Source organism: Schistocerca gregaria, chromosome 6 (assembly GCF_023897955.1).
Source record: "Schistocerca gregaria isolate iqSchGreg1 chromosome 6, iqSchGreg1.2, whole genome shotgun sequence".
NCBI lineage: Eukaryota > Metazoa > Arthropoda > Insecta > Orthoptera > Acrididae > Schistocerca > Schistocerca gregaria.
In genome coordinates, this window is record NC_064925.1 from 300,222,435 (window position 1) to 300,366,613 (window position 144,179).

The window sequence follows — 144,179 nt, forward strand, 5'->3', positions numbered from 1 at the left end:
TTCACATTCAGCTGCCCAACACTACTATGGCAGACAACAATGCAAACCAGCCACAAACTGCACACAGCACAGCCAGTGATTTTCAGAGCGCTACGTGGCGTTACCAATAAGAAAACCTAAACAGCCTACTTACAAATGCTAATAACTCCCTGTTAGGCGCTACACAGTGATTTGCAAAACATGTGCGTCTCATGGTAGTTTACACAAGAAGAGAGAGGAAAATAAGCTCAGAAACTAGAGCGAGTCTGCAGATACAAATTATACCCTAACATGTTCAACGATGTAGTAGAATGATGAGCCAAATTATTGTGACCACTGCCTACCGTGAGATTATTGATTTCCACACTGTGGCGTAGCAAACATAGTAAGAAAAATGTATATGCACAGCAGAAACGAATCATTCTACTGACAACACAAGTCGCAAAGTGCACGTTAGTAACATACAACCCTACGTGTTCTCACGATGGCCCAACGACTTCGCGGAGCGACTGTATAAAAATTTTACCGGCCGTCTGCTTTATGACGTTGTTTAGGACCGCCTGAGGTCACTCAAATTTCGCTCATGCTCATCAGATTCACCACTTTGCATGGCAATTGGATAAATTATGTTCAAATAACGGGACTTGCCCAACAAGTAATATGGATATTACTGTTTTCATGCGACACGGACAGCTGGGATCAGCACCTTCTAGTCAATGATTGACATGTGGGTGAGAAGGAAGCTGCCATCATGAGAAGAGTGGTTTTTTTCTGTTTCTTTATCAAATTTTCTTACGCAAAACCACCCTCTCCTTAACTCAAGAGACATCTAAAGCCAAACTTCATACTTGTATTAGATTGGTGCATAAGTTCGTGTCGGTTTTGTTTTGCATATTGGTATTCCGGTTGCTATGGGCTTATTTATCGATTGTCGTATTTTTATTTGTCGTTCACTTTTACCATGTAAGTTTACATATTGTAATTTTGTCATTTGGAGGCGCTAGAAAATGAACTGCCAAGTGGAGAAATCGGAACGTTTCCGACGTACTCTTCTGTTGGTTCTATAGAGGGGGGACAGCAGCGGAGGTAGTCCGAAATATTTGCGCAGTGTATGGTGATAATGCCGTTGGACAGAGCATGGCAATAGAATGGTTTTATCGTTTTAAAGAGGATCGTTTTGATAACAGTGACTCTCCACGTTCAGCAAGACCTTCGAGGTTTGATGAAGATCGTTTAAACGCATTAATCTACAATGATTCACGTCTTTTTACTCGAGAACCCGCAATTGTGATGAACTGTGATCAACATTTGTATGCAATGGGGAAGGTTCAAAAATCCGGTGTATGTATCCCGCACGCTCTAAACCAAAATCACAAAAAATCAGCAGGTGGCCGTATGAACATCTCTGCTTGTTCGTCATTAACTGGTTCGTGAACTAGACCGGCCACTCACAATATCCGTCTAACTAGTGACGAGAAATGGTGTCTTTATCCTAACATAAGGAAAATAAATGAATTCGCCGTTCAAAGAATAGCTTGCGTTTACAAAAAAATAATGTTATGCATCTGGTAGAACAGCGACTGTGTGCTCGTCAACGAATTGCTTCCCCGCGGTCTAGCCATCACTGGTGACGTTTGTCACCGGCTGAGATGTCTTTTTCAAGCAGTATAAGAACAACGACCAGGAAGACTGCATGAAGTGATGGTAGACCACGATAAACGCCCCCCTGCATTCTGCTAGACTGACAAAAACACTACACTGGAGTTGGGTTGGGAAGTCATACCGATCCACCTTATTCACCTGATCCTGTGCCCTCGCATCTTCGCCTTTTCCGCTCTCTATCGAACAACCTTCAAGGAACTTCCTTCCCGGATGAAAATGCGCTCCGAACATTGTTCGACGAGTTCTTCGCCTCAAAATCACGTGATTTTTACAGTTGTGAAATCGAAAAATTACCCCAGCGTTGGAAGGCTATTGTAAAAAACGAAGGAGAATAGATTATTGATGAGTCACATCTCTGTTACTTGTGTCTGGAAAAACCGGCCGTTGTGGCCGAGCGGTTCTAGGCGCTTCAGTCTGGAACCGTGCGACCGCTACGGTCGAAGGTTCGAATCCTGCCTCGGGCATGGACGTGTGTGATGTCCTTAGGTTAGTTAGCTTTAAGTAGTTCTAAGTTCAAGGGGACCTCAGATGTTAAGTCCCCTAGTGTTCAGAGCCATTTGAACCTTTTTTTGTGTTTGGAAAAACGCTATAAACTTATGCTCCAACCAAATACTTTGGGGTGTTATATGGTATGGATCTGGAACGAGAGAATTGCATTACAGGGGAATCATAAATTATCAGGAAATTGAGCAACCCCAAGGTGAGTTTATTCTTCAATTATGAATTGTCATATAAACAAATGAATAAATTATTTAAATTAAAAATGGGCACTGCTTTATGAAGTACTGAGAACACAATGGCTCACATAATCAAACATATCCCAATGTACAAGGACAGATAATTCTACTGTATACCAACTTAATGGGACTCAGAAAGTGTATGGTGTATGGGAATGTCCGCGGCATGCGTATAGACGGAAGAATCGTACATACTGTACGATCGTCACATAACGTGGGACAAATATACGGGGTGTTAATTAATATGTTGGAAACATTTGGGGAATGGATAGAGGACTTAAAAAGAAGCAATAAGGTTCGTGTATACAATAAGGGGAGCGGGGGGGGGGGGGGGGGTGACACAGCGGATACAGACAGAAACATTTGCGCTGTGTATGGCGATAATGCCATTGGACAGAGCACGGCGAGAGAATGGTTTTCTCGGTTTGAGCACGATCGTTTTGGCAACACAGACTCTTCACGTTCAGGAAGAAGACCATCGATGTGTCATGAAGATCGTTTAAACGCATGAATCCAATATGATTCACGTTAGGTTACACGAGAGCTTTCAAATGTGATGAAATGTGATCACACCACCATCATGTGAGATTTGCATGCGATATGGAAGATTCAAAAACCTAATGTATGTCTACCATATTCTCTAAGCCAAAAATCACAAAAATGGTCAGTTCTTTTAGTTTCTTAATTAAAAACACTTCTTTGTTGTTACGTGTTTGCTTCGTTTCTGTTTTTTTCAGATTTACAGCTTCATTCTACATGTATATTTTCTTTTCAACCTTTGTCTTCTCATGCCTAAATGAAATGCTTAGAATGTCCACAATTTGCTCCACACAAGCTTCTGAATGCTGGATCACGGGTTGTCTTATGAGCTCCCATATTCCAGGTATCTGCTGAAATCCTTCTTGAACACGTTGGCGAAGAACGTCAAGATTCCCAATACATCTTGAGACATATGAACGCTAAACTGTTGTTAATATCTTATTCCCAAAACTGGCAAAACTGCAAAAGGATTTTCGTCCTCCTAGACACGAGTGTTGCAAATATTTTGCATTCCATTCCTGGGTAACTTTGCTTTCTCAGTAAATAGTATGGTAGACAGAGTGTATAGGCTCTGGGTGAACACGCTCAGTAACCAAACACAAATAGCTTTTCTAGATTGAAAATCTGTTTCAGTAAGACGTTGCACTCTATAAGGTTGGTATGGATAAAGAACTTGCTCTTGCAACACTTTCCACGCTGTCACGTGACCCACATTCTCAGTTTTCTCTGCTTCTGCCGCCATTATTGTTCTCAATAGGTGAAGTAATCGATCTTCTAAACCAGACGTTCTTACACTATTTTGTTGACGACAATTAAATGAGCTTTTCTCCAAAGAACCTGTCTCTGCAAGACGTTCACGCATATTTCAAAAAGCCTTTCAGCGTACAAAGGTCTGGCTTCAGATGCATTGCAGTTTGCAAGTTCATATATCAGGTTCATGTACGCCATGTGCCGATAACAATACATTTTGGGCAGATATGTAGAGAACACACTTGTCCAATAAGAATACGGCGAATTAGGCGTCACGTCCGTGACTTAAAACCAGGCACGTCAAGTCGCTATCCAGATGAGGTTGCTAGCACGCTCTTGTTCAGTGGCACCCCTGTCGGAAATAAGCCATTCCATTCCTGGTGGGGAAAGAATGCTCAGCAGACACTGAACACTAGAACCAATAACAACTGTAGAGTAGTTATACTACTGATGGCGTTCTAATACGAATTTGTTAATATACTGCTACCACAGTAATTGCCGGCCGCGGTGGTCTCGCGGTTCTAGGCGCGCAGTCCGGAACCGTGCGGCTGCTACGGTCGCAGGTTCGAATCCTGCCTCGGGCATGGATGTGTGTGATGTCCTTAGGTTAGTTAGGTTTAAGTAGTTCTAAGTTCTAGGGGACTGATGACCACAGCAGTTGAGTCCCATAGTGCTCAGAGCCATTTGAACCATTTTGAACCACAGTAATTAGCGAAAATAAAATAAGGCTTTGAAATAACACTCCCCAAAACAAACAACATTTGAGAAGAAAAAATACCTATAGAACCAAGCCGGAAATTTCAAAACAAGAAGACAGAAACGAAGCAAAGATGTAACAACAAAAAAGTGTCTGTAACTAATAAAATTAAAAATCACCGAATATATGTAGCATAAACGATATTTTTGCTTCTTTTTAAGTCCTCTACCAATTCCCCAGAGGTTCCTCACTTAATAGTTAATACCCTGTATAATACCAGTTATTAAAAGAAATTTCCCAAATATGTAATTGGCACTGTATTAACAACGAACCGGTCTCAAACACTGCTTGTTCAATGCATATGGTCTCCATAAATTCAAAACTCACGAAGTAAATAGAAGTTCATGTCAGTATTTGTTACACTCTAGCCATTGTGTTCTATCGTATAAGAAATATCAGTTATCAATAAACTTTAAGTAAAGACCAACTGATTGGCTAAAGCCCATAATTTAGACAAAGTCCAAAAAAAACAAAATTCTACCCACAGATTAGTATTTATTGCACTTAGGGCTTTGTGTTCTATCGTTTATGCAGGGCCGTCGATCAATAATCTTTAATTAGAGGGCACGTGATTGAATGAAAGGCAGAATTTAGATAAAGAAGCACAAAGGAAATCCCATCAAAGCTCCGCGAAAATGGGTTGCTTAAAACTCTGCACACGAGCAAGAAGAAATAGCAACACAGTGAAAATAAAGGCGCTGTTTAATAGCCTTCCTAACGACACAAAACAACTTGTGGGGCGGCGAGTGGAAAATTATTATTTCTATTGTTGCCATTCTGAGCACTGGCTCTCTAACTGCAATGTTGGCAAACAGAAAGTGATTAGCAAAAAGATGTTGCCTGTAATTAAAGTTCACTGTGCCTACTCTGATCGAGAAATAAAGTTATTGATCATTGAAGATCATTACGCTAAGGATTTAGGATGATGTATGGGATTCATAGAAAATGCAGTTTACTATAACAATTCCCACTATATTCTGAAAACGATAAAACGTAAAATTCCAAATAAATGTTTAGCCAAGCAATGCTACTATCAGCTATTGTAGTATCAGAGCTGTTCAGAGTCTATTGCACGGATCCTATTATCCCTAGATAACCGTTATTGTTATAAATGTTTTAAAGTGAATGCTCTCCAAAATTTGATGTTAATACTCATAAAAAGCCATGCTAGTGATGGTAGAAGGTCTGTCCTGCACTGACACGTGAAAATACGACATACAAAAACTGAGAATAAATTACTGGAGTCGTTCGACAATTAACACTTTGCCCCAATGCGAACTCATTGTTATGTGCATACCAAGTTACATAATACAGCATCGAAGGCTGTTCTTTGCAACTGCACAAGTGTGGCGTGGCTTCCGACACGGAGTACGTGCTGATATGAATCTAGAAGAGAACTGGGGCCTGACTCTGCTGCTGCTTCGCACTAGAAATTCCTCATTCTTGAGGATGTTTAGGAGGAGTTTGTTGTCTTTAGACATTTACTCCACTTAGATGGGTTGAGGTTTGCTTTGACGTTTAGGAATAACTGGGACGGTTGTGGGTACTGGATTCGTATGATTGCCGGTCGGAGACAGGCGGTAGGTCACGTGAATTGACAGGTATGCGTCGGTTAGGGGCCTTTACTTGACTGGCCCTGTCGACGCCTGGGACTGTCAGTCAGCGACTGGCAGAGCGGATATTTGATGGTGATGATGATGGGTGTAGGGCGCGGTGAGGAGGGTCTTCTAAGTCCTCCTGCCGTCAGGGTGCCTCTTCTTGTTGTCCTTCTTCTTCTTCTTCTTGTGGTACGTGTCTGCTTGTGACACTTTCGGATGTGTCACATCCTCCCAGTTGGCAGCTTCGGCATCCTCGGCGGTCCTCGCCCCTTGTTCCTGACTTGCCTTCTCCTCTTCTTGTTCTTGTTGTTCTATTGAGACGAAGAGAGCTTCCCACTGGGCAGGCGTGAGAGGGCGAGCGTTATAGGACCTGAGAGTATCCAAGTGAATGGACACTACCTTCTGCAGCTGCGTCTTGGAGAGGGGGCAAGGGGCCTCCTTCATAATGACGATTGTCTGAGCGGCTGCGTCTTGTGTTTCCACTCTCGTGGCTTCCTGTATTACTACGAGTTCCACGGGGGCGGAAGTCTGCGTGTCAGCATCCTTCTTCTGTGCTGGGTGGGGCTGGCTGGTCAATGCATCACGGAGACTGTGCACCAGCAGCCGAGCCTCGGCTAGCTCAGCTTGTAGTGTTGCCCTCTCTTCCGCCATTGCGCTTTGAGGGCAGCAATTTCTTCATCGGCGGCGGCGCGGACCCTGGCGCACGCCTCGCTGACTGCGTCCGATGGTACAGCCACGTCATCGGCCACCAAGGATCCGCCAAAGGCGGGGGGTGGCGAGGACGCAACGACCTCGGCTGTCTCTGCCTTCTTGGTGGTCTTGTGTCTCCGTCTAGCCTTGTCGCAGCGGCTCCAGTTCTTGATGTAGCTGCAGCCGCGAGAGTTCGCGGCATGAGGGCCGCCACAATTGGCGCAGCAGCGTGTGGCGTCTTTCTTGGGGTAGTGGCGCGAATCGTGTGCTTGCGCACAACGAAGGCATGCCACTGCATTACGGCAGTACTTGGCAACATGGCCAAGTTTTTGGCAGCGATAGCACTGCTCCTTCCGCTCCACCGTCTTCTTGCGTTCCCCGCCTTCTGATGCGCCGAGCACGAGGCCCAGCAACTGCAGCAGGGCAGCAGCTTTGCCTCCCTTTCCGCGTCGTCCGTACATGATGGGCAGCTAGCGCTAACGTGCAACGATCAGCTCACCTCCGCAGCCTGAGCGGGAATGGGGCCTGACTCTAGCTCGCAGCGCTCTTATTTATATAGCCGCGGTGCGGACCGCCGAAGGCGCAGCCTACAACATTGCCTCCGTAACTAGCCGCTCGGCTAGTAGAGCACCACTTCACGTTATTCAATAATTAATTACTTCATTCGCTGAAGGCCAATGAAGCTCTCAGTTTAACTGTGCTATCAGCACACAGGTAAGTATCTGTAATAAAATTCTGATGTGGATCGGCAAAATACTTTTGACGAGAGAATTATTTTAGTTGCACTGCACGCAATAGATGAGCTCTGAACTTGCCCTTTGGAGAGACGCTACAGCTGTAGTTTTATAGCTACCTTTTGTAAACTTCTCACATCTTTGTTATTTAAGCGTCTCTCCGTTCTACCTAAATCTAAACATCCTAGCTTTATCCGATCACTTACTTAATCTATCTTGCTTCCTTACTCTTAGGACACAAAAACAGAAAATCATGAATTTCAACCAAAATTTTACTTTGTGAGATCCAGCATGTTGTTTCCATTAAATTACAATGAAAATGGAATCCGCATATAAATTTTGAGGTGTCTAGCTCCTTCCTGTTTCACCGATGATTTTTACGTAAAACGTCCAAATTTCGAAAAACTGTTAAAGTTATTAAACTGAAACTTAACACATTATCATTTTAGCATCATCCCTGACATGCTATTAACTTTTCAGATTATTTACTTTACTTTTAAAGTATTGCGCAACATTTGTGACGTCATAACTAGTTACAGCGGGCTAGGCTGGCACACAGTGGAAAGCATATGAATTCTATATGGCGTGAGTAGGCTGCTTCCCTACAAACTCGTACAAAGTACACAGTGACAACTATTGAACTATAAGAAATAAAATCGTAATAACTTCTGAACGGTTTGCGTTAGAACGTTCAAAATACACAGTTAGCTGCGGGGCGCGATGGGAATTAGTATGCACTTGCATGGTTTAGTTTAGCGACAAAGCCCACTTTCATTCGGATGGGTGCGTTAATAAGCAAAATTGGTGCATTTGTGGGACTGAGAATTCGCATTCCGCGGTCGAGAAGTCTCTTCACCCACAACAGATGACTGTGTGCTGTGCTATGTCCAGTCACTGTGTCGGCACTGTGACTACCGAACGGTCCGTGAAGATTTTGGAAGATGATTTCATTCCCAGTATCCAAAGTGACCTTGACTTCGACAAGATATGGATTATGCAAGATGGAGTTCGACCCCTTCGAAGCAGGAGAGTGTTTGATGTCCTGGAGGAGCACTTTGGGGGGCGCATTCTCGCTCTGGGGTCCTAAGAGGCCACTGGCATAGGCCTCGATTGGCCACCATATTCTCCGGATCTGAGCACACATGACTCCTTTTTGTGGGGCCACATTGAAGACAAAGTGTACAGCAATAACCCCAAAACCATGGCTGAGCTAAAAACAACCATACAAGAGGTAATCGACAGCATAGATGTTCCTACACTTCAGCGGGTCATGCAGAATTTCGCTGTTCATCTGCGCCACAGCATAGCCAATGATGGCAGGCATATCGAACAGTTCATAACCTAAATCCGAATAGCTGTAGTGACATTTACATGTTGAATAAAGTGTGTGCACGCCGTAATTTGTAATTAATTAACTTTTTTATAGTTCAGGAATTGTCATCCTGTACATTAAACACGGGAATTTACAGAAGAGAATTAAGAGTAATAATTACACTACTGGCCATTAAGCTTGCTACACCACGAAGATAAGGTGTTACAGACGCGAAACATACCAACAGGAAGAAGATACTGTGATATGCAAATGATTAGCTTTTCAAATCATTCACACAAGGTTGGCGTCGGTAACGACACCTACAACGTGATGACATGAGGAACGTTTCCAACCGATTTCTCATACACAAACAGCTGTCGACCGGCGTAGCCTGGTGAAATGTTGTTGTGATGTCTCATGTAAGGACGAGAAATGTGTACCATCACGTTTCCGACTTTGAAAAAGCTCGGATTGTAGCCTATCACTATTGCGGTTTATCGTAACGCGACATAGCTGCTCGCGTTGGTCGAGATCCACTGACTGTTAGCAGAATATGGAACCGGTGGGTTCAGGAGGGTAATACGGAACGCCGTGCTGGATCGCAACGGCTTCGTATTCCTAGCAGTCGAGATGACAGGCTTCTTATCCGCACGACTGTAACGGATCGTGCAGCCACGTCTCGATCCCTGAGTCAACAGATGGGGACGTGTGCAAGACAACACCCATCTGCACGAACAGTTCGACGACGTTTGCAGCAGCATGGACTATCAGCTCGGAGACCATGGCTGCGGTTACCCTTGACGCTGCGTCATAGACAGGAGTGCCTGCGATGGTGTACTCAACGACGAACCTGGGTGCACGAATGGCAAAAACGTCATTTTTTCGGATGAATCCAGGTTCTGTTTACACCATCATGATTGTCGCATCCTTGTTTGGCGACATCGTGGTGAACGTACATTGGAAGCGTGTATTCGTCATCGCCATACTGGCGTATCACCCGGAGTGATGGTATGCGGTGCCATAGGTCACACGTCTCGTTCACCTCTTGTTCGCACTGACGGCATTCTGAAAAGTAGACCTTACATTTCAGATGTGTTACGACCCGTGGCTATACCCTTCATTCGATCCCTGCTAAACCCTACATTTCAGTAGGATAATGCACGACCACATGTTGCAGGTCGTGTACGGGCGTTTCTGTATACAGAAAATGTTAGACCGCTGCCCTGGCCGGCACATTCTCCAGATCTTTCACCAACTGAAAACGCCTGGTCAATGGTGACCGAGCAACTGGCTCGTCACAATACGTCAGTCACTATTCTTCATGGACTGTGGTATCGTGTTGAAGCTGCATGGGCAGCTGTATGTGTACACGCCATCCGAGCACTGATTCAATGCGCAGGCGTATCAAGGCCGATATTACGGCCAGAGTTGGTCGTTCTGGGTACTGATTTCTCAGGATCTATGCACCCAAATTGCGTGAAAATGTAATCACATGCCAGTTCTAGTATAATATATTTGTCCAATGAATACCCGTTTATCATTTGCATTTCTTCTTGGTGCAGCAATTTTAACGGCCATTAGTGTAAATACTTGCCTGATCTCTGCAAAGAAATTTAAAGAATTAACTGTAATATCAATTTAAATTAAGTTAACCTGTTACCTTTGTCCGTGATACCATAGGAGCTGTTTAAGAAAGCGTCCACAATTTATCAGCCCCAGAAGAAGAATATCTACATCTCCCTTGACTGAGTGCATCCACCTAATGTGCAGGGAACAAGGGTAGTTTCATTACTGTTTACCCATACCATGCAAAAACTGACTTCCGCCTTGAGCCACCGACCAGCCTTTCTTATTTCAGCACTACCTTGCACTCTGACACCACCTCTCTATGCAGACTCTGGAAACAGTGGAAGAAACGTCAAAACACCTTTCTCACATTTATTCACACATACATGGTAAAGTGGGAAACACAACGGACTGTGAAGGGAAAATATATACACGCAGATGCTCTTCCCTTCCTCCGGTGGCTGTGTGTTACTGTGGCACAGTAAAAGAGCAGAAAGACTAGACGCCAAGCGCACTTAAACCTTATGAAGCGATTCTGTAGCCCCGTTTCATAAACTACAGTCCCGATTGTCCACGATCCCGTCACTATTCCTTTCTGACGCGTGCTGGTAGTTGTGTGTCCTTAGAAAAGTTCTATCACGATTTTCTCGCAAACAACATTCAAATGCGATTTCCGCACGAGAAATCGTCTGTATTTCCTTGTTACTTGTACCTGCTTCGCGTATTTGCGTCGAAATGCTAATGATCTAATTATCCAAGCATGTAGTACACATCATGCCAGTTTGACGTTTTTTGCACGCCACCATAATGCTGCAGCAGTTTAGCTGGCCAGCGGTTTAAACTTTATTAAATTGCCATACACTGAAAGGACCTAACATTATGAAATGTTATCGTATTACAGTGCTAATCTGGACGGTGAGTCGCAAAGCGAGAGCGCGGAGTGTGCTGGGTGTTTCGACATGAACAATTCTTGCAGATGACAAAATTTATTCACAACAGATAAATTAAAATTTACACCCCGCTCTACTGAGTATTAACGGATTATGTGAAACGCAAAAATTTCCGACTTCTGTGTTCATATATAAGGTAGAAAGGATGGTGATTCGAAATACAACTTGAATTAATGCAGGCAATAAGGTTCCATCACTTATCTCTAGAAAGTCCCTTGTCGTAAAGCTAGCATGTAGTAGAGAAAAATGTGATAAAATGGGCACTCTTAAGGGGAACTGAATTTTCGTTAAGCCATTGTTACTCATGGAATCTTACCGCTTACTCATTTTGAAACTCTCTAATATAACAAAATAATATAATACAATACAGTAATATATATAGGAATTACAAACATTTTGCTGAAGGGTTACATGGTAGTCACTTTTCCCTACGTAACAGGGTAATGAGGCTAGTGCCATCCCTTGATTGTTGTTCAGATTTCCGGACATCTTGCTGCCTTAGAATCTGAAACATACCAAGAAGCTGCAGCAGACCGTTTCAATCGGATAATTCCATTAGAGAAAACAGGACAGGACAGAGACTGTTTTAAATAACATACATTAATGAATTCAGAATCGCCGTACAGGTATAGAATGACTGATGTAGCTTTGTATATCAAAGAGTTTAGACGGGCCTTGGCCACTTTAACCGACGAGTAGTGTGACCACTTTTCGTGATCGAACGCTGTTTCCGCATTACTGGCTCGCAGACGAAAATATCAAACCGAGAGAAACAATTAGGAACTACACTTGTAGGCCAAAAGACATTGTTTGAACATTGATATCGTAAAGATGTATTACTCTTTGTACAAGTGCGGTAAGAAGAATGTCTTGCTTTACATCAGAAGATCGAAAATGAAAGCAGTTTTTACTAAAAATTGGCAGACCAAGCTTCCTCTGACAACAATGACGGTGTATATTAGAATTAAAAGTATTAAATTGGTACATAAGTTAGTAAGGTTTTTGCAGAAGATATTAAAGACAACAGATACACGTAACAGAGACTTTAGTCATCAATGATACATTCCCCTTCGCTTTTTACAGTAGTCTGCCAACTATGGGGTAACTTTTCGATTCTACGACAGTAGATGTCTCGCGCTTTTGAGGCGAAAAATTCGACGAGGCTTGTTCGGAGCGTGTATTCATCCGCAAAGGAAGATCCTTGAAGGCTGTTCGATAGAGCCCGGAAAAGATGAAAACCTGAGGGCGCTCCTGTACAGTTTTTGCTGTCATGCCAGCAGAATGCGTGCGGGCGTTATCGCGGAGAAGCATGTCTTCACGCAGTATTCGTGGTCGTTGTGCTTCAACTGCCTCTGAAAGACATTTCAGATGTTGACAATTAATGTCAGCAGCGATGGTTACACCTAGGGGAGACAGTTTGTAGTACACCACACTATCTCCAAATGACAAAGTGACAATACTTAAACTAAAGTAGGAACAGTAAACTACAAATAAAAAATGACGTTCGGTAAATAAACCCGTTGCAATCGGTATAACAACACGCAAAACAAAAACGCTATGAACTACACGCCAACTTAAAAGTATGACCGCTTCTCGGCGGGTGATAGCGCTGTCCCCGACAAAAAATGTGCAAGTTTATTGATTAACAGTGCTTCACCTGACACTTAAATTTTGTCAGGTTTGCACTATTTTACAGATTCTCTAACCATATACCGTTTATGAGCTACGTAAGATAGCTCATCAGCATAGGAGGATGACTTAATTGGTACACCGGTCGCTTACCAGCTGCTCTAGAACTCGTACCAAAGCGGTCTTGTCACACTTAACCGTTGACGTAAGTCAAGGCAATGACGTGTTTTTGAGCCAGCAGATTGTGAGGAATGAGCATTATAAGATGGGTTAACACTGAGATGTGACATAATGCTACAAAAGAGCTGTCGTGCTTTGACGTGACTGTGACCTCATCGCGAATGAAGTTGCCCGAGATTTTGGTTCATTAACCCGGGCCGTTCAACGTTTCCATAAGGAATGGTGTTCATCTCGTAGCTATGTAACGCTGCGTAAGAACAGTGTTCAAGAAAAACTACGCATAGACAGGAACTGCAGACGTGTGTCACGCCGTATTAATGACGATCGGTTTCAGACCCTTCAGGAATTGTTGCTGTAACTGAAACTAGATCCAAAGATTCCACGAGAGCATTATGAAGGAATCTGCATGCTATGTATAGGATGGCCTTAATTAAACTTTCACTACTTAAGCCAGCGTAGACGGAAAATTATGTACCGTAAGCGCACCGAACTTTAAAGAAATGAAGTTCACACTCAGCGCAGCAGGATTTACAGTTAGTAGTGTCAAGGTGCGTCCACACTACTCGTACTCGCCAGACTTGCGCTCGCCATACTCGTCTGTTAGGAGACTTGTCTGCCTTGCGCTCGTGCTGCTTCTATCTTCGTCCACACTACTCTAGTTGCTTTCCAGGCTTTGGCTCGTGAGAATCTGCACCGTACTTGCAGTTCTGGCCAGTGCCATTTTCCTAATTAAAAAAATGGACGAAGCGGTTATAGTAAATGCCAGCTTCCTTGTGATACGCCGTTTACCTGAGGAAGAAGATAGAAGAAGATGCTACAAATACCCAAGAAAACTCAGGTGGTGGATGATGTTTGCTGATGTCGGCTGCCAAGGTCGAATTTCAGACGGTGGTGTTTTTCGGAATACATCTTATTTTAAGAATAAGAGTAATGACATCGTTTTTCCGGATGATCGTACCCTCCCAGGTAGACAGAAAAAAGTACCCTATATTACTGTCGCAGAGGACGCGTTTCCCCTGAACAGTCATATCATGAAGCCGTATATTTGGCAACAACCTCATACGGCAATGAAAAGAATTTTTAACTATAGACTTTCAAGAACACTGCGGATTGTGGAAAATTCGTTCAGAATATTTTCTTCCATATTCGGGATACTAAGAAAGCCTGTGTTACTACAGCCTGAGAAAATCCAAAGTGTTATTATGACTTTTATATACCTCCATAGTTTCTTGCGAAAAAGTTCTGCTTCCAGACAAATTTATACCCCTGTACGAGCAGTGGATCACGAGGAGAACGGGCATCTAAAGCCAAGAACTTGGAGAAATGAGATCACACCTGCTCCAACGTTTAGACGATTAGCGATCATTCCACGACCTTCAACGCAGACTGTCCAAGACATCGGAGATGAATGCGCTACCTATTTCGTTTCCGAAGAGGGAAGACTGCCATGGCAAAATGATTACCAATAGCATATTAAAGAATTTTTGTAGCTACTAGCTACGTGCGTACTTGTGACTGCCTGACTGTACACATTTCAACTACCTATATATGTGTAGTTTTACCTTCATTAATTCCTATCTTATTATTTTTATTTCCCCAAATAACATAATATACGAATAAAATGTACGTAAATGTACATGTGCGTAAATATATTGTGTCAGAAAAATAAATTTTATTCATTACTATTTATTTATTACTAGCTGAGTATCCAGCGTTGCCCCAGTATGTATTCCAATTCTGTTAGTCCATTTCCTCCTTTCTCCTCTGTCACGTTCAGAGCCCGTTTTACCACAAGCCCTACAATTTTATCACAATTAGATCTTTTTTTAATTTTTAGATTTCAAAACTATAAGCAGTTGTTACGTATATTCCTAATAGAAATGGTAGTCAACTAAAATACATATAAAAATATGTTAAGATATGAGATGATTTAATAGTATATAATTAAATAACACCAAAAAATATAAAAATAACAAATGAGCAGGGACCGAAGTGTAAGCTGAGAAAGACAAAAGGCTCAAAAAAATGGTTCAAATGGCTCTGAGCACTATGGGACTTAACATCCATGGTCATCGGTCCCCTAGAACTTAGAACTACTTAAACCTAACTAACATAAGGACATCACACACATCCATGCCCGAGGCAGAATTCGAACCTGCCACCGTAGCGGTCACGCGGTTCCAGACTGAAGCGCCTAGTACCGCAATTCCACACTGGCCGGCGACAAAAAGTTAAAGTAGCTGTGGAGACAGAACCCAAAAGTGACCGAATCCCATTAAGTTTGTTAATAGGTTTTGTACACATTTCCAAAAATAAATTTTTGTTTACTTATATCTGTGTTGATTGTCTTCCACAGCTGATATTTTCAGTGCAAAATTTCAAAAGCTTTGAAATTGAGCCAGTTTGGAGCGTTCACTTCCTCAACCCCAGCGCCAGACAGCCCAGGCTCATTTTTGTTCTGGCGAACTTTCCTGTAAGTGGCTAACTCGGCCACATCCACCCGAAGTTCTGTGGCGATGGAATCCCACGCTTCACTTTTTTTAAATTTTATTTTGTATTGGGAGTTTGTTGCGTCTCAAAGCACAGGATATTGTTCATAAATATTTATGAATTTAATGCAAAATTACGGTATATTGATAATTTTTACTTATGGACCGTCTGACAGCAACTGAATAAAACACAATTTTAGTGCCATACGCGTTTCGCCTTTATTTTCTGCAAGGCATCATCAGTGGCCTGGAATATGTACATACGTTAGCTATTTAATTTACGTTTTTATCACAGTGCCTATAGGTTATAAACAGTTCTGGTGGTTGGTATTTGCTACTAAGTAGTAACGTCAGACGGTCCATAAGTAAAAATTATCAATATACTGTAATATTTCACGCAACTGAGGAAGACAGGACTACAAAAGTTGAAGATGTTAATGCAAAATCATCGGTCCACTCTATTTTAAAAGAAAAACCGGTGCAAAACACAGAAAAAGAATAACGCCAAGACCAAGCTGTACGAGTGCAGCGAACCAACTGGTCAGTGCTTGTCGCCGTCCACACCATTCTCGCAGCTCGCCGCTCATCCCTTTGATGTAGTACACGAGCCACAGGAGTAGTGTGGACCCACCTTTAGTGTCATGACGCCGTGAGGTGCCGGCACTGGCAAGGCGCCGTAGTGTTGACGCACAAGCAATAGTGGGCATTGCAGTTGCAGTCACAATGGGTCTGGACAAGGTGAGAAGGGCTTTGCTCGTAGAGCTGTTTTAGCAAAACAACACCAATAGTTCTGCTGCTCTTAGCGAGTATCGACGCAGTGAAAGAATACGAAAAAGTTGTTGTTGTTGTTGTCTTCAGTCCTGAGACTGGTTTGATGCAGCTCTCCATGCTACTCTATCCTGTGCAAGCTGCTTCATCTCCCAATACCTACTGCAACCTACATCCTTCTGAATCTGCTTAGTGTACTCATCTCTCGGTCTCCCTCTGCGATTTTTACCCTCCACGCTGCCCTCCAATGCTAAATTTGTGATCCCTTGATGCCTCAGAACATGTCCTACCAACCGATCCCTTCTTCTAGTCAAGTTGTGCCACAAACTTCTCTTCTCTCCAATTCTATTCAATACCTCCTCATTAGTTATGTGATCTACCCATCTAATCTTCAGCATTCGTCTGTAGCACCACATTTCAAAAGCTTCTATTCTCTTCTTGTCCAAACTAGTTATCGTCCATGTTTCACTTCCATACATGGCTACACTCCAAACAAATACTTTCAGAAACGACTTCCTGATACATAAATCTATATTCGATGTTAACAAATTTCTCTTCTTCAGAAACGCTTTCCTTGCCATTGCCAGTCTACATTTTATATCCTCTCTACTTCGACCATCATCAGTTATTTTACTTCCTAAATAGCAAAACTCCTTCACTACTTTAAGTGTCTCATTTCCTAATCTAATTCCCTCAGCATCACCCGATTTAATTTGACTACATTCCATTATCCTAGTTTTGCTTTTGTTGATGTTCATCTTGTATCCTCTTTTCAAGACACTGTCCATTCCGTTCAACTGCTCTTCCAAATCCTTTGCCGTCTCTGACAGAATTACAATGTCATCGGCGAACCTCAAAGTTTTTACTTCTTCTCCATGAATTTTAATACCTCCTCCAAATTTTTCTTTTGTTTCCTTTACTGCTTGCTCAATATACAGATTGAATAACATCGAGGAGAGGCTACAAACCTGTCTCACTCCTTTCCCAACCACTGCTTCCCTTTCATGCCCCTCGACTTTAATAACTGCCATCTGGTTTCTGTACAAATTGTAAATAGCCTTTCGCTCCCTGTATTTTACCCCTGCCACCTTTAGAATTTGAAAAAGAGTAATCCAGTCAACATTGTCAAAAGCTTTCTCTAAGTCTACAAATGCTAGAAACATAGGTTTGCCTTTTCTTAATCTTTCTTCTAAGATAAGTCGTAAGGTCAGTATTGCCTCACGTGTTCCAACATTTCGACGGAATCCAAACTGATCTTCCCCGAGGTCTGCATCTACCAGTTTTTCCATTCGTCTGTAAGGAATTCGCGTTAGTATTTTGCAGCCGTGGCTTATTAAACTGATAGTTCGCTAATTTTCACATCTGTCAGCACCTGCTTTCTTTGGGATTGGAATAATTATATTCTTCTTGAAGTCTGAGGGTATTTCGCCTGTCTCATACATCTTGCTCACCAGCTGGTAGAGTTTTGTCAGGACTGGTTCTCCCAAGGCCGTCAGTAGTTCTAATGGAATGTTGTCTACTCCGGGGGCCTTGTTTCGACTCAGGTCTTTCAGTGCTCTGTCAAACTCTTCACGCTGTATCGTATCTCCCATTTCGTCTTCATCTACATCTTCTTCCATTTCCATAATATTGTCCTCAAGTACATCGCCCTTGTATAAACCTTCTATATACTCCTTCCACCTTTCTGCCTTCCCTTCTTTGCTTAGAACTGGGCTGCCATCTAAGCTCTTGATATTCATACACATGGTTCTCTTCTCTCCAAAGGTCTCTTTAATTTTCCTGTAGGCAGTATCTATCTTACCCCTAGTGAGATAAGCTTCTACATCCTTGCATTTGTCCTCTAGCCATCCCTGTTTAGCCATTTTGCACTTCCTGTCCATCTCATTTTTGAGACGTTTGTATTCCTTTTTGCCTGCTTCATTTACTGCATTTTTATATTTTCTCCTTTCATCAATTAAATTCAATATTTCTTCTGTTACCCAAGGATTTCTAGCACCCTCGTCTTTGTACCTACTTTATCCTCTGCTGCCTTTACTACTTCATCCCTCAGAGCGACCCATTCTTCTTCTACTGTATTTCTTTCCCCTATTCCTGTCAATTGTTCCCTTATGCTCTCCCTGAAACTCTGTACAACCTCTGGTTCTTTCAGTTTATCCAGGTCCCATCTCCTTAATTTCCCACATTTTTGCAGTTTCTTCAGTTTTAATCTACAGGTCATAACCAATAGATTGTGGTCAGAGTCCACATCTGCCCCTGGAAATGTCTTACAACTTAAAACCTGGTTCCTAAATCTCTGTCTTACCATTATATAATCTATCTGATACCTTTTAGTATCTCCAGGGTTCTTCCACGTATACAACCTTCTTTCATGATTCTTAAACCAAGTGTTAGCTATGATTAAGTTGTGCTCTGTGCAAAATTCTACTAGGCGGCTTCCTCTTTCATTTCTTAGCCCCAATCCATACTCACCTACTATGTTTCCTTCTCTCCCTTTTCCTACACTCGAATTCCAGTCACCCATTACTATTAAATTTTCGTCTCCCTTCACTATCTGAATAATTTCTTTTAATTCATCGTACATTTCTTCAATTTCTTCATCATCTGCAGAGCTAGTTGGCATATAAACTTGTACTACTGTAGTAGGTGTGGGCTTCGTATCTATCTTGGCCACAACAATGCGTTCACTATGCTGTTTGTAGTAGCTTACCCGCATTCCTATTTTCCTATTCATTATTAAACCTACTCCTGCATTACCCATATTTGATCTTGTGTTTATAACCCTGCAGTTACCTGACCAGAAGTCCTGTTCCTCCTGCCACCGAACTTCACTAATTCCCACTATATCTAACTTCAACCTATCCATTTCCCTCTTTAAATTTTCTAACCTACCTGCCCGATTAAGGGATCTGACATTCCACGCTCCGATCCGTAGAACGCCAGTTTTCTTTCTCCTGATAACGACATCCTCCTGAGTAGTCCCCGCCCGGAGATCCGAATGGGGGACTATTTTACCTCCGGAATATTTTACCCAAGAGGATGCCATCATCATTTAATCATACAGTAAAGCTGCATGTCCTCGGGAAAAATTACGGCTGTAGTTTCCCCTTGCTTTCAGCCGTTCGCAGTACCAGCACAGCAAGGCCGTTTTGGTTAATGTTGCAAGGCCAGATCAGTCAATCATCCAGACTGTTGCCCCTGCAACTACTGAAAAGGCTGCTGCCCCTCTTCAGGAACCACACGTTTGTCTGGCCTCTCAACAGATACCCCTCCGTTGTGGTTGCACCTACGGTACGGCGATCTGTATCGCTGAGGCACGCAAGCCTCCCCACCAACGGCAAGGTCCATGGTTCATGGGGGTAGTACGAAAAAGTAGCATTAGGAAATTACAGCGAAATGTGTGTGTTTTGAAATGTTTAGCCTTAAGCCATTTTGACTGAACCATGTTTCCAGGTTACTTGACGTATTCATGACACTCTGTGGTATATTTTCAGAATTTTCATTTTCAATTAGGGTAGAAGTATTATCTGCAAACAAAGTTAAATGAGTATTTATATTGAGAGACAAGTAATTTACACTGAACAGGAATAAAATAGGTTCAAGGATTGAGCCTTGAGGAACACCTTGTGACACAGTTTTCCACTCAGTGTAGTGATCTGCTCCATTTGATGTGATTACTACCCTCTGTTTCCTCTCCAAGAGATATGATTGAAACTAACTGACTACTAACACAACAACATTTGTAAGTAACGAGATAATATCTATCTCGTCTTACTGGGGGCTAAACATCATTCTTACTTCGGACGGAAGGAAAGTTGTCGACGTTAAACAATGGTCGAGGTAGCGAATCTTCCAGGTATACTACGAACCGATTCCGGAGAATGCTAAGATTTTGCCCATTCTATGTTCTTTTTGTTACTTCGACTGTAGTGTGATAATGACCTCCTCTCCCTGACATATTTGTTATGTTGAGAGATTTATATTTAGTGCAACCCGAGGTATAGGTTAGGTTATGAGGTGATAATTTGCGATTTCTGAAAGGAGCCTACATTACTGTAGTTGCATGATGTACAACTAACTACGGTAGCCTACAATTTGTTCTTCATCCATTTCCTCAACAGTTGCAGCAAAACTTTTCTCATTAAGGATCTCATACACGCTCAACTTCTCATCTTCTGAATTATGGCACAAGCTGTTCAGTAATATATTTCTTATGTAGAGCAATTTATGTTCCTCACTTTACTAATGATAGACTTTTAAAACGCCTTTAGAAAGTGGGCGATTCTAAACCGGTTATATGAAAACAATACACACCATTCCTTTCGTCTTCCACTTCTCACAAACATCATAAATAAATGTTAATAGATTATCTTTACAAGCAAAGATGATAATTTGCAAAGCAGTCTTCAGACGGTCTTTTTTTTATATGCAAAGAATAAGAGTAAAACGACACTAACTGTGTCATGCTTGTATCAGTATAAAGTCTATGCTGCTACCAAAGAGCACCAATATTAGCTGTTAAACTCAGTAACTACGTTGAGTGACGACTTAGTATCCCCAGCACCAAATATAGCTATACCGCAATGTTAGGATTAATACATTGCAAAACACAATACAAAAGGCTTACCTTTTCCAACTTGTCCTAAGATAAAAAAAGTTTTTGCCTCGATTCAACACATTAAAATCTTCAGCTAGGTTACCTGTGACTTTGTCCATTTCGTAGCGTATGCAAAGATGCGTATCCGTGGAAATGACGTTATTGTTCGTCAGATTACTGCCGATTGTTGCATGAAGCGCGTACGTTATTCGATACAGAGAGAGGAAAATAATATGTTCTCCTTCGTAGCTCGCCACGTCGGGTCATCGACTTCCTCTGGTTACATAAGTGTAAGGCAACGAATACTTTCAGATTAATGCGTGCGATATCCTTACAGGCATCCACGGCGTTGTTATTTTTATGGTCTTCAGTCTGTAGACATGTCTGATTCAAGTCCGCACGCAAGCCTGCCGTGTGCAAGCCTCCTCAGCTCTGCGTAACTTCAGAACCATACGTCCATTTGAGCCTCATCGCTGTGTTAAAGCCTTGGTCTCCCTCTATAATAAGTAACCTCCATGTTTCCGTCCTTTACCAAATGAACTATTCGGTGAACCCTCGGGATCTGTGCTAATAAGTAATCCCTCCTTTCACTCACGCTGTGGCATGAATTTCTTTCCTCCTCAGTTGGATTCAGTACCTCCACATTAGTTATTCGGTCTACCCATCTAATCCTGAGCATTATTCTGTAGCATCACAATTCAGAACTTTTCTGTTCTTGTGATGACTGTAAGTCGTCCACGTTTCGCTTCCATGCAACGTTACACTCTTGAAAAATGCTCCTAGAAAATCCTTCCTAACACGTAACTTAATATTAAATGTTAAAAAACTCGTCATTTGCGAAAATATCTCTTCTTACTGTCGTGAGACTATGTTTTATACCCTCCCGACTTCGGCGGTTATCGGTTGTTTCGCAACCTAAATAACAAAGCTCATCTACTGGTTTATGTGTTTGATTTCCTAATGTGATTCCCTCAGCATCGCCTGATTTAATTCCACGACATTCCATTAACCTCGTTTTCTTTTGTTGATATTGCTCGTACAACATTCTTTCAAGACACTACACATTCTGATCAACTCTTGACATAAATCCTTCGCTGTCCCTGACAAAGTAAATGGGTTGGGCATACCTCAGAGTCTGTTTCCTCTCGCCGATATTTAACTCTACTTCCAAACTTCTCCTTGGCTTCCTTTCCTGGTTATTCAATGTAAATATTGAATTACGTGGGGGATAGACTACGATCCTGTCACTCCGTTCTCCCTTCTCAAATAACGGTTCACTACAATACTCTTCGACTCGTCCGCTCAACTGTAGCGCAATTTACAGGTGTGTTTTAATACTTATTCAGGAATATTCTGCGCTGCTCTTTGGACTACTGGGGAAACCATGGCATTCAGTAAAATAACTAAAAAGTGGTCCAAAAAACTCGCACGCCAACCAGCGTAGATTCCGAAAACATCGAACATGTGAAACGCAATCCGCTCTTTTCTCACATGGCATCCTAACAGCAACAGGTCAAGGCAGTCAAGTGTATGCAGTATTTCTTGACTTCTGTATATGTATACATAACTTCAGGTGTGCCCCAGTGAAGTATATTGGGTCCCTCGCTGTTCATGACGTATTTAATGACCACGCAGAAAATATTAACAGCATCTTCACACTTTCCGCAGATGATACTGTTATCTGTGATAAGGTTTTAAAAAGCTGCACCAGTATCGAGTAGGATCCCGATAAGATTTCAGAGTTGAGCAAGACTGACTGGCAACTTATTATACATGTGCATAAATGTGCACTTCACGAAAGGAAAAAAAACGTACCCTAGTATCCTAAGATTTTCTGGGCGGTAAGGCGTGCGGGTCCCCATCACGAATCGGCCCAGCGGATGAGTGTCGAGGTCCGGTGTGCCGGCCAGTTTATGGATGGTTTTTAAGGCGGTTTTCCATCAGCCTCGGCGAATGTGGGCTGGTTCACACTATTCCGCCTCAGTTACACTATGTCGGCGATTTCTGCGCAAACACTGTCTCCACACACGCGTACACCATAATAACTCTACCACGCAAACATTTGGGGTTATACTCGTCTGGTGTGAGATTTTCTCGTGGGGGGGGGGGGGGGGGGGGGTTCCATTGGGTGGGGGCCGAGTCGCCTTGGGGTTCGGTGTGGGGCGGCGGTGGGGTGAGTGGACTGCTATAGCCGGTTATGGGGTTGTGGACCACTGAGGGCTCTGGCAGGAATGAAGCCTCTCCGTCACTCCTAGTTCCACAGTTCAATACAAAACAATAAAATCTTATGATTACAATGTTAATGAGTCAGAGTTGGAATCAGTAAATTGATAAAAGTACATGTGTGCAACGTCTCGTATAGACATGAAATTGAACCATTACATAGGCTCAGTCGTAGCTGAAGCACGTGGCAGACTTCGCTTCACTAGCAGACGGCGAGGAAAATGCCATCGGTCTGCAAAGGTAACTGCTGACAAAACAGTCGTGTGCCCTGCTGTTAATGTGTGTGGGACGCATACTGAACAGGACTAATAGTGAGTACTGAACGTATAGAAATAAGGGGAGCCTGACTGGTCACAGGTTTGCTTGATCCGTGGGAGAGTGTAATGCACACTGGCAAACGCCTGAAGATAGACGCAAACTAACCTACGCTCCATATGTGAATGGAATAGACAAAAGCTGTACTATTTGGTACAGTGGAAGTACCCTGTGTCATTGACTTCAAAGTACTTTTCCGATCGCAGCTATACATTTTCCCTCCTTGGAGTTGTACATTACCAGCGTCCCAGAACACTCTGTGTTTGAGTGGTGCTTCGAGTATGTTTCAGATACGCATATGAGTATGCTAAACACAAACAAAAGTGAATTAAATGTGAGAATATGATATGATTTTAAAAGTCAGCACAAATAACAAATGGTTAAATATTCACAAATGTGACACGAAAACAGCTTTGCAGTGTGTTCTTTGACCGTGGGCGATGGAAGCTTTTTCTCGGTGATACGGTATGACGAAATGCCCCGATGTTTTCTAGGAGTGAATCGTCAACATTCGAACTTCTTTTTATGATTACAAACGTATTTGAGTTCTACTGCCTTACCATCAGTTCAACTTTTCTTTCGTGATAGTCTGTACTTTCTTCCTATGACAATCTGGTTTTTTCATGTACTGTACTCTAAAATGTGTATCCATTGCTGTCCTGATTATTTACAGATTCCTTCATTAGTTTCAAAACTTCTAGATGAGGTCGTGTATACCTCATTTCTTACATTACTCGTTATGTTTGTGTGTGTGTGTTATAGCAGATGTTATACTCACAGATGTTTCAGTTTAGCATGTCGAATCGTCTGAGTATCGATATTTTTGAACATAATCATTTTCTAGGTGGACTTGAAAACATGAGTAGGGTCTGATTATTGCATTCGTGGCTTAATATTTCCAAACAGGACTTGTGTTGTTTCACTGTCAGAAAATATCTAAACTCTTAGTATGAATTAAGAATTACAAGACACACGGTTATCTGAGATTACACTGCGTGAAATAGTAGCAAAACTGCTCCCTCGCTCCGTCTACTGAAATTCTTGTAGTGGTTTGAAGAACCTCCCAAGTAGCAATTCACACTTTACAGACTGAACGAAAGCCGTAACTAAAGCACTTAAAAAAAAAGATAGAGGGAAAACAAACGGAGAAAGGGGGTTGGGGGGAGGGGAAAAGAAATGGGAAGAAGAAGAAGAAGAAGGATAAAAAAGAGGAGGGAAAGGATTTGAGGACACTAAAACGGGAAGAGCGTGGAGGTGCATCAAAGGAAGATCTGACAAAATTCAGATTGGACTGTGATGTACAATAGCTCCACACAGAGTATCCATAACAAGTTCACAAAAAAATAAGGTCTGACGGACTGATAATTTAAGAAACCAGTGGAACAAGGCCCTTCAATGTCGGGATTCAAAGAAGGACGTAAATGTTCAATTATTAGATAAATAATATTTACAATACGAGTATATTATGAACGCATTTGAACGCTTGTACATTGTACTGTAAAGTACCAATGTTCATCAAAAGTTACAATTTTATCAACTTGGTTGCTGTAAAAATTATCTGCAACTGCCACCTATATTTATTTATATTCCAGACGCGTTTCACCTTTTTACATTAACGAATATTCAGTTGATTCAAATAATAAAATTTTATTTTCATATGTGACACTTATAGATTTAAAAAAATTACGTCATAATTTTTGCATCCGATATCTGCGTTTCCTCTCATTCGGTCACAGTGTGAAGGGTGCACTGACACTTCAATGGTAAATCATCGACATATTTTCACATCACGATTTCCTCGTCTTGCAGTATCCACTTTTCGCAGACTAACTGATGTGGAATACCACTTCTGGTCTGGCACCAAACGCAGATTTTTCGTATGTGAACTGTCGCTCAATGGAAAATTTGCGGGCGAACTGTAAGAAAAAGGGCACTAAAGAGAAATATCTTAGCGATAGCCTAGGGTTTGTTCCCAGAATGATAAATTCACTGTGTAGTGACGTGTGCCAAGTTTTGAAACTTACCCGCCCTCTACAAGCTTCTAAAAATGGGTGTACCTGCGAAGATCACCACACTCTTGCCGAATATCCTCGAAAACCGCCCATCCAAGGTCGTCGTCAACGATGCGGAATCAGACCCTTTTATGCCAAAAGCGGGAGTCCCACAGGGAGTCATCATCTCTCCCCTGCTATACACATGATACGCGGCAGACATCCCACTACCCAACTAGTGGAACGAGGATCTGACGCTGTACACAGACTGCACAGCGTACTGGTGCCATGCATCAACAACACAGGAAACCAATAGACAAACCCAAGACTACCTATCCCTACTAGAAAGCTGGCTCAGCCAATGGAAGATCAAACCTAACGCTGCCAAGACACAACTTATTCTTTTCAAACAAACGAGCTCGCACGCGCCAGCAGAACCAAGAAGGCTGCAGATTACAACTATGGGGACAAACCATAAAGGCGAAAGATACGGCAAGGTATCTGGGTATAGCCCTCGACAAACATATCTCATGGGAGGCGCACGCGAGGGGCATCACGACAAAAGCCAAAACAAGACTAAACCTACTGCGCCTACTCAGAGGTAGGACCAACGAAGCCAAAAGGGAAACAATAATCTACGCGTACAAAGCTTTTGTTCGCCCCTTACTTGAATACGCCACTCCAGTATGAATGGCGAACAAAACGGTGACACGGAGGACAATGGCAACAGAAAGAAACATACTAAGAATAGAAGGCCAGATGAACCCCAGGACCCGAAATGAATTAGTAAACAGAAATGTACAAGTGCACCCCCAAAGGAGAAGATGGCAAGAATTAACCGCCAAAATCGGCACCAACAGATTACAGAATAGAACAGGCACAACAGACATTTTACTAAGAAATGACACAGTCCTGAGCTACCCAAAAACAAAACACCCCTATCCGCCTATAGTGATCAAAACCAGCATAAAGGCAATAGATGCGAATTCAGCAACAAACTTCACCAACAATGACGTACAACAGGACATGATAAAAGACCTTCAGGAGGACGAATCAGAAGAGGAAGACGACACTTCAAAAAAAAGAACGAAAATCGCGACCACACACTAACCAGACACCAAAGAAGATAAAACAACTAAACACAAGAAACAGAAGATTCAATAAATCCTTGCTGAGGTTATAGGGAGATTTCCCTCAGCACTCGGGCAAATGGCAGGAACTTTTTACCCTCCCACGCGACAGAAAGCGATGATATACGAGATGAGACTCAGAATAAGATTAGAAAACCCACACCCTCTTTCTCCAAATAAAAAGTGCCACCACAGCATACCTTTAGTTAATATAAGGCGCCAAAGAGCAATAGGCTCTCCATTTGCCCGCCCCACCCCTTCAGGATAAGGAATGAAAAATGAAAAAGAACATTCTAACACTGTGTTTTTATGTGTCTGTCGAAAGCAGGTATGTTGTTGCTGTTATGGTCTTCAGTCCAGAGACTGGTTTGATGCAGCTCTCCATGCTACTCTATCCTGTGCAGGTCTCTTCATCTCCTATCATCTACTGCAACCTACATCCTTCTGAATCTGTTTAATGTATTCATCTATTGGTCTCCCTCTACGATTTTTACCCTCCACGCTGCCCTCCAGTACTAATTTGGTGATCCCTTGATGCCTCAGAACAACCGATCCCTTCTTCTAGTCAAGTTGTGCCACAAACTCCTCTTCTCCCCAATTCTATTCAATACCTCCTCATTAGTTATGTGATCTACCCGTCTAATCTTCAGCATTCTTCTGTAGCACCACATTTCGAAAGCTTCTATTCTCTTCTTGTCTAAACTATTTATTGTTCATGTTTCACTTCCGTACATGGCTACACTCCATACAAATACTTTCAGAAATGACTTCCTAACACTTAAATAAATACTCGATGTTAACAAATTTCTCTTCTTCAGAAACGCTCTCCTTGCTATTGCCAATCTACATTTTATACCCTCTCTACTTCGACCATCATCAGTTATTTTGCTCCCCAAATAGCAAAACTCCTTTACTACTTCAAGTGTCTCATTTCCTAACCTAATTCCCTCAGCATCACCTGACTTAATTCGACTACATTCCATTACCCTCGTTTTGCTTTTGTTGATGTTCATCTTATACCCTCCTTCCAAGACATTGTCCATTGCGTTCAACTGCTCTTCCAAGTTCTTTGCTGTCTCTGACAGAATTACAATGTCATCGGCGAACCCCAAAGTTTTTATTTCTTCTCCATGGATTTTAATACCTACTCTGAACTTTTCTTCCGTTTCCTTTACTGCTTGCTCAATATACAGATTGAATAGCATCGGGGAAAGGCTACAACCCTGTCTCACTCCCTTCCCAACCACTGCTTCCCTTTCATATCCCTCGACTCTTATAACTGCCATCTGCTTTTTGTACAAATTGTAAACAGCCTTTTGCTCCCTGTATTTTACCCCTGCCACCTTCAGAATTTGAAAGAGAGTATTCCAGTCAACTTTGTCAAAAGCTTTCTGTAGGTCTACAAATGCTAGAAACGTAGGTTTGCCTTTCCTTAATCTTTCTTCTAAGATAAGTCGTAGGATCAGTATTGCCTCACGTGTTCCAAGATTTCTACGGAATCCAAACTGATCTTCCCCGAGGTCGGCTTCTACCAGTTTTTCCATTCGTGTGTAAAGAATTCAAGTTAGTATTTTGCAGCTGTGACTTATTAAACTGATAGTTCGGTAATTTCCACATCTGTCAACACCAGCTTTCTTTGGGATTGGAAATATTATATTCTTCTTTAAGTCTGAGGGAATTTCGCCTGATTCATACATCTTGCTCACCAGATGGTAGAGTTTTGTCAGGACTGGTTCTCCCAAGGCTGTCAGTAGTTGTAATGGAAAGTTGTCTACTCCCGGGGCCTTGTTTCGACTTAGGTCTTTCAGTGCTCTGTCAAACTCTACACATAGTATCATATCTCCCATTTCAGCTTCATCTACCTCCTCTTCCATTTCCATAATACTGTTCTCAAGGACATCGCCCCTGTATAGGCCCTCTATATACTCCTTCCACCTTTCTGCTTTCCCTTCTTTGCTTAGAACTGGGTTTCCATCTGAGCTCTTGATATTCATGCAGCACATATAATTGTCACAAAAGCAACATTCGTTTTTCAGTGCCTTGCTTTGGCCGGTGCATAATCGCACATGTTTCCGCAATATCTGCGAACTGATAAAAATCTTCCCGCATATGTCGCACAACGCTCGACAGTGATTAAATCCGTGCACTCAAAAACATTTCACTACTCTGAAACTCGACTCGATCAAAGATCTTTGTTATTTTATATTGCAGGCCGCTTGTGCGAAAATTACGTCACACAGCGTTCTACAGTGATTAAGCAAAAACATGTCACTATTCTGAATTTAAACTCAAACAAAGCTCTTTGTATTGCAGACTGTACCTACTAAAATTATAACATTACAAATTTTGTCTTCGTTAACGATTGTAGAATTATTTGTTCATTACCACGCTTAAGCAGAACAAAATGAAATGTTTACCCCATATCTTAGCAATTACTTTCCAATTTTTTTGCGTTTCATCACTGACGAATACTGTCCTAAATGGAACAGGTCTTCGCAAAAAAAAAAAAAAAAAAAAAAAAAAAAAAAAAAAAAAAAAAAAACTTTTGTCTCCTGTTAAAATTCGCAATTAAAATAAGATATTTCAGATGCAATAAGTATTTTCACTGTTCTTTCTCATTTAAGATACAACATGAATTTTAATTTAGATGTCCTCAACGCCATTATTTTCCAGTACATGCGAATAAAAAACCAGCTTCACATTTCCACAACCACAAAGTTAAAAAATATGATAATCACAGATATTCCCTTGCGAGGAGTAAACAGTTAATGTGTAGCAGAGACCTGACATGAATTGGATTAATAAAGTTTTCTTGATGTAGACTCCAACATATTTCTGTTTGTGAACTATCGTTAACAAAATTGAGAAAGAGACCCTTAAATTTACTATTTATAATTAATCTAAGTTTTTTCGTATCTTGTGTTATTGTTTTACTATTTTCCTTTGAAAAGATTGAACGTTGGCTTATTCGTGAAATTAGCTAAATATTCGTATTACAGGTTTGAGTTACTGTCTCTCAAACAGAATTTCAGTTTTAATATTAACGTTAGTTTGCTTGACTTTTAGGATGACTTACTTTTTAGTTATTTTTGCAAAGACCACTAAGGAATAATGGCTCTCGTAATCAAAACAATTAAAATGTTAGTTTGTAGCTTACCGTCGCCGGACAAGGAAACATCAGACTTCGATATTTAAAAGATAGGGGTTGCTGGTCCGAAAGGACACTCATAATAAGAGACCGCTATTAAAATGTTAGTTAATGGCACTGTCTTTCGTCAGTTTTCTTCGCGGTATTGCTGCGAAATATTACTATAAAAATACAAGTTGTTTGTAACGGAAGCAATTAGATTCGGTATACTATCATTTTAAATAAAACACCTTTTTTTAATGAAAATTTTGGTCTTTTGTTTTAGAAATAAAAATTATCTGGTAAATTACCTTTTGCGCCTATCACATGCAAATAAATCAATTCTTTTCCGCTACTCGACGTATTTGTTCCATAGAGAATTTTTCTTCTCCCTTGAAAGATTTATTACAAGATGTATTCAGCATAGAAATATCCTCTCATTCGTCGCTGGGTCTAACTGCTTTTCGGGTAATCCTTCGATTCGTGACTGAAGTCATTTCAGAACAATTGACAGTAAACTGTTATCTTGCACAGCGGTGTCGTAAGATACGTATAGGGTCACGCGTGTGGACGACCTCCTGGTTGAAGTAGATAGCGATTGTCCTACATCCCTCCAAACTAACGACTGTCGTTCCGTAAAGAAGAGAGAAAAGAAAGAAGGAAAGGAAGCACTGCGGTAATCGACCTACAGGCGTGTCATCCTTAGTCATTCAACATCGGTTGAGGTATGCACGGGATAGGTCAGCACATCACATTCCCAATCATTCATCTACATCTACATGGATACTCTGCAGATCACACTTAAGCGCTTGGTAGAGGGTTCATAGAACCACCTTCTCAATAATTCTCTGTTATTCCACTCTCGAACAGCCTACGGAAATAACGAACTCTTGTATCTCTCGGTGTCAGTGCTAATTTCCCTTCTTTTATATGATCGTTTCTCCCTCTGTAAGTTGGCGTAGACGAAACATTTTCGCTTTCGGAGGTGAAACTTGGCGATTGAAATTTCGTGAGAAGATTCCGCGGCAAAGAAAAACGCCTTTGTTTTTATGATGTCCATCCCAAATCTTTTATTACTCCGTGAGACTCTCTGCTCTGTTTCGCGATAATACAAAACGTGCTGCTCTTCTCTGAATTTTGTGCCTGTACTCTGTTAGTTCTATCTGGTAAGGATCCCAGACCACGCTGCAGTACTCCAAACGAGAACAGACAAGTGTTCTTATCCACTACTAAGTCTGTGATGGTTGTGGTGTAGGACTGATGATTCGTCATGTCCACTTGATTTCCCTACATCGGTTAAGGGTAGTGCCGGGCTGATTCCTTTTCAAAAGACCGACTTCCCTTCCCATCGTTCACACATCCTTCCCTCTCTCTAACGACCCCGTCGTTAATACCTAGTTTTCCTTTCTTGCTTAAGTCTTGTCCGACTCGCAGGTGTTCATCGTGCAACGAAATTCTATTCTCCCTTAGTTAATGACATCCTGACAATAGTCTGCGACATGTTGTTACATGTGTCGACAATTGCTGCCCGTTGTGTCGGTAACGTATGCAGAGTTCTGTAGCCTCCTAAACACAATACGGCAAGAGAAACCAAACTAACATAGGGAGTTTGACCCTAAGGCGAACTGTTACAGGATTGTTACCTACAATAATTTGGTCACCACCACGAAAGCGACAGACAAATTTGCGTCTAGAGGAGACGTTGACGGAACTGTATAAAACTATCACCCAGTTTTGTAAATTATATCTGGTCTCTCGACATCATTCAGACAGTCAGCGTCAAGTACATGTGTGTTAAGCAGACTACATTCAGATATAGGAGCTAACACACACACACACACACACACACGCACACAAACACAAACACACACACCATTGGTCGAGATCCAATAACTGTTAGCAGAATGTGGAATCGGTGGGTTCAGGGGAGTAATACGGAACGCCGTGCTGGATCGCAACGGCCTCGTATAACTATCAGTCGAGATGACAGGCATCTTATCCGCATGGCTGCAACGGATCGTACAGCCACGTCTCGATCGCTGACTCAACAGATGGGGACGTTTGCAAGACAACAATCATCTGCACGAACAGTTCGACGATATTTGCAGCAGCATGGACTATCAGCTCGGAGATCATGGCTGCGGTTACCCTTGCCGCTGCATCATAGACAGGGGCGCCTGCGATGGTGTACTCAACGACGAACCTGGGTGCACGAATGGCAAAACGTCATTTTTTTCGGATGAATCCAGGTTCTGTTTACAGCATCATGATGGTCGCATCCGTGTTCTGCGGCATCGCGGTGAACGCACATTGGAAGCGTGTATTCGTCATCGCCATACTGGCGTATCACCCGGCTAACAGCAATGTCGCGATACGATAAACCGCAATAGCGATAGGCTACAATCCGACCTTTATCAAAGTCGGAAACGTGATGGTACGCATTTCCCCTCCTTACACGAGGCATCACAAGAACGTTTCACCAGGCAACGCCGGTCAACTGCTCTTTGTGTATGAGAAATCGGTTGGATACTTTCCTCATGTCACCTCTTGTTCGCATTGACGGTACTTTGACCAGTGGACGTTACATTTCAGATATGTTACGACCCGTGGCTGTACCCTTCGTTCGATTCCTGAGAAACCCGACATTTCAGCAGGATAATGCACGACCGAGTGTTGCAGGTCCTGTACGGGCCTTTCTGGATACAGAAAATGTTCGACTGCTGCCCTGGCCAGCACATTCTCCAGATCTCTCGGCAATTGAAAACGTCTGGTCAATGGTGGCAAGTGCAACTGGCTCGTCACAATACGCCAATCACTACTCTTGATGATCTGTGGTATCGTGTTGAAGCTGCATGGGCAGCTTTACGTGCACACGCCATCCAAGCTCTGACTCAATTCCCAGGCGTGTGAAGGCCGTTATTACGGCCAGAGGTGGTTGTCCTGGGTACTGAGTTCTCTGGATCTATGCGCCCAAATTGCGTGAAAATGTAATGACATGTCACTTCTAGTATAATATATTTGTCCAATGGATACCCGTTTATCATCTGCATTTCTTCTTGGTGTAGCAATATTAATGGCCAGTATTGTATATAGTTTTATGCTAGGCGTAATGGGCATCTAACGGCAGATCCTTCGTGGAAAGGGAATTGATCAGTGGCTTTTTTTCAATCTCTTGGGGCGCCTCAAGGCTCCTGCTACCAACTACAAACTATTCTTAAGAGGAAAGTAATCCCCTTCACACAATCTACGTAGAAACGTACAGGTATCTCATCACGTCCACTTCGCGTTCACGTTGAGCGATTTTAGTTTAATATCTATTCTGCCAACACTTATGACAATACGTACCATTTCGACAATCTTCAATGCTTCAAATGGAGAAAAGCGATATCATACCAATTACATATTATAGACATATCATAGTCCATTAGCATACACTGACTATATTCAGCGTCGGTGTATGGATTGTAGCCTTGTAAGGAAATCAAAAATGGACGCATTTTGCAGTTCCTTACAAGGCTACAATCCATACGAATAGCCTGATAAAAGGCTTTGCTTTCAATGTTAACAAATTTCTCTTCCTCAGAAACGCTGTTCTTGTTATTTCGTAAGTGACGCCGTAGCCTCTAGAGAAAAAGTTACTTATTTGCAGTATTGCCATTATCAAGTGTGGTAACCGTGCAATCAAAGGTGATGATATCATTTACAAAAATTTCGCTAATGTGAACTCCAACCACAATAAGTTAATAAGGTTATTTGCTATTTCTAGTTATCATTTTATATCCTCTCTGCTTCGGTCATCAATAGTTACTTCTTGCGCAAATAGCGAAACTCATGTACATTTTGTGTCCCATTTCCTAATTTAATTCCCTCAATACTGCTTGAATTAATTCGACTACATTGTATTGCCTTTGTTTCACTTTTATTTTTGTCCATATCATAACTGTTTAACATGTTTCTATCTGTTTCGTTTAAATGCTCTTCAATCCCTTTGCCATGTTTGACTGAATTACAATGTCATCGGAAATTCTCGGTGTTTTTATTTGTTCTTCGTGAACTTAATTCCCTTTTCTCAATTTCTCTTTGGTTTCTTTCACAGCTTGTCAATGTACAGATTGAATGACATCTCACTCTTTTGTCACCTGGTGTTTCCCTTTCATGTCCTTCGACTCTTATGACTGCAGTCTGGTTTCTATACGAGTGCAGGTAGTGAATAACCTTTCGCTTTCCGTATTTTATCCCCGCTGTCTTCAGAATTTCAAATAGTACATTCCATTCACCACCTTCAGAAGCAGTTAACACACTGATCTGGTATGATAGATGAATGGCGACAGTGTGTCAAAGCAATATTCTGGTGATGGTTTGCACTACCATGTTAAAAGCAGAGTCAATGGTGTGCAGTGCGCACAGAAATACACAGATTGATGATTTTACACTGTATACTTGAGCAAGTATACTTGATTCAGTATTGTTAAAGATGAAGTATTAGTTGAAAATAAGGGTAGGGTGAAACTCAATGTGTATGTAAGCAGACAGGGCATTCAAGCTGATAGGTTACTGAAGAATAGTATTCTGCATCTCCACTCCGCACTGTGCTTAGGAAAGACATTCCACCCAATTCAGGGCATCAGACTATTATCTCCTGGCTAGCAGGTTAGAAACTTCACGTCACACAATACGCTTTCCTTCTCATTTTAATTTCGATGTTCACCATCAGTATTCAAAGCAGCTATAGTTTACCGACTGCACCACGAACGATAATTGTTCGGATGAGTTCAGATGTGCACCGAATGGGTACTGGAAGAATATATGATTGGTGGCTATGAATACCGTCCGTCCAAGAAGTTCCGAGAATAATCTTGTTCCTTGTGTATAAGCGACGTCAGCGCAGTAACTACAATAGCAATTTCAACTAACTACTGTAAACAACAGACGTGCATTCGACCAGACAGTTGTGAATCGGTAGTTGTAAGTAGTGGGCGTGTGGCCGTAGTGTGGCAAAGTTACTGCGTCATAAGTCGCAAAGGATCCACGACTCTAAATCAAGTGATCAAGACATTCTCCAGAACGTTTTGAAGAAGAGAAAGGTGTCCGCAAAGTTTGTCTTGTACGCCTTCGCCTTGTCAAATCATCAGAGGTGGTGTTCTCAGTACGAACCTACAACAAAACAACAAACGTACAGAAACTCACGCGAAGCGTCAAGGCTTTGACGACATAACCGACATCCAAGCTAAAGTGACATGCAACCTGAACAACATTCCAAAGGAGTTCTGACAGTTTAACATGGTTACATGAATGTTCTGTGTTTTGTACTCAAGCGTTTATGGATGGGGGTGGGGGGTTAATCCAGTCTCAAAACTTTTTAGACTGATGGGATATAACAGATCTTGGCACTTATTCATTGCACAGAATGTTGTAAATAATTAGATTTGTGAATTTATTTATGTAGACTTGTGAGTTTATTAAAGTCTGTAAATTGAGGGCTTTTGAAATTAGGAAACTATGGTCGTATACTAGATTACTGGGAACATTTTCATTGTTTCGTAGTTTCTGTGTTCTCTGATCGGTGATTCGGATATTGAGTTGGCAATGACGTTTCCTGTCGGATCACCTTCTATTATTACGTCTCGTACAAGTGACTTACTTTCCACTTAATATATAGCACAAACATCTTTTAAATGTCATAGTGTGCTTGTATATTCTAAATATTCTGAAAATTTCTTGTTATCAGTGGTATTCTTCATGTTGACTATTCTACTGCCAAATTTTCGCAATGTGTTGTATGCGTATAGGCCTGTTAAGGAAAGAGTGTCACATATTGTGCATTTCCATGGCGACCTTTATAAGCAACCATCGGAAACACCAACTCATGTTGGTCGATTTACAACGTAAATTCTTGTATGAGTACTGTTACAGGGAACGATAGCAAACCATCCACAGCTATTAAGTCCCCACAGTCTCTGAAAATTTTTAAATGTAATCATTTTTCCTATATATTTATCTGTCTACTGAAAAACACCGACGGTGAATGTAGACGATGTTTCATTCCCAGTCATCCAGTCAGTGCATGCTAATGGACTACGTATATGTCTATAATATGTAATTAGTATGATACCGCCTTTCTCCCTTTGAAGCATTGAACATTGCCGAAATCATACGTATTGAGATAAATGTAACAGAATAGAAATTCAACTAAAATCGCTCAACGTGAACGCCAAGTCGACCTGATGAGATACCTGTACATTTCTATATAGGTTGTGTAAACGGAATCACTTCCCTTTTAAGAACAGTTTATAGTGGGTAGCAGGAGCTTTAAGGCGTACCAAGTGATTGGGAAAAGTCACCGATCAATTCCCTTTCCACGAAGGATCCGGCGTTAGATGACCATTACTTCTAGCATAAAATTATATAACTGACATCACTGTATCGTAAAATTATGGAAAACTATTTATTGTCATCTATAATTATCTTTCTGGACACCGAAAATTTACTCAACGAGAATTAACACCCATACCACAAACCCTGCATGAACCATGGGGTTTTCCGTTGGTGGGCAGGCTTTCGTGACACAGCGTTACAGATAGCCGTACCGTAGATGCAACCACAACGGTGGGGTATCTCTTAAGAGGCCAGACAAATCTATGGTTCCTGAATAGGGGCAGCAGCCTTTTCAGTAGTTGCAGGGGCAACAGTCTGGATGATTGACTGATCTGGCCTTGTTACTCTAAACAAAACGGCCTTGTTGTGCTGGTACTGCGAACGGCTGAAAGCAAGGGGAAACTACAGCCATAATTTTTCCCGAGGGCATGCAGCTTTACTGTATGGTTAAATGATGATGGCGTCCTCTTAGGTAAAATAATCCGGGTGTAAAATAGTCCCCCATTCGGATCTCCGGGCGGCGAATACTCAGGAGGACGTCGTTATCAGGAGAAATAAAACTGTCGTTCTACGGGCCGGAGGGTGGAGTGTCAAATCGCTTCATCATGCAGGTAGGTTAGAAAATTTAAAAATGGAAACCGATAGGTTAAAGTTAAATGTAGTGGGCATTAATGAAGTTCGGTGGCAGGAGGAACAAGACTTCTGGTCAGGTGAATACACGCTTATAAATGTTGTTGTGGTCTTCAATCCAGAGACTGGTTTGATGCAGCTCTCCATGCTACTCTATTCTGTGCAAGCATCTTCATCTCCCAGTACCTACTGCAACCTACATCCTTCTGAATCTGTTAAGTGTATTCATCTCTTAGTCTCCCTCTATGATTTTTACTCTCCACGCTGCCCTCCAATACTAAATTGGTGATCCCTTGATGTATCAGAATATGTCCTACCACCCGATCCCTTCTTCTAGTAAAGTTGAGCAACAAATTTCTCTGTTTCCCCTGTTCTATTCAGTACCTCCTCATTAGTTACATGATCTACCCATCTAATCTTCAGCATTCTTCTGTAGCACCACATTTCGAAAGGTTCTCTTCTCTTCTTGTCTAAACCATTTATCGTCCACGTTTCACTTCCATACAAGGCTGCACTCCATACAAATACTTTCAGAAACGACCTCCTGACACTTAAATCTGTACTCGATGTTAACAAATTACTCTTCATCAGAAACACTTTCCCTGCCATTACCAGTCTACATATTATATCCTCTCTACTTCGACCGTCATCAGTTATTTTGCTCCCCGAATAGCAAAACTCATTTACTACTCTAAGCGTCTCATTTCCTAATCTAATTCCCTCAGCATCACCCGATTTAATTCGACTACATTCCATTACCCTCGTTTTGCTTTTGTTGATGTTCATCTTATATCCTCCACTCAAGACACTGTCCATTCCGTTCAACTGCCCTTCCAAACTGTCTCTGACAGAATTACAATGTCATCTGCGAACCTCAAACTTTCTATTTCTTCTCCATGGATTTTAATTCCTACTCCGAATTTTTCTCTTGTTTCCTTTACTGTTTGCTCAATATAGAGATTGAATAACTTCGGGGATAGGCAAAAAACCTGTCTCACTCCCTTCCCAACCACTGATTCCCTTTCATGCCCCTCGACTCTTAAAATTGCCATCTGGTTCTTGCACAATTTGTAAATAGCTTTTCGCTCCCTGTATTATACCCCTGCCATCTTCAGAATTTGAAAGAGAGTATTCCAGTCAACATTCTCAAAATCTTTCTCTAAGTCAACAAATGCTAGAAACGTAGGTTTGTCTTTCCGTGATGTAAGATAAGTCGTGGGGTCAGTATTGCAGCATATGTTCCAACATTTCTACGGAATCCAAATTGATTTTCCCTGAGGTCGGCTTCTACCAGTTTTTCGATTCGTCTGTAAACAACAAATACAAAATCAAATAAGCTTAATGCAGGAGTGGGTTTAATATCGAATAAGGAATGCGGGTAAGCTACTACAAACAGCATAGTGACCGCATTATTGTGACCAAGATAGATACGAAGTCCACGCCTACCACAATAGTACAAGTTTATATGTCAACTAGCTCCGCAGATGACGAAGAGATTGATGAAATGCATGATGAGATAAAAGAAATTATTCAGATAGTGAAGGGAGACAAAATTTAATAGTCATGGGTGACTGAAATTCGATAGTAGGAAAAGGAAGAGAAGGGAATGTAGTAGGTAAATATGGAATGGGGGTAAGGAAAGAAAGAGAAAGCCGCCTGGTAGAAATTTGCACAGAACATAATTTAATAATAGGTAACACTTGGTTCAAGAATCATGAAAGAAGGTTGTATACATGGAAGAAGCCTGGAGATACTGGAAGGTCAGATAGATTATATAATGGTAAGGCAGAATTTAGGAACCAGGTTTTAAATTGTAAGACATTTACAGTGGCAGGTGTGGACTCTGACCACAATCTATTGGTTATGAACTGTAGATTAAAACTGAAGAAACTGCAAAAAGGTGGGAATTTAAGGAGATGGGGCCTGGATAAACGGAGAGAACCAGAAGTTGTAGAGAGTTTCAGAAAGAGCATTAGGGAGCGATTGACAAGAAAGAGGGAAAGAAATACAGTAGAAGAAGAATGGGTAGCTTTGAGAGATGAAATAGTGAAGGCAGCAGAGGATCAAGCACGTAAAGAGATGATTGCAAAGAGAAATAGTTGGGTAACAGAAGATATATTCAATTTAATTGATGAAAGGAGAAAATATAAAAATGCAGTAAATGAAGCAGGCAAAAAGGAATACCAACGTCTCAAAAATGATATAGACAGGAAGTGCAAAATAGCTAAGCAGGGATGGATAGAGGACAAATGTAAGGATGTAGAGGCTTATCTCACTAGGGGTAAGATAGATACTGCCTACAGGAAAATTAAAGAGAGCTTTGGAGAAAAGAGAACCACTTGTATGAGTATCAAGAGCTCAGATGGAAACCCAGTTCTAAGCAAAGAATGGAAAGCAGAAAGGTGGAAGGAGTATATAGAGGGTCTATACAAGGGCGATGTTCTTGAGGACAATATTATGTAAATGGAAGAGGATGTAGATGAAGATGAAATGGGAGATATGATACTTCGTGAATAGTTTGACAGAGCACTGAAAGACATAAGTCGAAACACGGCCCCGGCGGTAGACAACAGTCCATTAGCACTACTGCTAGCCTTGAGAGAGCCAGCCCTGACAAAACTCTACCATCTGGTGAGCAAGATGTATGAGACAGGCGGAATAGCCTCAGACTTCAAGAAGAATATCATAATTCCAACCCCAAAGAAAGCGGGTGTTGACACATGTGAAAATTACCGAAGTATCAGTTTAAAAGCCACGGCTGCAAAATACTAACACTATTTTTTTACAGACGAATGGAAAAACTGGTAGAAGTCAACCTCGGGAAAGATTTGTTTGGATTCCGTAGAAATGTTGGAACATATGCCGCAATATTGACCCTACGACGTATCTTAGAAAATATATTAAGGAAAGGCAAGCCTACGTTTCTAGCATTTGTAGGCTTAGAGAAAGCTTTTGAAAATTTTGACTGGAATACTCTCTTTCAAATTCTTAAGGTGGCAGGGGTAAAAGGCTATTTACAATTTGTACAGAAACCAGATGGTAGTTATAAGAGTCGAGAGGCATGAAAGGGAATCAATGGTTGGGAAGGGAGTGAGACAGAGTTGTAGCCTATCCCCGAAGTTATTCAACCCGTATATTGAGCAAGCAGTAAAGGAAACAAGAGAAAAATTCGGAGTAGGAATTAAACTCCACGGAAAAGAAATAAAAACTTTGAGGTTCACCGATGACATTGTAATTCTGTCAGAGACAGCAAAATACTTGGAAGTGGAGCTGAACGGAATGGATAGCGTTTTGAGTGGAGGATATAAGATGAACATCAACAAAAGCAAAACGAGGATAATGGAATGTATTCGAATTAAATCGGATGGTGCTGAGGGAATTAGATTAGGAAATGAGACGCTTAAAGTAGTAATTGAGTTCTGCTATTTGGGGAGCAAAATAACTGATGATGTTCGAAGTAGGGAGAATATAAAATGTAGACTGGCATTGGCAGGGAAAGCGTATCTGATGAAGAGTAATTTTTTAACATCGAGTACAGATGTAAGTGTCAGGAGGTCGTTTCTGAAAGTATTTGTATGGAGTGTAGCCGTGTATGGAAGTGAAACGTGGACGATAAATGGTTTAGACAAGAAGAGAAGAGAACCTTTCGAAATGTGGTGCTACAGAAGAATGCTGAAGATTAGATGGGTAGATCACATAACTATTGAGGAGGTATTGAACAGAATTTTGAGAAGAGAAATTTGTGGCACATCTTGGCTTGGAGAAGGGATCGGTTGATAGGACATATTCTAAGGCATCAAGGGATCACCAATTTAGTATTGGAGAGCAGCGTGGAGAGTAAAAATCGTAGAGGGAGACCAAGAGTTGAATAAACTAAACAGATTCAGAAGGATGTAGGTCGCAGTAGGTACTGGGAGATGAAGAACCTGGCACAGAATAGAGTTGCATGGAGAGCTGCATCCTAACCAATCTGTGGACTGAAGACCGCATCAACAACAACCATAAACAGCGATCTTTCTAAACTGAGACTGCTCTGTTAGCTGTGGTATTTAAGAACCATAGCTGGAATCTTCGGATTTGTTGGTGTGTACCATGATTTCAGGAAGGCGTCCGATTTAATTTTGGACTGTCACTTAGTGAATACAAGAAGCTAGGGATGCTAGCATATTGAATCGGAGTGATACTTCCCTTGCAAGAGTTACGTGTTTTCCCTGCTTTATCGCATTCAGTATATTTAATCAGATATCTTAGGGGCGCACTTTGAGGACGTTATGTACAATAACAATAAATGACGTGAATAGGATGGATTGTTGACAGCCGGTCCCCGTTTGTCACATGCAAGAACTAACAGGCTAGAGGCGCATAGCTGAAGGTTAGAGAAGCAACTTGATTACGCTAGTGCGGCGCAAGGCTAATGTTGTAGGAGCCAAAATGCCGACACGTTTATTTTTAACAAAAGCCAATAACTATTATATATACGCATTTCAGGGAAACTCTGTTTATTTGTCATTCCATAATAACATGCAAACATTAATATATCATTGATAACGGAAACGACTGTCATCGGAAACAGCAAACGAGTATCCCCGAACGTTAATGAAGCTGTTCAAAATATTACTCAAAATTTGAACTACGAGTACTAACAAGATTCGGACAACTCTCCCGTGACGTGTCTGGACATGTGCTATGGTGTCATTCATTGTGGTGGTGCAACTAAGAGTACAGATCAGCGATAAGTTACACACCAGTGTAAAGTCTCATTTTACTTTTAGTTATTATTTAGAGAATTGCATGTTGTAGGCGACATGCGACACCCGTGTCTGAACATGTATGAACATCTGCCAGAAAGTTTCATATCAGCGCACACTCCGCTGCAGAGTGAAAATCTCATTCTGGAAACATCCCCCAGGCTGTGGCTAAGCCATGTCTCCGCAATATCCTTTCTTTCAGGAGTGCTAGTTCTGCAAGGTTCGCAGAAGAGCTTCTGTAAAGTTGAGAAGATAGGAGACGTGGTACTGGCAGAATTAAAGCTGTGAGGACGGGCCGTGAGTCGGGCTTGGGTAGCTCAGTTGGTAGAGCACTTGCCCACGAAAGGCAAAGATCCCGAGTTCGACTCTCGGCCCGGCACACAGTTTTAATCTGCTAGGAAGTTTCATATCAGCGCACACTCCGCTGCAAAGCGAAAATCTCATTAAGGTGGAACCTGTACAATGTCTTTCAATAACAGTCCTTTTTAGAAAACCAGTTTGCGTTTGTCACGAAAATTTTACCTATAAGTACATTTCCTAGGGTTCAAGTTTCGTCAGTAGGCTATGCAGAAATATTGTTAGGGAAACAAGTTGTTCGCCTGGATGCGCAAATGCATGATAGTGCGGAAACCCGCAGTGTCGTCACAGAATGACAGTGAGTCAGCCGCTAGGCAACCACGACGTCCTTCTCCGTGACTAAACACAGATAGTGGCAACAACTGTCAAAGAACAGGTGGAAATACTTTAAAAGCGGCTGCGTGGGAGGGTCCGGCAGTGCAAGACTGGCAACTACGGTGAAGGCGCGCAAGATCGTGATCGCCCGCGCATTCCAGGGGCAGCCGCGGACCGCGGACTTCCGCATCCTGGAGGAAGAACTGCCGCCCCTCCGCGATGGGCAGATACTTGCCGAGGCTGTCTACATCTGCGTCGATCCGTACCAGAGGGCCCTTAAAGACGAGCACCAAGTCGGCAGCACCATGATTGGATCCCAGGTAAAGTTTCTCTGATACACCTTACTCCTAACCGATTCGAAATAATACGCACTGATTATGATCAATCAGAAGTGCTTTGTGTATGACACATTTATACTCGTATGCTGTATGCAAGAACACACACCCACACACATGCACACAAGCACACGTAAATAAAATCACAGATTTTCTGTCGGGCTAATCACCTTTTCTCTACACCACTGACAAAAAATAAATAGATAAAGAGAACGTGATGTATCGAAGCCTATGAACCTGTTACAACTAATTGACTTGTAACACAGACTATTTACTTCTGAGGAGTATCAGATCATGCAATTTCGCACAACTGTTGAGGGTAAATGACGATAATTTGTTATAAAGTAAAAAGAGAAACCATTGTAGACGCTATAACAGATATTTCAGCTATACCTTTTTCCTAGTAATGAATTTAATTTAGTTATAAACGACGACGTGTGAGAATAATATTAATCTCTGTCTATCACAATTAAGTGGTCTAGTTGAAATGACCTGGTAGAAACTAAAATACTTTGTATGTCACTAATTATTTCAAAGGACTATGAGACAAGTAATTAATTTATTTATCATATTTTGTATCTAAGTGAGCAAAAACGATTCTGTCGCGAAGTGGATGCCTCGTATGCTGATGTCCTTTACTTAAATTAATTCATTTGTTAATGTCAAGCCGGTCAGTGTGGCCGTGCGGTTCTGGGCGCTGCAGTCTGGAACCGCGTGACCGCTGCGATCGCAGGTTCGAATCCTGCCTCGGGCATAGATGTGTGTGATGTCCTTAGCTTGGTTAGGTTTAAGTAGTTCTAAGTTCTAGGGGACTGATGACCGTAGATGTTAAGTCCCATAAGTCCCATAGGTCTCAGAGCCATTTGTTAACTTTGTTTTGTTTGTTTCTTTGTTTGTTCATCAAAACCATACAGTTCAAGACGTTACACTGAAATATATGGTATGGAAACTGTGTCACGTCATCACACTTGATGTTTCTACCCCTGTCATAGGAATACCGTCTTTGATTAGTAACCAAAACGTCCTCGGTCCCACGTTCAAACCCCGCCACTGGTAAATTTTGAATAAAAATCATCAGCAATGGTGGCTTAAGATTTTCCACATAAGAAGTCGCCCTAGTTCTGCTAACGGCCTTGACAAAGTAGCCAGAGAAGCGAACAGAGGTTCATAGCACTCTTCTGCCCGTGGGATGGGAAACTGCCCCTAAGGCGGAAGAATCAGCAATGATGAGTAGCTTGAGGAAGCAGAAGGCAATGGAATCCACTGCATTAAAGACACATAAGGTTTATCCACAGGACATGTGGCCTGTAATTGAAAAAAGTGTCATGATCTCAACATTTAAACATTAGATATAGAGAACAGAAATCTTGGCATCCGGCCTAGCAGGCGAATCACTGCTCTCTATACGTGAACCCACAAACACATCAAGGCTTTATTACCATGCTTTCTGGGCCTCTGTTACTTGTTGGGGTGCGGCTGTGTACTGATCTTGCCTCCTCACTAGCTTACAGCAGCGTGAGCCTTCATATACTGTACGATAAAACGTGGGCTGAAATATGGCAAATGCCATATTGTGTGTGTTAGGCGAGGCGGGGGGATGTAATTGTATTAGGTTCAAACGGACGTAGCATATAGGTTATAGTAGTTGTGCTGAGATAAGAAGATCTGCGCAGGATAGACTTGCATGGACAGCTGCACCAAAGCATACTTTCGACTGAAGACCACAACAGCAAGAGACCGCTAAATATACAAAAGAATTACAGACTTGGCTGCGATGTGGAATTTATGGAAATCAATGGGGTATGTTCAAAATTTGAGCCACACCGTCCAGACCGAGTGGTTATCGTAACTGCACTGACTACCCTTCAGAATAAAATTCTCAACTTATCCACACACTACTGATGTAGTGCCCCTCGCCCTTTATCCTGATTACCCCCGGCATTTCGCCGATTCCCGTAAGAGTTTAAGTCTGATGCGAATCAGCACTGAATAAATCACTGACAGTCTCGTCTTAATTAAACATATATACAGTGTTTGCTTTTTTGAGATACCTAAAAGGGCAGATATCATTTTTGATCCAGCAGCTATTATGAATTAATAAACAAAGATATTACAAACCTTGGCTGCGAGAGGGCGTTGATTGAAGTCAATGGGGAAATTTGAAAATTTGTGCTGGACTGGGACACGAACCTGCGTCACCTGTTTGCTGGGCTACATTTTCAGTGTGTGGATAAGTTGAGAATTAGGATCTGACAGGAGGCATGGTAAGACAGTTAGCGCAGTTCCGACGAGCTATGTGTCCAGATTCCACAGTAGTCAAAGACTGTGTCTGGTACAGACTTCCCAGGTTTCGTGCGTTCGAACCCCGATCCAGCACAAATTTTCTACATTCGCCATTGATTTCAATTAAGCCAATGTCTCTAATTTCTTTGTGTATTAATTCGTAGTGGCTACTGGGTCAAAAATGGCGTTTGGTGTTCCGAAAATCTCTGAAGGAACAGACACCACATACAGACAACTAAATGTTTGTAATGCACTCACACTTCATTTCATCATAAACTGCAGCGCGATTATGAGGTTGCAAATTTAGAGCAATGGTAAATACACTATGTGATCTAAAGTATCCGGACACCCCCAAAAACATGCGTTTTAAACGTTAACTGCATTGTGCTGCCACCTAGTGTCAGGTACTCCATACCAGTGATCTCAGTAGTCATTAAACATCATGAGAGAGCAGATTGGGGCGCTCCGCGGAAATCATGGACTTCTAACGTGGTCAGGTGACTGGGTGTCACTTGCGTCATACGTCCTTACGCGAGATTTTCACACTCCTAAACATCCCTAGGTCCACTGTTTCCGTTGTGATAGTGAAGTGGAAACTTGAAGGGACACGTACAGCACGAAAGCGTACAGGCCGACCTCGTCTGTTGACTGGCAGAGGACGCCGACAGTTGAAGAGTCGTAATGTATAGCAGGCAGACATCTATGCAGTCCATCACATAGGAATTCCAAACAGCATCAGGATCCACTGCAAATACTACGATAGTTAGGCGACAGGTGATAAAAATTTGATTTCATGATCGAGCGGCTGCTCATAAGCCACAAATGACGCCGGTAAATGCGAAACGACGCCTCGCTTGGTGTAAGGAGCGTAAACATTGGACAATTGAACAGTGGAAAAACGTTGTGTGGAGTGACGTATCACGGTAAACAATGTGACGATCCGATGGCAGGGTGTGGGTATGGCGAATATCCGACGAACGTCATCTTCCAGTGTGTGTAGTGGCAACAGTAAAATTCGGCGGCGGTGGTGTAATGGTGTGGTCGTGTTTTTCATGGTGGGGGCTTGCACCAGTTGTTGTTTTGCGTGGCACTATCACATCACAGGCCTACACTGATGTTTTAAGTACCTTCTTGCTTTTCATTGTTGAAGAGCAATTCGAGGAAGGCGATTGCATCTTTCTACGCAATCGTGTACCTGTTCATAACGCACGCCCTGTTGCGGAGTGGTTACACGACAATAACGTCCCAGTAATGGACTAGCCTGCACAGAGTCCTGACCTGAATCCTATAGACAGCCTTTTGGGATGTTTTGGAACGCCAACTTCGTGCCAGGCCTCACCAACCGACATCGATACCTCTCCTCAGTGCAGCACTCCGTGAAGAATGGGCTGCCATTCCCCAAGAAACCTTCCAGCACCTGATTGAAAGTCTGCCTGCGAGGGTGGAAGCTGACATCAAGGCTAAGGGTGGGACAACACCATGTTGAATTCCAGCATTACCAATGGAGGGCGCCACGAACTTGCAAGTCATTTTCAGCCAGGTGTCCACATACTTTTGATCACATAGTGTATCATTCCTTTATATGACACTGTCTATAGTAGCCCTTCTTCTAACGCCCTTACGAGAGTAGTGTTAATCCTGCTAACAGGTGGCCCGCATCGTGGAGAGCCGAGCCGCGGGCTTCTCCGTGGGGCGGTACGTGGTGGGCTATTGGGGTTGGCGCGACTGCACTGTGGCCGATGTGGGTCCGGAGACGCCCTGCCTGATGTCACCGCCCATGCTGGTGCCAGACGAGGGGGCGCTGCCACTCTCCCTGGCCCTGGGTGTGCTGGGCATGCCCGGCCGGCATCACTGCCTACTTCGGTTTTCTGGAGATCTGCAAGCCCAAACCGGGGGAGGTTGCCGTGGTCAGCGGGGCAGCAGGCGCCGTGGGCTCCATAGTTGGGCAGATAGCACGTCTGAAGGGGTGCACCGTTATTGGCTTCGCTGGATCAGACGCTAAGGTAAGACATTATTTACATTTTCGATTTCGGCACTTATGACCCATTAGAAGTTATCACAAATACGTGTCATTAACCCTTTGACATTTGTTCAGGTTCTCATATACTGACCCTAAGACTCATCTTAGAAGCTAGATTAAGCAAGGGCAAACTTACGTTTCTAGCATTTGTAGACTTAGAGAAAGCTTTTGACAATGTTGACTGGAATACTCTCTTTCAAATTCTGAAGGTGGCAGGGGTAAAACACATGAATCGAAAGGCTATTTACAATTTGTACAGAAACCAGATGGCTGTTATAAGAATCGAGGGACATGAAAGGAAAGCAGTTGTTGGGAAGGGAGTGAGACAGGACTGTAGCCTATCCCCGATGTTTTTCAATCTGTATATTGAGCAAGCAGTGAAGGAAACAAAAGAAAAGTTCGGAGTAGGTATTAAAATCCATGGAGAAGAAATAAAAGCTTTGAGGTTCGCCGATGACATTGTAATTCTGTCAGAGACAGCAAAGGACTTGGAACACCGGCTGAAACGGAATGGACAGTGTCTTGAAAAGAGGGTATAAGATGAACATCAACAAAAGCAAAATGAGAATAATGGAATGTAGTCGAATTAAGTCTGGTGATGCTGAGGAAATTAGATTAGGAAATGAGACACTTAAAGTAGTAAAAGACTTTTGCTATTTGGGGAGCAAAATAAATGATGATGGTCGAAGTAGAGAGGATATAAAATGTAGACGGGCAATGGCAAGGAAATCATTTCTGAAGAATAGAAGTTTGTTAACATCGAGTATAGATTTAAGTGTCAGGAAGTCATTTCTGAAAGTATTTGTATGGAGTGTGTAGGCACGTATGGAAGTGAAACATGGACGATAAATAGTTTGGACAAGAAGAGAATAGAAGCTTTTGAAATGTGGTGCTACAGAAGAACGCTGAAGATTAGATGGGTAGATCACATAACTAATGAGGAAGTATTAAATAGAATTGGGGAGAGGAGAAGTTTGTGGCACGACTTGGCTAGAAGAAGCGATCGGTTGGTAGGACATATTCTGAGGCATCAAGGGATCACCAATTTAGTATTGGAGGGCAGCGTGGAGGGTAAAAATCTTAGAGGGAGACCAAGAGATGAATACACTAAGCAGATTCAGAAGGATGTAGGTTGCGCTAGGTACTGGGAGATGAAGAGGCTTGAACAGGATATAGTAGCATGTAGAGCTGCATGAAACCAGTCTCAGGACTGAAGACCACAACAACAGCAACTCATATACTTTGGAGACATACAAAGTATAAATGAAAGTAAAGTGTGGTTCATCAATAAAGGAAACTGCATATAGGACGCTAGCGCGACCTATTCTTGACTACTGCTCGAGTGTTTGGGATCCGTACCAAATGAGGTTAAAGGAAGACACAAAAACACTCAGAGGCGGGCTGCTATATTTGTTATTGGTAGGTTCGACTGGTAGTGTTACAGACATGCTTCGGTAACTCATATGGGAATCCCTGAAGGGTAGGTGAGTTATTTTCGAGGAACAATATTGAGGAAACTTAGAGAACGGGCATTTGGAGCTGAATGCACTACGATTCTGCTGCCTGCTGCATACATTGCACGTAAGTACCACGAAGATAAGATACGAGAAATCAGGGCTCATACAAAGATCTATATATAGTCGTTTTTCCCTCGCTCTATTTGTGAGTTGAACAGGGAAGGAAATGATTAGCGTGGTGCGGCCGATTGCGGATTGCGGAATATATATGTAGACGTAGATGCAGAAGGTACTCTGCCTGAGAAAAAGTGTAAAGCACCCGGAAGGCATGGTCGGATCTCGACGTAACTTTGTACACGTATACACTATTGGCGGGTATGTCACTGATTAGAGTTGCGTTTCTCCGTGACAGGCATAGCGTCCACTAGATAGCATTCGTGTCGCCGTTACCAGGCCCAGTGTTCTATTTAAAACAGCATCAGGTGATGAATCATTACTGTGAAGGACATGGAGATGTCAAGTACATATACGAGATAGCGTTACCAGATGGTGAATCATTACTGTGAAGGACATGGAAATGTCAAGTACATATACGAGATAGCGTTATCAGCACCTGACAGGTGTAGATGTAGATCTATGAGCCCGAAAAGATCCTCATTGTGGTTCTCCATGTGGCCGGCTTGTTGAATCATGCAATATCCAGATATGTGGAGCATTCTGATGTGACAGTGACTTAATATTGGACAGCATGGAAACATGAGGGCACCCATTCTCACTTTCAAGGTGCTGGCCTTCGGAAACTGATCACCTTCAAAGGAGGAATGCCGCACTGTGCACCAACCACATCGTAATCCCTTCACGTCAGCGCCTGCCATCCGAGGCCATGTAATGGACTTCCTCCACCACTCTGTGTCGTCCGGCACCAATAGTCGGAGGCTACCAACAGCTATACTATGCAGTTACCGACTCGTGCATAGCCTGCCATTAAACCACAACATAAATGACTGCGTTTGGTATGGCCCCCTGAAGCACGGGCTGCTGATGAATGGTACTGTGGTGTGTTCAGCAGTGAATCGCTGTTCTGCTCTACTCCAGACAAGCATCGTCGGCAAGAATGGCGGCAAACTGCGGAAAGGTCCCATTATTTCAATGTTAAGGGGAGGCAGGGCAATCTTATTGCTTCTGTCGTGGTGTAGCGTGCCATCGGGTATGACTTCAGGTCATGGCTGGTATTGATTGAGGGAACTTTGACACAACAGTGGTATGTTAAAGACGTCGCACCTCTCATGTATTATCTCTGATGATATAGTATTGTGGTGCTATATTTGAGCAACACAGTGCCTGTCCACACATGGCTCAAGTCCCTATGAAAATCTACGTGATGTTGAGGTATATGACCAGAAACATCCCCTGATCTGTCCCCGATAGGACGTTTGTGGGAGTACTTCACAGGTCAACTTCGCGATAGTGTGAGAACCCAGGAAATCAAAGACCAGTTAAAGTTGGTTGTGGGCTATCTTGCTTCAGCAGACGATGCAACTTTTTTATGACACATTTCCTAATTGAAACAGTGCTCGCATCTATGCTGTAGGGGCGGTGAGGTTGGAGGGGGGCGCCGAGGTATGGAAGAGGAGTGTTGCAACGTCATACTGATAAGTGACCTTACGCTGACAAGTTGTTTGTAAATCTGAGGCGACTTTTTAATCGCTTAAATAATATCACACACTTTCTCGACCCGTGAAATTTCATTTCGTTTGTTTTTCCTCTTCTGGATGCGATACGTTTTTGTCAGACAGTGTATGTGTTCATGGAGTATGATATTTAAGTTGCCAATCTGTGTTCAGTGCAATATTATGTTGACTGATTGTGTGATGTGTCACATGCACAGAACTGTATTGTGTTGTTGGCTGCGATAACGAGTGCTGGGAGGATGAAGTCTGCGATTTGTACTGGTTTTAGTATCAGTAAAGATGTAGATGAAAAACAGAAAAGGGAGTAGAACTCGGGGAGCTTTCGTAGTTATCTCTCTTCAGTGAAGAACTACAGGATATCTACTTTGTCGAATGGATGATAATGAACAGTACACAGTATTTTCACTTCATATTGTAAGGATGGGAGTTTCTAAAAGCAAGTCAGGGCGTGAGGTTAAAATATGTTGGCTATAAACTACACACCACTCAAATTCTGTTTCTTATTCTCTTTGTTGTTAGTCTACACTGAAATTTGTAAATCTTTTTTCATCACAAAGGGCTAGCCAGCTACTGCCTGCCCGACCAGTGCCATCTCAAAAAACCATCACAGGTAGCTCATTGCAAGGTTGCCGCATTAAATATATACATAACTATTGTTTATGTTCATTGCAGGCTTTGTTACAATGATATACAAAAAAGAAATATGATGCTGAAAGAGATGCAAATAGTGACTCAGAATTTATCCTGCATTAATATCTTGATGTCTAACCCCATAACTGCACTATTCCCATTTCTTCCGTAATTAGTTTGGGCATTGTTATCGATGGAGTGTAATGGGTTTGCGATGGAACATAAAGCAGAATTATCTTCATCATTCTCTTGTATTTTACAGTCAGAGACAGTTCCATGAAGGAAATATCCTACAAAGGCTGTCTTTAATATATCAATATTTAAAATATCACTATGAGAATGAACAGTCCGTAAAAGAATCCTGAATCACGAAAACGCTGTGTGAATTGTGACCCACTCTGAAGTAAGTTAATGCCGCAATTAAGGTCACAGGGCACGCAGAAGCACCTACTCAATAAATCACAACCATTTCGACAGTTTTGTGTACGAAACAAAGCATCTTTCACGAAATTGATTGATGATTTTACATTTATTGGGTGCTCGAATCTCCAACACTATTTTTCTTTATGCTATTCCCAAGAATGCTCTCCACTATTTATATAGTTTTTGCTTCTAAACGTTTTTTTAGATGACAAACTGCCTATTGCCTTCTGTCTCGGGTTCTTCGGCCGACGTTCATCTAATGATTTTTCTGACGTTTCGCCAGCACGACTGGCTGGCATTGTCAAAGCTTAACCATCCATTGCCGGTGGTGAAGCTTAGACAATGCCAGCCACTCGTGCTGGCGAAACGTCAGAAAAATCATTAGATGAACGTCGGCCGAAGATCCCGAGACAGAAGCCAATAGGCAGTTTGTCAACAAGTGGCCATGAAAGCCTTAACAATTTTGTGTTGTTTTAGATACTGATCGGAAATACGTTGTCAGGTAACCGTGAATATGAGAACGGTGTCTCTCAATCTAGTGGTCTGCTCGTACCTGAAGTCACACCAACAGCTCGTCTTGTCCGGCACCATAACGTCACAATGGACGCAGGTAGTATCAGGCGTCCCCCAGGGTTCTGTATTAGATCCAACACTCTTTTCATTGTATGTCAATGGCGTGTATTCAGTTTCGTTCCTAATGCAAATACCATGTGTTTGCTGACGACCTCGAGTCGTGCATAAATGCAAAACCAATAAACTTGAGGCCAGCTATCGAGAATATCAGTACTGACCTGTGTGCACTATCAAGATGGGCCCAGGACATATAGTTAAGGCTCAGCCCATCCAAACCCCAAGCAGCATTGGTTGGTCATTTTAGGATCATTAGCCAGAATATCGGGAATCCCTGAATGGGATTAATATCAATTTCTCTCCCACAGGAAAACGTCTACGAGTAGGAGCGGATGAAAATGTAAACTGGAATGAGCATCTAACTGCAGCGTGCGAGAATACATCAGCATCTATCCATGCCATTTGGAAATATAAAAAGCTCTTCCCTCTTCACGTGAAAAAGAAACTTGTACACCACTTCCAATTGTTGACTAAAACGATGTCATCTGGCAAGCGCACAGATTTCCATATCATTCGTCTTCTCTACTGCCTCCCTATCTCTCCTCAACGTTAACGCTTTTGTATGAACAACATGGCGGAAGCATCCATTCCCAAAAGAGCAAAATGCTTTCAGTCTTACTTCATAGTTCCGCCACTTTCTCGAAGTTCTTCTGAGTAGCAGGAATCCGACTGTCTAATATCTCCTGCAGCATGTTAGAGAACTTAATAATATCTCCAACTTCAGGAGACAGTTAATGACACATCCACTAAAGCAAAAACAAGAATTAGTGTTGTCCCTGAAGGCACTCGTTACTCTTGTACATCCTCCTTACCAACTCGATCTTCCTCTTTTCCCGGTATTCTTGGCTGTAGCAATTTCCTAAAATATTTTAATGACGACAAAAAATTTTCTATTAGGGGAGAAATGTTTGATCAAGTTTCAAAGGAGTTAAACTTGAATCAACTATTATTCCTCATTCACGTGAATTCCATTCAGTTTAATATGTAGCCAGCAAGTAACGTTGTTGTTGTATATCATTGAGTTATTATAGCTCATGCTAGTAAAGGCCAGAAAGAAGGAAAATATAAAAAAAAGTGTAGAATAACAATTGAGTGATTTTCTGCAAATTATTTCTATTCAGTTTTGGAAAAGAAGCACGTTGTATTTAATAATTTATGAAATGATGTAAGGTATGAACGTATTCCACGCTATTTCCGTATATTATGCAAATAATATCCGGAAAAAATAAGTACGTAGGGGCCTATCAATTATTAGTTCTAATGTCTGTTGAAGTATTGCCATGATTTATGATGACTGTTGCATTCTGCAGTGTTGCTGTCGAGATCTCTCTTAAGCTACCGGTAAAACAGTCTGTTCTCTTTCCAAGGCAATCAAGTTTCTGCTTCGCATATACATGTATGGAAAATTGCTGAAGAAAGTATTTATTGATTGCTTACTGTCATCTAAATTAATTTCCTCAGACTAATAAGAAACAAAATGATCAATCCTAATATCTTACAAAATTTTACCTGACTAAATCTAGAACTCACTAAAGGGAAAATAAAGTTAAAATAATAAGTGACTTGAGAAAGACATTTCACTATTACTGCAATAATGAAAACAACAACAAAAATTATCAGTATCTATTATAAAGTGCCCTCCCTCCTCCAACAGCCTTTTTCTATCTTTATGTGAAGGCTAGTGTCAAGACAGGGATTTTGATGCGGTTTTCTGTAATAGACAGAATCACTCATGAGGAAGATTCGTATATATAAATATTTCGTGCAGAATGGTTGAACTATGATGAATTGAAGACCTTGGCTGAAAACAATGGTAACAGACAAGTTGGTTGTTTTCAGAATTTGCGCGCTGAAGATTGTATAAAATCTCAAAAATAAGACATTTCAAGTCCATGCAATGTCATTTCTTTAATCAGATAAGTCATTGTTTTCAGATATACCTAAAGTGCCGACGTCTTTTTAAATTGGTAAACTGTAATATATATAGCGGCTGCCCATCTGAACTTCGTGGTGTGATGTAAATACAATAACCAGGCGGTACTTAAACAAAGGCCAGCAAACTGCTTTCAATAGCGGTTAAACCATGACAGAAGGGATCTACAACGGAATGTCTCAGCACTCCAGGCCCTCCTAAATGTTAATGATCACACCACATACTCCTTAAAACAGTACGTATTAAACCAATTAAAATCAACACATTGACGGCCAGACTCAGTAGGAGTAGAGGCGGCCGCCCAAGAAAATACAGTCAATAGCACAGAACCCAAATGTGGATTCGGAACACAATTTACAGGACAAGGAAGGCCCTTACTCTCTCGCTTGTTCGACGAAGCCAGCCGCCGCAGATCATGATGCCAGGAGACATGAAGCAAGCGGAAAAAAACACCAACGGCTTCCCAGTAACCTCTCTTTCCACGCCGGCGATATTTGCCACGGCGCCGTCTCCCATATAACAGCCCATTTTAGACGTGCCCTGCTTGCTGGCTGACACCGGACCTTATCTCTCCGCCATGGTTCCCAAAACGCCGCTACTGCTCGGCGTCCAAAAGCAAAATCACTCCTCCTCCTCGGCTTTTCCTCTCGCTCCCGACAGGCCCGTTAGGTGGCGCCAGCGCGCGCTCTGAACGTTCACCCATACTGGCGGCGGGAATATCGCTGATCGAGCCACACACCTCACTGCCACATCTTGGTCATCGTGGAACCAATACGAGTAAAGCTTATCATTTACCATGTTTCCGTGGAACAGCCCTTTTTCTCATCGATTGTCTTTTATGACTGTTTACATTCGAAGTCTTCAATTAAAGTTGTCGAGGTCATAGTTCCCCTCCCCCCCTCCCCACTCTGCCTTCCCACCTTTACATCTTGCGCACGTTTTCTGCCAATATGTGAAGGCTAATCTCTGGAATTGCTGTAGGCATTTTGATAAAAAATAAACTGGTCCATGAAGAAAATTTGTCCATAATTTACAGCCGTCAACCCATGGATTTATTACTGCTGGAGATACATAATACTCCGCGTGCGAAGCTGCGGTAGGGTCGCTAATAGTATAGTAAACACACAGCCTACAAATGTGATTTATATTAAAAGTTTCGACAATAGATAGCGCAAAGGAAAATGTTAGTCATAATATATTTGTGGTTCAAGAATCACGAAAGAAGGATGTATACATGGAAGAAGCCTGGAGATACTGACAGGTTTCAGATAGATTACATAATGGTAGGACAGAGAGTTAGGAACCAGGTTTTAAATTGTAAGATATTTTCAGGGGCAGTTGTCGACTCTGACCACAATCTATTGGTTATGAACTGTACATTAAAACTGAAGAAACTGAAAAAAGGTGGGAATTTAAGGAGAGGGGACCTGGATAAACTGACTAAACCAGAGGTTGTACAGAGTTTCAGGAAGAGCATAAGAGAACAATTAACAGGAATGGGGGAAAGAAATACAGTAGAAGAAGAATGGGTAACTTTGAGGGATGGAGTAGTGAAGGCAGCAGACCATCAAGTAGGCAAAAAGACGAGGGCTAATAGAACTCCATGGGTAACAGAAGAAATATTGAATTTAATTGATGAAAGGAGAAAATATAAAAATGCTGTAAATGAAGCAGGCAAAAAGGAATACAAACGTCTCAAAAATGAGATCGACAGGAAGCGCAAAATGGCTAAGCACGGATGGCTAGAGGACAAATGTAAGGGTGTAGAGGCTTATCTCACAAGGGGTGAGATAGATACAGCCTACAGGAAAATTAAAGAGACCTTTGGAGAAAAGAGAACCACTTGTATGAACATCAAGAGTTACGATGGAATTCCAGTTCTAAGCAAAGAAGGGAAAGCAGAAAGGTGGAAGGAGTATATAGAAGGTCTATACGAGGGGTAGGACAGTGGAATGGACAGCGTCTTGAAAGGAGGATATAAGATGAACATCAACAAAAACAAAACGAGGATAATGGAATGTAGTCGAATTAAGTCGGGTGATGCTGAGGGAATTAGATTAGGAAATGAGACAAAGGAGTAAAGTATTTTTGCTGTTTGGGGAGCATAATAACTTATGATGGTCGAAGTAGAGAGGATATAAAATGGAGACTGCCAATGGCAAGGAAAGCGTTTCTGAAGAAGAAAAATTTGTTAACATGGAGTTTAGATTTATATGTCAGGAAGTCGTTTCTGAAAGTATTTGTATGGAGTGTAGCCATGTATGGAAGTGAAACGTGGACGGTAAATAGTTAAGACAAGAATAGAATAGAAGCTTTGTAAATGTGGTGCTACAGAAGAATGCTGAAGATTAGATGGGTAGATCACATAACTAATGAGGAAGTATTGAATAGAATTGGGGAGAAGAGGAGCTTGTGGCACAACTTGACTAGAAGAAGGGATCGGTTGGTAGGACATGTTCTAAGGCATCAAGGGATCACCAATATAGTATTGGAGGGCAGCGTGGAGGGTAAAAATCGTTGAGGAAGACCAAGAGATGGATACACTAAACAGATTCAGAAGGAAGTAGGCTGCAGTAGGTACTGGGAGATGAAGAAGCTTGCACAGGATAGAGTAGCATGGAGTGGTGCATCAAACCGGTCTCGGGACTGAAGACCACAACAACAACAATATATTTGTAGGAAAGCTTGTCGAGTTGTGAAAACGAAGGAACATCCAGATCAGGATGAGTTGATGTAATGACGCAAATCAGTAGTAATTATTTACACAAATCGAAACTTTGTAACCTGTAGTTATGTAAATGACCTCTCTTTTGCAGGTAAAGTGGCTGAACGAGGAGCTGGGATTCCACCACGCGTTTAACTATAAGACGGCTGACGCCAAAGAGGCGCTGAAGCGGGGTTGCGCCCGACGTCGTCGACGTCTACTTTGACAACGTGGGCGGCGAGCTGAGCAGCGCCGTCGCCAACAGCATGCGCATGTGGGTCCGCGTCTCCGTCTGCGGGGCCATCACTGGATACAACTCGGCCGACCTCCCGAACGCCACCATAATCCAGCACGCGGCCGTGTTCCGGCAGCTCCGCCTGGAGGGATTCATGTACACCCGTTGGCACGACCGCTGGGATGAGGGCATCTCGCAGCTTGCCCAGTGGATCAGGGAGGGGAAAATCAAGTACCACGAGACTCTCACCGGCGGCTTCCACAACACTCCTAAAGCGTTCATCGATATTCTGAAAGGTGAGAATCTGGGGAAAGCTGTTCTTAAAGTATGACGAGCGCCGGCGTACCGGACTCGGGAGCATCAGCAGAAGCAGAGACAATCTGAAGCAGCATTCTCTACAGTGAACTAGAAAAGATACCAGCTTCTTCACTGGGACGTAACATTCTGCTACGATTTATGGTTCAATGGTTCAAATGGCTCTGAGCACTATGGGACTTAGCATCTGTGGTGATTAGTCCCCTAGAACTTAGAACTACTTAAACCTAACTAACCTAAGGACATCACAAACATCCATGCCCGAGGCAGGATTAGAACCTGCGGCCGTAACAGTCGCGCGGTTCAGGACTGAGCGCCTAGAACCGCGAGACCACCGCGGCCGGCTACGATTAATGTTTGTGGTTTTAGGTTCTCAACTACATTTTGCACCATGACTCCAATTTACATAAATAAATAAAAATCAATGTCATAGAAACACTTCCGTTTGTTGTGTCCATTATTTAAACCTACAACCATTATTATTTGCTCCACTATGTGCTTTTAGCAAAAATATCTTAACAATAAGTGCTGCACACCAATTACTGCACGAGAGCATGAAACTATAGAAAACGTTCAATCATCTGGTAAACGTGGCCCATCACATAGTGTTACTTCAGAATCTCTCAACAACAACGCCTTTGGAGCCAGGCAACAGTTTCTTCTGTGAACTGCGCCATAAGTGTTGTTCTTTGTGCAAAGTCTGTAGTTTGGTGTCAACTCTGACAATTTTTCCACCTACTGTGGGCATCGTCCTGCCTCCTCGTATAGCAGGTTAGGTCATGCATATTTCTACACGTTGATGACTGGAGGGAAAACTGTCTGTGCCTAACGTAATTACAGAACAGGTGAGTTAGCTTTTGAGGTCATCAGTCCCCTATAACTACCTAATTAACCTAAGGACATCACACACATCCATTTCAGAGGCAGGATTCGAATCTGCGATCGTAGCGGTCGCGCGGTTCCAGACTGTAGCGCCTAGAACCGCTGATGATGAGTTTGCAATGGACGAAACCAATCGTATAGTTAGCACCTAGGTTCATGGAGCACCCAGTTGTCGCTAGCCAGACCATGGAAATAATAATTCTCTATGCGATTACGACAGATTATGGTAACGAGAACTGTGTATGCACTGACGTTAGTTACAACTACAATCAATATAACCAAGAAAAAATATATAAATACTTTATATTTAAAGTACTTTATTCTCCTATTAACACGCCGTCTCAAACTAAACTGTGTCTCGTTAAAAATATGCAATACACTCCTTGAAATGAATTACAGAAAGTTATCAATACATTTATAATCACTTTAGACTACTGCTAACGTATACCGATTAACAGAAGTCGATGGAGAAACAATGGTGATATAATAACCAACATAATGTTACATCAGTTGCAATATATGCAAGGAGAAAACATAAAAGTGCAGCAAATGAATTAGGGCACAGGGAACACAGCTGCCTAAAAATGGGATTGGCAGAAATTGCAAAATGCTTAAGCAGGAATGGCTACAGAACAACGTAACTAGGGGAAATACAGATGCCACCTATAGGAAAATGAAAGGGTGCTTCGCAGAAAAAAGCAGCAGTTGTTTGAACATCAAGAACTGAAATGGCAAGCCAGTAGAATGAAAAAAGGGAAAGCTGTGAATGTGGAAGGAATATATAGTGCCCCCAAAAGGCAAACGAGCTTGAAGGCAATACTTTCGAAAGGCGAGAGGAAAGACATTAAGGTAACATGGGAGATATGTCCCTGTGAGAAGATTTTGACAGAGCACTGAAAGACATAAGTAGAAACTAGGCCCTTGAAGTGGACAACCTTGTCTCAGAATTATTGATATCCTTAGAAGACTCAGTCATTTCAAAATTGTTTCAGCCGGTGTGCAAGATGTATGAGACAGGTGAAATATCCTCAGACTTCAGGAAGACTGTAATAATTCTAGTTCCGAACAGTACAGGTGCTGACAGGCGTGAGTGCTACCGAACGATCAGTTTAATAAGTCATGACTGAAAAAAAAATGAAAACTGGCAATAGCAAGAAAAGCATTTCTGTAAAGGGAAATTTGCTGACATCGAATATAAACTTAAATATTTTTAAGTATTTTGTGAAGGTATTTTTCTGGTGCGTGTAGCCTTGCACAATGGAACTTGGGCGATTAGCACTTCAGACAAAAAGAGAACAGAATCTTTTGAAATGTGGTGCTCTAGAAGAATGCTGAAAATCAGAGAGTTAGATCGAATAACAAATGAGGAGGTACTGAATCAAATGGGGGAAAACAAATTTGTGGCATAATTTCATTAAAATAAGCGATCGGATGATAGGACACTTCCTGAGGCATCAAGAATGGATGAAAGTGCGCGCTATAAAAATTGTAGAGGGAGACCAAGGCTTGAATAGTAAGCAGTTTCGAACGGACGTAGCTTACGGAAGGCACGCACAGATAAAGAGGCTTGGACGGCATAGACTAGCAAGCAGCAAAGCAGCATCAAGCCAGTCTTCGAACTTAAGATCTCAACAACGTCGTACACGCATGTAAACATCTCCAGTTTCAGGAAATCATTACCAAAAAGTGATGGATGCAATAGTAGATTGTTTATGGCATACTACTGGTAAGAAAGTTCAGTTACTCTCTCGCTTTAAATGAGACTATAGTAACTCACTTAAATCAGATGATAGTGAACTATTTCTACAATTATAACTCAGTTTTTGAATTTCACATATATCTTACATCTTTGGAAACCCACTGCTACAATTTATGCATTCTTTAAAGCAAGTTAATGACACTGATTCGAGACATTCGCTTTCCCATGTATATATGCAACTTAATCACTTATATACAAAAATCTGCATGACGGAAAACCTTTACATTTTATTTTTATTTTACTACTGATTCATCTCTGTCATTAGCCTTTTGATCACTTGTGCTCGATAAAGGCCTTGAGTAACCTTTGCCATGCTTTATGATATGCAAGTTGTTGCTTCATGGCTTATAATGTGATCTTGTTACCTTCCACTAGGTCACCAGCCCTTTCTCCTCTTATACAGTGTGTATCGAAATTATAGGGCAAAACTTACAGGTAACATTCCTCGCACGTGGAGGAAGAAAATATGCCATACGGATGCGGGTCCGTAAAGGCTTTATTTACATGTTGGAACTTATTTTCTACTTCTCTTCATGATCCCCTTAATTATGGGAAATACCAGCAACAGAACGTACCAGTGTTACACGAAATTTTTTATTCATGAAATGTACAACACGCCCTCTTCAGTACGGTATGAAACAGTTTCCTAAATGAAATGTTCAAAATGTCTTCTGTTAGCAACGATACATACATCAACCCACCGTCGTGTTGAATACCGAATGCGCACATATCCCTGAAGAATTGCTCGTTGTCTTACTGCCTTCACACAATAAGGGCACGAGGACGTTACATTTTGATCCAAGGCTTCGTACACAGGAGCTTTCAAATGTCCCGTCAAATAAAACTCTAGTGTGTTTAGGACCAGAGAGGATGGAGGCCAAGCAATTGGTCCATCCCTACCTGTCCATGTTTCACGCAACATGTTATTCAGAATCCTATGAACATTCATACTGAAAAGCGAAGCAGCTGCGTCGTGCGCGATGTACGTGTTTTATCGCACTTGTAAAGGCATACTGTTCTAGCTGGACAGATAGAGTATTCCCTAAGAAAGCATAGTAAGTTTCACCGTGGCTCCTGGGTGGAATAATATGAGGTCCTCACTAACAGTCAGCAACAATTCCAGCCCAAACAGAAAATATTTCTAGACAACAGCGCCTCAGGGATTCAATGGGACGGGGGGTTGATGCATGCATCCTTGTAAACGGAGGGCATTTTCAACATTTAATTTAGGAAAGTGTTTCATATCTAACAGAGCGGGTATTTTGAACATTTCCTTTAAGAAAATGTGTCATGTAATGCTGGTACGTTCTGTTTCCCTGTTTCCCATGATCAATATGATGAAGAAGAGAAGTAGAAAATAACCTCTAACTAGGAAATAAAGCGTATCCGGACCCACATCCACATAAAATATTTTCACGCTCTACGTGTGGCGAATCTTTCCTGAAAGTCTGGCCGACGCTTTTTTATTACAACCTGCATTTTGAAATGCACTGAATAATTTCCTCGGCCCTAATGCAATCTATTCGCTTAGAAACGTGTTCAGACCACTTCCCAAACATTTTTTATAACTGTCATAACTGCATCTTCCAGTCCAGTATGTTTCTTAAATTACTTTACTATTATCATGTTCCTCTAGCTAATTTCCAACCTGGAGCTCCCCATTTCTAAAATTAGTTCTTGCGACAATGCCAAATTTCCTGACGGATTACCAGAACAAGCGTTTCGCGGCCGTAATTCAACGATAACACCCCACAAATCTGAAAAAAACGATAATTCACATCGATCAGACAACGAACTCAATCTCTTCATTGATTGACACACGTGGCGCGAGAAAGAGAGGCGGAATGGCAGCTGAATACAAGCGTCTCCTACATTCCGTGTACTAAAGTGGTCTTTTAACTGCAAACAGCTAGTGCCCACTGATCCATGCTTTCAGTAAACAAATTGAAAACTTGGAGTAACAGAGCTACACGGCACAACACTATTAAAGAATCAGTTATTCAAAATCCCCTAATTGTCTCATAGAAAGGCATAAGTTTGAAATTTGGCACAAAAGTTCCTACAACCTTCCTCTACAATGGTGTAAAGGCGCGGAACCCTTCGACGTTACCCACGAGTTCGACGACAGCAAGATGTCGACATAAGCGGAAAAAGGGCGCAGCTCAGAACTTCATGTAAGGTGTAAGGTGGTTAATGATGTCACATTGACACCATAATTATGACCAACGGCATCGTGCACGTGTCAGACGATGGGAAGGTCGTCACACTCACTCCTACCAACATTCTTTCGACGCCTCTGGGATGGAGTTCAGAACCGCGACACCTAGCGTTTAAATCACGTACACTACTGGCCATTAAAATTGCTACTTCAAGAAGAAATGCAGATAATAAACAGGTATTCATTGGACAAATATATTATACTAGAACTGACATGTGATTACATTTTCACGCAATTTGGGTGCATAGATCCTGAGAAATCAGTACCCAGAACAACCACCTCTGGCTCTGTTTGTATGGCGTGTACAGGTACAGCTGCCCATGCAGCTTCAACACGATACCACTGTTCATCAAGAGTAGTGACTGGCGTATTGTGACGAGCCAGTTACTCGGCCACCATACACCAGACGTTTTTAATTGGTGAGAGATCTGGAGAATGTGCTGGCCGCGGCAACAGTCGAACATTTTCTGTATCCAGAAAGGCCCGTACAGTACCTGTAACATGCGGTCTTGCATTATCCTGCTGAAATGTAGGGTTTCGCAGGGATCGAATGAAGGGTAGAGCCACGGGTCGTAACACAACTGAAATGTAACGTCCATTATTGAAAGTGCCATCAATGAGAACAAGAGGTGACGGAGACGTGTAACCAATGGCACCCCATACCATCACGCCAGGTGATACGCCAGTATGGCGATGACGAATACACGCATCCAACGTGCGTTCTCCGCGATGTCGCCAAACACGGATGCGACCATCATGATGTTGTAAACAGAACCTGGATTCATCCGAAAAAATGACGTTTTGCCATTCGTGCACCCAGAAACTTTAGGTCGTGAACTGGTGCTGGGCTCCAGTCGTAGACTGTGCAGCTGATCCCGGCGCAGATTCGAGTCCTCCCTTGGGCGTGGGTGTGTGTGTTTGACCTTAGGATAATTTAGGTTAAGTAGTGTGTAAGCTTAGGGACTGATGACCTCAGCAGTTAAGTCCCATAAGATTTCACACACATTTAAACAACTGATGCTGGATACATAGCATTCCTAGAACACTGAAACACGAATCTAAATACATTGTTTAAAAACAATTAGTGCGAGAAGTGGCTAGACAAATACGAATATGAAAGAAATATACCAGTTACAGCTAGACTATCACTCATCCCTCAGTTTTGGCTACCGGCGATTCATCCAGAAATCTGATGTACACGTATCAACAAAAGTTCTGCATCATCTTGATATGTCGCGCAGGTGGGTTGCTATTGGGATTGCCCCGGGAGATCGACGCTGACGTTGCTTGTAAATATACACACAGCTGTCATACGCATAAAATCCGCACTTGAATGGACTGCACAATTTCAGTTGAAAGTAAAGCACCTGTAGGGACGCATTACAGACATGTGGAACAGCGGAGCGAACATTCATCATGATAAAAAAGACAATCCCTACCAAAGATAGGGTCCGCACCATCACGTTACGTGTAGAAGGCTTATCAGTCAGGGTAATTGTTCGAAATGGGCACCGGAGTCAAAGTGATATGGTGCGAACATGGGATCGATTCCAATCGACATGTAATGTTGAGGACTTACACTGAACATGTCCTCCACGTTCGACAGGTACTTAGGATGATCGATATCTACGACTTGACTTTTGACTCAAAAAAGCAGTGGGTCGAGTGCTGCAGAATTGAATTATACGTTCTAAGAGGCTACAGGACTTCATCTATCGAACCAAACTGTTAGGAGACGATTTTATAATGCGAAATTCCACTCCCGACAACAATGGCGAGCACCAAGTCGTTACAGATGAGCAACAAACCATGCAGAATCGATACCGCAGCACTGATGTTGGGTGTTGCTCACAGACGAAACTCGGAATTTTTTGCACACTGATATTCACAGACACCGTATTTAGAGATAGCCTGTTAACTTAGAACACCTCCAAAACTGTATCCTACGTGTGCAACAAGGTAGTAACGTATTGATGGTTATGGGGCGGTATTACATCAAACCCCCATACACCACTCATGGACCGAGCGAGGTGGCGCAGTGGTTAGCACACTGGACTCGCATTCGGGAGGACAACGGTTCAATCCCGTCTCCAGCCATCCCGATTTAAGTTTTCCGTGATTTCCCTAAATCGTTTCAGGCCGCGATGGTTCCTTTGAAAGGGCACGGCCGATTTCCTTCCCAATCCTTCCCTAACCCGAGCTTCCGCTCCGTCTCTAATGACCTCGTTGTCGACGGGATGTTAAACACTAACCACCACCACCACCACTCATGGTTTCTGAGGGCAGCCTCGCCGTTCTATAGCACAGGGACGAGATCCAACGGTCAATAACGGTACCGCATCCCTAACATGTTGGTGACAATTTCATCTTGACAGATGATAACTAGCGCGCCCATCGTGCTGTTCCCGTGAACACGTTCCTTCAACATGCTAGGTTCACTATCCTTTTGCCCGCACATTAACCCACTCGAAAATATGTGTTAATTGAAACGAGATGTTTTTAAACTTCGACAACGACCATGGACCAAATGCGTCTAACACAGAATTACCACGGATTCAAGACCGCCTCCAAGAATTGAGGGCGTTCCACCACATTCTGACGGGCGTTCCACCATATTCCGACGTCGCTCAGGAATGCTCCGAAAAATCCTTCGTGGAAAACAAATGATTTTGTCATTAGACAAATATTTGTACTTTGACTTGGTGCTCTCGACACATTGGTAATTTTCGTTTCTGTGCCATGAATTTTGAAATGAAGGGGTGACCAAAAAATACAGTTAATGTGTGTAACTCTTTAAGGTGTAGGCCTACTTCTCACTGATTGGCTCTTGGCGGTAGGCGTTTACAACCTTTTGTTAGAAGGTCTCAACGCGTTCATTAAATTTGTTTGAAACACCAATAAACTTTTATGTTTATATCTTATTGTGGTTCTCCTTTACTGCGATAGAGTTATGAATTTCATAAAAGCGTTACATCTACGATCCTGCTTATGGGACGTGACAAAAAATGCATACATAGACCGCAGTAATAAAGAAAAGGAAAGACAGTCGGTGAGTTGCTGCTTAAAAACAGGGAAACCCAAGTGATGAATTTTTAAAAAAGGTTAGAAATCTTAATTATATACGCAGAGCAAAGTTTTGGTTCACTACTGCACACCTACTGCGACGGCAGCAGAGAGAATGGCCATTTCTAGATTTCGATCTCAGTCTATATTATTTTCTCTGATCCATATCTCTGGTCGTAAATGTAGATCACATTTATGGAATTCATGGTCTTCTCGTATGCCCATTTCTGCATTCCTACTGACAACGACTGAGTACCTCTACGAACGCCATCTTTCAAACTGAACTGAAATAATATAGTTTCATCTCTCGATTACTTGTTGCTTGACTGGCCTCACAGTGCTGTCGGTGTGAAAAGGAGGAAGCAAGGCTGAGAAAGCGAGGGAAACACTTACAGAGGAGGACGGAGATGGATATTCCCATGGTATTCCCTTGCACCACCAAATATTCTTCGCACTTGGTGGACAACATCGGCAAAACCTCGACAGTATCTCGGCAACGACCTGCAGTAGCCTAATCTCTCGACAATACTGTCCGAGCCGGCCGGAGTGGCCGAGCGGTTCTAGGCGCTACAGTCTGGAACCGCGAGACCGCTTCGGTCGCATGTTCGAATCCTGCCTTGGGCATGGATGTGTGTGATGTCCTTAGGTTAGTTAGGTTTAAGTAGTTCTAAGTTCTAGGGGACTGATGACCTCAGAAGTTGAGTCCCACAGTGCTCAGAGCCATTTGAAGCCCAATACTGTCCGACCGTCCCCCAGTAGTCATATATTGCAGGCACGCTGTGGCAGTGTTCACGGTAAAGTATTGTGGGCACTCATCACTTTTCTGTGTCCAAAGTGTAAGGACGGAAGTGGCTTTCGCATAATGTGTCACTTGACAGTCGATGAAACCAAGGACCACAAGTAGAAATAACTGCTACAGTACAGTACAGTATAGAAGGCATCTAATCGAAATACGAGTACACAATGAGGCGAACAGGAGAGATACTTTTATTCAAAAACAATAATTACATAAATCACCTAGATTTATGATGATCCCCTGGACATTTCTAAAGGGAGGACATGGCTCTTAATAGAATGTGATCATCAAATATGGAAACGCATGCTTTGCAACGTGTTCCCATACTGACCACGAAGTTAGTAAAGAATTCTTGTCGTCCTCCACCAATGGGATTGATAACTATTGGATGGTTGTTGGTGCATGTGGACATGCTGAATACTTCTCCCCAGCGCATCTGCCTTGGGGATTTTGCGATTTAAGTCGGGGCAATGGGTAGGTCAATCAATTCGCCAAATAACATCTCGTTTAAAGTGCTCGTCCTCGTGCACAGTTCGATGCTGTCGCGCCTTGTCATGCACAAGGACCGAATGCATCCTTGAAAACACTCACATGGGGAAGTAGCACAATGTCTCACTAACGTTGACCTTAGAGTGTACCATGTTCAAAGACTAGGAGATTAGTACGCCCATGCAACATTATGCCTCCCCATACCGTACTATCTAGACCAGCAAAACAATCGTGTTCGAAAATGCGGGAATTACTCTGTTACGGCGAGAGGTGGGAACACGTCATCCGACCTGGAGAGGTAGGAATGTGATGCAACCAGGAACATTGTCAAACGTGATCGTCTGGTGGCCCAGGTGCTTTAGACGCATAATGTTCCATAGGAGTACTAACACCCAAATCGTTGAACGTCATCAACGTTATTGCGACACTGTACTCCTTTACTTACACCTACAATGAAAATGTACTTAATTCATTAAATAACAAATTACAAGCAGCAGATTTTTTCTGTGATTTGTCAAAGGCATTCGATTGTGTGAACCACAACATCCTTTTAAATAAATTAGAATTCTATGGTGAAACAGGTAGTGCTGCAAAATGGTTCAAGTCCTACCTCACTAACAGGGAAAAAAGGGTGTCAGTGCAAGGGACTAGTGAATTAAGTCATCAGTCATCATCAGAATGGGAAGAAATTACATGTGGTGTCCCACAAGGATCCATCTTATGGCCATTGCTTTTTCTTGTGTACATAAAAATAAAAAAGCTTGCACATTTTGCCCACTTTCATTCTCTATGTCATATGGTATAATATTTTGGGGTAACTCATCAAGTCAAACAAAAGTTTTCAGAGTCCAAAAGCGTGTAATACGTATTATTTGTGGAGTACATTCACATACGTCCTGTAGAAACCTCTTCAAAGAACTGGGTATACTAAATACTACCTCTCAGTATATTTACTCCTTAATGAAATTTGTCCTAAATAATATATCTCTTTTTCCAACAAACAGCTCAGTTCATACATACAATACCAGGAACAAAAATGATCTGCACAGGGACTTAAAAGCACTTACTTTAGTTCAAAAAGGGGTCCACTACACAGGAACACTCATCTTCGATAATCTGCCAGCGAACATAAAAAAATAGTTACAAATAAATATCAGTTTAAATGGAGCCTGAAAGACTTACTAGTGGTCAACTCCTTTTACTCCACTTACGAAATTTTTAATAGAAATAAATGATGTATTGTATATATTCATACTATAAGTATTGTTATTTCAGCTTTTAAAAAAATGACATGTTCCACATCCACGAGAATCTCCTCAGCACGGATCTATGGAGCGAAAAACTAATCTAATCTCCAACAAGCGTCTTTTCAGGGATGCATTCGGTCCTGACTTCATTTTTAACAATGATAATAATTGACTACAAAGAACTGCGCAGCTGGAGGAGCTCTTGGAACGTAAGGACAATCTTCGAATTTACTGGCCTGCCTGTTCCCACGACTCAAAGCCCATCGTGCACCTCAGGGATATACTGGGGAGACACAACGGTGCTCGTCCATATGCACCAGTGACCATCTAGCAGTTTCCAGCTGCGCTGGTACAGGAATGGAAAGTCCTACCACAGGAGCTCCTTACCCGACTTATGGCTACCATAACAGCATGTTGCAGAGCATGTACTGCCGTCTGTGGTAATCACACGTTGCAAAGAACCATGTCTCGCTTTTTGTAATGTTAAGGGCACCATCAAAATTGTGTTACCTTCATTGTAGTTATTATGTCATTCCCTTTCCTCTCATTCATTTCTGTCAATGTAGCCCATATTTCGCGGTAATACAAAATGAGCTACTCTTCTTTGAACTTATTCGATGTCCTTCGTCAGTCCCACATGATGCAGATCCCATACTGCACAGCACTACTCCAGAGGAGGGCAGACATATGTGGTGTAAGCATTCTCTGACGCTCACCTGTTGCTCTTTCTAAGTGTTCTGCCAATAGATCACAGTCGTCAGATTGCTTTACCCACAAAGTTATCTACAAGGGGAATTTGAGAAGCCCGCAAAAAAAAAAAAAAAAAAAAAAATAATAATAATAATTACTTACGTGTTTGGGGTAAACCTTTTTTATTTTTCGACATAGTCTCCTTTTAGACTTATACACTTCGTACAATGCTGTTCTAATTTGATGATCCCTTTCGAATAATAGGAATTGTCCAAGTCTGCAAAATAGCTATTAGAGCTGCTGCAATCACCTCCTCACTTGAATAAAATCTTTGTCCGCACAGCCGTTTCTTCAATTTGGGGAACAAATACTAGTCCGAGAGAGCCAAGCCTGGAGAACAGGGAGGATGTGTTTCCCAGATAGTCGATGAGGATTATCCCTCGCAAATCTCAAAAGACACACGCCATAACCTTTCCGGCCGAAGGAATGGTCATAGCCTTTTTTTGTGCAAATTCCCCTTGGTAACCCATTGTTTAGAATGTTGTTTGATTTCAGGTGTATAGTAACGTGACCACGTTTCATCCACAGTGACGTAACGGATTCTTCCTGAACAGCTGGAAACCATCTTTGCAACACTTCACACGATTCCGTTTTTGGTCAAGCATGAGCAATCGCGGAACCCATCTTGCGGATAGCTTTCTAATGTCCAAATGTTCGTGAAAAATATTATGTACCCGTTCATTCGAGATACCCACAGCACTAGCAATCTCACACACCTTAACTCTTCTGTCATCCATCAGCATATCATGGATTTTATCAATGATTTCTGGAGTCGAAACCTCCAGAAAGTTCAGATCACTTGTGCCCATATGGCCACTCCGTAAATTTTGAAACCACTTATAAACTGTTCTAATCGAAGGTGCAGAGTCACCGTAATGTTTATCAAGATTCTCTTTGCCTTTCATAAAGTAATGTTTGATCACCACATGAAATTCTTTTTCGTCCAATTTTGATAAACACTTGACTTCCTTGATTCACACAAATGCCAAACACAAAGAAATGGACCAATATGGCTGAAACTATGCGTGCTTTCTTTCCAAAGATGCTACTAACTAAACATGACTTCGATATGCGCCAGTAGTGCCATCTGTGGGATTTAGCACGGACTTTTCAGACGCCCCTCATACGTGATCTTTCCACTTAATGTTATTCGTAATTCTAATCCCTAAGTATTAGTCGAATTTACAACTCGTAGACTTGTGTGATTTTTCGTGTAACCAAAATTTAACGGATTTGTTTTAGCACTTATATGGATGACTTCACTATTTTCATTGTTTACAGTCATCTGCAGTTTTGCACCATATAGATATCTTATGTAAATCGTTTCACAATTGATTTTGATCATCTGATGGCTTTCTATGTCGATAAATGACAGCATCATCTGGAAACAATGTTAGATGGCTGCTCAAATGGTCTCCTCTGTCATTTATCTACATTAGGAGCAGCAGGGAGTCTATCACACGTCCATGGGGAACGCCAAATTTCCGTCAATTACTACGAACTATGACCTTGGACAGGAATTCACGAATCCAGCAACACAGCTGAGGCAATACATATTGGCAGTATGAGCCCAGTTATCAGTAATACACTGCACCCCATACAGCTTTGATGCATGCTCTGTTTCAGTTGGAAAGAGTGTCATAAAGCTGCTGCATCCTCTAATGAGTCTATTGACCCTTATCTGCTTGAACTGGTTTTGATATCCGGATATTCGCACTGGGATGAAGCTGATGTCCGAACTGGTCTCACACATGTTCTGCTGGGAACACAGTGGACGGATCTAATTGGCCACAGAAGATAGTTCATAGAGACATGAGCCATGTGTGGGCAAGCATTGTCCTGTTAAAAAATAGTATGGAAGAATGGAACCCCTCCTCAGGTTGATACCACACTCCCCATTGATGGTCATCCATGGCACTGCAGAACCATATTCATCACTGTACACAGTACAATGGCTAGCCGTGGTGGTCGAGCGGTTCTAGGAGCTCAGTCCGGAACCGTGCGACTGCTGTGGTTGCAGGTTCGAATCCCGCCCCGGGCATGGATGTTTGTGATGTCCTTAGGTCAGTTAGGTTTAAGAAGTTCTAAGTTCTAGGGCACTGATGACCTCAGATTACCGAATATGAAGTCGCTGATGACTGGTCAGATGTCCAATTCATCCAAAACATCTCGGTGGGTGTGAAGAACTGCCAAGTTGTTCAATCGCTTCTGTCCCATTGCTGAATGTAGATATGACTTCAGACGTCTAAGGGCACTAAATAACCGTTCTGCTGTTGCTGTCGTGATTTGAACTACCTGAAGAAGCTTAATGCACTTCACTACTTCACATAACATTTCTCCAGTTGCATGCCCTTGTGTGATGTATCTTCTTACATCACACATGTTTTTTAAGACCACTTGTTTTTTATTAGAGGTATGGGGTAACACATTCAAGTGCAAGCGCAGTCTCTCAAGGTCATTTTTGAAAAAATCACTTGATTTTTCCAAATTTGTTTCACCTCTGTTTATAAAGACCAAGCACTCTTGTTCAACTGCAATTACCCGCGTGAGTCCCATTGAAGGAAACTGCTCACCAACTCAGGATTCCACCATTTCACAAACTTCAATGTAAATAGCTTTGTAGTATTCCTTTGGGGTTTTGAAAGTGTGCAGTGAACTGGCTTCATTGTTTTCATACTTCTTTGGTGTACTTTGATTCCATGGAAGTGAAGGATCTTCAACTTGTGAAGGTTTTTCTTTTAAACACAGTTCCCAAAAGTGTTCAAAACTATCACGACTTCCATTCAGTATACAACTCAAGCCCTCATATATTTTTTCCAGATCAGCAACACTTAGATGAGGGCATTGAATTTTTCATTAACATCCTCTACTGGGTTCATTGCATGGCAATAAAGGCGTAAAAAGAAATAAGTCTTGAATTGTAACTTTGATTCAAGGTAGCCTGCATATTTGTAACCTGCCTCTGCTTCGTCCTCTGCAGAAAATGTTTCAAAAAACTCTAGAAGTTCTTGAAAGTTTTTCAATATTCTCAAGATATTAGAAACTCACATAGTCCATCAAGTCGGGCAAAGGGGTTGTAGACCAGCTTGGTCGTTGGCACAATCACAGCGTTTGCTTCTGAAAAGTGCCATCCTTTCGTTGGATTCCCTTATGGTGTTTATTAAACACTTGGTTAAAGCCATAATATCCTTCGTAGACATTATATGGCGGAGACTGTCTACGACTCCCAAGTCTAAACTATGAGCAGTGCAGTGTACATAACGTGCTTTTGGTTGTATATCCAAAACTAACTTTTTTTTTAGTCTTTGAACTTACCTCTCATGTTCGAGGCACCATCATAACACTGTCCTCTTAAGTTATCCATTGACAAATCAAGACGAGCAAAAAGTCTTTTAAAATACTAAACAGAGTTTGTGATCCAGTGTTGGAGGTCTTGTATAAGCCAATAAGGTCTTCATTGATGATTAAGGAATCATGAACAGTACGAATACATAATGACACTTTTTCATGAATCTAAGAATCACTTGTTTTGTCAGCCATAATGGGAAAATGTTCTGTCTTCTTGATTAAAGCCAATACCTTTCTCAACACAGACTTTCCTAGTAGATCAATGATCTCGTTTTGAATATCGTGGTTCTTCCACTTTTACCCCGAAAGCCCTAACCAATCTTTAAACTTAGGTATGTCATTCTTTCAGAGTTCCAGTAATTGAAAGAAAAATGAGTTTACATCTTCGTGCCCTCTAATTGCTAGTCCTTGTCGGCATAGAAACTGCATGGTAGTAAAAATTGTCTCAAGAGCTAAACGGCCTTTCTTCATATCACTAACTGTTCATTCAATTGGGAGGCCACACTTTGGATAGTGACAGAATTTAGATTTTTATCATCTGCCTCTCTGCAGATTTTGCATAAAACTTTTTCGGTTGATGGTTCATAGTCTAGCCATGTATATTTGATCAACCAAGACTTCTGAAATGATATTCCCTTACCGGATTGTCCAGGTATCTGCTGTGAACGGTTCTCGCCTGAAGATGGTGAAGCAACTGACGACACAATAACTGTTGGAGGTTGACTTGCAGTATCATCAACTCCCATGTACGTCTTTTTGGTAGCAAATTTATCCATTGCAAAGTTAATTCACAATACACTAAGAGACTAAAGTAAAAGAATAAAATATAGTCATATAAAATAGTCCACTAGAGACTAAAGTTGGAACACTAAACACGTCTGCAACATCCATTAAACGAAACTATCCCAACTGAATGACTGTGACAGCAGGTTGGGCTTTATAATGTCTCGAAGTGTCAAGGTGATGTGAGGTGGACGGTTCCAGGCGTGCTCCAGTTAATTTGATGTCACCATGGCCACAGCACTGGCCCACTGGCACCATACTTTGCCTGAAGGCTTGCGCACTGGATCTAATTGTGTGCCTGCAGCACTATCATGATTCACACCACTCATTTTCAGTTAACCCTCTTACTACCATAATAATTATTTGTTTTATCTCATTACTGAATGTATTTTAAAAGGGAACTATCATCAAACAACGGAAATAAAGAATCCAACATAATTTTGTGATTTTGCGAAGTATAATATAACTAATTATTTTCTTAAATTATTGGGGTGGCTCCACCCCCACAAACGAATTTTTGAGGGGGCTCGGGCTCCCTCAAGCCCCATGGAGTCGGCGCCTGTGCAATAGCTCAGTCCTTGCCTCCTCCTTTTCTTTCTTACTTCTTTTGTCATTTGGTGATTAGCTAACTCTGCTTTACATACACCAAGTTCATCCAGTTTTTGCAGTCCTTTAGCTGTGTTCTGTCCAAATCTTACCCCTAACTTCTCCAGAAACTTAAGTTTTTCATAGTTCCCACCATTAAAAGTTATTACAGCATCAGACACTGCTAACTTTAGACTCATAAGGCCAACATATTCATTTTAGGCACATGGCACCACACAACATTATTGAAGGACTCATTCACATTCTGGGTCTTCCCATTTAAACACTTCTTTAGTGGCTCTGGATTTGCCAAATCTCTGTAAATAGGTTTGATTGTCTCTATCAATGCCAAAGGAAGAGAATGTTAATGTGTAAATTCATGTATTGTGCCAGAAAATTCAGCTTGCCTATATTTACACCAATTGTTTGGAGGAGGTGGACACAAAGCATGAAGCATGACAGCTTTTCATCCGTTGATATTTGATGAAAGAAAGTGCTCCACACAGCTCTTTTCATCTTCTCTAAATTTTCAGTTATCTCTAATGGCCTTCCCATAATATTGCTGTAATTCATCAATTAATTACTTTGTCCGTTAGTCTTCCAGCACATTTTATTGCCTTGCCGTCGGAGAGTTTTGTGTTACCCAGCTTGATTTTTAGGTTATGCAGATGTGTTCCCATCCTTTCCTTGACATGTCTTACACACCCAAGTTTTTGTATAGGAACATCATATGGCTTACTGTTTTATACTACAACGAAAGCTTTGCTGTCTCCATCACCTAAGCAGTTCACATATCTGACACCTCTATCCTTCTGTGCACGCTGGAAAATGTTAACTGCTCCTTTTACCTCCATTCCTCCTCTTGTACCATCATAGTCTTTTTATACATGTCTGCTTATGAAGTGATCTGTTCTTCTGGTTCACTGAACAACATTGGCAGTACTTACTGAGAGCTCCAAAATCCAAAACTTTTCCAGTGTCAGTACTTATTGCAGATGCAAAACTATTTTTAGAACTAAACCCACGCTTTTGCCGGGATCGATCCACAGCAATGCTGATTTCTTTGTCACCCTCATTTTGTTCAACAGCTTCTGCTGTAGCAGCAACCATTGAATCTTCATCCACAACAGAGTCCCCAACTGCTGTTACTTATTTCATATACCTAGAAGGTGGTTTTGGCAAAATCAACATAGTGCAGAGAACATTGCCAGCCCTTGCACCTTTAACAATGCATCTAAGGCCATAGAACAGTCTTACATTAGTCTCATACAATTCATTACCTGAACACTTTGATGAAGCATGAAATGCTTTTTCGTTTTTGCACTTCTGACATTTAATAATTAATTTAGACACAACACCTATTCTAGCTCCAATATCCTCATAAAGTTTAACTTCACCATCATAACGACAGCAAGAGAGTTTCAGAAAGAACTTGTAGGGGAACCTGACCTAAAATAACACACCCTAAGCAAAACTCGCTCTGTACTCGATATTTATTTATATTTGTTTGTACAAAGTTGCAAACACGAAGATAACTAACAAACACATGTTTCAGTACACAAGATATTTTAAAAAAGAAAATATTTTTGCATAAAATTAGCATTGCAAAATTACTTCAGTGTTTCATTTTACCCTAGTTACTGGGGGTAAAATGAAACACGAGTAGGTCATTTTGCCCTAGTATAAATATCATGTTATGAAGTATTCAGTCTTTGCATATGTCACATACAAATCTCTTAGCTGTACTAGGAAGCCCTGTGCATTCAGCGTGTTCCCACATGGCACATTTTACACGCCACAGCCAAGTCTCCCTTGGCTTAGAACGACTAAAAAGGTCGTTGCAGTAAATGCAAGGAGCATCGTCCTCGTCAGCATCTCCACCAAAAATATCTACTTCGTCTTCACTTTCATCCCTGAATGTCAGCTGTCTTTTTGCATTTCTTCCCGCTTTTCTCTCTTCTAATGCTTGCTTTCCCGCTACTGTTGCTTGTAAATTTGATGGATGTGGACTACTGGTTAAAATTTGGGAACCATCCCATTTTCTTTTGCTTCGAGCATAAGATCCAGAAGCTGATGGGACTAGTAATATATCCTGTGGTGAAACTCGGATATGTTGGGTCTCGCAACACTATGTTTCCCTTAGATCTGGTAGAGAGGTATATGGACTATTCTCACTATTTTCGTTAGAACTGTATGGAAGTTTAACGTCTTCTTTTGAAGTCGAGTCTATCTGGATGTGTTGTTCTTCTGAATGTGTTGGGCTTACCTATATTCTTCACTGTAACTTCTCCAGTGCCAGTCTCTTCGCGCTCTTCATCAATGTTTATTACTAAAGAAGGCAAAAATGCGTGCTCCGGAAATATTTGTGGGTTGAACCGTCAAATTCTGGTTTCCCTTAAGGCATTACTAATAGTAGCAGCTTTTCCATATGCCTCACAAAATATTTCAGCTATCTGAAATTGAGATATGACTCTTCCACGATGATTTTTAACCACATTGTGGAGGAATTATCATAGTAAGTCTTCAGGGGACCATAGAAACATACGTCTAGAGGCTGCTGCTTGTGTGTGCAATAAGGAGGAAAAGAAATCATAATTATGCCGTTTCTCTCACGTAAGTAACTACTTCTAAGCGTTTATACGTACTATGTCCATCTAATACTAATAAAACCTTGTTATCTTTGCTTCCATTTGCATACTTTTAAAAATGCTTAAGCCAAGTGAGAAATGAATCTCCCGTCATCCAGCCAGACTCACCTGGCTTCCCTAGTGATCCTGTAGGTGCGCCATCTAAAAACTCGTGCCTTCATCTTTTCTTTTGAAAAAGTAGAGTTGGCAGGATAAAGTTTCCTGATGAACGCATGCAGCATACCACACTAACATGCTGTCCTCTCTCTGCACTGGTGATTGTCGCAAATTGTTTTTTACCAGTTGCCGCAAACGCTTTTTGAGGTTTCTGCACTGTTGAAAGTGCTGATCCGTTAACATTCCATACTCTAGCGTGCTCAATATTATTTTTCTGTAATTTTTGTTCAAGAATGTTAAAAAGCTTTTCTACTTGCGGTTTGTTAAAAGACTGGGTTCTAGCTGCTGAAGTGAGCTCTGGTTTTCTGAGAGAAATGTCCTGATTTCTCTTTCGATATCCGCTAAGCCAATCCCAGTCTGCCATTTCATCTTTTTTGCTGAATCTGTGAGGGATTCTATTTTGGCCTGCTAACTGAAAAACTAATTTTCGTATATCGTTACATGTAAGACCAAAGGGTTGCCGCGGTGGTCTCGTGGTTCTAGGCACACAGTCCGGAACCATGCGACTGCTACGGTCGCAGGTTCGAATCCTGCCTCGGGCATGGATGTGTGTAATGTCCTTAGGTTAGTTAGGTTTAAGTAGTTCTAAGTTCTAGGGGACTAATGACCACAGCAGTTGATTCCCATAGTGCTCAGAGCCATTTTGTAAGACCAAAAATTTGGCAATCTAAATCTTTTATGTGATCCACCAGCAATGTTTCAAGTCTCTTAGAAAATGTAGGGATGAATCGTAACAAGCCTTTGTCTGCTCCAGTGATAAGTTTGTTTTTCCCATAACTCTTCGGCGTAATGCAGCTTTTGGAACACCAAATTTCTTTTAAACTTTCAGCCATCCCATATATTTTCTTTCAGTAGCTTGAATAGCTTGTTTCATCGAGTCTTCGCTTCATCACTAACGATCTGTCTCTCTCTTGTAGGTCCCAACCATTTGTGCTGAAAAGAAGTTGAGTCATCTATTGATTTACGATCCTACATACACAGGATACTTAAAGTTAGGCATATGATATTATTATATTGCAATTACTATCAGCCAGCAGTTTTAGCCTAAGCCTACAAATATGTCTGTATATTAAACATTTACAATATATAATTTCATTATCTTATTAACAGAGCGAGGTGGTGCAGTGGTTAGACAGTGGACTCGTATTAGGGAGGACGACGGTTCAATCCCGCGTCCATCCATCCTGATTTAGGTTTTCTGTGATTTCCCTAAATCACTCCAGGCAAATGCTGGGGTGGTTTCTCTGAAAGGGCACGGCCGACTTCCTTCCCCATCCTTCCATAATCCGATGAGACCGAGACCACGCTGTCTGGTCTCCTTCCCCAAACCAACCAACCAATCTTATTAACATTGTATTTAGTATTATAATTAATTTTAATACACAAACACAACAATAAATGTTCAAAATATATGATTTATTTGCCAGGGTAAAATGGCACACTATACATGGGTAAAATGACCCAATGTTTCATTATACCCAAGCAACTGGTGAATCATTTTACGTCGGAACAACAGACATATGACCATCTTACGTCTATCAACAAAGCTTTGTCAAAAAACAAAGAAAAGAATATGGTTCCATAACCTTAACTTACATTTTTGAAAGCAATATAATAAAGCACGTGTTTAGAGCATAATGTGACTCACCAATTATAGATCAGCACCTGTTGACAACAGCTTTGAGCTATAGCACGGAAAATAAACACAAGAGGAGCACGCCATTAACGCAGTACCAGTACTACCAACTTATGAATTACGCACTACACTAGATTTAAAGCTGAGTATCATGGTATCCGAGAAACAAGTGGTGTGTCATTTCATCCTAGTGCTTCATTTTTAGGCCAGGTTCCCCTGGAAGGATTTTGAGATCAGTAATGACGTTTTCCATAATATCATTAGTTTTACTACTGTCGCCCATTTCTAAACTTACTTTCCTTTTCGATGAACTAGGGGGTGCGGTCACTTCAGAAACATTATCGTGGTTTCCCTCACTGCTAGCACAAGTGTCTTCAACTACTTCAGAAGAAAATGCATTCTCACATATCTGTTACCCACAAATTTGCGTTTCTTAACCCATTACTGGCCATTGTCCCTTTTTTGGGACCCATATATTTTACTAATTTCTACGTAAGCAATGGAGCTTTTAGCCTTTATTGTTGCACCTGTAGGTTCAACTAACTGCTATAATGTATGTAAATGTAAAATACATAACTTTTTTTCAATGTACTTCACGTCAGGAAAATTATGAACTTGCCGATTTTTTGTTCTCGCACTTGGCAGCACTGTATGTCTGCTGGTAGTTCCTGGACGACTATGAGCTGTGATTTAGTTGTCTGGGCGTGTTTGTTATGAACATATGGATGTCTGTGTAAGATTAAGTATACTTCAGATTTTTTCAAGTAAGTGCAATATCGACATATTTTATGCATCCCAATAATGGGACAATGGCATGTTACACTATCCTTTATTGTGAGGTGTCCAATTCTTGTATACACGTATTATACAGAGAAGAATTGCATTTTACGTTCTTTATATCCGCTTTTTTTCATATTCTATTCAAATTTAACGATTCCAACAGGATAAAATCATGCCGTGTGGACTTACACTTGAAGAAATTACAGCAGAACTAGAGAACCATCAAGAGAGTGACGATGAAGATGATGACGTAGAATTGGCGATTATTTCACCCGATGCAGATGTAATAACAGATGAAGAAGACATTGACAAAAATGTACTGAACAATGAGTCTGTTGTACAAGATGTACTTTAGAGCTCATAACCAGCTCATAACCGGCTGGAAGCCCGAGAACTCTTTGCCAGCTGTATACGCCGGGAAAGCATACATTCACATTTAGCTGAGATGAAGCTAATGCTACAGTTGTACCTCCAGAAGCCAAAAGAAGGAAAGCGTTAGGTGATGGAGCAGAAAGTGGTACGTTATCTACAAAAAATATAAATGTAAGTAGTATAAATGTCAACCAACGTACACAAACACTACTGAACTAAGGAAGAGCAAAGAAGATAATGTTGCAGAATGTCTAGCAAATAAGACAGTGCCCCAGGTGTTTGAGGATTTTTCTTCTGATGAACTTATGGATACTGTTATTGAACAAAGCAAAATCTATGCTTGCCAACATAACAAAATAAATTTTCTGCTAATCAAAGAAGAAATAAAATCATTTATTGGCATACTACTTCTGAGTGGTTATCATAAGCTTCCCCATGAGAATGTCTACTGGGAACAGGCTCCTGATTTTGGTGTTCCTTTAGTCTTCAACTCCATGTCAAGAAATAGGTTTCTGGAAATAAAGTGATTCATTCATCTCAATGACAACTCCAAAATAGACAGAAACGACAAGGTGTACAAACTGAGGTTGTACTTTGAAATGCTGAAAAAAGAATTTGGTAAATTTGGCGTATTTCATTCAGAAATCTCAATTGATGAAATGATGGTACGTTATTATGGCAAACATTCAGCTAAAATGTTTCTGAGAGGAAAGCCTATCAAATTTGGATATAAAATTTGGTGTCTTACAAGTTCCAATGGCTTTCTTTATAATTTTTCGCCATAGTGTGGCAACACTGACAACAAACAGGAGTCTTTAGGTGCAAGGGTAGTAAATGAACTAACCAGCATGAATCCAGAATAAGAGTATCCGAATTATAAGCTTTTCTTTGACAACTTTTTCGCCAGTCTTGACACACTGATCACACCCGAAAGAGTAAAATGAAAGCTACAGGATCAATAAGAGAGATCAAACTAATGAATGTCCTTTGATTAACTCGAAAAGAAAAGCAAAAGAAAAGGAACGAGGATTCTATGACTACATGATTGACAAAGAGAACGAAGTTCTGGTTGTGAAATGAAGTGACAACAGACTAGTATGTGTAGCGACAAATTACAGTACTATTACTCCTCTGAGTTCTACTAAAAGATACTTATGGGCAGAGAAAAAGGAAATATCTGTTACAGGGCCACATATCATTGAAGAATAAAATGCCCTTATGGGTGGAGTAGATCTACTGGACAAGCAAATATCACATATAGGACGAGGATAAGGTCAAAGAAATGGTGGTGGCCATTATTCACACAGATGATAGATATCTGTGTAGTAAATATATGGCTTGCATACCAAACTGCTAATTCTAATGAGAAGCTCTCACTTTTGGATGTCCGACGGAGAATAGTGATGTTTCACCTAGCAAAGAAAACAGGATCAGTACCAAAACACAGAGGACCACAAGGAAGAAAATTGAAGGGAGGACGGGTGGCACAGATGTATGACTAGATCCAGGAAATCATTTCATTGTGTCAAGTAAAACACAAAATATATGTGCTTACTGAAAGAGAAAAACAACAAAACTTTGTGATAGGTGCAATGTTGGTGTACACGACAAGTGTTTTGCTTCATTTTATACTGAATAGACATTCAATAATATTAAAACATTCTTTATTTATTGTTTTGGTTGTTTCTTACAATATTATGTATGGAGAATAAAGTTGTGAATATGGATATCACATTTGGCCAATGTCTCAAAAATGGGATGGTCTGTAGTTTTTGTTCTAAAAAAACGAAAATTTTCAAAACAACTTTTTATTCAATTAATCACAAAATGTAACGTATATATGTATAAAAGTTTGCAAAAAATGGTCCGATAGAGTTTTGGCCAGTAATGGGTTTAAGTTACTCTTATGTTTAGTCACTTTACTTACATATAAAAATAAATAGAAGTTAGCTTACTATGAAAACAGACGATAATCACACTACTTTCAACGAAAACTAGTATCAGAAACAAAGGACTGATTAGTTTATCCATAATGCCAACTTCTGAGACGTAGCAGTAGGTAGAAAACAAAGCAATTCACAGTCTTCTAGACCGTGTAGTTCCCAAGATATGACTGCTCAACTTCAGCAGTATATTTGTAACCACGAAATTTGACAGTCACACGTCACCATTCAAAATATTATTTGAAGGTCTCACAATTGTCTGATTTAAATGTATTATATACCAAAATTTTCAGGAAAGTCCAAAATAAATTATGCAGTAGAAAACAAAAAATGTCAAATTTCAATGAATTTCTCATATGGTATCCTCTTAAAGAGTCAGAATATAACCTTAGGTATATTATAGTTGTATTTTTTTTTTTTTGGTCATCAGTCTACTGACTGGTTTGATGCGGCCCGCCACGAATTCCTTTCCTATGCTAACCTCTTCATCTCAGAGTAGCACTTGCAACCTACATCCTCAATTATTTGCTTGACGTATTCCAATCTCTGTCTTCCTCTACAGTTTTTGCCCTCTACAGCTCCCTCTAGCACCATGGAAGTCATTCCCTCACGTCTTAGAAGATGTCCTATCATCCTGTCCCTTCTCCTTATCAGTGTTTTCCACATATTCCTTTCCTCTCCAATTATGCGTAGAACCTTCTAATTCCTTACCTTATCAGTCCACCTAATTTTTTCTTCACTTTCACTCAGGATAGCAATGTCATCAGCGAATCGTATCATTGATATCCTTTCACCTTGTATTTTAATTCCACTCCTGAACCTTTCTTTTATTTCCATAATTGCTTCCTCGATGTACAGATTGAATAGTAGGGGTGAAAGGCTACAGCCTTGTCTTACACCCTTCTTAATATGAGCACTTCGTTCTTGATCGTCCACTCTTGTTATTCCGTCTTGGTTGTTGTACATATTGTATATGATCCGTCTGTCCCTATAGCTTACCCCTACTTTTTTCAGAATCTCGAACAGCTTGCACCATTTTATATTGTCGAACGCTTCTTCCAGGTCGACAAATCCTATGAACGTGTCTTGATTTTTCTTTAACCTTGCTTCCATTATTAGCCATAACGTCAGAATTGCCTCTCTCGTGCCTTTACTTTTCCTAAAGCCAAACTGATCGTCACCTAGCGCATTCTCAATTTTCTTTTCCATTCTTCTGTATATTATTCTTGTAAGCAGCTTCGATGCATGAGCTGTTAAGCTGATTGTGCGATAATTCTCGCACTTGTCAGCTCTTGCCGTCTTCGGAATTGTGTGGATGATGCTTTTCCGAAAGTCAGATGGAATGTCGCCAGACTCATGTATTCTACACATCAACGTGAATAGTCGTTTTGTTGCCACTTCCCCTAATGATTTTAGAAATTCTGATGGAATGTTATCTATCCCTTCTGCCTTATTTGACCGTAAGTCCTCCAAAGCTCTTTTAAATTCCGATTCTAATACTGGATCCCCTAACTCTTCTAAATCGACTCCTGTTTCTTCACATCAGACAAATCTTCACCCTCATAGGGGCTTTCAATGTATTCTTTCCACCTATCTGCTCTCTCCTCTGCATTTAACAGTGGAATTCCCATTGCACTCTTAATGTTACCACCGTTGCTTTTAATGTCACCAAAGGTTGTTTTGACTTTCCTGTATGCTGAGTCTGTCCTTTCGACAATCATATCTTTATCGATGTCTTCACATTTTTCCAGAGGCCATTTCGTCTTAGGTTCCCTGCACTTCCTATTTATTTCATTCCTCAGCGAATTGTATTTCTGTATTCCTGATTTTCCCGGAACATGTTTGTACTTCCTTCTTTCATCAATCAACTGAAGTATTTCTTCTGTTACCCATGGTTTCTTCGCAGCTACCTTCTTTGTACCTATGTTTTCCTTCCCAACTTCTGTGATGGCCCTTTTTAGAGATGTCCATTCCTCTTCAACTGTGCTGCCTATGTGCTATTCCTTATTGCTGTATCTATGGCGTTAGAGAACTTCAAACGTATCTCGTCATTCCTTAGAACTTCTGTATCCCACTTCTTTGTGTATTGATTCTTCCTGACTAATGTCTTGAACTTCAGCCTACTCTTCATTACTACTATATTGTGATCTGAGTCTATATCTGCTCCTAGGTACGCCTTACAATCCAGTATCTGATTTCGGAATCTCTGTCTGACCAGGATGTAATCTAATTGAAATCTTCCCGTATCTCCCAGCCTTTTCGAAGCACACCTCCTCCTCTTGTGATTCTTGAACAGGGTATTCGCTATTACTAGCCGAAACTTGTTACAGAACTCAATTAGTCTTTCTCCTCTTTCATTCCTTGTCCCAAGCCCATATTCTCCTGTAACCTTTTCTTCTACTCCTTCTCCTACAACTGCATTCCAGTCTCCCATGACTATCAGATTTTCGTTCCCCTTTACATACTGCATTACCCTTTCAATATCCTCATACACTTTCTCTATCTTTTCATCTTCAGCTTGCGACGTCGGCATGTATGCCTGAACTATTGTTGTAGGTGTTGGTCTGCTGTCGATTCTGATTAGAACAACCCGGTCACTGAACTGTTCACAGTATAGTTGAATTGTGATATCAAAATCAACAGTGAGGCAACTGTAACGTCAGTTAAAATTTTACACAACTGATGGTGGCAGATGTCTTGATTTTCTTTGGGTGTCCCGATTTTTGGGGGTGTCTTGAGCTTGCGTGGGACCCCAAATGTCCCGACTTTTGAGCACTGGAAGAAATTCAAATTAAGATGCGTATTTATTTAAAAAGTGATCGAGTAGCCTGCATTAAAGTTCTCAAACCAGTTTCTGAATCCATAGTACCATGTGCCAGGAGGCAGCGAGCAGAGCAGCCGATGAAGTAAAAGCATTTCTCAGTGCATGCTGGAACAAGGCGTTTTGTTAACCCTGTCGTGGCTTCCATGGTTGTATTCCTACCACCACGTCGCTCTTCTCTGAGTTGAATTTCAACTTTTGCACCGCCTGTCATCCATTACTGGCATTGACTTCTGTGTTTTCTTTCGTCAAATCAAAACGAGTGTACAAAACATCTCTCGTTTCAAAGAATGAAGCCACAATCAACACCCATATAAACTTGTAGTTAGAGTGATGTCTGTGTCAAATGGCACTTTAAGGTGGACTATGTTTTATACACTGGTGTGCAAATTAGGACGAAAGGAGCTTCCATATAATGTGTAACTGCAGGTGAGATAGCTCTTTGAACCTCTGACCATACATAGAAAGAATTGCTGCAGTATAGTGCAAAAGGTAACTTACAGAAACATGGAAACAGACAAACAGAAATGACCTCTTTATGCACAGACAACAGTTACATTTAACTGGGAATTGCAGTAATCATGCAGATGTAGACAAAGATGTTCTTCATACATCAGATGAGGTTTTTAGTCACTGACGTGACCTAGCGTACCTACTCAACCTGTGGAATTTCATTTCATTTCTACTTTCTCTTCTGGGTTGTTCCCTTTTTCTGTCAGGCAATATATTTGGAGCAACAGCACTGCCACAGTTGCAATATCGTTTATTGTCAAATCACCAAAGCAGACCACTGTCAGGCTTGCCTACCACCTGGATGTTGCCAAGCAGAGTGCACTCAGCCCTTGTCAGACCAATTGAGGTGCTACTTTATTGCGAAATGGCAGCTGGGAGAGTGGTGTGCTGACCACATGTGCATCTATATCTGCATCCAGTGATGCCTATCAGTTGAGGATGATATGGTGGGTAGTTCATACTGTTGAGGCTTGTTCTGACCAAGTGTGTGTCAGAGAGATTGAGACCCAGCGAGAGAGAGAGAGAGAATTTTGATCTTTTGGTTTGTGTGGTATGGCTCTGCATTCTTCAAGACTGAAAGAATGAAACAGAAACTCACTTACTGCTGCAAACAATGTGACTGTCGACTGTTTTTTGCTCCATGTTTTACAGTGATTGGTACCAAAAACAATTACTGAAAGTGTACATTTACTTTATTGTAAAGTCGTGTTGATCTCAATAAACAAATAAAGAGACTAAGCAGCAGTGAGGATAAACAAAAAAATTGTTGATGTGGAAGAGAGGTGGTGGGGAGTGGACAAGTGAGGGCACAGTGTCAAAGTTTGTACTAGACACAATTTCCCATAGTTGCACCACTGAAGTGAACTTTTACATTGTGCCACCCAATGAAGGACAAAGCTGGTACTCTTCAGGTACTGACCTACACTGTGGTGTCAGCTTCATGCAGCTATCACTACCAACCAAATGGTTTTGGGGCCAGTAACTGCTGTAATTCTGTAGCTGGATGCTTCAGTAGTACTGGGTCAGCACCATGCAATGCAGTGTTTTATCGTCAGCAATGAGTTAGACTCCTGAATGCTGTAGCACAGTGCAGCATTTCTGCAGCCGACTACTTGATGGGAGACTACTTCCCATCATAACACAACTGGCCAGAATGAGTATCAGTGCTCTCAGATCAGCCGGTAGCAGCATTCCTATTACGCTGTACATTCAGCTGCCACAATCTCCACACTAGTGATCAGTTAAATTTGTGGCTAATCTGTTATGAGCTCACTGAACAGCATCACCAGCTCAGCAATGCCATTGATCTAAAACCAGCATCTAATCCTGAAGAACATTCCTGCCAGACCCTGGGGCCACAGACTATGCTCACCAGCCTAACCATATAACCTCGTGGTACTGCCAAGTTGACACTAGACTTGGCATCAGCACAGCAAGCACTTTTGCCAGCTGCTGTGCGATTCTGTGGTGGCATTCCGCTGCTTTAACATACTGACCCTTTGGAACACCAAGGTGTCAACTAACACTTCATTTGTTTTACGTAAGTTGATATCAAAGTTACATTAGCTCATTATTCAGTCAGTCTCTACTCCTACAGTAGTGAGTTTCAATGCTTGTCGCTATGAACTGTAAAGAACATTTACAATAATGTGCATGTAGCTGCGTTAACCTTCCCCCTACCTCATTCTTGGTAAAGTTACTGCTGTGAACAATATCTGGAAGCCACAAAGAATTGGTGTCTAGTCATGCTATTCAATCATTTCACGCATCTGCAGGTGTCACTTACATCTACAACTGATTTTCTGTCAGTTTATAAGAGCAAATTTCCTTTTTCTCATTTTTTTCTTCCAAAAATCAATGATTTACATGGTAGATATTTTCCACGTTTAAAACATAGCATTTATTGGTATCATACTTGGTTAATGAACGCTAATAATTAACAAATATTCAACTTTATTTATCAATACTTGCAAGAAAAATAATTCAGTAATTATAAAATATGTTTATGTAAATTTGTAAATTTAAGGACAATGAAGTGAGCCTGTGTAACATTTTTCAAAAGGAGATTCAACACCACTACAGCTTTACAATATTCTTGAGCCACAGGAGGCATGCTCTCCAACATGTCATTGACATCTTTCTTCTTAACTTCTGATAGTAATGGTTTAATAATATTCATTTTCATTTGTTTAATTAATGGTCCACTCCATTTTGTACATTCATTGTCTTCAGATGTGAAAGTTGTGAGCATTGATTGTTTCCTTCCTTGATTAAATTTCAATTTGGCCTTCTCCATAGTATTTTGCATGAATGATGTTTGGTATGTGTGAAATACGTGCCATGTATTGAGCAAAAATAAAATGTTACTTGTACAAATGGGATAATTTGAAAATTAAATTTCAACACTAATTCAGGGTCATAACAGTCTGCATTGAGAGCTGTATTGGCTGAAAAGAATTTTTTTTGTAATCATACAAGTCCAACAGGGTAGGAGAACTCATTTTTACGATGGCTTTTGTCAGTAGCACTATGTGCAGTATCAGCATCCTGAATGCATGAGTGTCCAAGCTCCAAACAACGCATTTTAATTTTACTTACATGCTGATTTTTATTGAAGAAATTTGAAACAGTACAGGAAATAAAATAATTCTGGTTCAGTGGAATGGAGGAATCACTCCATGTGATCAGCTCGGTAAAATCATGTTCACCATTTACCTTCTCTATAATGGATTTAAAGGCACTAGCAAGGGTCTATCAGGCAGTGTTTCAGTCTGCAAAGCACAATATAGAGTTCTAATGCTTGAATAATAATATGTAAAATTACATAAATTTAATATTCTTTTGTAAAAAAACATACTAACTTAAGTTCTTGGACGTGAGATTACATTCTGCATGTCAAAGCAAAACACAGGAGCAGACTTCTGTTTCCTGTGCTTGTCTCTGAGTTTTCTCATTGCTTCTTCTTCTTCAATATGTTTACAGCATTTTTTCCAAATTTTCAGTGGGTATTTGTATGTTTTTGACACTCCAAATTCTTCATATCAGTTGCCCTGACAGATTTTCTCTTGTTGAATCCTAAATTGAATTCTGTAATAAGAATATGCTTATACATGCTATACTTGACAGGTATTTTAACTTATTCTGAACCCTTATCTTGATAAAGAAAATACACTTTAAAAGGAGAGAAACTTCAGTCAAATGTTTTTCTTCCTGTTTGAGCTCTGTAGTAGTGAGACTCTACAATTGGAAAAAGAATTTATATGTTGCTACACCTTCTTCAACTTTTTTTTTCCATATTCGAAAATCTTCCTGAAATTTTTCTGATTCAGACCTCTGTTGTCAAGTGGTGGTGTCTTACTAATAGGATCCTTATGTTTATGAACATGGTATACTGTTTTAATGAAAAACAAAGTGTCCCTAAACGATATTCCTCATCAAAGTTAAAAAGTCCAGAAGCATGTGTATCATGTCTGAGATCAGTAACTCTGATAATAAAATTAAAGCAATTTGGAATATTATTGAAAGGGAAACAGGGCAACCAAGAGCACAGGAAGACTTTAGTGCAATAAAATTGAATGACAAGTGCACTAACAAACAATCAGAAATTGAAAATATTTTGAATAATCATTTTTTAAATGTTGTGGAGAAAATAGGATCTAGATCTTCACTAGAAGAGGCAAGGCTATTAATAGAAGAGGCCATACCTGCACAGTTTGAAACAGCTGTAATTCCACCAACCTCTCCCTCTGAAATCAGTAAAATAATAAACTCACTGAAAAGTAAAAGCTCTTACGGAATTGATGGCATTTCCAGCAAAGTACTTAAAGCTTGTTCCCCACAGATAAGTAGAATTCTCAGCCACGTATGTAATAGCTCTTTGGAGCAGGGTGTTTTCCCTGATAGACTGAAATATGCCATTGTAAAACCATTGCATAAAAAGGGGGATATGTCGGATGTCAACAACTACCGCCCAATCTCTCTTCTGACAGCTCTATCAAAAATTTTTGAGAAAGTAATGTATTCAAGAGTAGCCTCCCATATTTGTAAAAATAAAGTACTAACAAAATGTCAGTTTGGTTTTCAGAAAGGCTTTTCAACAGAAAATGCTATATATGCTTTCACTGATCAAATATTAAATGCTCTGAATAACCGGACATCACCCATTGGTATTTTTTGTGATCTCTCAAAGGCCTTTGATTGTGTAAATCATGGAATTCTTTTAGATAAGCTAAATCATTATGGTTTGAGTGGGGCAGTGCACAAATGGTTTAATTCATACTTAACTGGAAGAATGCAGAAAGTTGAAATAAGTGGTTCGTGTAATGTTAAAACAACAGCTGATTCCTCAAACTGGGGTGCTATCAAGCACGGGGTCCCACAGGGTTCGGTCTTAGGTCCTTTACTGTTCTTGATATACATTAATGACTTACCATTCCACATTGATGAAGATGCAAAGTTAGTTCTTTTTGCTGATGATACAAGTATAGTAATAACATCCAAAAACCAAGAACTAAGTGATGTAATTGTAAATGATGTTTTTCACAAAATTATTAAGTGGTTCTCAGCAAACGGACTCTCTTTAAATTTTGATAAAACACAGTATATACAGTTCCGTACAGTAAATGGCAAAACTCCAGTAATAAATATAGAATTTGAACAGAAGTCTGTAGCTAAGGTAGAATTTTCAAAATTTTTAGGTGTGTCCATTGATGAGAGGTTAAACTGGAAGCAACACATTGATGGTCTGCTGAAACGTCTGAGTTCAGCTACGTATGCTATTAGGGTTATTGCAAATTTTGGTGATAAGAATCTCAGTAAATTAGCTTACTATGCCTACTTTCATTCACTGCTTTCGTATGGCATCATATTCTGGGGTAATTCATCGTTGAGTAGAAAAGTATTCATTGCACAAAAACGTGTAATCAGAATAATTGCTGGAGCCCACCCACGGTCATCCTGCAGACATCTATTTAAGGATCTAGGGATCCTCACAGTAACCTCACAGTATATATATTCCCTTATGAAATTTGTTGATAATAATCCAACCCAATTCAAAAGTAATAGCAGTGTGCATACCTATAACACCAGGAGAAAGGATGATCTTCACTATGCAGGGTTAAATCTGACTTTGGCACAGAAAGGGGTAAATTATGCTGCCACAAAAGTCTTTGGGCACCTACCAAACAGCATCAAAAGCCTGACAGATAGCCAACTAACATTTAAAAATAAATTAAAAGAATTTCTAGATGACAACTCCTTCTACTCATTGGCTGAATTTTTAGATATAAAGTAAGTAAAAAAAAAAAAAAAAAAAAAAAAAACTTAATCATTAGTGTCATGCAATATTTTGTGTAATGTAATTTCTTGTACAGACATCTTTTATTAACCTGACACGTTCCACATCATTACGAAGTGTCGTATTCATGATCTATGGAACAAGTATTAATCTAATCTAATCTAATCTAATCATATCTGAAACTAAATGACATGTAGGTCATTACATTATCTTTCATTCTCGGACACACAGTTGTACTTCACTCTGTAAAATTAACCAAAAATGACATTTCTCATTCTGCTGTAATGAATAATAAATATGAAAAAAAAAATTTTTTTGTCAGTTCACTCAATTTTTACTCTGCACTTCAATTTGCACATAGTTATGCAGACTTTAATTCTTATTGTGCTTTTGGCTGGAACATTTTATCTTTCTGACATATGTAGGATTTACCTACTATAATGTGTTTTTCTTGACATTAGTGGTACTTGGCCATATTTCTACAACCTGTACCAATTAAAGTAATATGCTGTGGATCTTTTGGATGGTGTAAAAACTTTACAATGAATATGACTGTACAGTGATATTTGAAATAAATAGTAAATGGCTTAAACATTAAACCTATGATTATCACAAAACTTGAAGAGTTTCAATGCTTAATAGTGTCTCAAAGATTCATTAATAGTAATGCAATAACAAAATATATAATAGGTGAATAGGACCTATTTTCAGGAGTGTAGCAGCACATGTAGGACATGGGTACTGATGGTTGGCCAATCACCAAGCTAGTGTCTGTTTAAATGATGGTTAAGCTTAGGACAAACAGAGTATACAATCTGCTCCCATCAAGCTGTTCCTCATTGCTCAGCTCTGTAGTCCTTCATTTATATAAGTAACATACAAGCCAACAGTCTTCAGGACACCATGTTCTCAACTGCAACAATCTAACAGTTATTGTAAGTGCTACCAAAGGCTCAATTTCATTATATATATTGTATAAAAAACCATCTCCACTATGATGATGTAAATAAAATAGAAAGAAACTTCCATATGGGAAAATATATTAAAAACAAAGATTCCAAGACTTACCAAGCGGGAAAGCGCCGGCAGACAGGCACATGAACAAAACACACAAACACACACACAGAATTACTAGCTTTCGCAACCGATGGTTGCTTCTTCAGGAAGGAGAGAGAAAGACGAAAGGATGTGGGTTTTAAGGGAGAGGGTAAGGAGTCATTCCAATCCCGGGAGCGGAAAGACTTCCCTTAGGGAAAAAAAAGGACAGGTGTACACTCGCACACACAAACCTCAACCTCCTCTCATTGCACACAGACCCAGTCTCTCCCATCTACTCAATCTCCCACTTCCAGCTCCACTCCCCCCAACACCTCAAAATTCTAATCAACACAATCTGGAACCACAATACCCCAATTCAGTAGTTAACCTTTCCTCCAAACCCCTCTCCCAATCCGAAACCTCTGTCCTATCCAAAGGCCTCACCTTCAGCCCCACTCCCAGGTTCAACCAAACTGCCCTTGTCAAAGATTTACTGTCCTACACTCGTAGTCTCTGCTGGAAATATCACTTTGCTACGAAGAAAAACAATCCTGATCCCACTCCTAATGATCCAACTCCCCAAGACACTATCCAAATTGAACCCTGCCTGCAACAGTTCCGTCCTCCATCACAGCGGGACCCACCTCCTCTTCCTCAAAATCACCCTCTCCAAACCTTCCAGGAATTTCTCACTTCCAGCCTTGCCTCTCAATCTTTCTTGAAAAACCTTAATCCTACTCCCAACATCACCACAACCAAAGCCCAGGCTATCCGTGATCTGAAAGCTGACCGATCCATCATCATTCTTCCGGCTGACAAGGGTTCCACGACCGTGGTACTTGATCGTCGGGAGTATGTGGCTGAGGGACTGCGTCAGCTTTCAGACAACTCTACATACAAAGTTTGCCGAGGTAATCCCATTCCTGATGTCCAGGCAGAGCTTCAAGGAATCCTCAGAACCTTAGGCCCCCTACAAAACCTTTCACCTGACTCCATCAAACTCCTGACCCCACCGACACCTCGCACTCCTACCTTCTACCTACTTCCTAAAATTCACAAACCCAAACATCCTGGCCGCCCCATTGTAGCTGGTTACCAAGCCTCCACAGAGCGTATCTCTGCCTACGTAGATCAACACCTTCAACCCATTACATGCAGTCTCCCATCCTTCATCGAAGACACCAACCACTTTCTCGAATGCCTGGAATCCGTACCCAGTCTGTTACCCCCGGAAACCATCCTTGTAATTATTGATGCCACTTCCCTATACACGAATATCCCGCTCGTCCAGGGCCTCGCTGCAATGGAGCACTTCCTTTCACGCCGATCACCTGCCACCCTACCTAAAACCTCTTTCCTCGTCACCTTAGCCAGCTTCATCCTGACCCACAACTTCTTCACTTTTGAAGGCCAGACATACCAACAATTAAAGGGAACAGCCATGGGTACCAGGATGGCCCCCTCGTATGCCAACCTATTTATGGGTCGCTTAGAGGAAGCCTTCTTGGTTACCCAAGCCTGCCAACCCAAAGTTTGGTACAGATTTATTGATGACACCTTCATGATCTGGACTCACAGTGAAGAAGAACTCCAGAATTTCCTCTCCAACCTCAACTCCTTTGGTTCCAACAGATTCACCTGGTCCTACTCCAAATCCCAAGCCACTTTCCTAGACGTTGACCTCCATCTGTCCAATGGCCAGCTTCACACATCCGTCCACATCAAACCCACCAACAAGCAACAGTACCTCCATTATGACAGCTGCCACCCATTCCATATCAAACAGTCCCTTCCCTACAGCCTAGGCCTTCATGGCAAACGAATCTGCTCCAGTTCTGAATCCCTCGACCATTACACCAACAACCTGAAAACAGCTTTCGCATCCCGCAACTACCCTCCCAACCTGGTACAGAAGCAGATAACCAGAGCCACTTCCTCATCCCCTCGAACCCAGAACCTCTCACAGAAGAACCCCAAAAGTGCCCCACTTGTGACAGAATACTTCCCGGGACTGGATCAGACCTTGAATGTGGCTCTCCAGCAGGGATACGACTTCCTAAAATCCTACCCCGAAATGAGATCCATCCTTCATGAAATTCTCCCCACTCCACCAAGAGTGTCTTTCCGCCGTCCACCTAACCTTCGTAACCTCTTGGTTCATCCCTATGAAATCCCCAAACCACCTTCCCTACCCTCTGGCTCCTACCCTTGCAACCGCCCCCAGTGTAAAACCTGTCCTATGCACCCTCCCACCACCACCTACTCCAGTCCTGTAACCCGGAAGGTGTACACGATCAAAGGGAGAGCCACGTGTGAAAGCACCCACATGATTTACCAACTGACCTGCCTGCACTGTGACACTTTCTATGTGGGAATGACCAGCAACAAACTGTCCATTCGCATGAATGGACACAGGCAGACAGTGTTTGTTGGTAATGAGGATCACCCTGTGGCTAAACATGCCTTGATGCACGGTAAGCACATCTTGGCACAGTGTTACAGCGTCCGAGTTATCTGGATACTTCCCACCAACACCAACCTATCTGAACTCCGGAGATGGGAACTAGCCCTTCAGTATATCCTCTCTTCTCGATATCCGCCAGGCCTCAACCTCCGCTAATTTCAAGTTGCTGCCGCTCATACCTCACCTGTCTTTCAACAACTTCTTTGCCTCTGTACTTCCGCCTCGACTGACATCTCTGCCCTTACTCTTTGCCTTTAAATATGTCTGCTTGTGTCTGTGTATGTGCGGATGGATATGTGTGTGTGTGTGTGTGTGTGCGAGTGTACACCTGTCCTTTTTTTCCCCTAAGGGAAGTCTTTCCGCTCCCGGGATTGGAATGACTCCTTACCCTCTCCCTTAAAACCCACATCCTTTCGTCTTTCCCTCTCCTTCCTGAAGAAGCAACCATCGGTTGCGAAAGCTAGTACTTCTGTGTGTGTGTTTGTGTGTTTTGTTCATGTGCCTGTCTGCCGGCGCTTTCCCGCTTGGTAAGTCTTGGAATCTTTGTTTTTAATACATCTCCACTATGATGTTGACAAGAGGGGTGGTTCGGGTTTTCTACACCTGCTCCCCCTACATTCATTCTTTGAGTATGGTAACTATGGAATGATTCATTTATTTATTACTGTGTTGAACAGAACATGAAATCTCTCTAATGTGCCTTCATGAAAACTTTTTACTTCCTTGTGTATTTTCTACTGCAGTAGCTAAACAGTGCATGGCACCTGATTTGGCAGCTATACATATGAAAGTAACAGGTACATGGATATTCATCCATCTCCATCTATTTTTCACTTTCACTTGTATTGCTGTCAGCTCAGGTGCTATGTACTGTTCTGCTACTGTAGAAGAACATACATGAATATTCATCTGTGTCTGTGGATATATAGGAGGTTGCTGAGAATACCATGGGTGGACAAACAGACCAACAAACCAATCCTTCAGGAACTCAGGATGGAGAAGAAGTTGTCAAATATTTATTTACTGTAAATCCTACAGTTCTTTGGTCACAGTTGGAAGACAGCACAACTTGTAAAAGATGATCATCTGGCACAAACTTGAAGGGAAAAGATTGTAGGGAAGACCACTGAAATGATGGATTGATCAGAAAAAGGAGAATACACACCAAACATGGGGCCATCCACTCTAAGATGCAGAAGGTTGGGAAAAATGGGGACAGGTGTCAACAGGATCATGTGATGCACTACAAACTTTCGAATATGAAAGATGTAGAGTTTAGAACGATTTATCCAAGCCACATTTGGTCACAGTACTACAACCACTATCCTCTCTCACCATCTTTCTAGCGGTGTGTGTGAGTAAAAGGCATAGTCTACCATGTTAAAGTTGGATGTGGTAAAGGTATCATGATTACAGATAACCATTTTCAAATTGTCTCTGCAATGCATTTTCAGCTTCATTAAATTTGAGATAATCATGGCTCTGTTGTGTTATCCTCCATACACACATTGTTACAAATGCTGGAGCCAACACTGACCAATATTTATGTGGCAGTTCCCACATATTGGAACCAACATTCAGTTGCAATCATATGCAGCCAACAGATCACAGCTGGTGCCTTTGTGGATCTGAGTGTGAATAATTATATTTTGTCATGGTAAAACAAAAACAAAAAATAAATATAGAAATAAAACACATAAGAGAATATGGAAGGCTATATCAGGTCACACATTTCTAAATCAGTAAGTTTTTAAAATATTATGTTATCAGTTACCATTATTAAAATTTTACCAACTTCATTTTATTTGTAATTATTCTTCCAGGTATGACAGACATCAGTTATCAGGCCACTTGGTACACGAACACTCCCAACAATAACTTTTGGTGTAAATCAACAAATGATTTTGAATTGTTCCTTCAAATGATTAAACACAAAATAAAAAAGAAAGACATGATTTGGAGGAGAGCTATACCTGCTTATCATTTGGCAATGACACTTCGAGTTTTTGCTACAGGACAGATTTTCAAAGCCCTACATATCCTTTTAAAAGTATCAACTCAAGAAGTGTTATTGACAGCACCTGAAGTTTGCAAACTAATAAGTTAGGCCTTGAGTGACTACTTTAAGGTAATGTCCAATTTTAAAATTACACTCAGTAGCAGAGTGTGTCAAAAGCACCATTAAATTTAAAAAGCCAATCTTTCCTTTTCTAAAATCCACTCAAGTGATGTCACTGATTATGTCTGAAGTTTGTGAAGACAATATTTATAGGATCATAAAACTCTACCGAATAATTTAACAAAGATCTAAAGCACAGGCAGTAAATATGTGGAAACACATTTGTTAATTGTGTGAAGGACACATTACCACAAAATAAAATTTAAAGAAAGATACAAAATAAGAATCATAGTTTCACATAGTTTGTATCAGGTCTTTGAGGGAAAGTGCTTCCTTCCTTTCTGATAATGTTTTTAAAATTGACACTACCCAGTCTGTATGCATCTTTGCTTCTTCTACTTCTCACAGTCCATGATGTTTGAATTTGATTCGTGTTTCTGTGTACTTGTCCTACTGATTCGATGTCTTCAGTTTCACCTTCATTTTTACTGTAAAACAGTGAAAGAAACACAAAATGTTAGTAAATGGAAACTGTCCTATAACTTATAAAGCATACTGCAGACCTTTTGTATTACTGTGCTGAAAGTAGTAATTTAGTTGTGTTTTTCTGCTTCAATTGCCAGCAAGTAGTGAAGAATGGTTTCTTGTAGCATAAAAATTTGAAAATACTTGGCAGTTCTCACATTACTGTAGGTGAATGGTGAATATGTCAAAATATGGGCCCCTATCTATAGTAGATCACAGTTTAATTATGAAAGTAGTTTCAGTGTAATACTAGGTCCAGCTGGGAGGGACTACAACTTTCTATTTGTAGATAATGGTATTCATGGCTGGATGAGTGATTGGGCGGGGGGGAGCAGGGGGGGGGGGGGGGTGTTCTTTTTAAGTGGCAGCTGGCTTAACACAAACTTCAGACCACTGGCACATTTCTCCAACCAACCTCTCTTCCTGCTCTAACTCTGCCAGTTCCTTACAGTTTTGTGTCAGATGCTGCCTTTGCATTACCAGACAGAATTATGAAGTCTCATCCTGGTGAACCTACCACTGTTAGTCAATAGTGAATATTCAATCAGCAATTATCATGTTCCAGAATTGTAACTAAATGTAAATTTGGCTTAATCACATCAGTTTTCAGAGTTTTGAAAAACCAGTGTCATTGTCACTTTAAAAAGCAACATTGCACAAATTTTTAATGAAAAGTAGAACTTCACATAGTATGTACATGCCTGAAGGTGCAATACAGCACAGCTTACAGGAAAATCTCACTTTACAACTACCACTAACTAATACACCCAGGTAGCCAAAGTAAAATGCAAGAGAAATTTGTGAATGTGGTTTATATTCTTCTCTGTAAAATAAATTAACAAGTTTTTATGGAATTTATAAATATGAGGAAATTGAAGAGGCACTGCCTACATGTACACACCATGTTGCTTACATAAAAACCTTAAATAAATAAAACAGCCATTTCATAAACAGTAGGCTACAACAAATTATTTTTTACATAAAGCACACAGACTTAAATATATGATTACCTTTGCTCACTATTAAAACATTTTTTCAATGAATCTGAACTTTCTAGCATAAACATTAACTTGTGCAACAATATTGACTTTTAGATCACAGCATGAAAAATACCACTCAGTATGGCCACAAATTGCATTTAACAATTCCAACAATTATTGAGAAAAATATATGGAAGTTTAAATGTGTAATTAAGTTGCTTTAAAGAAACCTTACAGCATTTTAAGTTTCATCACTTTTTTTTACATGAAACATTCAGTTTAAAGTAAGGTAGCAATATAAAATAATTGTCATTTAGTTCTGTATGTTCTTTCTACAATTTGTTTCTCAGTTTCACTAATTTCGTCTATTTCTTCCTTATCTGTTCCCCAGAAAGTGTTTGGTTGACAATAAAATGCAGTATCCATCTTGTTCTCTGCTAAACTCATCTTCAGATTTTGTTAGCTTGCCAACATCAGTTTCTGAACATGCTCTCTTCTTTAATGATTACAGTTGTTCTTTCAGTCTTCTCTTTCCTTCAGACACAACTTCAGCTTCCTTGCCCTTCCCACCTTTTTTTCTTTTCTTTTCTCATCAGTGTCAAGATAAAGCATGTATCTGTGGCTATCATTCTTTGCTGAAGACAAAAAGTCTTTTGACATCTCCACTGTTAGTAATTAATCACAAAATCTTATTTAACCTTCAATAATTCTCAAAGAAATATAAGAATACTTCTTTAGGTTTCCTACCTCCAACTTTTTGTTTACTGAGAATCCTTTTTTTTGGTCCACATGATGCTATCAACATTTTGGCTAAATCCCATTTTTTTATGTATTCTTCCTTAAACACATATTTTTGAAATAGTCTTCCAGTTTAGAATTCTGGGATATGGGATCAAGACGAAAAAGTGCTGTATGGAGGACATTCTACAAAATTTCTATATGGGAGCAGCAAGCTGTCAGGTTATTCTGGATGAACATAGTTTCTGTCCACCAACTTGATTAAAATAATCTTCATTTTCTTATGGGACCATTGTTTTGACAATATTTTTTGGTTCCAGACAAGAAATAAGTTTAACTAGAAGACAGTTCACTGGAGACATTTCTACAAGCTTTTTAATATTTGTAACTATAAACTTCATAGATTCATCCTTTACTTCCAGTGCATCCCTCTTTGAGACTTTGTTGCTGTTCAGAAGCTTCTTCAATAATCAGTCCTTGAAAAATGCTAAGCAAAGATTTTGATGTGTCATTCTACAACCTTTTTGAAATGTGAACTCCACTAATTTTACTGGAGAACAGATTACTCTAGGATTTTCTTCATTTAACACATTGAATGGTGACAGCATATTTCATATCCGAGTAGTCAAACATGCAGCAAGAAATGGACGCAGGGGTTTATCATTTTGATAGCGAGTCAAAAATGGCCAAGAGAATTTTGCAAAGTGAAGAAAGAAGCTTATCTTTCACAGCATTTTATGTAACAGTGGATAACTTACAACCTGACATAGTTACTTTTCCCTTTGCAATATTGGACACATACTTTTTCATGTCATCCCAGATTTATATGGCTATTGATACTGCTGGACCATTGTCTAACCATTGATGCACACAAAATATTAACCCAGGTTTTTTTGGTGTTTAGAGATGGCATACAATCTTCACAAATTGCAGTTAGCACTCCGTCTACAGGCCATAAGTGGCACATCGGAACCATCCGACCGCCATATCATCCTCAGTTGAGGATGCGGGTAGGAGGGGCGTGTGGTCAGCACACTGCTCTCCCGGTCGTTATGATGGTTTTCTTTGACTGGAGCCACTACTATTTGGTCGAGTAGCTCTTCAATTGGCATCACGAGGCTGAGTGCAATCCGAAAAATGGCAATAGCGCATGGCGGCTGGATGGTCACCCATCCAAGTGCCGGCCACGCCCGACAGCACTTAACTTTGGTGAACTCACGAGAACCGGTGTATCCACTGTGGCAAGGCCATTGCCAAATTGCAGTTAGAGACTACTTAAAATGAAGTTTACATTCCAATTTGAAACTGCCCCCCCCCCCCCCCCACGTCCTCCTCTTGAATGCATTGTGCATAGCATGAAGGCCGTAAGTACCTAAATTTAAAATATAGTTTCTAAAATCCTTTATCGCTATAGTTTTTAAGTACTTGCAACATTTTCAATTTATTGCGGGGCTATCCATTGATACTGACAAAATTTTAGAAATCATATGAGTTTTCAATATATTCTCAGAAGCTGCATGTCCCATAAAGTCACAGATATATAGTAATTAGTGAGGACTCTGTTCAGCTCAGGATGCCATAATCAAAAAATCACTAAACGTTTCCCTAGTTCAGGTTGATGAATTAAAGGCCACATCAAACAATAAAACAATATTAACCATTTTCTTAACACAGTGAAGCAAAATGTCTTGAAAATGATATAAATAATCCACACTTTTTCTCACCACAGCAAAACTTTTTCCGCAATTTGGTTATCATAAAATATGGTAGCAAAAAGTTCATTAATACTAGTGCAGCTATTAGAGGAGTAATGTGAGTTTGCACACTTCATACACTACAGGATGTCATCCTTAAGACTATCACTTATATGAATGCAAGAATCAAGCGTTATCAGCATTTGTGGTAGTTTCTGTTGTTCTGGGCTCAACTGCCTCTGCCATGTCTGTATTTCGGAATTTAGAATATTCAGAAACAGTTGATGGGTGAGTTTTGATGTCTTTAAGTGATTAATTCTCTCTCTTTCTACCTTTATTAATTCATGTTTTCTTCCTGTAATAAAAAAAGTATGGTGTAAACTGTAAATGGCATGGGCTTGTGTACTTTTGTATTTAGTATTTAAAAAATAAGCCTGTTTTGTCTATGACATGACCCTTCAGTCCACTTTCACCTACATCTCTGATGCTTAGCTCACTGCTGCAAAAAACACACATTGCTTTTGTCTTGCAAGAATGAGGCTTATCTACAATCTGTATTCTTCTTTTTCTGTACTCCATAATTTATTAAAAACACATTGACCACCTGGTATACTAAAAAGACCAATAAAATGGAATTAATAGCACACAGAAAAATCTTAAACTGTAAAATCACAGATGAGTTGCATTTACATAAATACTGATGGAGATCTTCAACTCAAAATTTCTTAACAAGTTCTGCGATATTTGAGGTTCTTATAGATTTTCCTATGGTAATTAATAATGATGTCATACTACCCACATAGTATGTAAGCTTGCCAGACCAAATGGTCTTTTACAGGAACAGTAAAATAAAATTAAGATAAAGAAATAATACCATGGAATAACATGTTGAAAAGTAATTATTTTTGGAGGAAATAAAATATGTAGCTGAAGGACCATTAAAATTTATTAGATAAAATAAGGACTTTTTAAAGATTTTAAGAAAATGTACAAACCCTGATTAAGAATTTGGAGCTTACTTTTATTCAGTCAGATATCAAATTTGAGAATATGTACAAGAGCTTAAATAATGTCAAAAAAGTGTAATATAAATACAGATTTATTTCAATTCATTAACCTGTATATTTATTGTGTTCATATCTATGTTGCTACCAATTTTGTCAGGAAAACTGTCCATTAATTTATAATCAAACCTTATGCTTTGGTGCATTTCATCCATCAGTGCCCATGAACAGAGAGATTCTTTTGTCTTCTTTTGGTAGGGACAATAGGTCAACAATAAAGATTCTTTTTTTCCTCTTTACATATCATTTATATTGCAGTTCATGCTGACTTTTCTTTTTTGTGCTGCCATGATTTGCATTTCCTGTTGAAATAGTTCCAAAAATTCAAGAACTTCAGCATTGCTCCACTATTCCGACTGAGACAATTAAAAAAGAGAGAGAGAGAGAGAGCGCTGGGAAATTAATGTGACAATGGAGAACAAGTGAACAAACTCATGAGACAACAAAGGCAGAAAACAATGTTGGAACCAATGTGTGGTCAGCACGCCAATATTGATCCAAAATAAATGTTTGGAAGAAAAATACTGAGAATGGTATTGTATCAACAATGGAGCCAACATAGGTACTAATGCTATTTCATCAGTCCACACATTGGACAAACACTGTTGGCACCAATATTCGCCTCAGTGCATTGACTCACCTTACTCATATACACTCCTGGAAATGGAAAAAAGAACACATTGACACCAGTGTGTCAGACCCACCATACTTGCTCTGGACACTGCGAGAGGGCTGTACAAGCAATGATCACACGCACGGCACAGCGGACACACCAGGAACCGCGGTGTTGGCCGTCGAATGGCGCTAGCTGCGCAGCATTTGTGCACCGCCGCCGTCAGTGTCAGCCAGTTTGCCGTGGCATACGGAGCTCCATCGCAGTCTTTAACACTGGTAGCATGCCGCGACAGCGTGGACGTGAACCGTATGTGCAGTTGACGGACTTTGAGCGAGGGCGTATAGTGGGCATGCGGGAGGCCGGGTGGACGTACCGCCGAATTGCTCAACACGTGGGGCGTGAGATCTCCACAGTACATCGATGTTGTCGCCAGTGGTCAGCGGAAGGTGCACGTGCCCGTCGACCTGGGACCGGATCGCAGCGGCGCACGGATGCACGCCAAGACCGTAGGATCCTACGCAGTGCCATAGGGGACCGCACCGAGACTTCCCAGCAAATTAGGGACACTGTTGCTCCTGGGGTATCGGCGAGGACCATTCGCAACCGTCTCCATGAAGCTGGGCTACGGTCCCGCACACCGTTAGGCCGTCTTCTGCTCACGCCCCAACATCATGCAGCCCGCCTCCAGTGGTGTCGCAACAGGCATGAATGGAGGGACGAATGGAGACGTGTCATCTTCAGCGATAAGAGTCGCCTCTGCCTTGGTGCCAATGATGGTCGTATGCGTGTTTGGCGCCGTGCAGGTGAGCGCCACAATCAGGACTGCATACGACCGAGGCACACAGGGCCAACACCCGGCATCATGGTGTGGCGAGCGATCTCCTACACTGGCCGTACACCTCTGGTGATCGTCGAGGGGGCACTTAATAGTGCACGGTACATCCAAACCGTCATCGAACCCATCGTTCTACCATTTCTAGACCGGCAAGGGAACTTGCTGTTCCAACAGGACAATGCACGTCCGCATGTATCCCGTGCCACCCAACGTGCTCTAGAAGGTGTAAGTCAACTACCCTGGCCAGCAAGATCTCCGGATCTGTCCCCCATTGAGCATGTTTGGGACTGGATGAAGCGTCGTCTCACGCAGTCTGCACATCCAGCACGAACGCTGGTCCAACTGAGGCGCCAGGTGGTAATGGCATGGCAAGCCGTTCCACAGGACTACATCCAGCATCTCTACAATCGTCTCCATGGGAGAATAGCAGCCTGCATTGCTGCGAAAGGTGGATATACACTGCACTAGTGCCGACATTGTGTATGCTCTGTTGCCTGTGTCTATGTGCCTGTGGTTCTGTCAGTGTGATCATGTGATGTATCTGACCCCAGGAATGTGTCAATAAAGTTTCCCCTTCCTGGGACAATGAATTCACGGTGTTCTTATTTCAATTTCCAGGAGTGTATATCACATGTTTATTGTTTGGGGACCCACAGTGTTAATTGAAGCTTTTCCTCTCATTATATTGCTGAAATATTTCTACTTCTGATTAATGTCTGGAACTTCTTGAAGTGATACTTCCAACACCATGAACAGCAATGGCAATAATGCCACTTCTGTCTCTGGGATGTGAGGTAATAACTCTTGTCTTATACCATCAATATAACAAGTATCAAAGTGATGTCTATCAGTTATTTTTTGTAGCAAATATGAAAACTTTACTGTACTGCATCACATATTTTCAGATATCAACACATCAGATTATCTGTTCTGTTACACTCTCTCTGAAGTACCCTGGTCAGCAGAAGCAAATCTGCAGTTCATTGAGAACTACTATGCAAATACACCCTAAGTAATAACCTTTGTGTTAAAGCATATGCACAATTGATGGGAGACTGTTGTAGGAGCATTAACCAGAGTGGCTGGCATCTGTTTTCCCACTGTAGAGTGTGGAAACAGTTGCAAGATGTTAGTAACAATAAACTGTCAGGTAAAGGGAGGAAAAACCAAGAATTAATGAATTTCAGAAAGAAATGAAAAAAATGGGAAAAAGCAAATATTAATCCTCAGCAACTGCATGCTGGACGTGGTAAGTTACATAAATTGATAGTTGGTGCATGCATCATGTAAACTTACTTTACAAAATTTCATGCTGACAGATTGGATAGTTGAATTTCATACTACATGATGATTTCATTTATTTAGTGGTGGCTGAGACTCCAGAAACAGATTCATTTTCTTGGGAGTCTTAAGAGTACAATGCTACCAGCCTCATGTAACAGCTTCACAGTGAAAGACTTGTTTCATTACAGACAATATTATGAAATGATAGTTGATACTCAGCGTACAGTGGAGATGCTGAGTTGCAGATAAGTCCAACAAAAATACTGTCAAATGAAGCTCTCAGCAAAACAGACAACATCACAAACCCACAAATGGAAACGCTATGCACAAACACGTGCTCACAGTCTCTTGCCTTGGCAGTCAGAGACTGTCTTCATGTGTGTGTGTGTGTGTGTGTGTGTGTGTGTGTGTGTGTGCTATGTTTGTGTGAGTGAGTGTATGTATGTTGTTTGGTTCTGATGAAGACCTGTTTGCCCACAAGTGTTGTTTGACAGCCTTCTTCTTGTGCTTATCTGCAACTCAGCATCTGAACTATATGTTGAGTAGCAATTATCCTTTTCATAATATTGTTGTTAATCCATCCTGGATTTTTCACTGTTTGATTTAGACTTATTTCATTATGTTATTATTAAAGTATTGGATGTATTGTGTCCTTGGTAATTATTACTGGGAGTTTAGTAAAGTCAATGAAGTTACTGCTTGATATGTTTAGTTGTTTGGCCATTGTTTCTTCTGCATCTGCTGCTAAAATGTTTCATTCTGTATTTATAAATTTCTGCCTTTAATGAAAACTGCAAATGAAGCATAAATTGATTGGAATCAGATGTATTTTCTTTTTGTTTATAGTACTTTATGAGTATAAAATTTGTATACACAATAAATATTCAAATTCAGTGTTTTCTTTGGTATGTGTTGTAAACAGTTTGTCTGCAATCACAGTTGGTGGCAGCAACAGTGCCACCTGGGGGTGTTCATTGTCTTCTCCATAATTTTTCATGGTTATGGTGTTTCCCAGTATTTAGCACAACACCATATCTCTTCTGGTTATCACTAGAAAATCAAGTACGGAATCTCAGTCTGTGCAGAATTTAAGTCAACAGTTAATACCAGATAGTTACTGATTCTTTCCCATTACAATGTACTGAGGAGTTTATGGACTGACGTAGAAGACAGTGGTTTGGCAGATGTGTACCTAAAAATTCCCCTGGATGAAAAGAGAAAATTTAACTTGTGTACTACATTAGATTCATACTGAATGCAGGGCAAATTGCAGTTCTATTGCATTCCATTGAGCCTAAAAACATTCCTTTCCAGTGGATTGGGAAATGTGAAAGATTATTTTAAATTTAGAAAAATGCATTGTTTAATTTCATTTGTGTTGGGAGACAAAATGATAGTGGCCTTAGCCCACTATTGCCCCCATCAAAACTGAATTTATCGTGCAGTTTCTTTCCCTGACATTCGAGTAAAGCCAGCCATTACCCTTAAAGAGTACTAGGAGAGCTTTTACTAGCTCTTTATTAGACACATAAACTTCAAGAATTAATAATCCACATATTCAGTGTCTCTTGGATCTGCATTGGAAGATTAAATTAGGCAAGATTTCATCTCACTCACTACATAGTCTACATTTGGTGTCTTAATTCTCTCTACCCACCATGTACAGGTGTTTTTTAAAGTACTCATGGTCAGTCATTTTACTGCCATGAGTTTAATCTGTCTCCTGCTCAAGCCCAGTATTGTAGAATTTCTCTTGAAACCTAGCTTTGGCATCATTAGCTTGCCAGGTTTTTGTTTTTGGATCTTAGTCCAATGTTTCACATACTACGCACTCATCCAGTTACGTACACTATGTGATCAAAAGTACCCAGACACTTCCAAAAACACACATTTTTCATATTAGGTGCACTGTGTTGCCAAATTGTGCCAGGTACTCCATATCAGTGACCATAATGGTCATTGGACATTATGAGAGAACAGAATGGGGCACTCTGTCAAAATTACGGACTTCGAATGAGACCAGGTGATTGGGTGTCACTTGTGTCATACATCTATACATGAGATTTCCACACTCCTAAACATCCCTTGGTCCACTGTTTCCAACGAGATAGTGAGGTGAAAACGTGAAGAGACATGTACAGCATGAAAGTGTACAGGCCCACCTCATCTGTTGACTGACAGACCTGTTACTTTCCCTAACCTCACAATGGCTTCATTGCATTCTCCAACAGTCTTTGATCTCATTTCAGTGGGTGACAGAGATTTCTGGACTGCTTAGCTATCTGAATGAATGTACATGCCACAATCCTTGTGGCACCTACACAGGTTCTCATGCATTCTGATAGCAAATATTTCTGCCTGAAATACTGTTGTCAGCTTCCCTTGAGAAATTGGTCTAGTCTAGGCTGTACCCTGTATACTGTGCCCCCAGCACTGTTGTCTGCTTTCAACCTAGCAGTAATAAGATTGTGCCCCTAATAGATTTTGATTCATTCTTCCACTTCCTCCTACTTCCAATTGTTACCTTGAAAGTTTTGTTGAAGCAGTTTGAAGTTACTGTGTTGTCAGCCAGCATTTTACCACCCATTGCTATATTTATCACATTCATTAAATTAGTGTGTGATTCTGCACACCCTAAAGCTTTCAATTTATTTCCAGTTTTTAACGTATACACCACTGCTGCTGCCTGTATTGCACACCAAAAGTGTAATGGTGGAATTTCCACTGTGGTCTACATCCCAGCAGTGGATGTGCTGCTAATTTGGCCTGTTATGGCTAAGCAGGCAGTCACAACTTCCCAAGCTCCTTAGCACCCATCTTTTATTCTACTTGATTCCACCATGCTGTAGCTCTATAAATTGTCATACGTCTTATTGCTGAGGTGTTACTCAGTACATACACTCCTGGAAATGGAAAAAAGAACACATTGACACCGGTGTGTCAGACCCACCATACTTGCTCTGGACACTGCGAGAGGGCTGTACAAGCAATGATCACACGCACGGCACAGCGGACACACCAGGAACCGCGGTGTTGGCCGTCGAATGGCGCTAGCTGCGCAGCATTTGTGCACCGCCGCCGTCAGTGTCAGCCAGTTTGCCGTGGCATACGGAGCTCCATCGCAGTCTTTAACACTGGTAGCATGCCGCGACAGCGTGGACGTGAACCGTATGTGCAGTTGACGGACTTTGAGCGAGGGCGTATAGTGGGCATGCGGGAGGCCGGGTGGACGTACCGCCGAATTGCTCAACACGTGGGGCGTGAGATCTCCACAGTACATCGATGTTGTCGCCAGTGGTCAGCGGAAGGTGCACGTGCCCATCGACCTGGGACCGGATCGCAGCGGCGCACGGATGCACGCCAAGACCGTAGGATCCTACGCAGTGCCATAGGGGACCGCACCGAGACTTCCCAGCAAATTAGGGACACTGTTGCTCCTGGGGTATCGGCGAGGACCATTCGCAACCGTCTCCATGAAGCTGGACTACGGTCCCGCACACCGTTAGATCGTCTTCCGCTCATGCCCCAACATCGTGCAGCCCGCCTCCAGTGGTGTCGCGACAGGTGTGAATGGAGGGACGAATGGAGATGTGTCGTCTTCAGCGATGAGAGTCGCTTCTGCCTTGGTGCCAATGATGGTCGTATGCGTGTTTGGCGCCGTGCAGGTGAGCGCCACAATCAGGACTGCATACGACCGAGGCACACAGGGATAACACCCGGCGTCATGGTGTGGGGAGCGATCTCCTACACTGGCCGTACACCTCTGGTGATCGTCGAGGGGACACTGAATAGTGCACGGTACATCCAAACCATCATCGAACCCATCGTTCTACCATTCCTAGACCGGCAAGGGAACTTGCTGTTCCAACAGGACAATGCACGTCTGCATGTATCCCGTGCCACCCAACGTGCTCTAGAAGGTGCAAGTCAACTACCCTGGCCAGCAAGATCTCCGGATCTGTCCCCCATTGAGCATGTTTGGGACTGGATGAAGCGTCATCTCACGCGGTCTGCACGTCCAGCACGAACGATGGCCCAACTGAGGCGCCAGGTGGAAATGGCATGGCAAGCCGTTCCACAGGACTACATCCAGCATCTCTACGATCGTCTCCATGGGAGAATAGCAGCCTGCTTTGCTGCGAAAGGTGGATATACACTGTACTAGTGCCGACATTGTGCATGCTCTGTTGCCTGTGTCTATGTGCCTGTGGTTCTGTCAGTGTGATCGTGTGATGTATCTGACCCCAGGAATGTGTCAATAAAGTTTCCCCTTCCTGGGACAATGAATTCACAGTGTTCTTATTTCAATTTCCAGGAGTGTAGTTCTTGGGATATAACCCCATGTCTTACCACTTGCCCTTTTAGTATAAAAGCATATTTTTCTTTGGAACATATATTATTTATCTGAAGACTTCATGGCAGTATTGCATCCAAGGTCACATCTAGATACCCCACTACCCACTCTAGTGGTAGAATTTTGTCAGAGAGTGTAACATTCCATTATGTATCCTGGATATGCTTCCTCAAGAATGTCAATACAACAATCTGTATAGGAGTCTGATTAAACCCTCTCCTGTTTGCTGCAGTATAGCTTTAAGCAATACATGGACAGATGCACATAATTTTATGTAAATTTAACGTTGCAGAAACCAAAGAAAACACAAAAATGTGCACTTATCTGTACATTGATTCAGATCTAAATAACTTATGTGTATTAATTTTGTGAAACATAATTATTATTTCATAAATAATATTTCAAAGATATAGCGGCAGTCAGCCTGAGGCTGATTTCAATCCAAGGTAATAAGCTTTTTGTTTCAGAAAGGAACCGAAGAGCATTCTTGCTCAGATCTCCGTGTCTTGTCTGTTATCCTTTAGACTGACAGGACACATTATAACTTCATTCCTTGAATATCATTAATAAACCTTTCTTTTGTGCAGGCAGTAGTGATATAAGTCTCGCACACACACACACACACACACACACACACACACACACACACACACACACACACACGCATATCCATCCATAGATTCATTGATGTATGGATGGATATGCATGTGTGTGTGTGTGTGTGTGTGTGTGTGTGTGTGTGTGTGTGCACGAGTATATACCTATTCTTTTTTCCCCCTAAGGTAAGTCTTTCTGCTCCCGGGATTGGAATGACTCCTTACCCTCTCCCTTAAAACCCACATCTTTTCATCTTTCATTTTCCTTCCCTCCTTCCTGACGAAGCAGCCGCCAGTGTTTTTCTCTGTGTGTGTTTGTGTGTTTTATTCATTGCGCCTATCTACCAGCACTTTCCCACTCGGTAAGTCTTGGAATCTTTGTTTTTAATATATTTTTCCCATGTGGAAGTTTCTTGGTACTTTTATATATATATAAAATAGAAAGGAACTTCCACATACTTTCGTCTTTCCCTCTCCTTCCCTCTTTCCTGAAGAAGCAACCGTTGGTTGCGAAAGCTAGAAATTTTGTGTGTGTGTGTTTGTGTGTTATTTTATTGTGCCTGTCTACTGGCGCTTTCCCGCTAGGTAAGTCTTGGATTCTTTGTTTTAATATATTTTTCCCATGTGGAAGTTTCTATCTATATATATATATATATATATATATATATATATATATATATATATATATATATATAAAAAACGAGAGAGAGTGAGAGAGAGAGAAATCCCAGCTCCTGCTTTTATATAGTCCTAAACTAATTACAGCAACTGCCTGTACAATGCTTTTTTTTCCACATGTAAACATTTCCCCGAAACATTCTTTATTAGAACAGCACAAAAATACATTCACTATATTAAATCATAGCATTTCCTACTTGCCTCACTGATTTATTTGTTCTTAATGTCTTTTAGCATTAATTAAATATTTGGGGCATATTCTATTAATAATTCAGAAAGCAACATTTCATCGCCTATTTGAACACTTCTTTCTTATTTTGTCTCTAGAAATACAGAGCAATGATTTAACTGTGATAAGATTAGTAGACATTCTGTTACAGAGGAGTAAATTCATATTCTGGTAGAATCATTAACAAAATACACTGTCCACTTTGCACTTCTTTTAGAGAGTACCTACACTTTACACTTCACTGTCTCTGTGTACCTGTTTTTTAAAGTTTTTTTATATACGTTTGTCTTTATAGAAAATGTTCATAAGCATTCAGTAAGTATGAAGAAATATAAATTTACAGACGTAAGTTGTTTTTGAGTTTGTTATCTTTTTTTTTACTTTTTTTTCCTGATTTTTTATTATAAGAATCTTGACGGACTTGTCTGTAACTATGGAACACGCATGGTGCATCTGATTGATACATCACAACACTTTCTCAATTTGGCATTCTGTTGAGAAGGATGCGGGCCTGTCAGCTCGTGCAGTGATCCCTGGTGGCAGTTTGAGGAAACTGATGCCCATCATAGCTGGAATGCGTACGAATGACTCTGGTGGCTGGCCAAGCCCCCACTCCTGCTTGCTTCACATATGGCAACCAACTGCGGCCATTGGTACATGAAAAGCAAAGCCTAGCAGTATCAGCTCTACAAAAATTACTTAAATATCACAGAGCTACCATAAGGAAAAAAAGTGATGAATACAACAGAGTTTGCTTTCACTATTGTCTCCCTTCTGTATTATTCTGGTGATCCAGGTCTATCTTTCAGGAATTTTATTTTTCACTAGTTTGTAGTTGACACCAGTCCATAGATCATGGGGTATTTACAAACTAAGTGAGTCTAGTTCTTCTCTGCAAAGTTCATCAATAGACAGTACTCATTTATGCTTTTTAGTGTTCACCACATGTGTTTCAAGAATGTCTTTGTAGTCACTGCTTAAAATAGTTAGATAAAAAATGTTCACTCAATGTATATTGGCAAAGTTTGTTTGTGGCATCAATTAAATACATTTTCACACAGTGCTTCTTTATTGATGAGGCAGTTTTTTACTTGTCCATTACCTCATCAGTGTAGTAATATCTTTTATAAGTCCACTGAATCACTTTTGCATGTGGATACATGTGTCAGCGAGCATGTAACATTGATGACAAGTCTTGTGCACCGGAATTCTCACTGCCACTTCATAGTGGTGAATTTGACATATAGCTGCCCACTTTGCATAACACTTACTTACTTTATGCATTTTGGATTCACAATGTCACTTATTGAAGTGTCCTATTGCGACCAATGTCCACAAGTTCATGTCGCATTCTTCACTTATAAGAACACTCACAAATAAATGAGTCCTTTTTTGTTACCCGCATAAGCCTGTTAGTTCCCTGGATCACATTTATTTCTTGTACAAATTAATTAACATAGTTTTACATTTCTCTTTCTTACAAGTGGCATACTTAACAAGCATACAGTGTCAGTAGTGTGGTTGTTACAATGCACTGCTCATGGTTCAATGTTTATAAAATTCTTTACTGCCCTCTTTTCATGTTTCACAGATTGAATACTGTTACCTAGATTACTGTCATGTTACCATGTACCCTTAAAATAATTCTATTCTATGTACAGACCCACAAAGAGCAGAGAACAAACAAAATCCAAACAACACAGACCACGATCATGAAATAAACACATGCCTCTGAAATCACATGTGGCAAAAATCTAAACTCCTGCTCTCCATAAACTCACATAGCTCATAGTCTCACATCATTTAACGAATAATGGATCATGCTGATTAAATTATGTCAGATACCCTTACATAACAAATCTCTATTTCAAATTAGACTTCATATAAACTCATATTAAATAGATAAGTAAGAGACTAGCAAACATATAAATATTTACATACCAAATTAAATATCCGTCCAGTAACACCTTGCAGTGGCTTCTGATTGGTTTATCAAGTAGAAATGCTATATTTCATTTTGCTTACATATTAATATTTACAGTATGAGTATAGTTATTGCATAGCCTGTACATCTTCCTTTCAATAAATGATCGATTCAATTTAGTATCAGTTATAAAGCACAAGTGTGACCAGAGAATGCACTTAGCTAACATACAACTGATTACCAGGTTTAACTAATTGTTCTTTACTTTGTAGTGTGCAGTGTATACATGTATTACACATTTCAGCCACAGAAATAAAAACTTAGATAAAAAGTTTATGTAAGGTAACTATTTTCAATAAATATTACTGTCCCGCCCTCTATATATACCTAGTTGCAAGTAACAGTTCATCTGTTTATGTTTGTACTAGGCTACAAATTCTCCCACATTGTTCCCCTATGCTCTGTCAAGAAGCATAGGACTTCATTTCCATTTCCAAAAATTATAAAAGCATAACTTCAGTTCTCATTTGGCTTTTGTTCAATGCTTTCCCTTGTCCTACACTTCAGATGATAAACACAGAAATAGCTTCCAGAATAAACTTGTCAAACCTCTAGAGTTCATATAACTAATGCTGAAAATAATCTTTTACTGTGTAACTGTCCTTTAAATTGTTAAAACCTTAGTCGGCCAGTGCCATAATTTTGAAATGAGAGTTCATATGAATGTTGCATAATAAATGTTTGGTGTGAAATGCCATTGCGACAGAGACAAAGATCAGTTGTGTAAACTAAGCCACTGAATATTATAAGTAACATTATTATGGAGTACACCAGACTGACTAAACAAAATAAGAGAGCACATACATTCACAAATGAGTAGTTCAAAATAAGAATTGATACTGTAAAGGGAATGGGTCATAAGTATAGTTACATTGGTACACACTCAGTTGTATGCGAACATGTGATTGGGATAGAGGCACTTACATTTTAAGTTTTCATTCCCTGTGGCCTGGGTGAGAGTGCAGATTCTGAATATCACAGCAAATGTGACATAAATATTGAAATTGGTGGCAACAAAGGGAAAGAGATGAACACATTCACGTACCCCTACTGTTGAGCAGTGCATACGTGAAGATCATTTCCTACATCTAAATTCTCCATACAGAATTAAAATAATAATAACCTTCAAGAGTTACAGGAGCTAAGATCCATGGTATCATAAATGAGAAAGTTGTATTGTTTCAGAAGCTGCTTTCATTGTTTACCACAATTTCACTAGAAATTACACAGAACTTTGCTTGTGTGTCTTCTCACAAGGGCATGAGGACAACAAAAGATAACTATTACTAAAACTAATAAATGAAGAACACAAATATTCTTTTGTCCACCAGTATTAAATACTTTTCAGATGAATCTTTAGTATGAGAGTCGAATAATTATCTGTATGTTTATCAATAAGAAAAATTATTAAGTTTCCGTACATCACCGTCTTGGGCGAATTGTCCAAAGTAATGTCAAATTCCGGGCAATGAGCCCAACCACTTTACTCATTGGTAGTTCTTTCACTCCTTTACACATATACTTGAATTGCACTGTTTGTGTCTTTTAAGGGATTTCTCTTCACCACCTTGCTTTCATTGTTCTGGAGCCAGCCCTGGCACTTAGCTAAACACTTGTTGTAACATTCGTTTCTCTGGTATGCTGTTCATTTATGGTTTTTTAGTAATGAAAACAAAACATATACGCTAGGGTACCAAAATATACATTAACTTACATACTGTACACAAAATTCCTTTACATCAAATAGATGAATATTACATTACATTTTATACAAGTCCATAGTTCAGTTCTTTATGACTGGTTTGTAGCATCATTGTTCCTGCATGCAAATAACATTTTGAGTAGCAAGTTGATAGGAAAATAACATTTTACAAGTCTTTTATATGATTCCACAATTATATTTTTTCTGAAAATAAAAAAAAAATCACAAGACTGTCATATGTTTTGGTGTGCCGATCCAGGCTTTCGAGTTAGCAAGGGTATCTGAAGTGGTAAATGTGACAAATTCTTGCTCATAGTTGTTTATGCTCTCCACTGCCTCCCTCTTTTATACCAAGATCTATCTGATAAGGTCCCAATATATTTCCTTTCTGGGTTTTACAGTTGTCTCATCATGGGAAAGATAAACATGTAACAAATTAAATTCAGAGAAATTAGTACTTAGTCTAACTTAACACTAACATATACATAAACATAAACATAGGTGCTGTTCTGCCTTAAGTTCAATGAAAATGGGTGTCATTTTTATTTCATGACGTGGGACATAGATCATGGATCAGGAAATTGTGTCTCTACATCTCTTTACAGTATGATGAGTGCCCATTTGAAGGTAAATTTTGCTTTCCATTCAAATTGTCTCCTGCATTACACCATCAGTCAATAATGCATCAGTTACAAGTAACCACACACGCAATAATTAGTCAGGCAGCATGCTAAGCACCGTTTGGAGTCCAGTAGCCATGCACCTACCACTGGGTAGCAATGCCAAGCGTACCAATCAATACATCTTTATGAAGTGTTTTCTGCAGCGTTTGCAGCATTTACAAAACTAAAACACCTGCTTCAACTCGTCGTACATCTTGGCTGTGAGAAGGGACCACAGGGCATTTCCTACATTCACTGCATGGAAATAAGTACTCCAATTTATTATTTATTGTGCCAACGGCACACTGTCCTATGGCACAAACACCCATACTGTAGCAGGCTTCCTCAATCCACCAAGTCCCATTTATTTTGAAGTAGGAGGCTCATAATATAAAACTTGTTCTCACTTGCCTCTACGCATGTAACTGACATGGCACTGAATAAATCACTCTCACTGAATAACTCACTGTCACTGTGTGACTACATACTATTCCATTCATTTTTAATATTCAAAACATTGTAGCTCATGAGACCACTGGCTAGGTTTTAGTATGCCTATGTTCATTATTTGCTGCCACATCATCTTTCAAAATATTTCATTACTCAAGTTGGTAGTTGAATGCACTCTCTGAAAATATGTGCCTCTAGTAATACAATTCACAATCGCGATACTATCTTACATCTCGCAGGGCATAAGAGAACAATATTATGAGAAGAAAATTAGCTACTCGCCATATAGCAGAGATACTGAGTTGCAGAGAGGTACAACAAAAAGATTTTCACACTGAAGCTTTAGGCCAATGGCCTTTGTAAACAATAGACACACATATGCACACACACTCATGCAAACACAACTCATACACATGAACGCAGTCTCAGGCAACTGGAACCACACTGTGAGCAGCAGCACTGGTGCATGATGGAAGTGGCAACTGGATGGGGAAAAGTCGGAGGCTGGGGTGGGGAGGCAGAGGGATAGTATGGTGGGGATGCAGACAGTGAAGTGCGGCACATTGGTGGGCAGGCAGGGGAGAGATGGGGAGAAGGGGGGTGAGGCAAATAGCGGTAAAAGAGAGAAATAGAGAGAAATAAATAATAAAATAAGATAAATAAAAAAAGACTGGATGTGGTGGTGGACTGACAGCTGTGTAGAGCTGGAATGGGAGCAGGGAAGGGGCTGCATGGGTGAGGACAGCCGCTAATGGAGGCTGAGGCCTGGAGGGAATGGGTATGTGGGATGTATTGCACGGAAAGTTCCCATTTGTGCAATTCAGAAAAGCTGGATGAGCCGTGCATGGCTCATGTACATGCCATTTATTGTTTGTCACCTTCTATTACAGTACTACCGCCTTGTTTACATATTCCATTTACTGGCATCACTAACTTCCTGCCTTACTTGTCCATGAGCGGCAGCAGCAGCGTGTATCGGTAAGAGCACTGCCATACCATCTCTGGAGTGACTGATAGTATTTCTGTGTCGTCGTGTGTCTGAGAGTCAGTTGGAGATGGACCAGCAGTGCAGTCGGGATGCAGCGGCAGTGCAGTCAGGGATGAGGTGCCGGTGAGATGCAGACAGCCAGTGCTTGCAAACTGCTGGTGACACACCTGAACTGTCCAGCAGGGGGAGATTGGAGCGGGACGACTGTTGGTTGGTTGTTCAGTTGATCATCTCATGGGCCAACATATGTTTGGTCCTTTCACTGTTTCCAGGCCTGGGCAGTTAGTTGGTAAGTGTGGAACAGCAAGGAAATCTCTGTCATGCATACTCTGATCAGGGCCGCTGGCGGTGCGCACGTGTGGTTGGAGTGTGAGGTGCTGCTTGCAAGCACTATGAAGTTCATTGCCCACTGATCTTGGACATGAAAGTTGAGTCCTCACTTAACCTATTATTGAAACTCAACTGTTTACATTTCTCCATTTGATTCTGATTGTCATTTTTGGGGCATTCCCGCGAGCAACAACGTGTGTGTATTCAAGTTGGCTAAGAGTCCAGCCATCTTCCTGTGGAGCTTAACTTAATTTGTTCTCTGTTATTGAAGTTGACTAGTGGTATCTTCTGCCTTGTGGCATTGACATTCCGGTTATCTGCCCTTGTGGTTGACATAATTTTCGGCTGTGTATTTTCGCCATTGTGTTGTTGCTCTCCATGTGGGTGACCTCATTGCAATACCATGTTCCGGTTATCTGCCCTGGTGGTTGACATAATTTTTGGCTGTGTATTTTCATCATTGTGTTGTTGCTCTCCATGTGGGTGACCTCATTGCAGTACCATTAGCCCACATTTTCAACAGTTCATTAACAAATGGAGTCTTTCCTTCCTGCTTAAAGACAGTGAAACTGAAACCACTATTCAAAAAGGGTAAGAAAGAAGACATAGCCAATTATAGACCTATTGCCTTGCTATCTACATTATCGAAAATACTAGAAAATTTTTTTCATAAGAGGTTGCTAGATTTTCTAGAAAAGTGCAAAATATTATCCACAACCCAACATGACTTCCGGAAAGGCCGATCAACAGAAACAGCAATATATGAATTTCTGGGTGAAGTACTCGAAAAAATTGATAGTTGACAAAAAGTAACTGGCATATGCCTTGATATGTCTAAGGCTTTTGACATCGTAGACCACACCCTATTACTGCAGAAGCTTGAAAGCGTTGCCTTGCCTTGAGGCAAGTTGCGCCTTTGTAAGGGGGCCTTCAGCCAAATTTTGCATGAACTGTTTTAAGATAAGGCCTTCTGCCTTTTGATTGTACCTCTTCTTATTGATTAATATGCAGCCTCCAGTCAAGTTCAATTAAAATTGACTGTAAAGATAAGTCACAGGAGAGTTGTTTTTGTACAAGGTTTGGAGGATAATTACGGGCAGTGAAGGCTTCAGTGATTTCAAGAGGGGCTACTCACCACTGCAGATGTGATGACCATGGGTGATTGGGCTGTGTGGAAGGGACTTCTTGGTATGGGATGGGTGGCAGCTGTCAAAGTGGAGGTATTGCTGTTGGTTAGTAGGTTTGACATGGATCGAGGTACTGATGTGGCCATCTTCGCAGTAGAGGTCAACATCTAGGAAGGTGGCTTGTAGGGTTGAGTAGGACAGGGTGAAGCAAATGGGGGAGAAGTTATTGAGGTTCTGGAGGAATGTCCATAGGGTGTCCTCACTCTTCACCTTCAATCCAGATAGCAAAGATAATGAATCTGAACCAGATGAGGGGCTTAGGATTCTGGATATTTAGGAAGGATTCCTCTAGATGGTCCATGAATAGGTTGGCAAGTAGGTGCCCACAGCTGTAACCCAGATTTATTTGCAGGTAATGCCTTCAGAGAAGAAGTAATTGTGCGTGAGGATATAGTTGGTCACAGCGACTAGGAAGGAGGTTGTCAGTTTGGAATCAGTTGGGTGTTGGGTAAGGTAGTGTTCATTAGTGGTAAGGCCATGGGCATTAGGAATGTTAGTGCACAGGGAGGTAGCATCAATAGTGACGAGCAGGGCACCATTTGGTAAATGGACAGGAACTGTGGAAAGTCGATGGAGGAATTGGTTGATGTCTTTTACATAGGAAGATAGGTTCTGGGTAATAGGTTGAACATGTTGGTCGATGAGAGCAGAGATTCTGTCAGTGGTGGCACAGTAACTGGCCACAATGGAGCATCGTGGGTGGTTTGGTTAATGTACTTTAGGAAGCATGTAGACGGTAGGGTGCAGGGAGTGATAGGGATGAGCAGACAGGACTTGGGGAGAGGTTCTGAGATGGGCCTAAGGAGTTGAGTAGTGACTGGATATTCTGCTGGATTACTGGAATGGGGTCACTGGGGCAAGGTTTGTAGGTGGAAGTATCTGACAGCTGGTGGAGCCCTTCTGCCAGGTAATCTTTGCGGTTCATAACAACAGTGATGGAGATTTTGTCCATAGGTTGGATTATAATGTCAGGATCAGTGTTTAGATGGTGGACTGCAGTTCTTTCTGTATACATAAGGTTATTCTGCATGTTGAGGGATTTGGGGAATGATGGTGAGGCAAGGTCTGAGGTTAAGAAACTCTGGAAAGTTAACAGCGTGTGGTTTGGGGGCAGTGGAAGTGGATCACGGTTTGATGGATGAGTGAACTGAGTTAGGCAAGGTTCGATATTGGTCATCGGTTGAGTCTGACTGGTAGGGTTGGTGGTGAAAAAGTTTTTCCACTATGTGGACTGGGAGAAGGAGAGAAGGTCTTTAACAAGTCCTATATGATTGAACTTGGGAGTGGTGCAACAGGTGAGGCCTTTGAGAAGGACTGTTATTTTTGTGGGGCTAAGGCTTCTGGAGGAAAGGTTCATGACTGTGTTGTAGATTATTTAGGTTCTGGATTATGTGTGAGGTGGGAGAGGGAGTTTTGGAGGGCGGAGTAGGTGTAGTAGGTCTGCGACACAGGGTTTGTCAGCTATGAGGGGGCCTGGGGAGAGAAGGTTTGGAGGTTGTTGTACAGGATTAGATTAGATTAGATTAATACTTGTTCCATAGATCATGAATACGACACTTCGTAATGATGTGGAACGTGTCAGGTGATGTGGAACGTGATAGGCAGTGGCACTCCAAGGTGGGAGTAGGAAGCTTTCTGAGGTGATGTCGTGCATGTTGCTCAAGTCCTTACAGAGCAAGACTTTCAGTGTGTGTTACGGGTTCCAGGAATTTGGGACTGCATAGCAGGAGAACCTTGCAAATGGAGAGAAGGTACTGCAAGGAGGTTTAGGCTTGGCTGATATGGTTTTGCAGGACTATGTTGGTGAGGGCTAAGTATTGGCCAAATTTTAACAAGTGGAGATAATTGTGAAAGGAGAGGTGGCAGCCGGAGATGGGTAATTTGATGGTAAGGCCATTATGAGGGATTCTACGAGCCTAGCAACAATGCAGGAACAGTATGTGGCACTAGGTTCTAGCTAGGGATAAGGAGACTTTTCTGTATTGATGCAGCTGGAAGGAGCAAGGATCCATGGTTGTGAAAAAATGCAGAAAATTACGTAAGTAATGTAGAATAACATATGAAAAATATTGCAAAAATACACCAAACTACGTGTGAAAATATATGAAAGGGATGAAATGGATGGAAAAGAGGGAAACAAGATGAGTTCTGAGGTAGTCGACGATAGCGAAATGAGAAAACTCACTAAAATTGGCGAAAAGGTGCAAGGATCACAGTAACAACAAGATGAAATCTGAGGGAGTCGATGATAGCGAAATGACAAAACTCGCTAAAATTGGCGGGAAGTCACAAGGATCACAGTACAAAATAACTAATAAAAATACATATATTATTGTGGTTAGAAGGCCTGAGGGTGGATAAGCATGAAGAAGGATGGGACTGGGTGGTCAAATTAGTGGGTGCGAACTTGGATAGAATGGGGAAAGTGTTGGGGGTGGGATGGTGTTCATAGATGAGATACAATATCTTGTGGCACTGGAAAGGTGTGGGAGCAAACACTCAAAAATGCATGAAATGGGGCAGGGAGAGTGATCAATTTGAAAGTATAGGATTAATCATATCGGTGGAAGTAATGTGGGACATAAAATGCTGCACCAACAATCAATGTAGTTTTGTAGCCATCTGTTGTGCGTGGCCGAGACAGTTGATACAGTGTGGATCATAAGTAGAGCTTGCAGTGCAGTTGGTAAGGCAACAAGAGAAACATAGGAAAGAAGAGAAAAAGGATGAACATTAAGCTTAGTCATGCAAAATAAAATAGTAACAAAGGAGACTAGCACTGGATTAGGATTGAAGAAAAGTCATGAGGCAAAAATCAAATCATTGCAGTAATCAAGCAGGATCTCCTGTGACTACTCAAATCCTTAGGCCCATCCCAAACCTCTCCCCAGAAACCATCTCTCTACTCACCCTAGCCACTCCTCACACTCCTACCTTCTACATGCTTCCTAAAGTCCATGAACCTAACCACCCAGGATGGTCCATTGTGGCCAGTTACTGTGCCCCCACTGAGAGAATCTCTGCTCTCATAGACCAACACCTTCAACCTATTACCCAGAACCTACCCTCTTATATAAAAGATACCAACCAATTTCTCCACTGACTCTCCACAGTTCCTGTCCAAATGCTCATGGCCTTACCGTTATTGAACACTACCTTTCCCAAGGCCCGATGGATTCCAAACCACCAACCTCCTTCCTAGTCACCATGACCAACTACATCCTCACCCACAATTACTTCTCCTTTGAAGGCATTACCTACAAACAACTGATTGACGTAGCTGCATAAAATATGCTTACTGTACAGTAATCATATTCCTTGTTTTTACCATAAGTTACTTATTTCACTTGTGTGCATAGATAGGTATGAAGTGTGATACATAGACATGGTATAATTTCCTCAAGTCTGTGTATGCACAGAGTCCATTGATTTTACCATTGGCTGGTCCTGGCGGAGGTTCAAGTCCTCCCTCGGGCATGGGTGTGTGTCATTGTCCTTAAGATAATTTAGGTTATGTAATGTGTAAGCTTAGGGACTGATGTCCTTAGCAGGTAAGTCCCATAAGATTTCACACACATTTAAACATTTTTTTGAGTTTACCAAACATCTGTCCCGTGGAATATGTACAATAATGTATGGGCCAGTATACATTATTTTCCACTTAGCATTTTTCTTGCCAACAGAGAAGATTTCACATGGATCTTGAGTAATGCTTTTTCTCCAACCACAAATCTGGCAACACCATGTAGCTGTTTGCCAAAGTGTTTCTTACAGTGTTGAGCTTGATCTGTAATAGAGATCAATACCTGTCTCAGTTTTTCATCAAAATCTATAAGTTGTCTTGATACCTTAGCAAATTATTATCATGGTAGCATGGATCACCCCCATGGCTATCCAGGCCAAAATTGGGCAGCATAATGGGGCCACATTTGGTTTAACACCCCATTATTACTGTCTGCAGGTGTTTCATTTGTCACTTCTATAATATTCACTCCTGCTGTATTGTTTCTCTGTTGCGCATTCTGATTATGATTCTGCCATGCATTTGTAGGTGTAAAGTTACTTTGTGCTTGGGACAGATGGGGTTGATTACTAATCAGGTATTACCACTGCACATTTTGTGGGTCAACCATGTTGTTGTTGCTAAATTTAGGCTGTAAATTACTGTAAGCATTACCCCACTGACTCCTGTTATCATTTATATTTCAATTTCATTTATGGTTACTGAAGTAGGCAGAGCAGTTTCTGCTACAATTTTTTCTTTTCCTTTTATACCCTAGGTTAAAATTTTGGTAATAGTTATTGCTAAAATCGCCTCCTGAACTTGGGCTTGGCATACGCACTGCTATGGCGGGATCAAAAAACGCCAGTCGTGACTCACCCACGCACACTACATTGTTGATGCCATACTGCGGCTGGTGCTGTGGAGGCTTGTTGCCACGACTGCTACAGAAATTATTTTGGTTGGTGTGGCTCTGTCTTGCATCTTCATTAATTAAGTCAATAGAGTCCAAGGCAGATAAAAAATACTCCAAATTTCTCTCGGGTACTTGTACTAGCTTTTCCCAAATATTAAGCAGTAGTTTAGCTTTCAGAATATGTAGGACATCAGTGTGTGTCACTGGCTTGTCCCAGAACCTCGTCTTATTTCAGTTTTTCTCATAATACTTTTGCAATGATCCAGCTTTTGGATTATATTGTTCAGGGTTGAATAGGGCTTTTCTTAATCTCTATTGCACGCCATGTGACCTGTACTTTGAAAGAAATGCATTTTCAAACTGTTCTAATGTCTGACAAGTTTCTGATGTTTCCTTCACCCATAATGCTTCATTGCCATGGATATAACCCATAACATATTGTATCTTTCGCTGTTCTGACCACATTTTAGGCACTACATTTTTGAATGACTTTATAAAAATTATCAGATGCACAGACTTCTTTTCAGGTATAAACACTTGAAATTGCCAGTTTTTATAAGACTCTCTTCTAATAAAACTGATGATCAAAGTGGGTTCAGCTATCCACTGTTTCTTTCTTTCATCACAGTGTCGTCATCCCCTGGTAGCTGAGCAGTCAGCGTGACAGAATGTTGTACCTAACTGCCCGGGTTCGATACCCAGGTGCGTCGGAGATTTTCTCCACTCAGGAACTGTGTGTTGTGTTGTCCTTCTAATCATTCATCATTGTTTCATCCCCATCAACACGTAAGTTGCCAAAGTGGTGTCTTCTTCAAAAACTTGCACCAGGCGAATGGTCTACCTGACGGTAGACCCTAGCCACACTGCATTTCCATCACGGTGTCATAGGATACCATACATCTCATAATTTGGTGAATGCACACATATATTTGGGGTATGATAGTCACTAATTGCACTATTGCTCTTACCTGTGGGTATGTTGTAAAGCTCTTCTTCTGTGTCTTGGTTTCGTTCTTTCATTGTACTAAGTTTCCTGTTAAATTGCTTGACTATTTGATTCTGCCAGCCTGGTAAGTCCTGTGTCAAAGTTTTTTGTATCTGATCTATGTCAGTCTGAAGCTTAACTACAGATGTGTTTTGTGTAAAGTATAATTGTTCCATTGTGTTACTTATTGCTTTTTGTAAGTCTATTTAGAGTATGGTTTATGTGTGTGTCTTTTTCTTCTAAAAAGTCCTCAAACTGCTGTTTTGTCATGTCCTCAACTTGATTTACAGCTTCCTGCATTTTTTATTTAGCTTGGTTTGCTGTACACTCATAGCTTTGAAATTTTCAGTCAGCTTATGTATCTGTTCTGGCACATCCTTAACTGTGGTTTTCACATTATCAATATTCTGATTCATGGAATTTAAATCTTCATGTACCACATCTATTACTTGATCTGCTACCTCACTTTTTAGTTGTGTCAGTTGTGTTGTCAGGTTACGTGTGTATCAGTAAGGTTTTTTACATCACTGTCTAGGAAGTTACACTCCATATCTGTGTTGTGACATTGTTCACCTGTGTAGTGACATTGCTTATCTGAGTTGTTACATTTCCTATCTGTGTTGTGATGTTTCCTATCTGTGAATTCATTTGAGCTGTTATTTGAGTTACAAATTGTGACATAAAATCTGTCTGCATTTCTTTAAACATTTGTACAATGTCTGGCTCTACTGGATCTTGTACATTTGCGGATTCTGGAACAATTTCCTAAGTTGACGTATCATTGTCTGTTGCTTGCAACTGAGTACCACTAGTCACTGCAACTGTGTTATCAGTATCTGCAATGTTTTCTACTTCTGTGTTAGGCATAGATTGAGCAACTGATTCCTTATTGAATGAAGTATCCATCATTTTGGTTGGTGATCTTAATTTCACCATAGCTGTAAATAGCCATAAATCAGCATGCAGCCGAACTTCTCTACTATTGAAGCTCATACTAAATGTAAGCAGATCCCACATTTACATTCAGCCAAAAGCATTGTAGTGCTGTTGCTCTTACCTTGTATATTTTCTTTTGCTGGTTGGTTTTCTTGGTAGCAGGTTTAACATTTAATATTTCAATACTTCCTTCTATTCCAAATTTTTATGATAAATATTTATAAATTTTATGGACTAATTTGGTAATAATTTTCTTAACTGGTACGCAGTTGGTGTAACACGTAACAGAAACAGTTGGTTGTAGTTGCATTAATGGATGAAAAAATTATTTAAATATTCCAACTAAAAATTTGAAACAGAGGTCATGGCACTCAGTCGCCATTGTAACCACCCTGTTAAATTGTCAAAAGCTTAGTCAGCTGGCATTGTAATTTTGAAATGAGAGTTCATATGAATGTTGTGTAATAAATATTTTGCATGAAGTGCCATTGTGACAGGAAAAGGTCAATTGTGGGAACAAAGCCACTGAATATTTTAAGTAATGTCGTACTAAGAAACACACTCAACTGACTACACAAAATAAGAGGACACGTCCATTTGTGAGCGATTGGTTCAAAATAAGAATTAATACTGTAACGGCAATGGGTCATAAGTATAGTTACATCCCTACACATTCAGTTGTATGCAAATGTACAATTGAGATAGAGGCACGTACGTTCTAAGTATTATCATTCCCCATGGGCTGGGTAAAAAGAATTGTGGTTAAAATGCATTTATTCATCTTTTTATTTTATTTTGTGCTTTTCCTCATTGCAGAAGCTGAACTCCAACATAATAATTTACTTGAAAATTACAATACAATTACTATGTCGAAATTACTGTATATTACTAATTGTGAAACAATTCATCTAAGAAAGAAAATAATTGGACTTATTAATTAAGTGAAAAGAAAGATTGTAGGTTCTGAATGTCATGACAAATATGACCTAAATATTGAAACTGACATTGGCGGCCACAAAGGGAAAGAGATGAACACAATCACGTACCTCTATTGAAACTTCCTGGCAGATTAAAACTGTGTGCCCGACCGAGACTCGAACTCGGGACCTTTGCCTTTCACGGGCAAGTGCTCTACCAACTGAGCTACCGAAGCACGACTCACGACCGGTACTCACAGCTTTACTTCTGCCAGTATCCGTCTCCTACCTTCCAAACTTTACAGAAGCTCTTCTGCGAAACATGCAGAACTAGCACTCCTGAAAGAAAGGATACTGTGGAGACATGGCTTAGCCACAGCGTGGGGGATGTTTCCAGAATGAGATTTTCACTCTGCAGCGGAGTGTGCGCTGATATGAAACTTCCTGGCAGATTAAAACTGTGTGCCCGACCGAGACTCGAACTCCGGACCTTTGCCTTTCGCGGGCAAGTGCTCTACCAACAGAAGAGCTTCTGTAAAGTTTGGAAGGTAGGAGACGGATACTGGCAGAAGTAAAGCTGTGAGTACCGGTCGTGAGTCGTGCTTCGGTAGCTCAGTTGTAGAGCACTTGCCCGCGAAAGGCAAAGGTCCCGAGTTCGAGACTCGGTCGGGCACACAGTTTTAATCTGCCAGGAAGTTTCATATCAGCGCACACTCTGCTGCAGAGTGAAAATCTCATTCTGGAAACGTACCTCTATTGTTGAGCAGCACAGTTGGGAACATCGTCACCTCCATCTAAATTCTCGATATAAAATTAAAATAATAATAACCTTCCATAGATACAGGAGCTGAGGTCCATGGTATCATAAATGAGAAACTTGTATTGTTTCAGAAGCTGCAGTCATTGTTTAGCACAATTTCACCACAAATTACACACCACTTCACTTGTGTGTCTTCTCATCAGGGCATGAGAACAACAAAAGGTAACTATTACTAAAACTATTAAACGAAGAGCATAAATCTTCTTTTGTCCATACATTTGAAATGAATCTTTGGTATAAGAGTTGAATAATTATCCATACATTTACCAGTAAGAAAAAGTTATTATGTTTCTTTATATCTGACAGAATGCTCTGCCCTCATTTTTGTATTTTAAAGATCTACTGCTGTACTGAAATGTTTTCCCATTACATAGCATCACATTTGGCAACATAAGCATACTTCATGAAAACACATAGAAAAACTTTCTAATTGCTACATACATTCAGGAATACTTAAAACAAAGTCATCATTACTGCTTCTAATGTCAAACAAATGTCGGTGGTTTTATGAAGCTTCTAGTGCTATATCATTGGTAATATTTATGTCCATTAGTTTTGGTACACTAATACGCATTCTTCACTGTGCAATAGACTTTCATAGCATGACAGATGTGCTGGCATAAGCTGGTGCCAGCACACCATGTGCAAAGAGGTTACGAGAAGATTGTTAGAGGAAAACAAGACAGACGCCAACACCTTCTCAGCTCTTTGCAGATGTGGCAGGACCACTTCCTAAAGCAAGAAGGGGACTTACATACTTGGTGGCACTGTATGACATATTTCTGAAACACATTTGATCATATGCCACCAAAACTGTAGCGGCAGTGCACAGTCTTAAGAGTATTAATATTTACCTATAGTTGGAAAGCCTGTTGATCTATTACCACCGAGAGACTGAAGACTTTTTTAAAGTTAAATTAAGCATATATTAATTTCAAGTTTTAATCTGCAATCAAATGCCGTTGAAAGAATATTCAAAGAATTTAATCAATTTATTTCAACATATTCTCCACTGAAACAAGCCAAGTGGATAATAAAACACATCACTCATTTTGACCAGATAGTGAATAAGATGCTGAAGATTAGATAGGTAGATCACATAACTAATGAGGAAGTATTGAATAGGATTGGGGAGAAGAGAAGTTTGTGACCCAACTTGACCAGAAGAAGGGATCGGTTGGTAGGACATGTTCTGAGGCATCAAGGGATCACCAATTTAATATTGGAGGGCAGTGTGGAGGGTAAAAATCGTAGAGGGAGACCAAGAGATGAATACACTAAGCAGATCCAGAAGGATGTAGGTTGCAGTAGGTACTGGGAGATGAAGAAACTTGCACAGGATACAGTAGCATGGAGAGCTGCATCAAACCAGTCTCAGGGCTGAAGACAACAACAACAACAACAACAACAGTGAATAACCTTCCACATTCATCATCCAGTTTGATACAAATCAAACTTATGTTTCAAGAAAAGGAATTTTTTGATGATGTACCATTAGAGGAAAAAGTTCACTAAGCTCTAATAATGTTCATTGACAAAGCAACTAAGAGAAAAAAATAAATTAACAAATAATTAAAATGCACTTGCTCTTACAGTAGTAGAAGCTTTATTATGGATGCACATAAAATCAACTAAATTAAAACAATTGAGCCATAAATGGCTGTTGTTATACTCAGATCCATTTTTAATTTTAGATATCACACATCCTGGTTACTGTTTACTAGTGTATCCCAATTCAGGTATGATATGTGGCCTATTCCCACATAAAGAATTATGAAAGTTCATTGGATAAAACTTTTAATCAATTGTGTTCAATATAAATGGAAGGGGGGTTACCTTCAGAGTCTCAGATGTTATTGAATTTAGTAGATATTAAAATTCAGGTGTAAGTAAGGAACATGTATTTTTTTGATTTCTCTAAAAAAATTCCTGCCCCAAGATACAGACCTCTGTAGATTACACTTCAAACACCATTTTGAAGATGCGAATTTCGGAAAAAATTTTAAAATGCTGTATCTGTGTAACAGTTCCAGATATTTTGTTAGATATTTTTTTATTTGGAAGCTAATTGCTTTATGACTATAATGGTATGCTCCATTTGGACATATCTGTCAAAGTTCTTTTTCTATCACCTTTTGAATTTTCTTTAAAATTTGCAGAAAATTTTTTTTTTCAAAAATGTCAATCCAAAAAAGTTAATTTTTTTCCTATTGTTTAGTACCATGTAGTACTATATTCTCTTTAAAGGAGAGCTTCCACTTTTGAGTTGGACAGGTTTTATTTTAAAAAAATCATTCTTTTTAACTTTCAAGCATAATGTGTGTCTTCACTTAAATTGCTTCTTACTGATTTATTTGTTACAATGTTTATTTCTATTGTATTTGGGCAGTTATTTCATATCACTTTATTTGTTGCAGTTATTTCTTTTACTTCCATTGTTGCAGATATTTCTTACACTTTGCTGTAGTTTCTGTGTTGTGGTTGTTCATTACAGGTGCTGTATTGTAGTTGTTCAGTGTTAATTTGTTTGCTTAAGAGGCTTCTAAGAAATCTGAGACCATCCAGTGAGTTCTGTGTTTTTGTGAGGAATTTGCCAGTTGACACAGTTGCAGTGTGTTTTGTGAAAAGGACTGTTTGAAATGTCTTCTGACTGGGTCCACAGGAGATTGAAGTGTGCTGACCATTTGCATGTGTGCTGACCATTTGCATATCCACAAAAGAGTGATGTATAAGACAAACAAAAAAACAGACTTCATTCAGGTTTATTATCCCAGAGACATTTTCAAAGAAAACAATTTTGAACCATGTTCCATCAGTAGCAAAGTACATGGTAGACAAATCGAGAAATGTGAGGTTTGTAAAAGGAGTCTTTGGAAGACCAGATCCCTATTATGCTCATGCTGTAGAAGTACCTCAAGTTCAAATAGTGCAGTCATTTCATCTGGATGATAAATGGAACTGTTCTCACCAGAGCACCAACAAAAAGACACTATAACTCTAACAGTGGAAGGTAAAAAAGCTGTGGAAGTGAAGAGGTACATGACTCACAGTAATTTGCAATTTATAAAAGCAGCTATACAACTTCACATATTGGAAGATCAGAATTTTATGCACTACAACCTCAGTGGGTAGTTTCACACCCACCTAGAGATGTCTATTTATGTATGTATGGCACGAATTTTGAACTTTGTGTGGTAACTTTGAAGAACTTTCTGGAGTATGTGACATATGACACCTTGGTTGGGTGTGTGAAGTCATTAGTAGTCTGTGGCATCAAGAGAGAGACTTGTTTCTTTCCAGAATGTGGTGACTACCCTGGAAAGGGAGAAGTGTCTTTACAGACACTTCACCTGGAAGACAGCAGATAACTCTGCAGAAATTACATATGTGACATGGAAGGAAAATAAACTAATTAAGAAAACTGTTGCCTTTGACAGTTTCATTGATGCACTTGGTAAATGGTCAGAGAAAGTTTTAACACACCAGCATCTGAAGATATTTGCAACAACAAAACATTGCAGAAGTGAAAGGGTGTGTACAGTTTGAAGAACTATGTTTTGTGTTTCACTATGATTTTGCTGAGAACTTGTCTGTAATTCTCCCAGAAGAAGTACAAGGGTATCATTGGCATAATGACCAGGCTTCAATTTTTACAGGAGTGACATATTTTCAAAACAAGACCATAAGTGTTTCAGTTATAAGTAATGACACAGGACATGACTCAGCACATACTTTGCTAGCAAAGTGCAAAATTCTGCAACAGCAAACAGGGGCAGAGAAGATCATTATTATTTCCAATTGTTTTAAAACTTGTTATCAGCTGTTTGAATTGAGTAAGTCACTTGTGCCAACTAACTGGGTATACAGTGCTACTGGTCATGCAAAGGGGTCTTGTGCTTACTTAGGAGACCAGCTGAAGCACCATGCTATAAAACATAATCTTTCCTGACCAAATACAGCTGTGATTCAGAATGCTGAGGATTTTACAAGAGTTGTGAAATCTTACACATCCACAGCCCTCATACCTTTGTCCAAAGAGGGAATTGAAGAAATCCATAAGTAGAAAAAAGAAGAATGGTCCAAACAAACTACTCCTGTGAAAGGAATTCAGAAGACACATTTTTAGACTCAAAGTGATGGGTGAACTCATATTGCACACAGAACAAGAAAGAAGATGTTTTGTTTGTTCGGCCAACACTTCAGAAACAGCACAATCTGAGAAGGGGGATATTTGTGGGGTGTGTGTATGACTATAACTGGTGGGTTGCAGTGATTATAGACACCAGTTAGCAGTTAAATGAAATTGTAGTGAACTTTATGCTACCACATGGACCAGCTGCTGGATATAGGTTTCCAGCTGAAGGACAGCAACAACAGCATCAGTACTCTCTTCCTGTTCACAATGTTTTGAAGATTTAAGTGCTCCAGTTCTGATTGGTTCAACTGGAAGGCATCGCTCTCTATCAAGGGAAGATACTGAAGCAGTGAAACACATTTTTAGTTCATTGACTGGCTAATTTCAGTACAAAACAGAGTGCACAGAAGTTGTATGAATTGAAACCTTTAAGAGTTTAGACCTTTCACATACATTTTGAACCATTTAAAATGCCTGAAAAAGAGTCTCTCACTCATCTTTCAAAACTAAAATTATGTTAAATAAAGCTAGGTTTTGATTTTGTGATCTTGGTATGTGATAACGTGGTAATAAAACATATTTTATGTATGCCCAAAATTTCAATTGTTTATAAAACCTGTTCAAGCTAAAAGCAGAAGCTCTCCTTTTCAGGGAATGTAGAAATATATGGCACCAATCAACAAAAATCAAAATCTTATGGATTGGCATTTTTGAAAAAAATACCCATAAATTATAAAAAAGTTCAGAACACTGTAGTAAAAGAACTTTGACAGATCAGCCTAAATGGAGGATTTCTTTGTAATCATAAATCAATTATCTTTCAAATAAAAAAACGCCAACAAAATATCTAGAACTCTTCCAGAGATTTCTAATTTTTTTCCAAAATTAGCATCTTCAAAATGGAATATACAGTGTCATCTTTGGAGAGCTGTACCTCATAGTAGAATTTTCTTTGAAGGAAAAAAAAAAAAAAAACGTGTTCCTTACTTAGTCTTTCATTTTAACATATGCCTAATTCAATAACATCCAAGACTATGAAGGTAAGATTTTTTCCTAGCTGGCCTGAACTGATATGGACTATGCCAGTTATGACTTGTTAACACACAGGGAAGCAACATACAAGCAATAGTGCTACATACAAAAACACTTGTTCTGAATATATGATATTGTACATAGTAGTCTTAAGTCATTAACGTGAGATATAACACATAAATAATGACAGGGCAATGACTTTTATACAGAATATTTTTAATATTAAATTTATACAGCACAGAAATATTGTGCTCTCTTCAGTACTGACTACAACATTTGTGGATCACCATAGCTATCTGAATATTTTCAGAAATGTATGTGTAGAACATATAATTTAATTAGTTTTAGTTACAATGTCATATATTGTGTAAAATTATTTACATCTTACATTTTTTTGTTTGAAATACACTACTGGCCATTAAAATTGCTATGCCATGAAGATTATGTGTTACAGGTGCGAAATTTTACCGATAGGAAGAAGATGCTGTAATATGCAAATGATTAGCTTTTCAGAGCAATCACACAAGGTTGGCGCCGGTGGCGACACCTACAATGTTCTGACATGAGGAAAGTTTCCAATCGATTTCTCATACACAAACAGCAGTTGACCAGCATTGTCTGGTCAAATGTTGTTGTGATGCCTCATGTAAGAAGGAGAAATGCGTACCATCACATTTCCGACTTTGATAAAGGTTGGATTATAGCCTATTGCGATTGCGCTTTTCGTATCGTGACATTGCTGCTCGAATTGCTTGAGATCCATTGACTGTAAGCAGAAAATGGAATCAGTGGGTTCAGGATGGTAATACAGAACTACGTGCTGGATCTCAACGGCCTCGTACCACTAGCAGTTGAGATGACAGGCATCTTATCTGCATCGCTGTAACGGATCGTGCAGCTACGTCTCGATCCCTGAGTCAACAGATGGGGACGTTTTCAAGACAACAACCATCTTCACGAACAGTTCGATAATGTTTGCAGCAGCATGGACTATCAGCTCGGAGACCATGGCTGTGGTTACTCTTGATTCTGCATCACAGACAGGACCACCCGCAATGGTGTACTCAACGAAAAACCTGGGTGCACGAATGGCAAAATGTCATTTTTTCATGATGGTATGTGGTGCCATTGGTTACACGTTTCGGTCACCTCTTGTTCACGCTGATGGCACTTGGAATAGTGGACGTTACATTTCAGATGTTATGACCCATGGCTCCACCCTTCATTCGATCCCTGCTAAACCCTACATTTCAGCAGGATAATGCAAGACTGCTTGTTGCAGGTCCTGTATGGGGCTTTCTGGATACAGAAAATGTTCACCTGCGGTCCTGGCCAGCACATTCTCCAGATATTTCACCAATTGAAAACATCTGTTCAATGGTGGCTGAGCAACTGGCTCATCACAATACGCCAGTCACTACTCTTGATGAACTGTGGTATCGTGTTGAAGCTGTATGGGCAGCTGTACCTGTACATGCCATCCAAGCTCTGTTTGACTCAATGCCCAGGCGTATTAAGGCCATTATTACGGCCAGAGGTGGTTGTTCTGGGTACTGATTTCTCAGGATCTATGCATCCAAATTGCGTGAAAATGTAATCACATGTCAGATCTAGTATAATATATTTGTCCAATGAATACCCGTTTATCATCTGCATTTCTTCTTGGTGTAGCAATTTTAATGACCAGTAGTGTATAAGTACACAACTCACATGTTTTAATTATATCATGTTGGTCAAGGTGTCAGATCTGCTTTGAGGGATTCAAGCATAGCATTTCACATAGTTACCCACCACCAAAAAGAATATATAACTTACAACTAAGAAAGAAGGGAAACCACAGGCTGTTTACAACTACTCACTACATTACATGAAGGTAAAGTAATTAATTACATACACACTACTTGCACGATACTTGACTACATACACACAGATTAGATTAGATTAGATTAATACTTGTTCCATAGATCATGAATACGACACTTCGTAATGATGTGGAACGTGTCAGGTTAATAAAAGATGTCTGTACAAGAAATTACATTACACAAAATATTGCATGACACTAATGATTAAGTTTTTTTTTTTTTTTTTACTTAGTTTATATCTAAAAATTCAGCCAATGAGTAGAAGGAGTTGTCATCTAGAAATTCTTTTAATTTATTTTTAAATGTTAGTTGGCTATCTGTCAGGCTTTTGATGCTGTTTGGTAGGTGCCCAAAGACTTTTGTGGCAGCATAATTTACCCCTTTCTGTGCCAAAGTCAGATTTAACCCTGCATAGTGAAGATCATCCTTTCTCCTGGTGTTATAGGTATGCACACTGCCATTACTTTTGAATTGGGTTGGATTATTATCAACAAATTTCATAAGGGAATAAATATACTGTGAGGTTACTGTGAGGATCCCTAGATCCTTAAATAGATGTCTGCAGGATGACCGTGGGTGGGCTCCAGCAATTATTCTGATTACTCGTTTTTGTGCAATGAATACTTTTCTACTCAATGATGAATTACCCCAGAATATGATGCCATACGAAAGCAGTGAATGAAAGTAGGCATAGTAAGCTAATTTACTGAGATTCTTATCACCAAAATTTGCAATAACCCTAATAGCATACGTAGCTGAACTCAGACGTTTCAGCAGACCATCAATGTGTTGCTTCCAGTTTAACCTCTCATCAATGGACACACCTAAAAATTTTGAAAATTCTACCTTAGCTACAGACTTCTGTTCAAATTCTGTATTTATTACTGGAGTTGTGCCATTTACTGTACGGAACTGTATATACTGTGTTTTATCAAAATTTAAAGAGAGTCCGTTTGCTGAGAACCACTTAATAATTTTGTGAAAAACATCATTTACAATTACATCACTTAGTTCTTGGTTTTTGGATGTTATTACTATACTTGTATCATCAACAAAAAGAACTAACTTTGCATCTTCATCAATGTGGAATGGTAAGTCATTAATGTATATCAAGAACAGTAAAGGACCTAAGACCGAACCCTGTGGGACCCCGTGCTTGATAGCACCCAAGTTTGAGGAATCAGCTGTTGTTTTAACATTACACGAACCACTTATTTCAACTTTCTGCATTCTTCCAGTTAAGTATGAATTAAACCATTTGTGATCTGCCCCACTCAAACCATAATGATTTAGCTTATCTAAAAGAATTCCATGATTTACACAATCAAAGGCCTTTGAGAGATCACAAAAAATACCAATGGGTGATGTCCGGTTATTCAGAGCATTTAATATTTGATCAGTGAAAGCATGTATAGCATTTTCTGTTGAAAAGCCTTTCTGAAAACCAAACTGACATTTTGTTAGTACTTTATTTTTACAAATATAGGAGGCTACTCTTGAATACATTACTTTCTCAAAAATGTTTGATAGAGCTGTCAGAAGAGAGATTGGGCAGTAGTTGTTGACATCCAACGTATCCCACTTTTTATGCAATGGTTTTACAATGGCATATTTCAGTCTATCAGGGAAAACACCCTGCTCCAAAGAGCTATTACATACGTGGCTCAGAATCCTACTTATCTGTGGGGAACAAGCTTTAAGTACTTTGCTGGAAATGCCATCAATTCCGTAAGAGCTTTTACTTTTCAGTGAGTTTATTATTTTACTGATTTCAGAGGTAGAGGTTGGTGGAATTACAGTTGTTTCAAACTGCGCAGGTATGGCCTCTTCTATTAATAGCCTTGCCTCTTCTAGTGAAGATCTAGATCCTATTTTCTCCACAACATTTAAAAAATGATTATTCAAAATATTTTCAATTTCTGATTGTTTGTTAGTGCACTTGTCATTCAGTTTTATTGCACTAAAGTCTTCTTGTGCACTTGGTTGCCCTGTTTCCCTTTCAATAATATTTCAAATTGCTTTAATTTTATTATCAGAGTTACTGATCTCAGACATGATACACATGCTTCTGGACTTTTTAATAACTTTTCTTAGTACCGCACAATAGTTTTTATAATATTGAACAATTTCGGGGTCAGTACTCCCTCTTGCTGTTAGATACAGTTCTCTTTTACGGTTGCAAGATATTCTTATTCCTTTAGTTAGCCAAGGTTTTATATATGTTTTCTTGGAATTATGTTTAACTATTTTCTTGGGAAAACAATTTTCAAATACCCTTAAAAATGTATTGTGAAATAAGTTATATTTCAAGTTTGCATCGGGTTCCTTATACACTTCATCCCAGTCCAGCTGCTGTAGGCTTTCCCTAAAGTTTGCAATATTTATATTGTTAATTGAATGCACTGCTTTGAAAGTCTGATTTATTATACTGCATGGAGCTATGTCATGTACTGTAACAAGCTGTGCACTATGATCTGAAAGACCATTCTCAACAGGATAAGCATTTATGTCCTTAAACTTATCTTGGTCTATAAAAAAGTTATCTATCAATGTACTGCTGTTCTTTGTTATCCGAGTAGGAAAATCAATGACGGAGCTCAAATTGAAAGAACTGAGTAATACTAAAAGGTCATTCTTCCTATTACACTCTTTCAGGGAATCAACATTGAAATCCCCACAAATGATAATTTGCTTCCCCCTGTCTGACAGATAACACAACAAAGCATCCAAGTTTTCTAGAAATAGCTGGAAATTCCCTGAGGGGGACCTATACACTGTTACAATTATGAAAGTGCCATCATTTAGTTTAAGTTCAGTGGCACATGCTTCCATATGTTGCTCTACATAAAATTTTTTAGTTTCTAAATTTTTTGCACTGTGGAAGCTTTTAACATATATGGCAACTTCTCCTCTCATCATATTGTCTCTACTTACATGTGCAGCTAATTTGTACCCATTGATGCTAACCTTTTGCATATCAGTGACAATGTGATGCTCAGACAGGCATAGTATATCTATTACATTCTTGGTTTCTATATCTTCTAAACAAAACAGAAGCTCATCAATTTTATTCTTCAATCCCGCAATATTTTGATGAAATATACTAACACTATTTTTCACTTTACTTTTGTGAGTATCTTGAACTTTTTTAACATCTTTAGTACTTTTATTCTTCAATCCCCCAATATTTTGATGAAATATACTAACATTATTTTTCACTTTACTTTTGTGAGTATCTTGAACTTTTTTAACATCTTTAGTACTTGCCTGGCTGAGTTTCCCACTGGACACTGATCTTACACTAAAACAGAGTTTCCACCATGAGATGTAGTTCCTCCCCCCTTTAAATTTCCTGCTATCAGCCCAGCCAGTTTACCCTTCCCTTTCCTGTTGAGGTGTAGGCCATGTCTAGTATAGTCCCAACTACAGAGTGAATCAACAGGAACCACACCAATGTGTGACCCTGCACCAGATACAAGTAGCCGTTCCAACTCCAAATTAACTCTCCTGACAGAAGAGGTCAAATGAGGTCGGTCGTGGCGCTCCAGAACCGACACAAACCCAACACTGGTATGATTCGATGCCGATGCAATCTTTGCCAGGTCACACTTTATGCTGTACCCTGGATCTCTGTCAATACTGTTGCCCGGCCCACCCACAATAACCACGGTGTCTTCCTTAGTAAAACCTTTACATAGTGAACCTAAATCCTCTGTAACCTGCCCAAATTCAGCACTAGGTTTGAAAAAACTTGTGACCTGGTAATCCAACCCTAATTCATCCTGCAGAAGTTGGCCCACACCCCTAGCATGCGAACTACCTAGCAACAAGACTTTCTTTCTCTTTGCAGACTTCCCTACATTCTTAATCAATTTGCTGCTGAAAGCTAGTTGAGCCCTGTCTACATCTACTTCTGTGAGAGGCTCATCAGTTTCTGACTGAGGCAACAGGTCAAACCTATTTTGTACATTAATAACAAAGCTGTCAGAAGAATTTCTTGGCCTGTTCCTCATTACTGTTGCCACTTCCCACCCCTGTTTACCCTTCTCCCCCCTTAACCTGCCCAGTTCTCGCCTAGCCTCATCTAACTCAGCCTGAAGGGCAGCAATTTTACCCTCCTGTTCCACAATCTTCCTATCTCTACTGCATAGCCTACAGAACCACTGATGAGTCTCGCTCATTTTCCCAATTCCCACGCCACTACAGTCGCCCCAATGAAAAAAGTTACTACATCCATCACACCAGACCCCGGAGCTAACGATCCTACGGCCCGTCAGGCACTTTACACTCATGGTACAAATCGATTTTAGTGACAGAAAGACAATTAAGTTACCGGAAAACAATGAAAATACGTGTACGAAAAATTAGGCCTACTCGCGACTATGTAAACAGTGGTTCAGTATGTTCTCCATTTCCTAAGGAAATATTTACACAGAAGAGTATGGAAGGTTAATGAAAGAGTACATCTGCGGTTATTATATACAAGAACTACAGAGTCTTAATATATAATATAAAAGAAGCTGAGCACAAGATTTATAAATACACAGCATTACAATGGAGATAAGTAATGAACAACATTAGCAATTAATGTTAAGGAATGTGTAAGACTATTTGCTGGAGCAAATAAAAAACTTACTGTGTTGCAGTTTGTGTATGAAACATAACACAAAATCGATACTGAAAGTAAACAACCTTTTATCTGCACTATTCAAAGAGAAGATTGTCTTCATTTTTGGCACACTACTAGTATGCCACAATGCGGCGATGAGTAACGAATGATTGTCAGGCTGGCTGAACTGGAAATTAGTCAGTAGCTGTGAATTTATAAGTTTAAGGTACTAAATAAAAATTTTTCGGCAGATGTTAACTTCTGCAAATTACCTACACCTCTACTTCAGAGCAAACATCTGAAAAATGAATGTGTGCTCTAGGACTGTCTAGTTTTGAGTGAATCTCTACTTGTATTCCCTCTAACAAAATAGAAATATCAACAGATATCCGAAATGTCACAGCCACTTTACACTAACTTTAGGGCATTTCACAGACAAAGCTAAGCCTCTTCAGGTGCTGACAGATCGCAAAACCCACTAATGAACACAAAATTGAAAATGGTCACTCGTCACTTTATCCAAATTTCAAGGGAAAGATTACTGCTGTACCACCATTAAATGCTTCCTGTACTCTTTCATCATAGAGTTTCCTGATTTACTCATTTCTAGAGATTGTTATATCAAGTGCAGTAGCCACTTACATACCTAGAGATGTCACCTTCCGTGAGTAATCCCAAACTACGAGCAACCATTAAATCAAAAAGAGCTCACACTTACTTTCCTTTGAGTGGACCAACAGAGACACTAGCCTTACTTTACAAGAAGCAAACTGGATCTTCCATCCGAAAAAATCCACAATACCAATCAAAATTCCAAAAACACCAAAAAGTAATAAGAACTGCAGAAGCTAAGCTTTTTGAATTAATCTGCCTATTCACATGAGCACTTAGAAAGGTATTCCTTGCTACCGATATAGCATGAGCAATCACACACCAGTGTTCCTGGTTATAAATAAAGGGAACCTGTTCTTTTGGAATCAGAGAAAATTAACAATACGCGGAATCACGTAACCGCAACTTTCACATGTGTGGGTAATTTTACCACCCCTGAACTTAGAAGTTCTTGACTCAAGCATCCTCCTCAGGGTGATCTACAGTGTGTAAAGGCCAAGGAAGAACTATCTCTTAATGTTTATTACATTTGGAACCATACCATACTTATAGACAAACGTGTCGATACTGCAATTTTATTATAATCACTTCATTGCAGATGATCTCTGAACAGTGAAGTAGCTGTCTCACATGATCTCTGCTTTTCTGCATTGGTTTTTTAGAAGCAACCACCCTTGTACTGAATTTCTACAACAGATTTTAGTACAAATGTATAAACAGTTATCTGCATACAGCTTTGAATTAATTTCCTTCACAATTTATGTTTATTTGTGTAACTTTGCAAACATTTACAGGAGACAAGTAAACCAAAAATAATGTCAAACAATGTTACACATTATGCAGACAAGGGTATGACGATGGAAGTAATATGAGTGGGTCTTATGAAGGAGCTCAGACACAAGATCACACTTGATCCATATACATACTCCTTCCTGTTCATTAATCTTACAATGATTCTTGGTCCTTAATACCAGTGGCATTGTAGATGTGAAGCAGCACTTATCCATATCTCTGTTATACACCTCTCCTATCTGAAAGGTACGATAGGCAGTGACATCCCTATATTAAAGGGCTCCAGTCCTGGAACTGTTTCAACCTTATCACAATTATACCGCACTGTTAACCAACCTCTACCACACTGTGCAGCTATCGATGATCTGGAGATTACTGCAGCTGATGCTGTTGGTGCTGCCCAAGTTATATTGCAGGGTCCCTTTGTCTTTTGTGGATGTGTGGTGAATTTTACCTTCACCAAAGTTGATGCTGTTCAGTATGGTAATGGTTGGTTAACTACTGCAGTAGTGCACTACAATGGTGATCAGGTTAAAAATATGGTGCGCTTGCACTGTAGGGATAGTTTGCAAATGGTCATCATTGGTTATGAAAGCTCCACTCGACCGAACCTGTTACAAGGCCATTTCCAAGTTGTTGAATGCAAAAGGCTATCAAATGCAGCCAACAAAAATTTATACATCAAAAACTGTGTTTGGCATCAAGTGATGTATTCAGAGTGCACTCGAAGTGAGGAAGGTGGTTTGACTGTGATAACCGGACGTGGTGAGATAGGCCAAGGATGCAGGTAAGGAAGGGGGCACAAATGTCGAACAAGAAAAGTAAGAAAGAAACACAGTTTAATAATTACCCCTCGCCTGCTTATCCTCAGCCTATGAGAAGAAGCCTTTCCTGTGATCCCTGACTGTAAATGCATGTTGCAGTTAAAGTGTCATTTCTACACAGTCATTTCAACCAACTAACACCATAAAGACATGACTAACACCCAACAGACATCCGGTAACAGATGGTGGTAACATTGTGCTCTGTTCATACAACCCTGCCTACACAGCCAGCCCACTTTCAGCATTGGAATTGTTGCTTTTACAGAACAGATCTTTAGAGGTATGGGTAAATCCTACTTCCAATCTACAACTTTGGCAAAGGTAAAATTCACTACACATCCACAAAACACAGAGGGCTCTGCAATATAACTTGACCACCAACGGCATCAGCTGTAATAATCTCCAAATCATAGATACCATTGTATATGGTCTTCCATGAAAGTCTTCTGTATCTTAGGTAATTAGGCTTCTTCTGTGTAAGCGGTCCAATGCTCTTGCACATGAGGCTGCACATAGACTGACACATTCTTAGACAAAATGCCTATTTATATAGACAAAACTGTTACCTCCTTGAGCCCCTGGTTCTCTTCAGTGGAAGTCTCTTGCAAAGTGTTCTGCATGTGCTTGTTCTAGCCTTAATGTAGGTGGATTACCTGCAGCTGAGAGCTGTCATAAAGCTGATACTTTTTGGAGTGATTCAACAACTATACAACCTGTTTAGTTGCAGTTCACAACGTTAGGAGATTTTGAAACACTGTGTTGGAAGTTCTTTATACTGCACGTCTGATACCCACAGGACTTATTTCATTTATGCTGTAAGACCAATTGCAGCTTCTAACGATTCATGTTGAATGTTACCTAACTTAAGTTTCTTCAGCCTGGTCCATTGATGAATGAATGGGAAATTTTCATGCTTCACAAAATTTATTAACATTAATTGACATTCGAACTGCACACTTGTCATGTAAACAAAATTTGGACAGACTTCACTGATATCCTTGACTTCCAAACGTATCTTTAAAACTGCCTCACAAAACAACAACTCAACAACTAACTCACAGCCTTGCTGCATCGCTTTATATAGAGTTTTAACAATAACTTCCAAAATAAAGCATTATTAATTTCATACAATTTTGATGTTACAATTAAATTTTACAAAAAGCAAAGACACTGATGTTACGATGGCCACTGTGGCAGAGCAGTTCTAGATGCCTCAGTCTGGAACCGCGTGACCACTATGGTCGCAGGATCGAATCTTGGCTCATGCTTGGATGTGTGTGATGTCCTTAGGTTAGTTAGGTGTAAGTAGTTAAGATGTTAAGTCTCATAGTGCTCGGAGCTACTTTAACACTGATGTTACAGCCAAATAAGGTATAAAATACAATATTCAATGACATTTTTTTATAGTAATATCTTTAGTTTTCCATAATAAAATCATTCTGAACTTTAATTACAATAATGTCTCTCATATAATTTTAGTTACATTAATTAATTAGTTTGAATTTGGTTACTAACATGTAATAGTAGTACAGAGCTCGTGCTTTATCTGATTAAATACATAGAATATACATTCTGAAAATTCTGTAAATTCTGAAAATTGGATAACTGTGAGATGTAAACAATTGGAGAGTAAGTTAGAAATGTAATTACAAAGAATATTAATTACAGAGGAAGACATAAAAATAAATAACAAATGAAAATACATCGCTTGGTAATAACTTTTAAGCTGTTTCTCAAGGTAGTGAGATCTAAGATTACTGGATTCTTAGATTACAATTTTGTTAATTAGAAGCATTGATTTTTCATGCTAACATCTCTGCGGTCACTAGTTATTTATTTCTAAGGACTTCTTACTTCAATTTCTTGATTAGTTCCTTAATTTAGTATATATACATAATTTTATCAGTGAGAACAATCCACTGATAATTATGACAATGCATGTCCTTCCAGAACATTCCACAGACTTTTGCAATGAATATCAAGTTTTTTATCAAATAGGACAGAATGATATAAATATAGATACACATACAAGGCCTTAGGAAGCACTGTATTGCCTGATAACCATCCCAATGTGTATAAAAAAAGGTGGTATCAGGCATTTCATATGAATCCTTGAGAAGGCTGTACCATTATACATTCCCTCTCCCCCCCTCACCAGTCACTCTTACAAGTGTTGCTTGTAGCAATGGCTGCTAAATACATGTAAGCAATCCAAAAAATAAAAAAAAGTTTTCTTTCCTTAGCTGTCACTCCAGGCACTGGTTCACATTGCACACCCTAAGGAATTTGCAGCTCTCTTGCATCAGTCATTTTGCACCATCCATCTTGTGTCTGCAATCCCTGTTTTTCTGGCAGTCTCTAGGTTGCAATAGCACAGTCCACTATTAATTTCACAGTTGTTTAATTTTCACTTCCAATTCAAGTAGGGTTCTTGGATACAGTTCTTTAGGAAGGAACAGGGAATGAACTTATTACTCAAGGTACTCATGTAGGTTACATGCATCAAGAGCATTCACATATTACCCTCTACTATTAACATATTTACAAACAAAATCACACAAAATTAAGCATCTCTAAACAGTTAATATTTAGCTATATACAGATTTAAGTAAATGGACCAAAAATGATTTATGTATGTCTCCTGTCTTTTTGATTAATATTTCAGTATATTCCACTGTACAGTATGACCCACCAGATCTCATTTAACTCTCCATCATATCAAACAAATTCACATACTGGTCATCATCTTGTAGTAACAAACTTTTCACAAAATATCTTTTGTCACAGTGCAACTTGTCCATTTAGTAACACATGTACATCTTTACCATTGCCCATTTATTCATCTCATTAGCAAATTCATAAAATCATGACCATACCTGCAATTCTCAAAGAAGCACCGACAAATCAAATACATGCTCTACTGAGTATAACTACCATAACAGGTCAGTCACTATTGTAGGAAAGTCAAATTTAGTACACAGTTTATATTTTCAAATGATTCCTCAAATAATGTCACTTAGTAGTCATATTACACACAGAAAATTATACTACAATGAATGGACAGTATTTCAGTAAGAGATAACTTCATTACAGATTTCTAGAGGAGTAAAAGATGTAGCATCCAAATACAAAAAGAAGAAAAATAGATTTCTACATAGCTTGGAGACCTAGTACTCGCCACACACTTCACACAAAGATGTGTCCGTCTGAGGGCGTTTACAGCATCTTAATTTTTCTTGGTGTTTGTCACTTACTCCATATGGTTTGATAAAAAATGGTCTGTGAGGTTTCAGATTAAGTTTACATTCTTAGTTTTTCAGGTTTCGAGCTAAACAGATCTTCGTATTCCCACAACAAACTACCTAATTGAACTGTCTGTTCTTTATCTAGACTTCCAGCTTCTTTTAGTTTGGTGGCCACTAATTCATAATACTTGTCTTCACTGCACAAATCACTCTTCCAATTTGAAAATTGTCCTCTAGGCAATTTTGTATGATTCATTTGTCACATGTGTTACATCTGTCTTTGGGTTGGTAAGCCTTAATCTTTTGTTATTCCACTCAAAATCCACATTTACTCCTTGTATTCATTTCATTCCACACTAAATATCTTCATTGAGGACAGGCACTACAAAACATCCTTGGTTATACTGTACACCATTAATGGTGAAAGATGTTAAGTCTTGCCTGTTTACAACTTTGCTGTGCTTACCAGTCGCTCCCTTAATTTTTATTCCAATAACAGGATATTTTTCAAAGTCAGCACTATGTCTTATTTGGTCTCTAAATTTTTCAGAAATGGCACAAACAGTACTACCCATGTCTAATAGGCAAACTTCTCCATAATTTGCAGCTTTTATACATATACATGGGCAATCCAAAAATTTTCCTCCCTGCTTTTCTCATCTTCATGCAACAAAACATCCTCAATCCCTCTAAAGTTCAAGTATTTTGTACCATTTTTCTCTGCACAATTTCCCTTGCATGTATGAATTTTACTTAGAACTACATCAGATAATTGCTTGATGTCATGTTCCACTTTTACCCAGAACTGATCTCACTGTAAGTCTGCTGATTGGTTCTACCTTCCAATTTGGAATGCAATTCTTCACAAATAATCTTGATGATCGTTTTTAGTCTGTCACTATAATCCATGTAAGTATCCCACAAAGTTTCTAGCATCTCATCTAAATCATAATGTCTGTCGACATGTTCCTTATCTGATGATATCTTCCCAGTTTCCATTGGTACAATCTGGTTCTCATATTCTTTACAAAAACTGCTAACATCATCTTCTTCACTATTAATTAAAACTTGTTTAATCTCCATATACACCATGCTGTCTAATTCTTCCCCCCATTCATCATTACTACTGTCACTTTCACTATCAACATCGTCGCACACAATATCATCTCCAGTACTCGGCACTTACACAACATCTTCACAGTGGTCATCAGAATTGTTGACAAGTACACCAGTACAAGTACCATCACTTAAGTGTTTAACAGTGATAGATCCTCCCTCTATTAATATTTTTAAACAAAACTCATCAAGATTATCATCAGAACCAACATTCTCTTCACAGACTTCTTCACCACACTGATTTATATACCTGAAATACTTTCCTCCTCTAACAGAACTTATACGACAGTCTTACAGATGCTAATACTTCTATCTTCCACACTTTCATTCATACTTTACCAGAATTTACTGTCAAATTGTAATATGCTAATCTGATGTGCTCTTCTTACATTATCTCTGTCATTCCTACTCCCATATCTTCTGTAATTATTTTCAATGTTTCAAGGCTGATAATGTTCAGCTTGATTTCGGTACTTATTTCTTGCCCCAAACTGACAGGCTTCCACTGAGGCATACGTCAGTTTAAATTGCGTGATATTGATTGGTGATTATTCAACTGTCTGTTATTTTTCTCCCAAGGTCTCTCCCTGTTGTCATATCCTCTGTTTCCTTTCCCATTTCTATCATTGATCCATCTATTATCACTTCTGTTGCAGCCACTATTATTATTATGATTTCATTGTCACTCCTACCTTCATTCCTGCTCTGATTCCGCCCCAAATCTGCCATTACTTAACCTCTCATTTCTCTCAAAAGCTCTATCCAACTTATCTACATATCTCAAGAACTGATCTATAGAGTCGTCTGGTCCATAAATCAACTATCACTGTGCTCTTTTCAGTAATCTCCTTTGTCAAATGACTTGTCTAAGTGTACTAATTTTCTCAATTGGCTTTCACAAAAACACTTCAAGCTACCACCAGCTTCCCTTTACATTTGACCATTCAAAAACTCACTCTTAATCCTAGTGTGCTCAGATTCTGACCAAAACATATCTAAGAACTTTCTTTCAAATTTTTCAAATGACATGGTACAGTTAACACTCTGATTAGCCCCTTGAGATTGCTTCTCCATCCAAAAATCTCTTAACAAATTTAATTTTAACATTGTCTGTCATTTCATTACTAAAATTATCTTGACAAAGCTGTACAAAATCAACAGGATCCAATTTACCATCTGCTGGAAAGCATTTTAAAGGTATGTCACTCCATACACAATTAATATTGCTAACAAAATTTCTTTGAGCTACACCCTCTTCTAGGTCTACAACTTTCCTACTTAAATCCGTAACATTATTTTTACACAAATCTATACATTTTCTTCTAAGATTCTCCTAATCTCAACAACCTTTGCTACAAGTTTAGAATTTTCTACTCCTACATGCTTATCTAGTTTTTCGAATCTCTCCTCATTTCTTGACAGCTCTTGTGTGAAATTAGTTTCTAATATTACTAACCTTCCTTCTACTGCTCCTACACGAGTACTGAGTTCACCCTGCCCTGTGTCAACAGTAATTTTTAGTGCTGCCAAACCATCCTGGATTTTCCTTATCTTACTAGTATCCTGTCTAATCTGTCCCATGTGTTCCTTCACTTCTTGCCTAATCTGTCCCATTTGTTATTTCACTTCTTGCCTCATTTGACCTTCGCTTCTTTCATTGCTGCATTAATTTTTTTAATTTTTTAGGTTAGATGGCCTCGGGCAAGTACAGAAAGGGCAACAGCCTCAAAGGGTGTGGGGCAAAGTCAGGACATGCGGGGACCAAGCTGCAATCAGTATTGCAATTGTAAACTGTCGAAGCTGCATTGGTAAAGTACCGGAACTTCAAGCGCTGATAGAAAGCACCGAAGCTCAAATCGTTATAGGTACAGAAAGTTGGCTGAAGCCAGAGATAAATTCAGCCGAAATTTTTACAAAGGCACAGACAGTGTTTAGAAAGGATAGATTGCATGCAACTGGTGGTGGCGTGTTTGTTGCTGTTAGTAGTAGATTATCCTGTAGTGACGTAGAAGTGGATAGTTCCTGTGAAATATTATGGGTGGAGGTTACACTCAAGAACCGAGCTAGGTTAATAATTGGCTCCTTTTACCGACCTCCCGACTCAGCAGCATTAGTGGCAGAACAGCTGCGAGAAAATTTGGAATACATTTCACATAAATTTTCTCAGCATATTATAGTCTTAGGTGGAGATTTCAATTTACCAGATATAGACTGGGATACTCAGATGTTTAGGACGGGTGGTAGGGACAGAGCATCGAGTGACATTATACTGAGTGTACTATCCGAAAATTACCTCGAGCAATTAAACAGAGAACCGACTCGTGGAGATAACATCTTGCACCTACTGATAACAAACAGACCCGAACTTTTCGACTCTGTAAGTGCAGAACAGGGAATCAGTGATCATAAGGCCGTTGCAACATCCCTGAATATGGAAGTTAACAGGAATAAAAAAAAAAAGGGAGGAAGGTT

General features: G+C 40.4%; 1 non-coding gene and 1 pseudogene across 1 annotated transcript; one reads left to right on the forward strand and one right to left on the reverse strand.

The window, feature by feature from the left end:
- The first annotated feature begins 8,027 nt into the window (after positions 1-8,027).
- LOC126278860 (prostaglandin reductase 1-like) lies at positions 8,028-78,297 on the forward strand (annotated as a pseudogene).
- Positions 78,298-122,822: 44,525 nt separating this feature from the next.
- On the reverse strand, positions 122,823-122,897 carry Trnas-uga (transfer RNA serine (anticodon UGA)). Its single transcript has one exon. It is a non-coding gene; the product is annotated as a tRNA-Ser (tRNA).
- Between the last annotated feature and the right edge of the window lie 21,282 nt (positions 122,898-144,179).